General features: G+C 47.5%; 2 protein-coding genes across 7 annotated transcripts in view; one reads left to right on the top strand and one right to left on the bottom strand.

The window, feature by feature from the left end:
• Positions 1-24,295: 24,295 nt before the first annotated feature.
• LOC144096627 (sodium-coupled monocarboxylate transporter 2-like) lies at positions 24,296-91,222 on the bottom strand. Of its 5 annotated transcripts, XM_077629448.1 has the most exons (18): positions 91,087-91,222; positions 88,933-89,025; positions 88,168-88,282; positions 70,362-70,816; positions 61,711-61,776; positions 60,804-60,855; positions 59,113-59,180; positions 55,693-55,850; positions 51,315-51,455; positions 49,197-49,326; positions 39,355-39,443; positions 37,669-37,778; positions 35,226-35,293; positions 33,320-33,406; positions 31,617-31,789; positions 29,795-29,895; positions 24,529-24,629; positions 24,296-24,464 (listed from the first exon to the last, which is right to left on the bottom strand). In XM_077629448.1, the coding sequence occupies exons 4-18, from the start codon at positions 70,695-70,697 to the stop codon at positions 24,375-24,377; spliced, it is 1,770 nt and encodes a 589-aa protein (XP_077485574.1). In that variant the 5' UTR covers positions 70,698-70,816; positions 88,168-88,282; positions 88,933-89,025; positions 91,087-91,222; the 3' UTR covers positions 24,296-24,374. The 5 variants fall into 5 exon arrangements, 4 of the variants coding, with proteins under 4 accessions (XP_077485574.1, XP_077485573.1, XP_077485576.1 ...); XM_077629447.1 differs by lacking the exon at positions 88,168-88,282; XR_013306790.1 differs by lacking the exons at positions 29,795-29,895; positions 88,168-88,282 and adding an exon at positions 29,937-30,009 and having other exon boundaries at positions 24,441-24,464.
• Positions 91,223-128,428: 37,206 nt separating this feature from the next.
• Positions 128,429-144,179, top strand: part of LOC144096626 (uncharacterized) — a 20,069-nt gene continuing 4,318 nt past the window's right edge. The window contains exons 1-5 of one of the 2 annotated variants that reach the window (XM_077629446.1): positions 128,429-129,792; positions 131,004-131,145; positions 133,636-133,836; positions 134,662-134,772; positions 134,993-135,136. In XM_077629446.1, coding sequence (XP_077485572.1) covers positions 134,671-134,772; positions 134,993-135,136 — 246 coding nt within the window. In that variant the 5' untranslated portion in view covers positions 128,429-129,792; positions 131,004-131,145; positions 133,636-133,836; positions 134,662-134,670. Of the gene's footprint in view, positions 129,793-131,003; positions 131,146-133,635; positions 133,837-134,576; positions 134,773-134,992; positions 135,137-144,179 lie in introns of those variants that run through there. The other variant, XM_077629445.1, reaches the window with a different exon arrangement.

Genomic DNA, 144,179 nt, shown 5'->3' with positions numbered 1-144,179 from the left:
TAAAACTGCAATTAAAGGAATAAACTTGCACTAAAGGATTGAAGAAGAGACGTGAGCACAGGACAGAGCGCAATGTCCTGTCCTCACGTCTCAATCTTCTTCTTTCCCTTTGCGCAAGTTTATTCTTTTAATTGCAATTATGAACCATCTCGCCCAATCAAAGGCGCTTATCGGTAAAATGGGAGGAGGCTTCCAATGCTGTTATGCCAGCCGATGCCGCAACCAACCTTTTGTAAAACGGCTTTCTGAAGTTTCGCAAATTAAGATATTACAAAGCATATAGGGAGGTAGCTCGGATAGTCTCCAAGTGCTAAAAATAGCTGGTTTTTCCCTTTCACCAAGACAAGCGCAAAAAATCCTTCGCCTAATGTTGCTTCGCCCCAAGGACATCACCACCATCCCGTGAAGAGCCCGAAGTTGTACTAAATATGCGAAGTCTTGTTGAAATTTCCAATCGATTCTTGTTCTCGCCTCTGTAACATATGCTTAGGCACTCTCGGCTGCGGAAAACCGGCGCGTAAGGGAGGTCATTGTGTGGCTGTTGTATGTGTGTATGTGTAGAAGCTTTTGAATACCCGAATTAAGCGTCCACAGCATCGCAATAACGCGGCGTGACACTGAGCCACACGCATAGTGACGCGTGCGTGCGGAACAGCAACTGATACTTTGATGTAAGTAAAGGGTTATCCATCCGAGGAGTCTCCCGAAATACATGAAGCAAATAGGACTCGGGCCACCATCTGTGCTCACTTTTCTCGCAGAGTTGCCAACTCTGAGTAGCGGTTTACCAACACCGAGCTCTTTAAAATTTCTGGCAGTATCAGGGACCGGCATACCTTGTGCACGTAATGCCGCTTCTCTAGTTGAGAAAAATATGAGAAGATAATGTTTGCGTTCAGGCTTCCATATGACGAATTACACGAAAGAGCAAAAATGGCATCCAATCACTGCATTGAAGGCCTACACGAATGAGCCAGTGTTTTAATTACACTACGGGACATGAGCTTGATCGCATAGCATTAGTTGAACACGAATAGCGAGTTAAATGAAGTGCGCGTATTATAGGCATTTGGATTTCACTTTTTTTATTGCACCGTTGGGATTTCAGAGAGGAAGATTCGATCAACGTATAGTGCAGTTTACAATAAATATGTTTTATTACAGTCTAACAGAGAACATTTCCTTCACCAACATGGTCATTCTCGTGAGGAGAAAAAGAGTTTGCAGAGAAAGCCAAAAGTCACAGTCAGGTCATTTGGGGTAAATATTGGAATAAAACTACTTGTCCACATTCGAGCACAATTCGAGTTCTGTATGAAACAAACAAGGTTTAAAAAAGCTATTTTCCACTGTAAAGAAAAATAATTTTTATAAACAGTTCAAAGGGGCAATACGCCTTCGTCATTTAAAGCCCTCATTACCATGGTAACTGGCAATAAATTTCAAATATCAAAATTTACAACTGCACCACTCTGCAAATTTTTCAAGCGCATGTATGCAAAAAGCAAACGACCACTAGGAGTGGCATTCTAAAAGGGATATGGAACACGGATATGGACCAGTCTCCTGTTGTCAGTCAGCAAATACCATTCTCCAAAACGTCGCTCTTTCGGTGTTTTTTTCGCTCAACAACGTGATAAATAATTTCTTTTGGTCCAAAATCATTTCTACCAGAGTCGGCCCTTGAAAGAAATTTTCGCGTTAGAAACAAGCCTCTCACTTCAAAAAGCGTTTGGCGTATCCAGCTTTAATTATTTCAACTTTTCGGTAATACTCCGCAAAATGATGAAGAGGGCACTTGACCTTCCTGTGTCCACCTCCAATGCGAGACTTCTTCCATTGGGAGTGGTGAACACTTTTCAGGAACTCAAGGAAGCCCATCTCACAAATCAATACACGAGGCTAGCCCAAACGAAGTCGGGTCGGCACTTGCTAGCCCGCCTTCACATCCAACATGATTTTCATATTCAGGAGCGGGTCCGAGTGCCCGAACTCTGGAGACGCGCCGTCAGAGTTCGACCCCTCCCCACTAAGATGGACAAGGAGGATCATAGTGGTCGTCGTCAGGCTAGGGCGGAAACCTTAGCGCACCACTATGGCAACAAACATGGTGTCTTTTACGTAGATGCAGCTGGGCCTACCCACGGGGGGTGGTACACGGCCGCGGTCATACATCAAGAAATACAGGTGGATGGGCTTTCCTTTCGAGCCCCAGGCACAACAAGAGCTGAAGAGGTTGCCATCGAACTAGCTGCTTCTGATTCAAAATCCAAACACATAATAACAGACTCGCGTTCGGCGTGTCGCAATTATGAGGCTGGCTGGATAACTCCACTAGCTGAACGAATACTAAGGAACTACAGCCGCGATACCGATCCTACACCCCGCTGCCTGGTTTGGACACCGGGCCATCAGGGCCTAGCAGGAAATGAAGCTGCAGACGCGGCGGCCCGAGCACTCATTCACCGGGCGTTCCCATTGGCTCTTGAGCACCTGGAACCTGAAGGTAGCTACTTACTCTCCTTCAAAGCTATCACATCCTATTATAAGGATAGGCATCGCCTTTACCCGGCCCCTGCAAAGGGACTGGGGAAAGCAAACGAACGCGTTCTATTCCGATTATTCACGAACACAAAGCTGTGCCCGGCAGTACTAAAACACTTCGATCCCGCGTTCACTTGCAGGTGCAAACACTGTGGGGAGGTGGCTGACACCTACCACATGGTTTGGGCTTGCCAGCGCAACTCAGCTCTCTCCCCCCACCCCAACCCTACCAGAGAGGAATGGGAGGCGGCCCTGCTTGGCTGTTCGGACCTTCAGTCCCAAAAGGCTTTGGTCAAGAGGGCTAAGCTGGCGGCTTCACCAATGGGGTCCCGGAATAAGGACTCCGCCCATTGCGGGGCTCTTTAAAGAGCCTCACCTCTTTCATCAAATAAAGGCTTTTCACCACCACCATCCAGCGGTGGGTTTGCTGTTGCTGTCCCAGGTTGCTCTTCACGAGCGACCAATCCTTAATGCTTCCTGCCATAGAGGGCGCTTTGCTCACTATGCGGTGGGCAGGTTGTGATGACGCCGCAAGTTCACGTTACCAAGGTGGCCCTCCTGCTTTCTAGATTGCTCGATGGGCGCCACCTGCAAGAGCCATGTTCGTGATTGTTCGCTCACAACGCCGACACCGACACTGGATTTTCTGGGCAACGGGGCCTTTAACGCTATTGCGTTAATATTTCAGTTACCATTTTCTGCTCACGTAAAGACCGGAGGGGCAGTTGAAAAATAAAATTGGAATACGCAATTTGGCAAGGATTTGCAGTCACAAATGGCGGCAAGTGTAGCCGGTGTAAATAACAGCCAGCTAGCTGGTTCGCACAACGAGGCTTTTTACATTTAGCTGGAGGGGAAAGGGGGCGGGATGATGATGATTAAACAATTTATTGGAAACCAAAAGAGCTTGGGCTACGGGAAGACTGACCGTGTCCCTAGTCCGGGACACGTATACCGTTAGTAAAAGCCACTGCGCGTGCTCTTTAGACTAGGGCTCGTTTTTCACTTCCCGACAGCCTTATTGCGCCAAAAAAAAACGATTCGTTCGATACCCAACATCATAGGGTTGCCAAAGAGACCTGTCGTGATGCATGATACTGCAAGTCACTTGACCCCAGATGATGACTCGAAGAAAATGAATTATCTTCACTACAGCCTTATTACACTTGGAAAACCGATTTGTTTGACAACGAACTTCAAAGGGTTGACAAAGTGACGTGTCGTGATGCATGATACTGCAAGTCACATGACCCCGGGTGATGACTCGGCGAAAATGTATCATCTTCACGACGGCCTTATTAAACTGGGATACCGAACCCTTTGATGCCCATCAATGCAAGGTAGCGATAATGTCTCTTCATAATTAAAGTCGATCCATGTGACATCACAGCTCATAGTGCAGCATTAAAAGTGTTTCCGACCTAACGACAGCCTTATTCCGCACGAAAAACCGATTCGTTTCATACCCAACATTATAGGGTTGCGAAAGTGACGTGCAGTCATTCATGATACTGCAAGTCACATGATGCGGAATGATGACTTGGCTAACACGTGTCATCATTATGACAGCCTTATTACACAAGTAAAACAGATTGGTTTGATATCCAACACTGCAGGGTTGCCATAACGCCCCGTCATGATGAAAGTCGCTCCTTGTGTCGTCACAACTTGTAATGACGCAGCGAGAGCGTTTAGAGTTTGCGATAGCGATAACTTTGCTATAGCGACTTGATGTGATGCGCGATACTGCAAGTCGCGTGAGACCGGAGAGTGGTCTCAACGAAATAGCTGTGTGCAAAGGATAGCGGTATTGTCCTGGGAAATCTGATACGAATGTTGTTGGGTGGCGAAAGTGCCTCCCCTTTGCTGAAAGTAACGTGACTTTATAAGGCGGAAAGAATTGCACATCATTGTGCAGTTTATTAATGTCGACATAACCTTTCGTTCCATACCTCTCATGGCTTTGGTTGAGAATGTGGGACGTCAGCTTGCAAGTGACGCGAAGTCATGTGAGTGGACTATCGGCTGATCACAGGGAGTTTATCTTGGTCATCACCTTAATGTGAGTCTCTCATCTTATAAGGATAGTAAAGGTGTGACATGATGATGCGAGATGCAGGACACCGCCGATGCCTATCAGCAATATGCTTCGCGCTCACCCTGTACTTCGGTTGATGTGGTGGGTGGTATAAATACCCGGCACTTATTTTTATGATTAAAAAATGTTGTTAATATTACTTGCTCATTGGTTGTCTAATGCTTTGTCAGTAACAACTCATCGATAGCGCGTCTGGGATTTTTAGGCCGTGTTTTAAGTTTGAGCGGTCTAGTGCTTAGAAGGCATGAGGATTAAATTCGCTGGCGTTTGGATTAAATGCTTTAGCACTTCGATTAATTTCTGTGGCACCTGGATTAAATTGAACGGCACTAAGATTAAATATTCTGGCGTTTTGATTAAATTGCTCCGAAAATATTGTAGAAAATGTTTCGTTTAACCACCTCATTTATTTGCCTCCTTGACTGAAGATTGCCCGCATCGATCGGCTCGATTGTGTTAACAAACCGCTGTCAACTAACTGTGCGTTCATATTTATTCAGTAAATTGACCATCTAACGCTATATCTCGACGGCATAACGTGTTGTCGGACTGCAGATTAAAAGCGAGACAGTGCCTGAAAGCGTGCTTTTTAGGGCTGGATATTTTTGTCGAATGGAGGAATATGTGTTCACAGCTACCTATTAAGAACGTTCACCGCTCTGCACTTTGCACGAGAATTAGAACCAGATGTGCACATGCGTGTGATCACCGGCCGATTGCACAGATATTTACTTAATCATCCGTTAACATTCCGGCTTCCAAAAGAAGCCTATGGATGCTATTCAAAGGCCCCTTCAGAAGATCGGCGACGCTCGACTGCGCTCTCTTGCTAAGTAAAACTGGAAACAGCTCCGTATTTTAGCACCCCCGATGTAACCAGCCGCAATAAGCTGAAATATACGAAGCCATGATAAATTTCACCTCTGCCCCTACGTGCGTTACATACTTCTGTAGTCCTTTACATCGGGAGAGGATTGTCAAAACGCCTCCTCTGAGGACTGTTGCAAACGCTCCGTTGCCGCTTCCACCGTGCTAGCGCCAAGTGCGCACGGCAGTTTAGTGAGCCCTATGCCGACGCCCAGGAAGCATTTATTGCGAAGTTCTAAAAAAGGTCTAAATAAGTGCCTAATATTCGATGCACTGGATCAGAATTTGCCGAAGGGGAGGAAGGCCCCGGGCATGTACATGTATGTCTTCTTTCTTCACACGATGAAACATAAACGTGTCCGCGCTAATATCCACAAGAACAAGTTTTAATACACTTCGAAAATAACACGGCAACATTACAATTGCGCAATATATTACTGCTGCGAAAATATCACCAGCTTGTTCTGACATTCCCGCAGCTACTGCTGGCACTGTAATAATCTGGTGTGTGGGGTTTGGGATAAGTTTATTTTTTTTCGTAGAACAACACGTTAACGTCCTGCTTTCCCTGAAAGCAGCATTAACTCTCAACACCGCTCCTCAAAAAACGCGCCCTTGTGTCGCGAAGTGTCCGAAATGCAATAAGCGCGTCTACACTCCTACACTCTACCACAGGAATGTCAGCTCCACATTTTAAATCAACAATACGCTTCACATCCATATCATAGCCGGGTTGTTTACGAATCACTTGACATTCGTACACAAGCTGCGAACAGCGTTTAGCCCTGCGCGCCGATGCTGCTAACGACGGCTCCCAAAGCCAGAGGTGGCGGCCTGGAGCATATACAGGAACACTATGGCGGCCTAGTGTTCCTGTATATGCTCCCGCAGGGAGCAGAGTTGCGCGTCTGTTTTCCTTTGCCGCTCCGAACGCCATTCGCCGAGAGGCGATCACACGATTTTCGTGACGTCAAGTGTTGAACTTTCCGCGGGGAAGCAGACTTCACAGGCATAGTGTTGCTGTATATGCTCCCACAGGAACACTACACAGGGGGACAGCCCCTCCTATCTTGAGCACAGTCTGCTTTGTTATCCGACGGGAGGGTATTGTGAATGCCCCACCTGGACGAGGATGGTGCCAGGGGTTCCCCATCTGGAGTGCTGTCTGCTTTGTTATCCGACTGAGGGGGTATTGCGAAGCCCCCACAGGGACGAGGAGAGGTGCCTCTAAACAACCTTTCGTGAGGCTCCTGCCATACGAGAAGCCGCTTTCCCGCAGAGCTTAGAACAAAATGGCGGACCTTCGCGCAACTCTGCGCCCTGCGGGAGCATATACAGGAACACTATGGCGGCTGTCCTAGTAGCGCCACCTGTCGTGGACAGAGCGAACTGCTGTCTCTAAACTGTCTATATCCTGCCAGAGCTGATAGACGGAAGCACCAAAGAACTAACCCCTCTCAAGGCGTTGTGCTCAGCGAATGGGCGTTCTTACAGTAATTCATCACTCAGCTACCACAAGCAAAACTACGTTTTCCTGTTTGGGTCCCCCTAAGCTTCCTCGCATCTTTTCTGCGAAAATTCATTTACAATTGTCGAGTGGGGTCTACAGCCTGTAGATAGAAGCAGTGTTGGCTTCGCTTGAACAAAACAAATAAGTGCGAGTCTCCTTTGACACACTTTGGGAACACCTCCCCTACGGCACTTTGGCCGGCTATTCTGTATTCCGCGTATTCCTCCGTCGCTACACGCAATACAAGCCTGGTGACCGTGTACGAGTGTGGGCGCCGATTCGACGACGCAGGCTCAGTGAAAAGATTTTTGCGCTCTCGTTGTTTGCACTGCGAGTGTTTATTTTGCATTGTATTTGCAGTTGTTGACCTTACTTTTCGTGCAAGAATCCGGCCGGAGCAGCGAAACTGTTGTACCACTTGTTTGTTCGAGTCCAAAACCGTTGGCGCGCGAGAATATCGCTTTCTTATGCGAGATGCAATCAACGTTATCTGGAAGGATTGCAACCAGGCGCAAATATTTCGACATTATTCTGGGTTATATTTTTTTAGCTCTTTATCTTGAAGTTTCCTTTTCGATAACCATCAAGTACGTTTGTTGTTATCGGCATCGCCGAATCCTTCAGTTTATTTATGGACGATAGTCACTTCAGTAACTATATTACTGCTGAAACACTTCGTTTCATGCCTCCTTTACTGCTTATAATTTCACAACGGAACAAATCAAACTTCGGTAAAAGGGTGAGATGTGTGGTTTGCAAAAGCGCTGAGATTGTACTGTTGCTATTCGTGGTGACTTCGAACGCAAGTTTCGTCATTGCACAAGCGACTTCCAACTGTTCTAGACAAAGTTGCTATTGGTAGTTTGTTTGTGAAAATAATAAAAATTGCAGCTTAATAGAAAAAAAAGATGGGCGCTGACCACGCCAACCGCGAGTGCTCTTTCTGCCCATAAAAACGGCAGTGCACCCGAATTGTAATGACGTCACGGGTTTGAAAGCGAAAATTCCGTACCTACTATGGTTTCCAGGAATGTCTTATTATTCGCCCTGCATTTTTATGTTTTTATATATTTTATATATTATCTACTTTTATGTGTCATATATTTTCTATATGTATTTATAGCGCCCCTTCCGAGCGTTTTTATGATTAAAATATGCGACTTTTGGAAGCGTGGTGCAGGAAGGGCGACTAGGTGTGGCGCTTACCAAGGCGTATCTAACTGGGAGAAGAAAGATGGTTAGTGGACGCTTGACGGCTCAGAAGCAAAACTGGATGATTTTGCCAGCCAGGCCATGAACGTTTGACATCACGTTATTTACACAACGGAGATGTCTACTCTGGAGTAAAGGGCTCGGAAATCCGCGAGCTCCTTTCTGCAGACAAGGTGCACCCACGCTTCCCCGCGTACAGTGGATACCTGCACTGATAAAACGAACTTTCTGGCAGAGACATGCCTGGTCGGGAGGAGAATTGAACAACTTGAGGGATTGGCTAAGTACTGGGCGGCTGGTCCTGTTTTCCTTTTCCCCCTGTGCCTTTGCACCTTCTTTCTTGTTCATTCATTCATTCATTCATTCAGAATTTATTTCAGACAACGAAGAGGTTGTCCAGGGTGACGTGGCAAAAGGCATACATTGCCTGACGAGGCCACGCCACCCGGATGACAGGCGGCACCACTGGCTACACAAAATCAAGAAGAGCATTACATAATAGAACACACTTTCAGTATTTTTACACAATATATTAAGACATTTTTACAAAACACTGGCTTTACAAAACACACACAGCATACATTAACCAGAATTCGACCATAGCAATATTTACAAAACATACACTAGTGATAGGTATACGTTAAGTTTTTTATCTTTAAGGTTCATTTATGAGCATTGCTTTAATTAACATTTTGTATTTACGTATAGACGGGGTAGTGCGTGCAGTATCCAGAATAATAGCGTATTGGTTAATTAAGTCAGGAATTTGCCATCCTAACCTCTGAAAACCATAATTTGTGCGTACACGAGGTGTTTCCATACATTGTTTTCGAAGTTCGTATGTGCTAAGTTTAGTGTGATAGGTGGTTTCGAAGGTTATTTTGTCTAGTTTGTACTGGCGTAATATTTCGAGACATAGTTTGTATGTGTGCAGTTTACTTATTTCTAATATTCCATAAGACCTAAACAAAGGCCGGCAGCTGCGCAATAACTGTATTTTCCGTACAGCTCGTAATGCCCGCTTTTGAACTGCAAGGAGGGAATCTCGATTTGTCTGCGTCGTCGTTAACCACACAAGGGAGAGGTAGCTTAAACGGGAATGTATTAATGAATAGTATATTTGCCGCTTTACGGACGCCGGGAGATAATATCTCAGTTTGTTTAAAATGCCAACCGCCCGACAAAGATCACTGCGAATCTGATCAACATGCGAGTTCCAAGAGAGATTTTCTTGACACAGAACACCTAGAAAACGAATTTGTGAGCACTGTTGCAGCTGAGTGTTTTCAAAGTTTAAGTTTAGGTTGTCAGGAGCTTTTACACCTTTTGCCCTGAAGAGAATTTATTTGGTCTTACTAGCATTTAATTGCATCCTGTTTAGTTTTAACCATGTACTCAAACCAGTCAACCAATAGTTAGCCTTTCTTTCGAGCGCGTAGGGGTCAATACCTGAGAAAAAGACATTTGTGTCATCAGCGTACAACACTAGGTTTTCGCTGCCTGGTATATTCACAACATCATTCAGGTATAAAATAAAGAGTACAGGTCCGAGAATAGATCCCTGAGGCACACCATATTTTATTGTTTTTACATGTGAGGCTGCAGCATTTATGACAGTAAATTGCTCTCTTGACGTTAAATAGTTCTCAATTAAGGTCAACGACACGCTGCGGAATCCGTAAAATGGAAGCTTTCTTATTAGAACATCATGCTGAACGCAGTCGAATGCCTTTCTGAAGTCGAGGAAAATTCCCAGGGTGTGTGCCTTTTCTTCAATGTTGTTTAGAATTTTTTCCTTTATCCCAAGGAGTGCGGTTTCGGCTGATCTATCTTTCCTAAATCCAAATTGCTCATCGCCTATAATATTTTGCGTGGTGAGAAATCGGACGAATCTTTTGTTTATAACCTGTTCGGCTACCTTTGCAAATACTGGTAGTACTGATATGGGCCTATAATTTGTTAGTTCGTTCGCGGGGCCACCCTTGTGCACAACAGTCACTTTGGTCAGTTTCATTTTCTGCGGAAAAACGCCCGTAGATAAAATAATGTTGCAAATGTGTGAGAGTGGGCAACTGATTATTTCACCTACAGCCTTTAGAGGTTTCGGTTTAATTTCGTCTGCTCCTGGAGCACAGCTATTTTTTAGTGCCAGAATAATATCCAGCACATCACGTTCGTCGGTGGGTGCTAAAAACAATGTGTTTGCGGCGTTTGATACAATGAACTGCTCACACGGTAAATTAGCTGATTTCTCATCGCATGATCCGACTGCAATGAAATGGTCATTAAATAAATTTGCGACTTCACTGTCAGTCATAGCATCGTTTTGATACGGAACCTTTTTGTGCTGGATGTTTTTCGAGAGTACCTCCCTCACGGTTTGCCACATTAGCCGTGAGTTACCCGTAATGTCTGCAAACTTAGCTATGTAGTATTCAAATCATGATTTTCTAATATCTGTATTTAATTTGTTTCAAACTTTTTTAAACAGTGTAAAGTCATTTTCATGCTTGGTACTCAGGAATTTTTCAAAGAGCCTGTTTTTTTGTTTGATTCTCATATGCAGTTCATGAGTGATCCAAGGCTTCCTTATCTTTTTTCGTTTTACCCATGGCTCGAGGGGAAAACAGTTCTCGCATGCACCCATAAAGCAGGAAAGAAAAACCTCGTACGCTTTGTTTGCATCTGTTTCCATTAAAATAGTGTCCCACCTTTGATTTGAGAGAAGATATTTGAAATTGCTGATATTTTTTTCAGAGTAATGGTGGATAAAAACTGGTTGCTTATTTGAATTAGGCCTTTTATGAGGTAAAATGCAGTAGTTTGGCAAATGGTCACTTAAATCGCACATCAATACACCCGATTTGACGACGTCAGGGGAAAGCTTGTAATACAAAGGTCTAAAGTACTTTGAGAGGTAGGAGTAATCCTAGTTGGCATTTCTATTAAATTACAGCACGCGTATGACACAAACAGCTCTTGCAGGCGCGAATAGCCGGAGGTATCTGATGAAACATTTAGATTAAAATCGCCAACAAAAGCACACTGTAGTTTTAACTCAAGACTTAGTTCAAACAGTTCTTCCATAGAGTTCAAGAAATGGTTCAAGGATCCAGATGGCGGGCGATAAAACACTCCTAGCAGGATGTCATGAAGTTGTACAACGACACATTCAATGTTTTCATTTACAATATTATACTCTGTGAGTGCATTGTACTTGAAATCTGATCGAATATACATCGCAGTACCACCACCAGGTTTGAAAGCGCGACATACGGATATGCAGCCGTAACCATTAAGAAAAGCACACTCATCATCAGAGGAAAACCACGTTTCAGTGAAGCAAAGAATGTCAAAAGAATGGTTAAGGTCATTTAGGAATAAATCTACCTCATCAAGCTTACTTTTTAAGCTTGTAGCGTTTGAGATGAAACAAAGAAAGTATGTCATTATTTGAGAAAGCAGGTTCACAAGGAAGGACAAAACTTGAGTGCATCATTTTGCACTAAAGAACACAAAGAAACGCCCACATCGTGGGTTGTTACAAGAGCACGTTACTGCAAGTTGATAAGATCTTGCTCACTGCGGATGACGAGACCGGGGTCGCCAGTCTGCTTCCGCAGCAGAACTTTTCCGTTAGCATGCCAAACGTATGTGTAGCCATTCTTTTTTGCCCATTCTTTTGTCGAGGTTAGCAGTGTGCGGGTGAGTCGCGTGATATTTTCGCAGATAAACAAGCTTTTCTCTTTTTGCAGCAAATGACTGTTTGCCAGCCATGAGTCACGGTCCTCTTGCCTCAAAAAGCGTGTGATAATAGCTGGCGTTTTGTCGGCCTTCGCAGGTAGCCTATGCACGGCAGCTATATCCTTCCTCGTTACATGCGGTACATTTAGTTTGGATAACGCACGCGGTGAATTTCTAAATCACAGGTAATGTCTACGCAGTCTCCCGGCCAGGGGAGGTCCCCTTGGTCGGCTTCCCTACCACCTCATGAGATGCCTCTGGAAGCTTTTCAACGCTCCGGCGTCCGCCGCATTCCTGTGGCGCTGGTGCCAATGGATGGTGGTTTTATCAAACTTAACAATCCAGGGCCTGTTCGAGCTGCTCTTCAGGCGGCCACTTCCCTTTATGAGGCAATCACTTAGGTAAGGCAGTTTGGACGTCGCGGGATTCTGTGCCGTTCACCAGACCGGTCGTGCGTAAAGGATCGTCTAAACTGCTCTTCTTTTGGGTCTCTTTCTGTAAAAAGTTTCATTCCGTCTCATCTGGCCTGTACAAAAAGTTTGGTTCGCGGTGTGAACTCTTGCTTGTCTGCAGTTGAGACCCTCGACCTTCTCTCTGCAGCTGGTGTTGTTGCTATCTATCGCTGTCGACGGGACGTGAGCAATGAGCGGGTGCCAACGGAAATGGTTATTGCAACTTTTGCGGGTACTTCCTGCCCCTCAGAAAAAAAAGCATGGCCTCTAATCTTCCGTGTAGATCCCCTTCCGTCTAAGCCACTGCAGTGCAGCAATTCCTGGCGATATGGCCATAGTGCTCGTGGCTCCAAATTTACCTTGCGCTGTTTCAAATCCAGCAATGACCATCCAGCAAATTTATGCTCTGATCAAAACGAGAACTGTTGCCTTTGTGGTGGATCTCACGCTGCAAATTCCATGGATTGTCCTTCTCGGGATCATGAATTGCAAATTCTTGACATAACCGACCGCAAACGCTGTTTGCGGCACGAGGCAATATCAGAAATTAAAGAGAGAGCTCAGGGCTATGCAGGTATGTCAGCCCGTTCAGGAGTGACACTAGATTCGTCTCTCAGGCAATGGCGACTGCTGTGGAAGCCTCTATGGCTAAGATGGTTGACAGGATAGTGTCCACTGTCACAGAGTGCATATCTAATGCTCTGGAAACACAGATTACCGAGGCCATGCAACTTGGAATGGCTTCTGCCATGTCAGCCATGCCTTCGTTAATGACCCCACTCCTTGCCTGAGCAGTCTCAGCCCCAAGAACAAGTAACTGCTCTTTCTCCACTTCCTTGGTCCACTAATTCAGATAATGGTAAAATTATTCATAATGAAGAGATGGTGGATTCGGGTACGCAAATCCTCTAATGCAGTGGATCCCCCATGTCTAACCCTTCTTCTTCACATCCTCAGCCGAAATCAAAGAAGGAACAGATTGGCTCTAAGCCGAAAGAAACTATTTTAGGGCAGGCAGTTGCTGCTGCCCGGATTTCTCAACCATAGGGGTGTTAAGAGTTCTCCAGTGGAACTGTCGGTCACTTATTTCAGCTTCAACAGGCTTGCTGTACTTTATATCTCAACATAATCCAGACCAAATTATTTTACAAGAAACTTGGCTCACACCTGAAAAACACTTCCATTTGCAAAATGATTCTTCATTTCGACAAGATCGTCAGTCAAGAGGAGGAGGCTTACTCATACTAGTTTCTTTTAAATATTTTCACAGGGCTGAGATTACTTTTCAGCCCCTACTATAGACTGTGAGTTATTGGCTTTAGACTTTGAAATTCCAGGGTGCTATCCGTTTTCATTGGTAAATGTTTATTTTTCTTGCGGTGCGCAGGGTACCAGGCTGCTAGATATCCTGCTCTTTAATTGCCAGAAGTCAATTCTCTTGGCCGGTGACTTTAATTTTCATCATGTGTCGTGGGGCTTTAGGACAGATTTCTGTGGCAAGCGCCTTTGGGATTGGGTTACTGATAACCACTTTTCGTATATGAATTCAAGTTCGGCCACATTTCTCCGCGCACAAATTCGATCTGTGTTAGATTTAACTTTCACCAGCCCTTGTGCTCCTGTACTCAATTGGTCGACTGTGGATTGTGGAACATCTAGTGATCACATACCTATCGCTTATGATGTTAATTGCCGCTTAACTGCGGCGTGCTCTCAGCTGAGGTCATATCTAAACTATGACCACTTTCAGTCCACTTTGCGCTCCACTCTTGCTTCAGCGGTTAATTTTGCTGAAGAACATACAGCAAAAGGCGTATGCTTGACCATTCAGGAATGCCGAAAGAAGTTCGCATTTTTGGTACGTACATGAAGAGGGAACACTTCAGCTAGATGGTGGAATGCATATTGCTCGCGGGATTACAGACGCAGAAAGGCTGCATGGAAGAAGCTCCTACACAATCAGTGCCAAAAAAATTGGCAAGATTATAAGTTCATTGCGGCTACTTTTAAACGCACAGTCTCACAAGCGAAAGAAAATTATGAGTCCGAGCATTTTGATTTCCTATCGAAATCAGGAAATCATCGCGCACTATTTCGGATTCTTAAGATCGCGGAAAAAGAGTCCGGTTTCAGAAAATTCACCCTCATGTGTTTTTACCCCGCAAGAAGCAATAGAAACAGTTGATACACTTGCCAAAGGATTAAAGCAGCGCTTCGCCTCTATACTTCCTTTGCGCTCCGCGTTTGTAGCGTCAGTGGACAAGTTTCAGCATTTCCCCCCTATTACCCTTCCCGAGCTTTCCCCGATAGTGTTGAGGCTACCAACTGCTGCTCCTGGCCCTGATAGGGTAACATATAAATGTTAAGGATCCTCTTTGAGGAGTCCCCTACATCGTTATTGCAGCTGGTCTATTTTTCAATCAAACATGCATGGATTCCTCCTCAGTGGAAAATCGCAAAAGTGATCCCTTTACCTAAAAACTATGGTCGTGGCTATTCTCTAGATAATATTAGGCCCATTTCATTGACATCAAACGTGGTTAAGTTAATTGAAAGGGGGATACACCTACGTGTTTCGGAGTGTGTGAACCGTAATAATATCCTTAGTCCCTGTCAAATTGGTTTCCGTCAAAAATGTTCCATATGGATTGCTCACAGCAATCTTGAGAGTCGAATTCGTCTTTCGCGGCACCAATAAATGCATGCTGCATTGATGACATTAGATGTATCCAAAGCTTATGTCAGCGTAGAAAACTATATATTATTGCAAAGATTATATACTCTACAGTTTCCGAATTACTTACTTGCGTAGACATCTGCGTTCTTTGAAAAAGACAGTTTTTTTGTATACTAAATGGTGCGAATTCTGGGAGATATAAACAATCCAGAGCTGTTCCACAAGGGGCAGTCTTGTCGCCTGTGCTCTTTAATATTCTAATGAGCTCCATTCCCAGCCACCAAAACATTCGCACGTTCGTCTATGCGGACGACATTGTATTTTTCACTGCTGCAGCTGACATTCAATCTCTCTTTGTGCGCCTGCAATCGTACCTGAATTTGCTTGAAAGTTGGTTGGGTAGCTTACGTCTCACCTTAAATGTAAACAAGTGCGCTGTACTTGTTTTTCAAATGAAAGATGCTGTTTATCTGTCTCTCAGTTACCAGCGACAAAATATTCCTCAAGTTAAGTCATTAAAATATCTTGGTGTCATTTATGATGACAGCCTCACATGGCGCTCTTACAGTGACCATGTCGCAGCGGAAGGGGCTCGTGCTGTGGGCACATTGTGTAGAATAAGTAATCCCCGGTCTGTAATGCGGAGAGATGCACTTTTGCTGGTGTATGTTTTGTATGTCCGACCAATTTTAGAATTTGGATCTTTTAGCTGTCTTCCGATACGGCTGCTTACAAAATTCCCCCGCTTGTTCTTTTGGAGGGGGAAGGACTCAGGTTGTGCCTTGGCCGCCCCAGATTTGTGGCCAATAACGTGCGTTATCTTGAAGCGCGTATTCCTCCTTTATCATCTAGATTTCAATTGCTAACTGTTCAGACGTGCCTAAGGATATATGAATCAGATTTACACCACTCCTTGTCTGTTTTTTGTTGCCAGCCGACTTCCTTTCTTGGAGTCGTCCACTGGCCTAGATTTCACGCCCCGCAGGTAGTTATGGTACAAAATTTGCTTGAACCTTTAAATGTTCTTTTGTCTAACATCCTTGCGACAAAATACAGTGGGTACTCTGTAGAAATTGTCTGTGATGGCATTTTACCGAAAAGCGCTAAACATTTACCACCCCGCATTTTAAATGCATTATTAGAAGACCATTTACAAAGCCTACCTATTAGCTTAAGGATAGCTACTGGCGCCTCCCAATGTGATGAAAAGGCAGGGGCGGGAATATATTGCCCGCTTCTAGATTGGTCTTTTTCTGTGCGGCTTCCCGACTACACCCCAATTTTCCAAGCGGAGTTTCTGGCGGTGGTGCTTGCTCTTCGCAAACTAAAGGCAGCTTTCTCTTCAGTGGCTGTCATTGCAGACTCTCTTTGTGTTCGTCCCTTGCTTCGCCTGTAGATTCGCCAATTCTAAACACCTTCCATTCATTAGTCGCTCCGCATTTGAGCCTTGTTCACATGATATGGGTGCAAGGTTAAGAATTTGTTAAGAATGACAACTGGATCTCTTTTAAGATCTGATGATTTCCTGCACCTGCGGTATTCGTTGAGCAGGAAATCATGCCATTCACGGCAGGTTAAGGTATCTCTATCAAGGCTCGATCCGCTGCCGGATCTCACCCTTAAATTTTTATTTGCTCAGGTCGGGGTTGGCGCTTAATCCCGTCTGCGTATTTTGTGGTGAGAACAAAACCATAGACCATTTTTTGTTGTTTTGTCGCCGGTACACCATGACGGTTTTTAGAGAAACCTCTACAACAGATTGGCCTTTGTTTAAACAGCCCAGTCTTATTGTCGTTTGGAGCCACCATAATTGGCTACAGCCACAAGTTTGTTTTTTTCTGCCGTGCAAAACTTGCAATGGAATCAAGACAGCTACTTTCTTAAAGAAATTTTTTTTAATTTTTTCAATATTATTTTTATTCTTACCATTATCATTATCATTTAACTACTTGGTCATAAACATCAGTCTCGATCTCCTGCGTGCGTTATGCATTTCCCGTTTAATTTCGCTGTTTCTTTTTGTTTACTTCTTCCGTCCTTACCATTCATTTTAATTTCGTCCAGGCATTATTTACCTCAAAAGCTCTCTGTGACCCCCAACTCTTGGCCAATCCCGCTATGTGGGCATGTGCCATATTATGTGGATAACAACAACAACAACGTCTCTGCAGTTTTTTGGTAATTTGTGCCATAATCAGGGAGGCGCCGCTCCCTTTTTGCCACGGCGATGGAAGTGGAGGCTGCTGGGCCTCTATTGGAACCCGGTGGGTCGGCAGCAGCCGCCCAGAGGAAACGCCTGCACCGCCAGAGTGACTCTAGCAGCCAGGGCACTGTTGTGTACTCGGTGCCAAGTGAAGACTCCTCGTCCTCTGCCGACGAGGGTTTCATACCGGTTGTTGGCAAGAAGGCCAAGCGCAGACTGCGTAGACAAGCCGAATCGTCCTCATCGAGCACGTCAACGGTGTCCTCACCAAGAACGCCAACGATCATCACGGCGCGAAATTCCTCGGCGCATACAGCCTCGTTTGTGCCGTTGAACTCAGCGGACAACTTGAACCTCCTGAACAGGCAAGCCATCTCTATTTATCTGGAAAGCCGTGTATCGGGAGGCAATAAAGATGTCAGAATAAACCCGTTCAAAAACGTCATTGCCATTGATGTGGTGGAGCGAAGTGCACTAGAGAGTTTAACCGCAGTCACCAAAATCGGCAACATCAGCATTCGCCCCCTTATTCTCCAGGACAGCGGCACTACGGCTGGCGTAATCTACAACGTCGATATCGCCATCTGTGACTCAGATTTACTCATGTTTATCAAGCCGGCAACCAACGGCATTTCCATCATTCAAGTTCAGCGGTTAGGAAGATCTACATGCATCAAGCTGACCTTCAAGGGTGACTGCATACCATCGTGAAGGTTGGACACCTTCGTCATCCAGTTCGACCTTTTGTGCCTAATCTACTTCAATGCAGGAAGTGCATGAGGATCGGCCACGTGGCGTCGTCTGCATCAACTCCATCGTGTGCCCGCGATGCTCCGAGTAACACAGCGGTGACGTTTGCCGCGCGACTACCTTGAAGTGTGCCAACTGACACGACCCTCATGACTCTTCCTCGAAAAACTGCTCCCGTCTAAAGACCGAGCGGGCGGTACTGAAGCAAATGGTGCTAGACCATTCTACGCACCAAGAAGCCGCCGGAAAGGTGCGACGACGTCGTTCGCGCCGCCGAAGGTCGTCAATGAAAGCAGTCACATTTGAGAAGAATGCCCCAAACGCAACTGCAGCTTGTCCGCCTCCACCAAAAACCGTACCAAATCAAGGGAGCCCGGCGCTTGGGGAGGCTGAACTTGCTGCCTCAGATGCAACTTGGCCACCGCTGCCAAAGCCTTCTACGCCTACTGTGTCAGGGATGTTGGCGCCCTCAGGGCAGTGTGCAGCGCCTACGACTGATCCAGCCAACATGCACGATCAAGACCATGACCCAGGTACGCAAGTGATTGCAATGCTAACGTCACTAATGAATGCCGTGCGTGCTCTGCTTTCCAGCCTACGCACGCCAGCAGCAAGTAGCGCGCTTCAAGTGCTGGACGCGCTACATCCAGTTCTTGCGGCTGTACAGTAGAAGGCATCATGGCTCCTTCGGACCTGTCTTTTCAAAAGAAAGTCAAGCAAGCTTTAATTTTCCAATGGAATGCTCGTGGACTCCAGTCCCGAATTTCTGATTTGCGGCACTACGTCTACGAGAATTACTTCCCCATTGTTGTGATTTGTGAACCGAAGATCCCGGCAATTTTGCGAATATCCGGTTACGAGGAATGTGCATCACCCACGCGCAACAGATCCAGCAAAGCCATCATCCACATTCGACGTTGACTTACATATTCGCAACATTCAGTTCCTCCGATTGAAGACAATCAGTACGTTTGCCTGACAGTGAAGAGCAGAGACCTGACGTTTACTCTACTGGCGGTGTACTTGGCGCCATCAAGTCGTTTTGACGCCAGAGGGTTGAGTGGTTTGATGGCAGCTACACCTGCTCTGTGGATCATTATGGGTGACTTCAATGCTCATCACATCAGGTAGAAAGGCGTTAGGATGGACGTTAGGGGAAGATAGCTTGTGTCCTTCGCCTCTGACCATGACCTCCAGTGCCTTACTGACGGAAGCCCGACCTATATTCGAGGGGTGACTTATAGCAGCTGCTTGGTCTTGACTTTCGTTTCACAGTGCCTTATTAAAAGCGTCCGGTGGTTTTCCGATATAGAAACCAATGGCAGCGACCATATCCCAACCTATCTGATAATTACCGGCCATTCCGCATTTTCCCTAGCCACGTGTAGGAGGCGCATTGACTGGACAGTTTTTAAATTACCTATGGAGGCTGCTTGCACACAGGGGTTCTCTCCCGGTCTTGAACAAAAAATTAAGGAGGCCATAGAACACGCCACCTCCCCCTTTAACCCTGTCGCTAACTACACCGATTTTGACTTCGAATTGCTGCGACTGCGATTACAACGGCGCAGGGCAGAGCGCAGATACCGACGCACAAAGTCGCGCCTAGACCTGAGAGATGCTAGGCGCATTCAGAAGAAGATTCAGCGCAGAATTCAGGCACTGCAAACACAACGCTGGAGGACATTTTGCCAAACACTTGATCCACGGAAGCCTTTTTCACGCGTTTCGAGTGTAATTCGGGGTCTTCGCACGTCCCCTCAACAGCGCTACCCGTTCAAATCCGTCGCGCTCCACCAAAGTGTGTTGAGGTAGCCGAAGATTTCTGCGCAAGAATAACAGGCCCTCCAAATCCAGGCGCAACGCTGCACTGCAACAATGTTCCACCCTCACGGGATTCTCGGATGGATGCACTATTCTCCATGGAAGAACTTGATGCTGCTCTGGCTTGTTGTAGAAGGTCATCATCACCAGGGCCCGATGGTGTGACGTACTCCGTAGTTGTCAACCTTGACCAAGAGGCTCGACAGGCTCTTTTGGACACTCATAACAAGTCATGGACTGCTGGCAAAGTTCCTCATGACTGGAAGCCCAGTCGTCTGGTTCCACTTCTTAAACCGGGGAAATCACCGCTCGACCTTTCATCATACCGTCCAACTGCACTCGCCAGCTGCGTCGGCAAAGGCATGGAAAAAATGCTGCTCACACGCGTGGAATGGTACTTGGAGTGATATCAGATTTATCCAACCTTCATGTCTGGGTTCCGGCGGGGCCTCTCTTCTATCGACAACGTGGTTGACCTTGTAACGTCGGTGCAACACAGCAAAAGTTTGTAAAGATTGACCGTCGAATTGTTTTTGGATATCAAGGGCGCGTACGACAACATAACGCATCCGGCAATTTTGGACGCAATGGAAGCTGCTGAGATCGGAGGCCGCACGTTCAGCTGGATACGCAGCTATTTATCAGAGAGGTCGTTTTTTGTCCTGACTGCGGACTGACCAACGTCCTTACACTGAAATTCGCGCGGAGTCCCTCAGGGTGGAGTGCTGAGCCCAGTTCTCTTCAACTTTGCTCCCATCGGCCTGGTCGACGTACTGCCACAATCTGCTCAGATCTCTACATATGCAGATGATATCTGTATTTGGGCATCAGGGGTGACCCGTCCTAAAGGTCGTGCAAGACTTCAAAAGGCGGCATCGATATTGACATCTTATTTTCGCTTGCAGGGCCTGAAAATTACGACCGAAAAGTGTTCACTTGTGGCGTTCACACGCAAAACAATGTCACGTTACACCATTCGCATCAATGGCGAAGCCGTCCCTTCGAGAGAAGCCATAGCTTCCTGGGTGTTGTCATCGACAGGAACCTCTCGTGGAGTCCACATATCTACGACATGAGAAAGAGACTAATTGCGATTGTCGACGTCCTCTCCAGGAGTTCTTCGGGGGAAAGTCCTGGGGCGCATCAGTGCGCTCGATGCTACAACGGTACCGTTCCCTATTTCTGGGCTACATGCGGCACAGTCTTCCGATATTCAGTTCCATTAGAAAGACAAATATCAAGACTTCAAAGTGTGCAAGTGCAAGCTCTCCGTATCTGCCTTGGACAGCCTAAATGTGCATCAACAGCAGCAACTTTTCTTGTTGCCAGGGAACATCCTGTTACTACATACATTGCTGTTCACACCATGAGAACACATATTCGGCACCTCACACGGGTTCCCTGTCATCACCTCGCAACACTCAATAATTAGGCCGCGTACTGCATTCGCCACAGTCATGAAGCTCATCGTGCATATCTTCCATTGGAGTTCACCCCTGCGTCAAGACCGTGTTCACCCTTATGGAGTCCTCATGAACCTCGGGTTCACCTCTATATTATTGGCATTACGAAGAAAGCTGGTGTATCAGTGCCCGCTCTGAAACAACTGACATTTAATCACCTGCATTCTTACCACCGTCACCGCATACATGTTTACACAGATGGATCAGTTCACTCGACCAGTTCTGCGGGGTCGGTGGTGATACCGGCCAGATCCATCTTCATGAAAGTGAATATCACCTATCCAACGTCTTCAACTGGTCCGGAATTCGCAGCCTTACGGGCTGCTGTGGAGTTCATCAGTCAAGAACCTCCACATGACTGGACGGTTTTCACCGACTCTAAAGCAGCCCTTCAGCCCTGCAAGCTGCGCTACGCCGCGGGTCGCAGGAACAACTTGTTGCTGAGATCCATATACTGTACCACGGCACCGTATCCAAAGGTCATGACATCATTTTTCAATGGCTGCCAGGACACTGTGGTAATCACCAGGCCCATGCGGCTGTGCGTTCTGCTCACAACGACGGACTTCCAGTGAGGGTCCCAATATCAAGACCTGACGCTGCGTGTGGGCTTCGCCCTTTGGCGCTGGAGCTCACACTTTCAGCGTGGAACACGGGAGAGTTTTGCAACCTCCGCCTCAAGGCACTGGACCCTGGACTGCGCTTTCGTCTTCCACGTAACTTAGCACGTCGCGAAGCAACATTGTTATGCCGTTTATGGATCGGGGTTGCTTTTACCAACCACTATGCTTTCCGGATGGGGATGGCCGACAGTCCTGCCAGTGAAAGCTGTGGTTGTGAGGAGACCATCGGTCATCTTCTCTGTGAGTGTCCAGCATTTGCGAGTGCAAGACATACACTGTGTTGTGCCCTGGACCGCCTCGACCCTCGCACATTAACAGAGAAAAAGATCCGCGGTCCGTGGTCACAGCAGTCGACTGCCCTCAAGGCATACAAGGCACTCTTTGCCTACTTGAAAGCGACTGGATTGAGTGACAAATTGTGACAGCGTTGTGCGTGTGTGTGTGTTATGCCTTTTTGCCCTTCTGTCTTCCTCCTTTTAGTCCCCTAATTCCCCTTCCCCAGTGCAGGGTAGCCAACCGGAACCCCTTTCTGGTTAACATCCCTGCCTTTCCGTCCTCCTCTTTATCTATCTATCTATCTATCTATCTATCTATCTATCTATCTATCTATCTATCTATCTATCTATCTATCTATCTATCTATCTATCTATCTATCTATCTATCTATCTATCTATCTATCTATCTATCTATCTATCTATCTATCTATCTATCTATCTATCTATCTATCTATCTATCTATCTATCTATCTATCTATCTATCTATCTATCTATCTATCTATCTATCTATCTATCTATCTATCTATCTATCTATCTATCTATCTATCTATCTATCTATCTATCTATCTATCTATCTATCTATCTATCTATCTATCTATCTATCTATCTATCTATCTATCTATCTATCTATCTATCTATCTATCTATCTATCTATCTATCTATCTATCTATCTATCTATCTATCTATCTATCTATCTATCTATCTATCTATCTATCTATCTATCTATCTATCTATCTATCTATCTATCTATCTATCTATCTATCTATCTATCTATCTGTTTTGAATAGGGAGCCACTTCCTGTCTTTTGACACTAACATTGCATTATTGTGTGGCTGCCTAGAGGAGAAAGGGGGGATATTGGGTGTGGTCTTGCGTCCCCTTTCTTTTCCGCACCACAAGCTCGAGCAAAACAGAAAAGCAGAAATCCTTTCCGAACAGAGCCCAAGCAAGAAAAAGGAAAGAAAGAGCTCAAGTCCATCCAGGTTGAGTAAAAACCTGCGCGCACGAGCACAGACAACCGAGAGGTTGGTGGTGTAGTGTAGTAGTGCCAAAATATCCTGACGCCAGATGGAGCCACGTCACGCTAGTTAAATTTGGCGCGAATTTCAAATTCAAGCTGAAAATACAGACAGAACTTTCAGAGCCTGTAAAACGCCAACACTAAGCTCGACATTGATGAAAACTGCAGCATGACAATCAAGAAAAACAAAGGGGAGGAAATGCTGCGGACGGAATTCTGATATTTCGCTTAGTTTTTTCAAGAGATGACATGAAAGACCGACACATCTAAAAGTGCAATTTTTCTGAATATTTTCCTCTGATTTCCAAATATTCTCAAGCTGCAAATGCACGGCTTTTCCCTCCGCCTCCTTCCACTTCTTTATGGAAGATAAAATATGCATGCATGCATGCATGCATGCATGCATGCATGCATGCATGCATGTATGTATGTATGTATGTATGTATGTATGTATGTATGTATGTATGTATGTATGTATGTATGTATGTATGTATGTATGTATGTATGTATGTATGTATGTATGTATGTATGTATGTATGTATGTATGTATGTATGTATTATGGCTGCCACTTCGGATGGAAGGCCATTCCAGTCGTTGGCTGTTATAAGCAAGAAAGACTGCTGATATGTTACAGTGCGAGATTGCTTGGGGTAGACGGCATTAGGGTGGGAGTTACAGGGCATCAGATGAGCGCGTGTGATACGGGGAGGATCGTGGTTAAAGGTATGATAAAATCTATGATACACAAGGTTCAAAGCAAAGGTAACGGTTGAAGTCGAAGAACCCCTTGTTCTGCAGTGAGCCCCTTTCGATCTTGGTTAGGGTAATGAAGGCGGCCGTATATTCACATAATAACGAAGTTCATGAGACAAGAGCGCAAACACTCGTTGGTTCGTATCTAACGGACCAGAAGTCGTGCTTACACTAAACTCCCAGAAATTTATGTGTACTGAAATGCGTGAGAAGAGGTGTGCGAGGCATCGCCACTCGTAATGCCCCCGCGCCCTCAGCCCTACTCCATGGGTTCCGTGTGGTGACCGTATGTTTTATTTCCAGTTATCCTTCTCGTCTACGTGGTTCGTGCACATGAGGGTCTTCTTAAGGACATGTTAACAATCAGTCTTTTTGAGGTTCGTAAGCAGCTTGTCATCTTCAGCGTTGTGATTATGCGTGCTTTCGATGGTTATGAACTTCACGTCCTGCAGCAAATTGAGAGAACACTTATTGGTTTGTCCGCCGAAAAAGTTCTCGCTGAATGCGTACCCTGTGTTCCGCATCGGACGGTAGATGCCCTGGCCTTCGCCACAACCTCACTAGCGCATCGCTGGTCAATTTAGGCTGCTCTTTTTTGCTGGTCATTTCACCTGCGAACAACAAAACATTCATGACACATCGCGTCGAACAGAAATCGTTCAAAAATATATTTCATAAATAGATATCTAATCTTTCTGGCATCCGCGAATTTCGCTCTATAATAATCCTGGTTCGTATAGCCTTTGGTGAACACGACTTCGGCAGATTAACCAACTTGATTCAATGAAAAGAACAGTGACGTTAAAATTGCGTTTTGTGGACTCTTTCCTTCGCCACTTATGACGCCTCCGAGGTGAATATTGCATTTTCGTTATCGACTTTCATATATAACAACACGCATGATGAGTGAAACAACCTTTTTTGCAGAGAGCAAAATGACCGGAATGCGAGTTTTCGTAACCCACCAGTCCAGTCTCTTCGGTGCCACATTTGAACTGAGACAATCGTAGGCACAGTATTCGCATTTAACGTCATCTGAGGGTGGAAGGAGGGTGTAGTTCAATTCACCTCTTTTACTGGCGCCAACTCGACGCCAGCCCATCTCACCTCCTTGTTATTTTACGATATGTGCACCCATCGGTTCTAAAACTCTATTCAAGAATATGATTCAACAAATTCTGACCACAGCTAGATGTCCACGCAGTTGAGACACTCGCATGCAGCAATCAAGCAGCAATAACCACATAAATTTCATCCTGACATCAGAAGGACAAAAGAAACAAGTTCTTAATTCTTTCTCAAATTCAGAAATAACGATGAACATGGCGTCACGAAGACATAAACGTAAGGGTTCTCGTGTCCACCGGCGGTTTATGTTTATATGTCACCTTGCGAACTTGCGATGAGAGGGTGGAAGAAGATCGCTGAAAAAGCTTCGGAAACTATATTGTATTTACGGGACACAGAACACTTACAAGTATCGTATGTCTCATTTGGCTGCGGTCTGCGATCCAATATTTCCAAGAACTGTTTATAAATTCTCCTCATCCCTGTTCATGACCCTGAACTGCTTTAAGGGACGCATTAGGATCGTCCATAGGAAATAATAAATTTCAACCCTGCTTTGTTGGGTTTTGTGGGGCATAAGCGAAACTGGAAGCGTCCCTTAAAGAAGGCACTGGGCAACATTACCGAAGTTTAGCGACAGCGCAAAATACTGACATATATAATGCCTAAGCATTACTAAAAGGTTGTTTTGAACTGTTATTGAAGGAATTTTGCGCCCAATGTTAGCAACTTTCGAAATGAAAGTGACCGATAAGATATACTTGAAGATACCGTGAAGATATTCTTATCAAAACTCCTAAAGCTGGCTTGAACTTAGCTGTCTGGGAAGAACCAAACAATATATTATTTCCTTTTCTCATCCGCGTAATGGCTTCTGTATCTTGGTTTTATTGCTTAAACTCGAATGAGCGGCCTTTTTTCATCGGGCCTTTGGAGGTCATTCCACACCATATCTATTTGTACAATCCTTCATGCCCGATAGCAGCATGGGCGCGATCGCAATATTCTGGCTCAGCTCCTTTCATTTTGGACCCATGCATGTGCAGCCTCTAAAGTGGAAACAAATGCGCCGGTAGGTTGAGCTTAAGCTAGTTCTATAAAGCCAGCTTCCTCGAACCTCGCCTCTCCTCTCCCATTCCGGGGAATTAGATCCCCTTGGTAAACGGCCGCCTCACCCAATACACCTGCGCAGCCATAAAGACCATAAATGGTGCACTGGGCTGCAATTGGGTCAGTTTATTTCCCGGCAGACAGAGCGTTATTACAACGCTAGCTCCTGATCCTAAGGTCCCCCTATGAATGGTGTTTGTCACCGTTGTTAAAAAATTGCGCCGGACACTTAAGCTCCGACTTCAGGGCTTGACGCGATAGTGTAATGGGTTAATTCCCAGATATGCACGAGTTCGTTCTCTGCTTTATATCTATAAACCTCAGGGAGTCATCATACCCCTCCTGACGCAGTGGTGCAGCGGTTAAGCGATGCGCCACTTCCCCGGGGATGGCAGGTGCTGCCACTGGTGGGCTTTGTGCGACCCAGGTTGCTCTTCCCGACTGACCAATCAATAATTTAACTGTCATCTGCCACGGTGGCCAGTTTGCTCAGTATCCGTTGGGCAGGTTTTGATGACATCGCAAGGTCACGTGACCAATGCGGCTCACCTGGCTTCTAGGTTGCTCTCTGGGGACCACCTGCCAGAGCAATGCCCGTGATTTCTCGCTCACAACGCCTACGCCGACAACGGCGACACCGGATTTTCTGGTGAACGGGGACTTGAACGTTATCGCATCAAAGGCGTCCGTGCAACCAAGCCTTCCTAGGAGGAGGGGCACGGTGCAAGGGGCGTCATGGTACCCCCCCCCCTCCCCTACGGGGAACGACTGCAAGGGGTGCATCACGTGCCCACCCTTGCATACCCAGTCAAAAAAAGACAGAACCGTGTCAAAAACACTAAAATATTTTGTAGTTTGGTCATAACGACAGAAATTTGTTTTTGCAGTATTTTTCTGCAGTACTCTGGTTTTTCTGTAGCCTATAGTTCTGTAATAATTTTCTGTTGTCGTTAGTTCTGTAGTAGTTTAGGTTATAACTACACAAAAAATTGCTACTTCAATACTTTTTGTGTTATTAAACCCTTTGGTCAAAGCATTACAAAAATCGGTCGTGACGACAGAAATTTTTCTGTTGTCTTTTTCGACTGGGTATAACCCACGCCTCGGGCTAAATTCTCTAAGAAAAACTGTGCGAGGCCGCCGCGACTGCTCAGTGGTTATAGCGCTCAGCTACTGACCCGAAAGACACTGGTTAGATCCCGACCGCGGAGGTCGAACTTCGATGCAGGCGAAATTCTAGAGGCCCCTGTACTGTGACATGTCAGTGCATGTTAAAGCACCCCAAGTGGTCAAAATTTCCGGAGACCTTCACTACGGCGTCTGTCATGGCCTGAGTCACTTTGGGATGTTAAACCCCCATATACGAAACCATACAGTATTCTGCGCATTTCCTCGTGTTTGCTTGATCAATTCACGATCAAAGATCGTGACACCATCCTGAGCGTCCGTCGAGTGCAGGGATGTTGGAACGCTATCGTTCCTGCCTCAGTGATTAAAATAAATATAAACACATAGACAGTGCGAAGGATTCCGGAAAGGGATGTATTTGATCGTAGTCATTTCGCATTCCTTCAGTGGAGCTTGGCTGCATGGATAGGAGGCAAGGAGGCAAGGAAGAGCCAGGGACGCCTACAGGCTGTATCTTGCTCTGCGAGATCATTATCGAAAGACAGCTACCCTGATTGTCCTCATTACTAGTTTTGAATTTCATTCAGTTGTCCAGCTTCTTATTGTACTGTTCTTTCCGCGCGCTTCCTTGCAGCGACAGTTACTACGCCTGCTGTCATTTATTTTCATCTACACTGCCCTCGAGCGAAACGTGGTCCCCAACAGTTCTCTGCATTTATTTGTGCACGTTCTGATGCTTGCGTCATGAACAGTTCTTCGTGGTCCCGGTAAAGCGCACGAAGCCCACAATAGCTGGGAGGGACGAATAGTCTAAGATGGCATGGCCTCGTCATGATGAGGGCAGGAACTAGGCAGCGCTGGGTAAAACTTTTCCGTGCGTGATCAGTAAGCGCCACTGAATCTTGCTTACGTCACAGATCAGTATTGGCCTTTAACCTCATCGACGATGTGAACGTATCACATTTTGTTGTACGCGAGCAGTTTTAGAAGAAATGGTACTGGATGCTAAAGAATAATTTCGTGTCTCAGTCTGTACGGTAGAACGAATTCACTCGATGCTCAAAATCCGGCGACAATGGGCGCCGGCAAGTCCTATCTCGCTCCTTTAGCTAAGACCAGAAGCCTGCCATTCACAAGAATTTCTTGAAGCTTTTGGATTATGAACTATCAATGCCTCATAACTACTCGCAACACTGGACAAAAAAAAACAAGACTATTCGTCCCTCATAGCATGAACCGTCTCGGTACGTTAAACCACCATTAGCCATAAGCCAAAACGAAAACCATGGAAAACCATAACAAGGAACCGGTGTTTTGACGACTAAGCAAAGCTAGTTTATTGCTGATAAAGGATTGCCTATATGATTGCGACCACTCAGGCCGCAACCTGAAACCATCATGAGATGACGGCCGACCTCACAGAAACTTTTGCGCATAAGAAACTCCAATCTGTTTATTTCATTAAGGTTAACGGAGAGCTAGCGGCCATGGACGAAAGAATAAACGAACACGACGAGACAGGAGCTCTTACTTTATCATTTATTTGTATTATTAATGCGTGAGCATTAGACGGGACATGTCGCGGGGAAAATGAAGCCGTATGTGAAGCCCTAGGAGTGAAGCCCTGCTATCGAATTGTGAGAAAAGTGACCTCCGTGGCAGGTGGCTCTTAAATTTAAGATTGGTTGCGAGAGGTTGCCCGGTCATCCTGCATAGGTCTCGCTAACACCAGCGGTGACAGCACCTGCCATCGCAGGGCAATGACGCATCACTAAAGCTCAACACCACCACTGCATCAGATTGGCATGCGAAGTCCGAGGGATCTCTGAATGTAAATTACAAAAAAGACCGATGTCGCGGTGTTAGAAGAACAGGACGAAAATGAGGACGTTAAGAACGAAAATTAATAGAAATTTTAAAAAATTGGCGCGTGCTCAGAGAGTGTAGTTCATGACGACTACCATTCACTAAATTCCGTCGCATCGCCCAAACAAGAGCCAGTGAGTTTTTATTTTTATGCATGCTATTATTGCAGTTTTGAAGTCTTCTGGCCTAGAGTTTGCTTGTGCGTTGGTGTTATTCTCCTCCTTTGACCTATCAGCAGTAATTTATAAATAAACAAGTATATCAACCATCCCGCAAGAGAGCCTCTTGCTTGCGATGATTAAACTCGAACGTTGTACTGATCCTATCTGCTCCGAGTTTTTCATCGTAGTAAACGGCGTTTGGGACACGGGCAAGTAGTTACATACTCAATGTCCGGTTCAGCTATCCTATCTCCTGCTTCGTTTGCACAGTCAAAAGCTATTTCGCAATCAGCTACACGCCAAGCTATGGGGAAAATTTAGCACCGTAAGCTCAGTCCCGCATTATATCCCTCACTCTCTCTCTGTTTTGGATCTAACAACTTGATTGGTTGCAGCTGGAAAAATAGTAAGTCAAACGCGGTATACGTAAGCAGTATGTATACCTGTGACAGCACTGAGAACCACTCCAACTATTAATGTCACGAAAACAGCGAAAAAGCTGCTCCATAAGTGCGACAGACGAAAGAAAGACGTCTCTTGTGACCTGCAAAAAGGAGGAAGGCATAGTGAATGCACTCTTCTTACCTGATTCACGATTACCTCAGTTCTTGAACCGTACTTATTCTTCTAGGGATGATCACCCAATTCTAAGTTTGTCCTACGTGGAAACGCAAAGAAAAAACTTAAGAGAATGCAAGTAATCATTGCGGAAGGAAACAATAAGGTTGTTAGTGCTTGTGGTTGCGTAGATAGTAGTTTCATAAAACCGCGGTCGCTTTAGAAGGAAAAAATTTGAGATCACTGCGGCTACCCGCATTAAAGGAATGAAAAACCGTTGACGCTTCTTCGACGCTGGTCGCCTTTCGAATTTGCCGCTATGGTTGCTTTCCTGTTTACATAATTCTTCGTTTTTTTCCATTTCCGAAGTTACTCACCTTTAAAACCAGCTTTCTCTAGTTGTACCCCCAATTATCGATTCATTGATCGATCATTTGGTAACCCTATTGGTCATCGATCGACTGCCTAATTACCTATTGTTAATTTTTCATTCACCAATTATTAACGTATTGAATAATTCTCGAGTAAGTATCGATTTATTTTCATTATACCCTCGTTTCATCTCAATCACCCATTTTGAGTTTTAAAATTTGGCGCCGTGGTTTGTTCCCGCCTACTAACTATTCACCCGTCCAGCCTATTGAACCGTCGATTGATTTTGTATAATTAATTTCCTAATCACTCTACATCAAACTTTTTGAATTGATTACCTTTTTTCATCAAACAATTTTAAATTCTTTTCAAACTTTTATTTCGCTCTCTTGCACAGTTTTCTACTACTTTACCAACCACTGCCGTTTTCCCGTCCACTCACTATATCAACTTCCGCGCTATTTGAACTTTTTTTACATTTTTGGCTCTAATTACTTAACTACTTCTCCTACGGACATAATTATTTCTCTGACATCACCCTCACGTCACCCTCTTTCGACTAGAACCACTCGTTTGACGCTACCTCTTTTGAGGACCTCACAACTGCTGCGGGCATCTTTTGGTGACGCGACCCTGTGGACATAGCCTAGAAATGCTTTCGCATTAAAAAAACAACAATCGACGTAGAAGCAGTGATGCTTCCAAAAACTGCGGCTCTCAAGGCAACAGCGCCACTTTTTATCTACGACTGCCTACAATCAAAAAGCAAGTTGCGCCAATGGTGGCCACGCGAGATTAATAAGGGGACCACTACGAGTACGTGACCAGATAAGCGGAAAGCCTACAAAGATAGCATGCTCCAGAGTACTGCTCCCGTTATCTACTCACAAAAATAAGATGGACACTGCGACTTGAGCTCTTTACATGATGCGAATTCATGCTCAAGCATATTGCCTCTGTCACCTGCTATTGTATATACATGTTTCAAACTAAATAAGCTAAACTGAAATGGCTTTTTTAGTTTTGAGAGGCCGTGCATGCTTTTAAAGACTCAGAAAATGCTTGATCCATGTCAAAGTATCAAGCAATGCCGCGAGGTTTATTCTTGACAGAGGTCAAGTTGGAGTTACTTGCATTCTGCCTTTAGTTTCTCGTTAAATTTCAGTGAAATATCCACCTAAAGTGTATAGGTGGGTTAATGACCTTGCCATAACGGCGGCACTCCTCCCTAAAGAAAACAATTAATGAGTGACTGATGTCCCGAATACTTTCCTGCGTGGAAAGTAGATCTTTCTTTTATTTGAACATGTGAAAGAGTAGCAAACGCACACTTACCCAAAAGTTGGTGCAGCGTACGATGTGTTAGAAACTGAATGGATGGCGGTGAGATTTTCTGGGCAGTAGTCTAGGGACACTGGCATTCTCTCGGGCTTCTGCCCGTGTAGAATGGTTTCGGTCAGGCTCCAAAGCTGGTACACTATTGTAATAAGTGTCGCTATGCCTGCTCCCTGCATTGGAAAGCTCGCTTTAAATTATATTGTAACGCATGTTCGTTCACAATCTGCTATATTTACATTCATTTACAACGCTCACACGGATGCCAAGAAACTTCATCAAGGCGCTTGTCAAAAGATGACTACGAGTGCCACATGATTTCAATTACTTTTGCACAAGACTTAAAGACTCTTCGTAAAACTATTATTTTGAACAACTGACAAGAGCACAAGGCAGAAATATTCGTTGTATTGCCTTCCTAAATTTTAAAACATCCTAGCATCTTACTTGTACAATCTGTTAAAAAAAGATTTTTACATTTTTAAACAATGAAAATTTTCTAGAAACTTGAATCAGAAATGGTAAGTAATATGCTTGTTTCCTATTTTAATCTGCTAATTACCCGAACTCGGCATATGATCTTGATTTTCTTACCAGTAAAGGCAATTGGTTGAGTTTTAAACCAATGAATATTATTGGAAATCTTGATTTGAAGGTTTGAGGGAGTAGCAACGCCTTCCTACAGCCTCTCTTCCATTTGAGAAAAAAAGAAAAAAAGTTCATAACACTCGCTGCAACCACTGGCCCCAACTGTCGTAATGTTCCCGTGCTGGAACGTTCTAGAAAGCAAATGCACCCCCAATAAACACGTTCGTGTCACGCCGCCAGGCAAATTCCATTCCCGTTAAGCTCTTAGCGGGCGGGGGCCGCTGAACCGAACAGCAAGCTAGGGACAGTTCGCTGGTTGTCGCTACCTCTTGCACATGTGTTTCACAAGTCTCTGTACTTCCGTCTTAGCCTTCGCGTAATATGTGAGGTGCCTTTACTGCACGATAACTCTATACCAGCACCTGATTCCTTTGTTCTCAAGAGGTTCCCGGTAAGGCGCATATCTTAATATTGTTTTGTGTGTCACATGAGCGTAATTTAACCAAAAAAGCAAAGCGGGAGGAAGAAAAAAGAACGATGGCTGTACTTGAGATGATTATAACGCTGCCTTCTTGCTGTGATTATAGTGTACTGTATAACCAACTTGATACTCTGTGCTTATACAGTACAAGAAACTCTGTACCGAAGTAGCTGAGATTTGTCAGTGCTTTGCCGAAACTGACTTTCTATACCTGCAATACAAAAGGCTAGCTTCACTGATCTATGCAAAGAGCACATCATGAATAATATTCTCTTAATACATTTCCTATGCAAATTTTTCAGTGGTTAAAGTAAATTCGTTTGCCTCACAGTTTAAAGCTGAAACCATGTAAAAAATCTCATCTATTTCTTCTTTACTTCCATTACGCTCCTCTTTTTTATAATCTGTAAAACTATTCTCACTGCTGCAAACGTTGATGTCGCAGGGACGCCATATACAGTTCTTCAGTTCACTGCGTCGGCTAAGCGCCTACAAAGAAGTTTTTACAATCGCCTCAATTCCTCCAGAACTCAGCCGGTAATTAGCATGCCTTCAAATGTAATGTAAGGGCATACTTTTCACCTAAGCACTGCTGAAGCACAAGGAGAAAACGATATCTGTGATGCACACTTACCTTCGAATGTACGAAAGGAAATAGCACAGCCAAAATGCAGAGTCCTACAAACGGCGCCGTAACGGCACTGTATATCATCAGTATGACCTGCGGGATAAGCAGAACAACGAGCACTCAGACCACAGGTGCAGAATGGCTGTGAGGCATTACACGGAAAATGTTTAGCTGAAAATAACGCGCAACTACCTACACTACAAGGCGAGCCAAGAGACGAACTCTGCTGTCTTTGGTAACCGTCGTAGCTAGGCCTACTCCCTACCAATAAGAAGATCCCATCGAGTGCCCCTGCGAAGCTGGCCGCTATGTGCGCGAAGGTACATATAATGGAAAAAGCAAGCTTATGGAAAGTGTAAAAGCGTACGTATTTCAAGAAAACTTCCCCACTGACATGGCATCACCTGTTGTAACAAAGGTTGAGTGCCATGAAAAACTAGGACGGCAAGTAGACAGGCAGGACGGACACTGTTCGCCTGCGGGTCACTTCATCTCTTCGTCTTATGTTGCGTTCAACTTTCGTGCCAACAAGCAATAATAAAACTATAGCCCAACAAAACACCTTGCCGCAGTAGCATCGATTTGTAGTGTCGGCGAACACTATTCGCCTTAAACTTTCAAAATAATAGCGGTCTAAACCTTCTCTTAAATCCGACACTACAGCAGTGCGGCCGGTTCTAGGCTTAGTCCTTATCCGGCACCATCGTCTTCTGTCGCGGAAGAAATCTTAAAATGCAGGCTTGCCTGAATACCATTGCGCTTTTATTGCCGAAGCAGTTTTTGATTGGAATGTGTGGGTATGACTTCGTGGCAGTTCATTCGCTTGCGTTCACTAAATACTGCGATCACATAGGCATCCCGACTGCCATGAAATCTAGCTTCTTTGTGCCTCAGGCGCATGGCGCCCAGCAGAGATTATGGGTCTTCGTCGAAAACAGTGCCGAGTACCTCTGAGAGAAGTGAAACCAGAAGCTGCAGCCATAACCAAAAAATTCACAGGGATGCTAAACTCCATTGTGTGTTTGCAAGGCGATACCATTAACAACTGCTGATGTCTTTGCTGCAAGTTACGTCACTTGCGGTCTGGTGACGTCGCTCAAGAACATCCTGGAGAATGGTGCCAGCGAGCTCTAAAGATAAAGTTCTCTACGAAATATATAACAACGTTACACATTTAAGGCCCGCTATGAATATAAAATTTCTGATATCTGATACCTTATTCTTCTAAACTTCTTTTGATAGCGACCATTTAAATAAAACATGACAAAGTGCAACCAGAAACGTGGGCTCGGGCTGGTATTCACAGACACAACATCTGTCTATAAAATGTCAAACCATTTTAGCAATGCATTCAAAAGCCTGCACACATTTTTTATAGTGAAATTAGCACAAACATAATTCCTGGTGCGGCTTATGAAACTGCTCCCTTTATTTCTGTAGATACTGGCGGAAACATTTTACGCACAACGAATGTGACCAGATTTGAGCATTACCGTGAAGACTGATCGTAGCTCCTTTCAGCTGAAACTCGGGCTACCAAATTATGCTCTTTCGGTAGAAAGGTTCTTCGCGAATTCAAAGTGAACAGGGCAAGTAGAACAATTCAACCGAATAGGAGTTATGGACTAAGCAGCTGCATAATTGTGCAAGGAAATCGTAGCTCAGCTGGTTCTTAGGGATACACTCTTAGGTATCTAAGAAGATAATAAATACTTTTTATGTGTCTTCTCTCGCACATGCCGCGCATCTGCTGTCTTGAAGGTCCATCCAGACGTGTAAACTCTGAACTGCTGCAGTAACGCGTCAAGATGTAACCTTTCGCAGAAAGACATCTCTGCTTACCAACAGCGCGCACCACGTGATGTTAAAGTATTTATTTCCTGCAAAAAGTGTATTCGATCGTCGTACTCACCCTGGTTAAGGATCCCAAATATACGCATACTGTACTGTAAATTGTCATTATTATACCCAGGCCAATGGCTGTAAAGATGGTGGAAGGTAAACAGAAAATTAGGGTCAGTTACGCATTGACAATAAAATTAATCTCCGCGCGGATATCTCTCGCCCGTGAGATTTTACGCCTAACTGCTGCTGCGAGGTATCTTCTGTCTCTGCAAATTACAACCGACGTCCGAACACAACAACCGCCGTTTTTGGAGGCTCGCAGCTGGTAACCTCACTAGAACATATTCTTCTTCTAAATAATTTCCTTCCGCGAAACAGTGCAGCAAATGATGTGTGAAACCGCTCTTATACGGGAAGTGAAAGGACAGAACAACTTGATTTCCAAGTTAAGATGGACGCGACGCCAAAATTCCGCCATTTTTTTTCACCACTCGCGTAGTGTTGCAAATGGGTCGCAAGCCCCAAGGGTAGCGTTGGCCTGGTGGCCTGGGGCACAGCTGGAAACATCCGAAGGTCCTGGCAAAGGATGAGTCGACTGCCAACAGAACAACTTGTTTATTCTAGCATCGCAAAAGAGCAGCCGGTCAGGGCGATCACGTTACTCGACGGAAGAAATCGAAGCCTCTCTCTTGGCGTCCGGGGCAGCTGCCTTTATACTCTCGGAGTCGAGGGCAAGAAGGAACGGCTCGAGATGAGGCGCACGAGACGGCGACGCACGGACACGTTGAGAAGTGACGCGTCCGCCGGGCCGGCGCCGGTCAGACCTCCTCGCCTCCCAGTTGGGGAGCTCCTCTCCCTGGCTGCCGCGCTTTGACAAGCGTGGGCACCAACATGCACACACACACACGCACACACGAAGACACGTGGCATTGAAACCTGCCTGGACGCGCTTGGCGGGAGGCGTTGCGGCAGCGCTGAACGGGCCAAAATGACCGCCACTTTGAACGAAGTCCCGGCGTCCGTTGCATCCGCGCCGGCTATACCGCGCGTCGTAGGCGAAACGTAACAGTAGATAGATACCTCCTGCGTTTTGTTCGCATACTCGGCTAGGGGTGCATTTCACCTCGACCCTAATGAGCACGTCCCTGTGTCTGTCCTCTCTCGCGTGAAGGTACACCGAGAAGCTCAGTGTATCCTCAAGTCTGGCGAAAGGCTTTAAACAGGTCGCTGTGCTAACACTGATCACTCTGCAAGCTTTACTGATCATGCGCTCCTACGCACAACCTTTGTCAGAGACGAGCATCTATGTAAGTCCTAAGCTCCAGAGGAATGAAGACGACAGTTTCTTTCGCGTTCTCGAGATCAGGAACCCTGATCATTGAAAATGAACCATGCCCCACAGGTCAGAAGGAAACCTCGTGGGCTGTGTATTTTTGGCAAGGTCTATGCTATTTCGGGTGACAAGGTTCCCGTCATTAACTTTCGAACTTCGCACAGCGTTACACTGAAATTGCTTTTACAGCAGTTTGGGTGTTAAGAGCCGCTTTAGACCACAAGTAAACACAATAAGTAACAGCGACATCATGGGGTTCACCGATGTTCGAAGTGGTAGAGGGTAGACGTATACCTTTGGTCACCAGTTCATCTTCAGACATCCATGCGCTGTTTTAGAGCAACAGAACGGAGCACTCTAAAACACACTGGTGTCAATAACGAGTGGTGATAACGAGTGATAACACCTTATCGTGCATGAACAATCTTGTGGAGTGCCGTCTATTTCTAGTTCCTCAAAAATCTGTATAGAGCGTAACAGCCATGGATGAATGTCACACAAACAAAAAAAACACGCCGTTCGAGTGTTTAGACAGGTGTGTGGACCTCTGCACCATTGTTCCGTCTACCCGGTGTGAAAGGCAGTTGATTTTTTTCCGCGCTCAGTGCGATGCCGGCCCTGATTTCCTCGGAAACACACCTTCCATTTCGTTCTCCTCAAATCAGTTGATTTTTTGAATATTCGACAAATATCTTATTCTGTTCAGATTTCACACTTTTAGTGGATGTCACACTGTTGCGGTCGGAAAGAATCTACTCCGAATAAGGAAGTGTTAGCTAAACAAACATTTCTTGTGGCCTTCTAATTCCTTCAGCGTCTCACTTAAAAACAACTTTTTGCAGACCTGGAGAGACACATTAATGTTGCAAGATCATTGCACTGCAATTCAACCTTTTTGCTTCTTTATTTGGCCCCATCAGTGCGGTGCATATCTGATCATTGCACCTTTGTCGGAAGCTTCATGAGCAATATAGGTTCCGAGGCCTCGCCAGGCATATGCCTTTTGCCTCGGCTATCTAGACGGGATTAACAAAATGAATGTATATACGCATGTAGCCTTGCCTGATTGTATCAAAAATGAATGACTTAATTAATGAATAATTAAGAACGAAAAAGTGCAACCCGCTACAGAGTCCTAAATAATAACTCATTCATGTGCGGATAATATTACACTTACCTGTGACACGCGTGATCAATACCATATGTTGCTCCGCTTTCTTGTGCCGATGCGATATCACGTCAACATACAATATGGCAGCCTGAGAGTTGATAGCTGACGATATTGTGCTAAAAAAATTAAAGGTTGTGAATTGCAGTTATCATATACATGCAATATTCTAGACTAGTAAATATTTGATTAGCAATTGAAAAGGTAGCGTACGTAGAACAGTGTGCTGGCGACAGCAATGTCTGCAGTAATTATCTGTGCTAGAAATGAAAAGCACAAGGTGTGGGACGCAAATGTCACGAAAATTGCCCCGTACTGAGGTTAACAGGTGAGAGACACGGGCACCAATACACGAACCTCAATTAGCCGACACGGGCGCAAGCCTTTCGCGAAGCCCGGGACATTGTTTTTCAACTCCCAGTAACGCCTAGCTGAGCAGATTTTACCCAAGGTGTGGTGAGAAAATGTAAGCACAAGGGCAGCCTCTTTCTTGTTTGGTAACACCTTTTGTTATTTTTGTCTATAAATGCCAATTAGCACACACAGAGAATCAATAGGCTAAGTATAGCGCACTTGCAGCGCCTCCTTACTGGAATTTGGTATTAAAATTTGTGTTTCAAATCAATAATTCTTTTATTCGGGTAAAATTTGTTTGGGCTTATCCAATGGTTTCGCGGAGATCTCTGGGGTCGTCAATGCAACAGAGAGTACAGAGGCGACCAATCGCGGAAAACACGACCGAATACGGCCCCAATAGCTTTAGCTCAATTAATGTTCGTATGAAATGCAGAGCGGGCATTAGTTTCTTCAAGAGACTGCTTTCCCGCAAATAATTGTCAGTAAACTATTCGCGGCAGTTCGAATAAGAGTATTTCCCGCCCTTCGTCTAGATGAAATATGTGGTTAGAAATAATCATTCGTAGCAGTGTCTAGTAGAACGTCGCGGAGGCAGACAACTTCCCACTGATTTTCTATGTGCAAGTTTCTATGGCGTCTTGAAAAAAAAAAACATCTCTATAAGAAAGGATTCAAATGTCATGTTCCGAAAAAAAAATATCGTGCTGGTCTGGCGACTTCACGGCCCTAATAGCTATAACTGCTGCTTTTCAGCCGCGTCCCTGCACTATGTTATAACATTCAAATGCACAAGCTGTTATAAAACACGTGTTTCAATCACTCAATCAGACCAGCAGATATCAATATGCGGCTGCACGCAGAAGCCAAGCACTTATTCTTAAACCCTCCTCCCTGCTAAAATATATGCGAGAAACTCAGCTTGTCGTGAAAGTTATACATTTCGCCACCATCAAGGAGTCAAAGTTATAAATATAGAAAATTCATACAACTACTTCAGGGCAGCACGCCAGCGGCTGTGCACTCGCCTTTCTCACTGTGAACTTCTTTTTTTTTATTTTAACAAAGTTGATTTCTCTTCAAACATTTCGATATTAGCGAGTACTGAGGACAGATTATTTCTAGGCAACAGCGATAAACAATGTAACTGGAGCGAAAAAGCCGCCTTTAGTAGTACGACGACATCAGGCTTAACTGGAACACTTGCGTAGTATATTGCTTTGGTTACACGATCACTCCTGACTGCAAAGGAATAAGGAAAGGCATCGTAGCCAACGGCTCTCTGCTCCAGTGCGAGCAAATGGTCACAATTTCAATAGGTGTGGTGTTCAGCGCAGTTACCTCGTCGCAGCGCTGACTACACCAGCCATGAAGAGGCCGACGAATCCTGGTATGTGTACGAGGTTGTTGTTGATATAATACGGAAGGATCTGGAAAGAAAAGGGGAAAACGAAAGCCTGGAACGGAGACCTTAGGAAACTCTAATACCGGGCCAGACAGAACCACATCAGCACAACAAAGAATGAACGGAGAAAAATGGGTGTTCTAAAAGCGTTATTCTTTTCTATAAAAGCGTGCAACGATCCGGAGAGCTGCACCTGCGAAATAAAATATGGGATGTGATGTATGTCACGAGAATCATTTTGCACTTTCTTCCATGTGCTGATAAACAGAGAGCGGTGTAACAGAACAACCTCGTATTGCAGCGGCAGCCGAGCGTTGCACAGCTTGGATTCCGACTACACTTCATCGTCTTGATTCACCACTGCAACGTAATTTCTTTTATGGGGTTATTTCTGTGCATCTCTGTCGAAAATGAGCATGGACATCCATAAAGAACACTCTATAGCTTTCCTGATCGATTGACAAGGATTGTCTTGTATGCGTTCGGCACTTATGAAATTCGTTGTGTTTCGAATACCCTCATGGGCCGCAGAGAATTTTAGACGGGATGGGTACGCTTAAGAGAGCGAAATATGTGATTCAAGGCAGAGGAAACATGAAAGTGAAAGTAACTACTACATGTGATTATCACATAAATGCTTGGTTTTGATTTTATAAGGTTTAACGCCCCAGAGCGACTGAGGCTATGAGGGACGCCATAATGAAGAGCTCCGGAAATTTCGACCCCCTGCGGTTCCTTAACGTGCACTGACGTGGTCCAGTACACGGACCTCTACAATTTCGCATCCATCGAACTGCGACCGCCGCGGCCGGGATCGAGCCCACGTCTTTCGGGTCAGCAGCCGAGCGCCATAACCATTCAGCCACAGCGGCCGCCCTAGCACATAAAAGGGTGAACACGAAAAGTTTAAAAAAGTATATTGGAACAGATGTGTTGGTTAGATGCTGGAAAAAGGCGATCAAGGAAAACATGCGATGAGTACAAATATTCCACAGCAACTGCCACATCAGGAAAAAACAAGAGCAATTACACATGATCAGCAGTGTAAAAACGTCAAAGAAAGAAAAATACAATAACATCCACAAAATCCAGAAAATACTAACAAGGGGAATGCAGTAAGTCATAAATAAGACAAAACCCATTACAGGTAGAAAATGAAACTGCAGACACCCAAACCCAAAACAGGTAGGACCGAGCCTATGGTGAACATTATTATGCTGATAATCTCTCTTTATATTAAACAATTTCGTCAATTTATTTAGCAACCACGAGACAGCTGGCGCGCAGGAGCCGCCGCCACCGCTCGCTCCGCCGCCGCCGCGCGCACCGCGCCGGTCTGCGCATTCCAGAGGAGTCACGTCATAGCCGCAGCAGACGCACTGGCGCCGGCGCGTGCCCAGCTGTGCTCCTCCGTTGCGCAGTAGCCAAGTCTGACGGTGCGCCGGAACCGCTTAAAAATGCCTCTCATTTTGTGCGCATGCGCAGAGGTATCAGTGGTGGTATAGACCTCCTTCACCCCGCGACGTCACGAAGATGCGGTGGCGCTGATGTCAGCAGCGACTTTCACGTGGTAGGCAAAACAGCTACGGCCAGTCGGTGCCTACAGCAGCTGCTGCAGCTACCGGCGGTTTCATATCATGCCTGCCCACTGCAGAAGCAGCATGTATTGATCAGCTGAATCACTGTTCGATCCACGTAGTAGCACAAAAGGAAATTTAAATTAGCCCCGATGGACTTCTCGCGATAAATACCGCATTAGTAAACTGGCTAACGGGGAATGGGCCGCGGTACTAAAGCGCGAAGTCTGGGAGTCGATCGGCACTGCCACTGAATGTACTTATTAGCATGTAAGTTACTGCGTTCCTTCACCTGAACATCAGCATAGTACGCTTATAACTGCGCAATGAAAAAAAGCACGTATGTAGCTGCGCACGCATCACCTTGAGCCGGTGTGCACGGGGCCCCCGCCGGCAGGTTCACTCGCTCCCAAAGAATGCGTTCTTTTGTTAATAGCACAGCATGTTTTAATGGCACGTTTTATGGCATTTGATATTGTAACGAAGACAGGACCGGCACAGATCACAGTCTCAGCGAAGTCCAGCGCACAGCAGGGAACTCACAAGATGGCTGTCCGAACCACACACACACTTCGTCTTTGTCCACCGGCATACGCACACTTCGTCTTCATCGTCGGCGCACTCCCATGAGCACGCGCCGTTACCCCCTCCATCAAGGCGGCGGCCCGACGCCGGAAACGAACACGGACAGCAAAGGCAATGTTCGGTATAGACGGCGGACGGCAGAGAATACAGAGAGCTGTTAAGCTGGTAAAGCGGCGGGTTGCAGCCTGTCATGGTAGGGCTTCATGCGCACCACGTGGACAGTCTCGGTCGGATGGCGCCGACGTGGTGAGGAGGTCGTGTCCCGGGGAAAAACTTCGTATGTGACATCACTTATACGACGAACCACCTCGTACGGACCGAAGTAGCGTCGGAGGAGCTTTTCGGAGAGTCCGCGGCGGCGCACAGGTGTCCATACCCATACAGAGTCGCCGGGCTCGTACCGAACGCATCGGTGTCGGAGGTTGTAGCGACCAGCGTCGAGTTGTTGGTGATGTCGAATCCGGCACCTTGCGAGTTGGCGGGCTTCTTCAGCCCGCTGGACGAATGTGTCAACGTCAGCGTAGGGGCAGATGTCTCCGTCGTTGTGAGCAGCGGGTAGCATAGCATCCAGCATGGTAGTGACACACCGTCCGTAGACCAGCTGGAAAGGTGTAAGACGGGTAGTCTCCTGTTCTGCCGTATTGTAGGCGAAGGTTGCATAAGGAAGAACTTCGTCCCACGTACGATGCTCAACGTCGACATACATAGCAAGCATATCTGCAAGCGTCCGGTTGAGGCGTTCAGTCAAGCCGTTTGTTTGGGGATGATAGGCTGTTGTCTTCCGGTGACTGCTGTGGGTGAGTTCGAAGAGAGATTGCATTAATGCCGCCGTAAAGGCGGTTCCACGGTCCGTGATGACGACTGATGGCGCACCGTGACGCAAGACGATTGATGTCATAAAAAACTGAGCCACTTCTGCAGCACTAGCGTGGGGGAGCGCCTGTGTCTGGGCGTACCGCGTTAAGTAGTCCGTCACCACAACAATCCATTTGTTCCCAGAGGAAGACAATGGGAATGGGCCCAGCAAGTCCATGCCCACTTGTTGGAAAGGTGTTGTAGGCGGTGGGATGGGCTGGAGAAGCCCTGCGGGTTTAACTGGTGGTGTCTTTCGTCGCTGGCAGTCACGGCAGGTCCTCACATATTGCTGGACTGATGAGAGCAACTTTGGCCAGTAATACTTCGCACGAATGCGGGCATACGTCCGCGTAACACCCAAATGGCCAGCCGATGGCTCGTCGTGGCAGGCGTGCAAGATTTCTGGACGGAGTTCGGATGGCACAACCAGAAGAAAGGTTTCCGTGTTATGGACGAAGTTCCTCTTGTAAAGGACGCCATCTCGGAGACTGTAGGAACCCAAACCTCGAACGAAAAGCCGCGGAACAGCGGCGTTAAGGCCCTCCAGATGCTCGATGAGCGGACGCAACTCTGAGTCAGCCCGTTGACGCCGGGCCATATCGGACGACGTGACGAGAGCAAAAAACGGGAAGTCGTCCTCCGTTTCGGCCGGAGCAACGTCGGCAGGTGCACGTGACAAGCAATCGGCGTCATTGTGCTTACAGCCGGACTTGTACACTACCGTGATGTCGTATTCCTGGAGGCGAAGGCTCCATCTCGCAAGCCGTCCCGAAGGGTCTTTGAGATTGGCTAGCCAGCATAACGAATAATGGTCACTGACAGCTCAAAACGGGCGATCATAGAGATATGGTCGGAACTTGCTAATCGCCCACACTACCGCAAGGCATTCCTTCTCTGTGGTAGAGTAGTTTGCCTCTGCTTTCGAGAGGGAGCGGCTGGCGTACGCTATGACTTTCTCGTTGCCATCCTGCCACTGAACGAGAATACCGCCGAGACCAACATTGCTGGCGTCAGTATGAATTTCAGTGGCAGCTCGTTCATCAAAATGGGCGAGTATTGGGAAAGTTTGTAGGCGGCTGCGTAGCTCGTTGAAGGCAGATTCCTGATCATCATGCCACACAAAAGATACATTGTCTCTAGTAAGCATTGTAAGGGGCTCGGAAATTGTGGAAAAGTTTTCAACGAAACGTCTGTAATAGGCACAGAGGCCCAGAAACCTACGAACGGACTTTTTGTCGGTTGGGCGCGGGAACTGTGCCACAGCGGCAGTCTTCTCCGGGTCACGACGCACTCCGTCAGCGCTTATCACGTGACCAAGAAAACTGAGCTCTTCGAAACCAAAGTGACACTTTTGTGGCTTTATCGTCAACTGTGCCGCACGGAGCGCCTGTAACACCATTCGCAGCCGGTTGAGGTGTTCCTCGAAGCTAGGAGCAAAAATGACAACATCATCAAGGTACACTACGCATGTCTGCCATTTCAGCCCAGAAAGAACGGTGTCCATCATGCGTTGGAAGGTTGCTGGCGCAGAACAGAGTCCAAAGGGTAGCACTTTGAATTCATAAAGGCCGTCAGGTGTCACGAACGCTGTCTTCTCTCTGTCCCTTTCGTCCACTTCGATCTGCCAGTAGCCATTCTTAAGGTCGAGTGAAGAAAAATATTTAGCGTCCCGCAGTCGATCCAAGGCGTCGTAGATACGTGGAAGGGGGTAAACGTCACGTTTCGTGACACCATTCAACTTCCGATAATCGACGCAGAATCGCAAGGTGTTATCTTTTTTCTTCACCAATACCACAGGCGAAGCCCAGGGGCTCGTGGACGGCTGTACTACGTCGTCTGCAAGCATTTCTTGCCCTTGGGATCGTATAGCCTCCCGTTCCACCGGCGACACTCTGTACGGGTGTTGGGATATGGGGCTAGTCTCCTCGTTGACGATGATGCGGTGTTTGGCTACCGGGTGCGCCCTACCTTTGATGTCGTGGCGAAGCACTCTGCGAAATCGTGAAGGAGCTCTAACAAGCGCTGCTTCTGACCCACCGACAAGCCGGGATTAATGTCCACGGTAGACAGAACGGTTGCTGCATCGCGTCCGTCCGGCGACGGTATCTCCAGAGCACATATTTCTACGGGCTCAACGAAGTCGGTAACGTATGCGACGGCCGTTCCTTTCGCAATTAGCTGGAACTCTGTTCCGAAGTTGGTGATCAAGAGTGTCGCAGAGCGATCCCGTAAGCGAACAAGCCCTCTTGCAGCGCAGATTCCTTTCTCGAGTAGAAGGCTGACGTTTCTCTCTGCCATAACGTCTCGATCACCGGGCGAGTCACTTTGCACGGGGACCATCATGCTGCACCGCGGAGGCACCGTCACGTCATCAGCAGCAATACGCAGGGCGGGTATCCTGGAGTCGTCTGGGTCGGCTATTTCAATTGCTTGCGTCGGCGAAAACGTCACGCGCGGCTCTTGTAAATTGATAACGGCGCCGTTAGCTTGTAAAAAGTCCAGGCCGAGAATGACATCGCGCGAACAGTGAGGTAGGACAACAAAATCACAAACGTAAATAAATCCGTCGATTGTAACTCTCCCCGTACACCGGCCAACAGGGGTAATTAGGTGTCCACCAGCTGTGCGAATCTGAGGCCCAGTCCACGCGGTTAAAACTTTCCTCAGTTCCTTTGCTAGCTCGTTGCTCATAACCGAATAGTCCGCTCCCGTATCAACCAATGCCGTAACCGCTAAATCGTCGATATCGACCGGTAAGTTCGAAGCTGCGCATCCTTTGTGATCGTCACGTGTCCTCGTTTGAGAGCCGTCGTCTGGTCGGGAACGCGATGGAGGATGTTCGGCTGTTCGCTCGTCAGCGGCCTTACCTCTGCAGGCCGCTGGGTCTAGTTTCCCCGGCGAGGACTCGGTGAGCGGCTGAAACGGCTTGTCGAAGGACGGGGACTCGGCGAACGATAGCGGGTAGAGGTTGGTGGGCGGTAGTCAGGGCGAGGGAAATCAGTGTGAGTGTGATCCCGGCGCGTTGACAGGTGCTCCTCAATTTCGCGGGACCGTTCGCCATTGGGCGGACAGGGGACTCGCGGATGAAATCCGCGAATTCCAGCTCGACGATAAGGGCACCACCGCAAGATATGGCCAGCCTCACCGCAGTGGTAGCAAAGGGGCCGCTGGTCAGGTGCCCGCCACACGTCCGTCTTCCGCAGCCTGGCTTCGGGCAACACAGGGACAGGCGGGGGCCGCGGCTGGAAAGCAGATGCAGATGGGCTGGTGCTCCAAGGGGTGAGGTCGCAGTTCTGTCGGAGTACCGACGCGTACGTCTGGCGCGGGGGCGTCGGTGTAAGGGCAGCAGGGGCAACAGGTTCAGGAACCACCTGCTGCACTTCCTCTCGGATAATTTGTGCTAACGATGGAAACTGCGGCTGCGACTGGGCAGAGAGGCGCATTTTGTGCAGCTCTTCTTTGACGATAGATCGAACCAGCTCCCGAAGGGTGTCAGCGGAGTCGCTGGAGGCTGGCGCAAAGTCGGCAGTTGATACGGTGTTCACGGCGCGATTGTAATAGCGGGCGCGTTGTTGCAGGGTCTTTTCGACGGTAGTGGCCTCCGATAGAAACTCCGAAGTGGTGTTAGGTGGGTTTCGCACAAGCCCAGCAAACAGTTCCTTCTTTTATCCCGCGCATCAGGTGGCGCACTTTCTTGTCCTCGGCCATGTTTGGATCCGCCCTTCTGAACAGTCGTGTCATGTCCTCATAATACATTGCGACGCTCTCATTGGGTCGCTGGTGCTTTGACTGCAGCGCCGACTCAGCTCGTTCCCGACGGTCGGTGTTGACGTAGGTCGCCAGCAACTGGCTACGGAACCGTTCCCAAGAAGGAAACGTTGTCTCGTGGTTCTCGTACCACGTCCGCGCCGAGTCGTCAAGAGCGAAGTAAACATTGTGCAGCTTCCGCTCCGCATCCCAGCCGTTGTACCTGGCAACGCGCTCGAACTGGTCAAGCCAGTCCTCCGCGTCCTCAAACACTTCGCCATGGTAGGTCGGCAGCGTTCGCGGCTGGAGGACCAGGAAATGAGCAGCTGAGTTCCCGTTGTCAGCCATAGCTGCCGCGTCTCCGTTGCTAGCCATAGGTGCCGCGTCAGTCCTGCGCGTCGCAGCTGGAGCCCTGGTCCTAGGGGATAACGGACCGTACTCTGGTGACTGAGCTTGGATTCGGCGGCTCGTACTGCGATGAATCGGAGTCAAATCCATGTTCATAGAGAGCCTTCGGGGCACGTAGATGTTGGAAAGTACCCAGCACCTCCACAAAAAATGTAACGAAGACAGGGCCGGCACAGATCACAGTCTCAGCGAAGTCCAGCGCACAGCAGGGAACTCACATGATGGCTGTCCGAACCACACACACACTTCGTCTTTGTCCATCGGCACACGCACACTTCGTCTTCATCGTCGGCGCGCTCCCATGAGCACGCGCCAATATTTACTAGAAAGTGTTTCTTAATGTGACACGTAATTATTTGATTCGAGTAGAAAGAAGTCTGGGAAGTTCATGCGCGGTCACTTCGGCGTGCTTAGAATAGCGTGCCTTAAGTGTGCTAAAAGCCGCATGTTTTTTCATTGCATCATGCATGTGTCATGTTTCATGATGCAGTCCATGACCGCGAAGCTTGTTTGGAAAGAAGCAGCCGCAGGTGTGCTACTAACAGACGTGTTGAGATTGAGAGGGGGCGCTGCAATGAAAAGTATTTTCGTTATTTATGCACGCGATATGAAAATAAATTTGGTGCAGATATGAAATTGCTACGCTAGTTTCGGTAATGCCTTTTATTTTTAGCTATACCTGGTGCAGTTGTTGGGTAATTGTAATTAACACCCTCGTCAAGTCACCTCAAGGTCGTAACTAATTGAGTAGAAAGTGCGCAAATTTTTTATGCCAGCATGTTCACAAAGCCCTGTTCTGTATATTACGCTATTACTTCTTTTTTTAGATGATCATGTACTTATGCATGCATAGTTACGTGAAAACGTTTCTTACAAAAAAGGCGAACATAATACTGCACGTGTAGGAAAAAAAATCGAGAGATAAATTACACTCCTCAACGTCTCAGGAATTGTTTGCGACAAATAGAATCATTCTATTTTCATGCGGTACGAAATTACGAAGGTGTGAGTGATGCCAATCGCAGAAAATGTGAAAGGTCAGAAAACGAACCTTATAATTAATGTTTATTTCCTCGTTTTTGGCCTCATCGCTCGCGCTTTGGTCAAAGAAATGCGGCCCTGAACTCAAAGAAAGCCTCAAAGGAATTACCTCACAATTTTCGACGACACCGCATCTCGAATGCGTACATTATAAATTTCTACTGAATATTTTGCTATAATTTTTCGTCACGAAACAGAACACCCCAGGGCTAAGAAAGAAAATATTTCCAGAAATCAAAAATTTTCACCAAATCGACCTGTTTAACAAAGGGAGAAGTCGCCCTGGCTGGTGCGTGATCCTGCGGAAAAAAACAGCGCTTAAGCGGGGCAGCTAGAGGAGAATAAGGACACGACGCTGTCCCCACTTATCGCACAGCACGACACCTACGTATGTCAGCAGACGGTGAGCGCATTTCTGCTCCGCCGAAAGATCGCCAGCACATCCTCTCACTACTGTCCCGAAGCAAAATCATTCTGCCTAGAGCATAGTGTCAAAAACTTCCTATTTTATTCAATGTCATGCGTAGAAATCAACGGCAGAAACGCTTTCTGTTTGCTACTAACCATATGTACAATACACAGTGGCGAACTATTTCTCTGAATACGCCGCACGTGGCCAACGCGAGCTCGTGTACTTCAAGAAATTACTAAGCTGTAAACATCAACCATTGCTGTGATTTGCAGAAACTGAAAACGCGCCTACATGCCTTGAAAATCCGCGCTCAACACCTCTACGCGACGACACTCCCTGGCCTTTTGCCTACCACGAGCCCGCTAGCGACTGCAGCGCCACCTCGTTTGTTTACGAACATGCAGGAGGTCTATACATACAGCGAGGCATTTGCCAGTGTAATATAGCCATGGAGAAGAAGAGCGAAATTGCTGCTCAGCGGCTCAGCGTAGCTCACGCTACGTATATCCTGGCATAGCCGTGCTAAGCCACTGCTAATTTTTTGTTGTAGTTTCCGCGGGCGATGCCATAAAAAATAGCACGCAGAACTGCCACAAGTCACGTGTGCTCACAAAACAATGACGCGTACATCAGGACGTTCAACACTATACGATTACCACTCTCAATGCGGCTGACGATTTCATCTACGATGTTATAAAAACCTTGAAAGGCGACTTCTTGCTCTATTATTGCGGGATCAACCATTTATCTTGCAAGGATTTGTCATGTCGACTTGGCTAGCAGCACGGGTCCCAGGTCGAGCTTAGCCATTCAAGTCGGTTCCACTAAAATGTCCAGGGTGTTGTTAACGCGCCTCGCATAAAGTAGCCTACGCGACCTCCAACGCAGTCACTCCTGATTTTTGTATTTAATGGAAACAGAATCTTTCTTGGCATGGCCTAAAGATCTGAAGGTTTCTGATAAAAATTAGTCATCAATCTGCGACGAAAATTCAAGTTCATTGCGGTGTTCTTTTAGAACCAAGCGTACATTAATTTTTGACCGGCAGAGCTCCGCGCCCGGAAAAGTACCTGCATTGTGATACTTTATTATATTGTAATCATTGGCAAGGCCGGCGCTGTTTGTTCCAAAATTCGAGAATAAGCAGTCTCACTTGGTCAAGACTGGTGATCGCTCCCGACAGGCCAGGATCGCATCCGCGGTACCAGATGGTCAGCGACACACCCACCAACAGGCCCACAGAGTAGACGAGGAAAAGAAGGAATGTGCCTGTCACAACGGTCCTGCATGGAATAGCGACAGCTTTTGAGGAAATAATATGCATACTCACATTAAACCGTTAGAACATTGTGCTACCCTGCAGTGTGTTCTTCGAAAAACCTTCAGTATGAAAAATGGGAAGTCAAATCCTGGTCGTGCCGCAGCTCCATAACGAAGTAAGGCTGTAGATATAGTCGTGGACAAGCTAACCTGTGGCTACAGAGCAACGATCAAAAACCTCTGGAACAAGAACTAACAACATCGCCTTCAGTGCCGACGTTGTCGGCAACCGACGCCTGCAGTGGGTCTCTCGCCAAAAAATTCTTCATAATATGCTGCTTGGACACAGGGACCGCATAACCGCTCCGTCGTCGACTTCGTCGGATCGGCCAACCTTTCCTAATTTCGTTAACCATCATTTTCTTTCAGCATCATTACATGCCTCCTTTTATACCTTTGGCAATAAATGTAAAAAAAAACAGTTAACTACGAGATAAACATGGCCAGAATGACGCTGCCTGCGTCTCACTTTGAGCTGAAAGAGTCCATGATTATAGCAATATTTATAGGCACGTAGCAAAAATTTATAATTATTTTTCTCGAGAACGATACAGCAGCACGAAATACAAGTGCGCCCTTCGGCTCATATAACATACATTATGCAGATCTAGACACGCCTGTCGGCACTTCTGTGGCTATTTGTACATTGTTATTGGTTCACGCATTCTCGTAGCTGCACGGCGCCTCCCTATATTTTTTGATGGCTCCCTCGTCAATTCGCATTTTCTTGCGCGTTACTGAATCATCGTGGTCAGGATGACATACAACGTGCGACCAGTAACAGAGCGCACTGCACGGTCAGAAGGTGGCGTCGACATGCTTTTCGAACCAAAAGATGGCTATGCCACACCACCAAAAACAGCGCCCGCCATGAGCTTACCTTCCAGCTTCTGCATTGCCTTGAAGGTGTATGGCTTCTTGTCGAAGCGATTAGACGTAAGCGCACCGATGAGACTGCTTGGCGTGGTCGAGAAAATACTGAAGATGTTGGGTCGATGTGATTTCACTTGTCACGATGATTTGCTGGTTTCGTTCGGTGTTCGTCAATTATTTGTGAAACTTAGATTATCAGCGGGGAGGCGTGGACCGAAAATAGCCGCTCACAGCTAAGCACACGAACGACAAGTGCATCGAAGCAATGCCGCAAGCACAAAACAATGAATGCTTGAGAGTTGCTGAACAGGCTGCTCCGATTTTCTGCAGCCAAAGAAACACCCAACAAAGATTGCTATTCCTGCCCGTTCAAGGCAAGGAGAAAGCGAGAGGGAAACCTCAGGGACTAGCGCGTATCTTTGGTATGGAAGTACCCTCTCATCTTCCGCATCATGCGTGTTGCATGTGAAACAAGTTGCAGCTGCCTGCACGCCCGTGTGTACCACGGCGTTCATAATGTGCACTTGTCATTGTAATGGCGCGCATTGACACTAAAGAGAAATCTCATAATACATTAGTAAATGCAAAAAATGTGTTTAGGCACAAAGCAAAATTATGAGTGCAGCCATACATTATGCCACTATAGTTTTGTTTTTGCGCTGCACACAACACAGGAAAATGGCGAATGGCCAGCCCTGCCTGTAGGTGGTGCACTTTTCTTATTTTTTGTTATTGCCCTGCTTGTTCACAAAAATATTACGTCAGTTTTAGCAAGGGCCAACCAAGTAGCGTTTTGGGGCTCACTTTTTTATCCATCTGAAAGAGACATGAGTTGCTGGAGCATGGACATCCGCCAAACATTGCAAAAGACATTCCAGACGTAGCAACTACCCCCCCCCCCCCCCAAAAAAAAAGAAAATAAACAAAGAGAAGAGATGCGACAGGACAGGTGTCCATGTCTTTTTGCGCTAGCTGCTATGTCAGGATTCTATTGCCCACTAACCGAATTAAGGGCCTTAACAAAAAACATCCCGGCCATAGAGAGACGGCAAAATATGACACATGGACTTCGTAATACCGTTTAGCATCTTTTAGTGTCCGAGACGCGAGGAACCTTTGGACGACCATTTGGTCCATGCACATCCGGTAGAGGGCCAAGGCCGCCGTGCCCAACACGTAGGACCAGATGTTTTCATCGCGTGTCAAGTCGAAACTGTAACTGCAAAGAGGAAATATCGTCACCATCTGTTTGCATAGCATCATTTGGCAGCGATAGATGTATGGGTGTCAATTTTGATGTGTTTATATCATTGTTTGTTGTTCTCCGTCCCTTTACAGTGGGTCCTGGCCATTAAAACAAAATCTATGCAATCGCCCATCAACGTCCGAAGGAGATCCTAACGTTAAACCTGGTACACCACTTTCTTGTTTCTTTACTATACTGGCTCCGTGACAAGGAAACTAACATTAGAATACACAATCCATTGAAAGTATTATAATACTCACCGCAAAGGAACGCGCCCGTGTTTCATTTCAGTTATTGTGTCCAGGAACGCTCCACGGAGAACAGTTGCTTGAAGATGGCTATATTGAATCCCTGTATTGAACCACACTCTTTTTACATTACTTAGCCTGGTGTGGATACTACATGTCGACATTATTGAGTATCAGCTCCTACGCGGTCAGTTTTCTTCTGCATGAAAGCGCACAAGAGTCTGAGGAGCCTCCCGTCACGGTTGTCCATAAACTCGTCGCAGCTATCCGATCAAACGCAAATCTGATCCGACCAGTAGAGCAGTGTAACACCTCAAGAGTGCCACAGAAAGACAGCTCACTGGTCAGCCTTGCTGATCCGCGCCATGTAAACGTGGCCAGACTTCGCAGGTGGAGAAACGCGCTTCGTACTAACGCAGCCGCAAAGTTTCTTCAGCGGCAGACCCGGCTGCCCCGCGTGCTACTTCAACCAAACCACCAGGTCAGGCCCTCCAAGGAGGTGCAAACTATATACGGCTCCTCTATCGTGGCCGGTGTTTTCGGCTCCTAATGTTATACTCTCTAGCGTCATGCAAGAAGTTCAGCGTCCAGCAAAGTCGCGTTCCAGCACGCGGAGCAGTGGCAACTTCAAGTCATTTTAGGCGATTGCGCAACATATTGTTACGTGGCGACCAGCCGAAGAATGCGGCGATGAGATGATGTTAATGGCGGCTGGCCAAGCGCGAGGGCTCCGTCCTGCGCCACTGCCAGCTGCGTCGTCTTCGTGACACTACCCGGGGCTGCGGAGCGGTCTTCCACATCGTGGATAAAAGATACCGACGAAGAGACGCGCTCGATGGTTATGGGTTCAGAGGACAGTAAAACAGAAAGGCATGGTGGTGAAGTGCTGGCCACCACGATGAAAAAGATGGGCGAATGAATCCAGTCTGAAACACGAAGCTCCCGATCCGCAGGTCTCCAGGAGCCGACGGCTGAAGCCCTTGGACGCACCGAACGGAAGGGGCAGGGGGGCTGTGTCCTCACGTGTGGGCAGCGTCTCGGGTCGGTCGGGTCATGGGTCGGGTCGCTGCAGCGTCTTCATGCCGTCATGTCTTGTGATCAAGGCGGGGGACGGGGCTGGCGTGAGTGGCGAGGTCGGTTCTTGCTTGGCAAGCTGGGGCATGGCCGGGCAGCGCGGATCAGGAACTCACGGCCGACGACCACGGCTGGCGGAGGATGCCGAAGCTCCAGGACCAGAATAGGGATGATCCCAGCACCTCCACCAAATGTTCCGTGCGACCAGCCGAAGAATGAGGCTATGAGATGATGTTAATGGCGGCTGGCCTAACGCGAGCGCTCCGTCTCGCGCCACTGCCAGCTTCGTCGTCTTCGTGACAATATCAGTGCCATGCCACGCGACATCCAATATCTCGCTTCGCATGGGCCAAAGGAGAGTCTCATCTCCCGACCTTTTCTTGACCCCGGAAAGCCGACATCCGCGTCTCGCCAAACGCATGTCATGGAACTCAAGTTCGCCCTCCTTTGGCCGTGGTGCCGCGAAACATATCCCCACGATCCTACGCAGCCACCTCAATCTCAGCGCCGACACCGGCTCTCTGTCACTCGCCACGTCTACGCCCGATGGCGAAGTGTACAGTTATGAAATTTATGAGCGCGAACACGGCAGAGCACGCTCGATAGCCTCGAACCCTACTCGTGGCGATACGTGGCGGACCCATTCATAAGCAAATTGGAAAGGGAGATGTGTTCTTCGGCTTGTCACAACCAGGCAAGGCGGCATAGCCCTTTCCACCGCGTTGCGGAAAGCAGCCGTCGCCTATCGCCACATACAGGGCTCAAGGCTGTCTGCCACGCGCTCCCGTGCTCACGCTCATAAATTTCACGACTACGTAGTTCTACAAGCGATACGCAGGCACTGTAGGCAGCCCCGCTACCGACAATGGTCTCAGGTTAGAAAAATTGACCCGAAATCGCGCGCAACTAAGAGCTTCGGCGTCAAGTCCTTACATAAGACTTGCGAATAATCTTCCATCATAGCTGAATGAACTTTGGCCGAGTCCTGCATTAAGATAAACCTGGCAGTTGAAATAAAAATAAAAACTCACCAGCTTATGTCATGTAAGAGCCATAATCTCTGCAATTATGGGTCAGCGTCACCTAGATCGGTGCCAAGAATTATAATGGAACAGTTTATCTTTATGCACTTAGTAATCATCTGGAAACTAAGAATTTATTCGAAATTTGTCAACGTCGTTTCTGTAAGTCTCTTTCTTATCGCTCTCCACTACACTGCTTCGCCGCTACCGGTGCGACTTTGCGTTTGTCACTTACTGCATTCTTCTTCAGTTCGCTACCATGTCTGATGCTGTTAATCGCACCTTACTTTCATATGAGCTGAGCATGCTATATTGACCGCAACACACATCCTTTTTTACTTGACGTGTAGAGTGCGCAGCTACTAAAATTTACCTTTGACGTCACCGTAAACCGGTGTTCTACAATGGTCAGATCACAGCCCATCATTATACCTTATTTGGTATACGTGATTGATTTATCTGCTCATGTTCCCTCTCAAATCTGAACGTATGCAGATTATTCCGTAATTTTGCGGAAATTCGCCAACAGTTGATACGTTGCATTTCTTCAAGCTACCCCAGATTGCATATTTCGCGGGTGTGATACATGATGAATGCTTTTAAACCCTAAAAAATGCAAGCCAGTGAAAATTTCTCATAGTAACAAAGCTAGCCGCAACTACTTTATCAATAACATCGCTTTAGGGTCTGTCAGAGCGTAGAGTAAGTTTGGTGTCAATATGACAAGCAATCTGTCCTTGTTGGTCCTTCTCCGTCCTAGAGGCAGGAATACCAGACGGGAGAGCAGAAAGAGGACAGAGAGATGGACACAAGTCAGTTGTACGACAGTGCTGTATATGCGTTTGTGTGTGCTTGAAGCCTCCCTGTTGGAGCTGCCCGTCCCAAGGTGACGGCTAAGTACGGTATCGCTTTTTCCAGCCCCATGTCCGCGCAGACGAAGTCATGCTGCCATTTACAGCCCAGCTTCAAGGTCTAAAGAAGACCCGCATTCAGAGCCGGTGATTTATTCGCCGTGCGAGGAAATCCAGAGGAAATTGTAAGCGCCGAAGCAAGAACCCACTTGTGCGTATGAAGGTTCTAGAAAGAAAGCGGCAATGGTCCTGTGCCTTTACTGTTTTCCACATCGTCTTAAAAGAAGGTTAGCGCTTTTGCTAGGCAGAGCTCCTTTTTCCCCGAACGACGACGTCGGCACTCTTCGCGCCAGCATAAAAACGCGGGCAGAAATTAAAAGAAAGGTGTAGGTACTAGCAGTGGTTGAGGTCATCCAAAGCACGTAAAACGCTCTGTGCAAACCGCGGTGGTTCACGCCACTGCGATTTCTTGCTGCAGAAGTTACACAGGTCAAGCCCGCATATGTCTTAGCGCCAAATTAAATGCGGATGCCAGTTATTTAAACACCTTTAACGCCTTTCATATTTCCAACACTGCAGAGGAGAATTGTGCGCCGATGTTTGAGCCCACCGAATTCATCTGGCATAGAACAAACAACATTACGAGAGAGTACTCTGGTGCCCACTAGAATAAAAATAAGATTGCACGTTCACTATTCGATCCACTCTTGTAGTGCGCAAAGAGGAGGCAAGCCCCTGAAAAGATCGATTCATGAGGCGTTCTGGATGTCCGCACCCGGAACGCATGCACAGCTTCTGTGCTTGCTTACTGCTTTTCTGTTGTTTTGTTCTGTTTTTCATGCACGCTTAATTAAAGGTCGGCGCCCAGTCTGGACGTTTTCCCCTGCGTTCTTACTCTTCTGGTTGCCTGTATAACAATAAATCGGAACAAGTCTACCCTGTCCAACCTCGTTGTTAACCTTATACCGCGCACGCAAAAATCAGTTTTAAAGAACAAAGAGTGAAGTAGACTTACTCTGCTACGTATTTCTTCGCATCCAGATCACCCACTGGCTGAATTGTTGAATTCGAAGAGAAAGAGTCCATCAGTATTTTGGCGATGATGGTGGTGGGAGCGATCAAGATGAACAAGAACTGCATGCAGTCTGTAAACACTACGCCACGAAGCCCGCCCTGAAAAGAGAACGTATACGTACAAAGTGATGTCAAAAGTTTTCACAAGATTTCTCTGCTTCCAAATGCGGACGCTGCGAAGTAAGAGCGCGCTTTGTCGTATCTTTCATATTTCGTATTTTTCACGCGAAAGGAATCGCGTCCACGTGCGCCATCGTAGGATTTAGATGTTGGAGAAACAGCCCCCGATTACCCATGGGAAGAGCGAAATCCTCTGCGTGCTGAGTGATGTCCTTTCAGTTTTTCAGTTTCAGTTTATTTATTTCTTGCTACAGAGAGCACTGGGCCCCGGAAAAAAAGCGGCAGCTTGACAAGCTCCCGAGGCCCACAACATCCAGCAACAGTGGCGCCATTGGTCACATGCAAACAAGAAAGGCATACATAAACCTAAGGCATGATTCACAATCTATGAACAACGGAAGCACAAACTAAAGCGCGCAATATAACATAAAGAACAAGTAATATACAATATTCAAAGCATGCACTGAAAGCATTATTTAAACATTCTATATGCAGAGATTATAGCACTTAATTTCACAGGAGTGAGCACATTGACAACGCATAAAACTTCGCTCGCGTGCGCCGGGTCGGAAGAAGTCAGTCGAGCTTTCTGGAAACTTCTCTCCTCGCCTGAGCAATGTCGACGTGCGTCCTGGCCGGAGGATGAGAGGGTGGTTGTACTGTTGATATTAAGTGCATGAGCGCGCCTGCCTTGAAGCGAAGTCACGAAGATGCGACGCGCCCTTTAGAGGAAGGACAAGGACGTTCAGCGCCAGTTCAGCGCCAGTCCAGCGCCATCGGTTAGCCCGTGCGGTAGTTATAGCTTCGAAGAAGCGCTCCCGCACGACTTCCGGGTCAATACCACTCGTCCAGCCACGGACCTGCGAGCAAGCGCGTTGCGGTCGCGGGGGGGGGGGGGGGGGGGGGGAGGGGGTTGCTAAGTGCCTGGGAGGCTCACCGAACATATCATTTTCTGTCACAAGAGGACCTTCTCTGAATGTTTTAAATTGGAGGCTTCTGTGTATCTTAAAGTGATAACGTTAAGGCTCCCGTTCTGCAGAAAGCCCGGTGTTGTCGTAGGCGTCGTGGGGAAAAATCCTCGGATGAGCAACCTGGGGGGGGGGGGGGGCACCAAGGTCACGTCATCTTGTAGCGTCACCACAACCTGCCCACCCGATTGAGAACAAACCGACCACCGTGGCAGGTGGCAGTTGAATTAATGATGGTTGCGAGAGGTTGCTCCGGAACAACAACCTAGGTCGCACAGGCCCCACTGGGGCCGCACCTGCCATTTTAGTGTGGTCGTGCATTTCTTAACTGCTGCAACACTGCGATTGGAGTGGTATGAGGATTCCCTGGTATCTATGAAAGTAAAGTCGAGAATGAACAATTCTGCTCGTATGATCATTAACCCATTAACGCTATCGCATAATACCCTTACGGTGGAGCTTAAGCGTACCCTTCAATTTCTGCCCCTCCCCTAGCCATCTGCATTCAGGGACGACCAGCGCTCCTCCTCCATGCTATATCGAGACTACACTTGTCTAAGTGCATTACAGCGTTCTGCCCACATCGCTCCTCCATTTACCTCAACCGTTCCTCATACTGAGCATTACTTTATCTTTCTCTTGCCTGAAACTCAGATCATCGCATGCTTCCCTAAATCACTTCGTCCCTCATACAACCATATGCTTCTAAATCGACCCTGCTAAACCTCATTTATTCTATTTCAGGGAAGAAATTGGCGCCATATTTGTTCTGTAAACCAGCGTGTGTAAACATCCGACCCAATACCGCAGCGAATTATCAGGTTCCATGAGCCTTTTCACATCTGTTACGCCTCCAAAAGTCTTTGCGCTCCATAAGAGGCGCAATTCTTCTCGCCTTGTTTGTTATTGTGACAGCTCATTTAGTTCTTTGCCACATTTATTCAGATACCGTCATAGTCGCATGACTCCTCTGTAGAAAGGCCGAAATTAAATTCATTTTTCTCCTCATCATTATAAAACTTAACCGCAGAGTTTTTCGCGATAAATTACAATCCTAAATTCTCCAGCTGCCAACAAGTCACATCCGCCACGTACTAGGGGTATTTCCGGTCAAAGAGGTCAAAATACATCTTACCCGATAGATGAGTTGTTTCCCTTTGCCCGAATCGCCGGACGTGAACATTTTTTTTTTTACAGCGCCCTTCCTGGATAAACTGTCTCGTCGTCGTACGGAGCAGCCACCCACTCTATACAGGAACGCTATCCAGGGGAGCCTGTGGCGTTAAGGCTGCCTGGGCTGACGATTTAACGCTCTACAGGATGCTCAACCTGTAGCCACGCAATCAAGGCAGACATGCGCCATCTGGGTAGAGAAGCAGCGCGTTCTCGAAAGTGCGCCTTCAGAGTTTGCATTATGGAGAGAGACTGGTGAGCAGGCGCTGTTGTGCGGGTGCAGCGCAGCTATTCCTTCCTTCAGCCGGGCATACGAGAGACAACTCTGGCAGTTCTCACTCGCCATTTCACACATCTTGTCCCATTCATTCTGTCCTGTCGGTGGGAGGCCATGGGACAACGTCGCCTGCGACATACTAAGTGGATCACTACTGGCGCCGACTACGCGACTCTCCTCTTGGTCGCATGATTATCCTGGCTAAGAACCCTGTACTTGCTCTGAATGCACTTCCCATAAGAGACTATCGCTCGTGGAAGTGTTCTGTCGCGAGGAACATCTCCCTGGAGAGCTTCGACTAGAGTACATCGCAGTGCCAAGTTTCCGGTGCTTTCGATACCAAGGAGCACAGCGAATATAAATGAAAAAAAAACTGCTCTGTCTGCGGATAAAAACTGCCCCCTACTATCCTCCCTCTTCAGCTATCTCAGCACCAGGTGCGGTCGTGACTTGGCGGTGCTGCACAATTTAGTCGAAGCTCGCGTGGTCACAACAGTTCTTTCCAGAAAGTACATGACAAAAGTAACGCAATCTTTTAAAGAAGTCTGCATTCTAACAGCATGTGCAAAGCGGCGTACACAATCTCTCAGGCTGTCTGCGGCTGCTGTTTTCACTTTACTAATTCTTTTCTCATGCACTTGTACGCATACTGCATCGCTACCCTTTGCCTAAGCATGAAGGTCTGCGTTTTTTCTACCTCCTATGTGCCATGGACTTCTACCAAGTTGACAGAATGAGAAGCTGCTCGAGAAAAGCGATAATGCTAACATCAAGGAACTGTTCCAAAAAAAAAGTTCTCCTGATTGCTACACAACACACTTACCAGAGCAGTGTAAATGGTTGCTGACAAGCCGATAATGATGTTGCACCAGAATAAGGGCGCCTTCAGTACTGAAATCATTGAGAACCCGCTGTTATCAAAGCATGTTATAAGGGTTACTAGCAGTCAACAAAAAATATTTATAAACCAAAAGCAAACAGATAGAAAACCACACCAATGCTCTTTACCTATGTATGTAGAGCGCGTAGTTCACTTCTTATCTGCCTTGTAGGAGGGCATGTACCTCGCTACTTCAAGATTGCTAGCTTTCTTCTACTATCGATTCATAACATTTGTTTTCTAGCTCGAAAATGTCATGAAAGAAATGACCATTTTTCAACTGCAACAATACACAGATGTTCAATGGTGTTCCACTGTTGGAACTCTCGCAGCGTTTTTGGATCGTTATTTTGTATTCTTCTGATAGTTTTGCAGAAATGATCTGATTTTACTTCTTTTCTACCTTTCGTTAAACAATAATATGTATCCGGCTTTGATATCATTCATAGTTTTTTTCTTTTATTTTATTACTCTATTCAGCCCTTTTAAGGTGACATGCTTACCTCAAATCTATAGGAGCCAGGGTGATTTCAGTAGACCGCTTTCACTTCGCCTTGCATGCTATCAGTTATGACACGCTTAAAACCTCTTATCGATAAGTTGCGTTGGCAACTATTGATCTTTTCATCAGAAAGAATTTCCTGACGGCCATGTTTGATAGTCTTGCCGGAGCTCTGTGAGTGCGAAAAAATTTTGCGCAAATATCTTAACTCAAAGATAAATTTGTTAATTCCCGCTCAACTTGGTACGAAGAGATATTTTAGCCAAATAACTTGCAGGCTCCTCAAAAGTGTAATGTGTGAGTGAGGGTTTTAGATATTACACTTTTTATTTTAAATGAATATTTAAACTACAACTGCATAGAAACAGATCAGGAGTTAGCATGGAAGTAAACAATAACATAACTGCAAAAATTTTTATGACAGCAAAAGTCGTTTTCAGAGAAAACATAAACAACAAAAATTATTTGGAGATACGGTGATAATCACATTCCTAAACACGGCAGGATCTCTGCTGTTAATAATGCTATCTGAAAGTCTATTCCAATCATTTCGGGCATGAGTCGGGGCATACGTGCTTAACGCTTTGGCACGACCGAAAATACGCAAAAACTGCTGTGATTCTGTAGGCCGTAATACGTACGACACGGCTGTGACAACGGCAGGGTTTTTCCAGGCTGACTGTAGATGATTTTATGAAATAAACCAAGCATTTAGAGAGTTTTAAATTATTATAAAGACGGAATCCACACCGACAGCTTAAGTCACACTGAATGGGTATAATAAAAGCCAGTGATAAAATGTGCGTCATTGTTTTGTATTTATTCAAGAAAATTTGTTAGATATGCTTAAACGGACGACCATATAGGCGGTGCAATTTCTAGCTGTGAACAGACGAACGTCTCAGAAGCTAGTTTTCGATGTTTAACGTCAATATTATGCTTTACCTAACCATATGTTTTTCTATGAGCACCGACCAAGAAAGATTACTAGCAAGGTGTGTGCATGAAAACAATTACTTCTCGGTAGAGTTCGCGTAACTGCGCACTTTCGTCCCAACGCGACCTCTAACGGCAGCTAACTGATATGTCCGCAGTTATTGCATAAATTCAAAAGACCAAAGTTCAACTTTACCTGTGACAAGCGTGAGGGATGCTGCAAAAATAGACATCGCGCCTACGCTTTGCTGCAAGATAAAAAAAGTTTTGCACGTTAATACAGAAGACCTCAATAGTGGGCTTAGTTTTAAGCGCGGAAAGACAGCACAGGAAGCAACGAAGTTCACAGGACAAAGCACTCTGTAATGTAAACTTCATTGCTCCTTGCTGTCTTTCTACGCTTAAACCGAACTCCAGTAATGCACTAGATAGACTGCAGAAGCGTCCTCGCGACATTATCAGTAGCACAATCCACTGCAAGCATGAGCCAGTTGCGCTTCTACGATAATATTACGCTTTGAATGCGTGATTCATTTCATTACAGTCAGAACTTTCTTCTGCCTGTGGCGACGCGGGCCGGGCACTTTATTTTTATTTATTTTTTCACCCTAATCTAATTTCTGTCTCTAGGCACCATCGATGCTATCGACCATTTCAAGGTTCATAACCAGTACGCAGTTTATTTTTCTCCTCCTAGGCGTCGCGACAGTCTGCTAACCGCCGAGTTTTGTCTAGTCATACTTCAGCATTTTAATACATGGGTCCTGTGAGAAGTTTCACAATTGGTAGGGTCAAAATGCTCTGCCTTATACATGAAGCTGGCGTTAAAACTGGTGTCACATGACGTGAACGAGCCTTGAATTTTTTCACTGTTACACAGATCTTACGAAAGCACGGAACGTGTACTACACCTCAGCATAAAACTCCAATGGACAGAGACTATGGCACACTTACTTTCTTTGGAACAAAAGCATACTGGGAGGCTTTAATGAGCGTCAAGAACGGGGCTGACGCGTCTTCATAGCGTGCGGCTAGCAAGAACGACCTTTTAGAGCTCAACCGAAGTCGCAGAAGTAAAAAAGAACGGTTGCTCGGATACTCACCGTTAGTAAAATGTAAATCGCGCATGCGGACAAGGAAATCGGAGCGTTGAAGCGCATACGGAGGTACTGTGAAAAAAAAAGGAACAAAGAACTGATTAGCGGAGTAAAAAATAGCCACTTGAATTCGGGGTCCCAAAAATGCTTTCTTATACCATGACATACTTCTGTGATATGAAACGATGCCACGTAGAGGGACAGAGTTTTAATTAATATACTGCGAATTCACGAGTTATACTACACTTGACGACTTTTTTTTCCTGCTATTTCGCAGCTTTTTTTCACCGCTAGGTCCGGCTCCTGTAGGAGAAATCTCTGCTTTTGTTGCCTCCGGCTGAGACTGATTACCTGCGACTTGCGTTTTCCTGTTAGTTCGACCGTATCACATTTTCCACAACGAGCAGAAGTCTATTGAAAGGTATTAGTAAGTATTGAATGCTTTAAATTCACAATGTCTATTATGGAATTTGTGAAGTGAAGCGTGAAACTGGTTATTAACGCGATAGTGTTAATGCTCCCGTTGTGTACAAAACCAGGCTGCGTCGACGTCGTCGGCATTGTGAGCGATAAATAGGGTGGCATAGGGTTCCCAGGCGGCCACCCCCTGAGAAGCAACCCAGACGTGACCTTGTGGCGTTATCACAACCTGCCCACCGGGTTATGTGCAAATAGCCGCACTATCTTGCAGGTGAAAGTTAAATTAATGACTGATCGCCATAGGTTGCTCGGGAAGAGCTACATGGGTCCCACAAGTCCCACCGGTGGCAGCACCTACCATTGTGCAAGTGCAGTGCAGTGGCTCATCTCTTAAAAGCTGCACCATTGTGGAAGGAGCAGTATGGGGACTTCTAGGAACATATGAACTTAAAGTTGAGAATGGCCAATTCTGCATATATGGGCATTAATCATTAACGCTATCGCGTCATGCCCTTAAGGCGAAGCTTAAGTGCCCCCCCCCCCCACACACACACACACCAATTTTGTTCTGTGCTTTCAAGCAGCTTCCGTACGATTTCCTTCAGTTTATTTGTATGCGTATTATCACCCGTAGCATTTTCCTTGCGGGAGCAATCATTTAGCGCTCTCTAGCGGAAAAGTGCTTCAGCTGCACTTATTCACGTCTACGATACTGAAGCTCTATAGTTGAGCTATATTCGGCTTTAAAGAGAAACGAAGACTTTTGAAATGCGATAAAGACCTCAATGTAGTAAAAAAAAAAAAAGCAGCTGATGGCGTGATATTTGGCATATCGTATATGAGGTGTACTGTCCCAAAGCGGCCTTGGGATGCCTTGGAAGAGGGCTTTCTACTGATTTTGACCACTTGTGGTTCTTTAACGGGCACTGACATCGCACACTACACGGGTGCATTGCGTTTCGACTCCACTCAAACGCGACCGCCGCACCCAGAATCGTTCCCGGTCGCCGGCTCAACAGCTCAGCGCCTTGACCGCTAAGCCACGGCAGCGGGGTGAAAAAGCAGCAGAAGGCTTGTTACAGCACAGTGTTTTTATCCTGCATTTTAACTTGCCGGTGACGGTAAAGTCTACCGACTACTCCCGAATCATGCATTGCCATGTAATAGGTACAGTCTTTGTCAAAAGTATGCAGCACAAGGGGTCTGCTTCTAAGCCCTGCAGCGCGGCTCCTCTTGCATACCCAGGGACCCTAACCTCATGAAGGCGGGAAGAACTTATGTCCTTAACCCTCCCAAGCTTACGACGGCCGAATGTGCTTAAGAGCCTCCCTACACGGCTTGGAAGCAAACCGCTTGGGTTGTATTTTTATGACAATGAGTTGGCATGCATGCACACAAAAAAAGCGGACGGTAGTGCATGTTGTTCGCTAAGCCAATACTTTCAGAGGCGGGTTCGTCATAGAGTATATTTTAAACAAGCCTTCAGAAGCAAAGCGGGTGTACTTCCCGCTATTCCAACTTAGTTGAGTGCCAACTGAATTTGGCTGCTGGTATGAGCAAAACAACGACGGTCCCGTTTTAGGCACTCAAAATACATGCAGTGGTCAGCCAACAAGAACATGTCTATAGAGCAAAAGCTTACGCGCAACTGAGTAAGCATGCTACTACTTTTCTCAAGAAAAATAATTGTTTAGTACATGGGAAAAACATTGTTTAGGGAAATAAGAGGTCTTCTGCTGCCTCCAATAAACTTTTGTAACCGTGTTTCAGCGAACACGCTGGGTATTCATTTGGTTTTAAATGGGACGTTTTGTTTTCTTGGCAGTAAGCTTCATGTTCACGTTCATGTTCATGTGCCTCTCAATTCTCGTACATCTGCTGTGCGTGTGTGTAGGCAAGGGGCAAGACAGAAGTGCTTTCCATTTCAGTGGCTCAGGCTTAATTAAAATCATTGCGTTCGCTGACATCACATTTCACAACGAAAGGCTAATAACTAATAGGCAGGCACTAGAGTCGACTATGATCTGAAATAATATTTCGAAAGAATGAAAATTTAAAGTTGAAGCACAGCAACCAAAAAAAACTTTTTGGAACAACAATAAACGGCATCAAAAAATTAAGACAGAAGTAACGTTTTTTCACATATGCAGCCGCAAGCTCGCCGTTTCCGAGAACGCTCGATTTTTGCCGTGAGTAATGTTATTGAAGGCTTAGTGACACAACCAATGCGCTGCATGATCCCTTCTCAGCTGCCTCCATAAGGACGCATGTGCATAAACTGCATACAGCTTAGTCTCTATGTTCGAGCTAAACGAGCCCACCCGACTGCTACGTTCGTGTGGTTAGTACCACTGAACAGTCGTTCATGAATCCTAATATTTTAGCCATAGCATTCCGTCCTAACATTGCTCACAAACATTTATCAAGATACGTTGAAGAGAATTCACTCAGAACTGGGCAACACCAGGTCCGATGCAAGTTTTTTTCCTCGAAAACAGACATCAATATACCTTCAAAGGGTTAAGGAACTCATAACTAGTGCGTCCTGATACGCGACAACGGCAACCTCATGAGCACACTCCTAGTATTCAACACGCGAGTGAGTATGGTAGTATAATATAAATCTGGAATGTCAGCGGAACCTGCACAAAATTCTCACTAGACAGCTCACTTGAAAACTGATTTACTCGATCAGATTTTTTTCGTATTAGAAGAATCAGGGACATTACACTACTCCATCTCCTGCAAAAACTATTCTACGCATTAAATCATTCACCTCGTTCAGAACAATGACACTAAAAGGTGAGTGAACTTGAACCGGTAAGTACTAAAACGTGTTTGCCTTTTCTTTTTTTCTGCTGCTATCTGACATGTACTGTATGCGTCATTCTTAGAGGGAACACTAGAACGCGATAAACTAGCTCTTAACGCGGATAAAGATAGGCTTCGCCGCGAAGCAGGAGCCCGGCTTCAGGCTCCTCCAGTCAAGCTCAGTGCTTTCTTTCTTTTTGGCTTCATGGTGAAACCTACTTTTCTCGAGTTAACAGCCGGTGTAACCATTTTTCGTCTTTCCTCTGAGAATTGCATGTGCGGTGCCTAGCTAAGACAAAGTGGAACGGAAAGATGTGTCGAGTTTAGGTGTTGAGGTTATGAGTTTTTCCAGTGAATTTCTCAAAGCTGAGAGTCAGGGTTCGTAACAGCCTTGTCAGGGGTCGTAACAATCATGTCAGGGTTCGTAACAGCCGCACGGAAGAACTCAGAAGCATGATTTGAAGAGCGTTAGCGCTAACTGATCACGTTTCGAGATTAAGTGGGGTCTGCCATCACCCTTGATCACAGTGCCATCTGTGGCAGCAACAACTCAAGTTTCTTTCGAGGTTTCGTGAGGTCTCCTACCAACCTGAGATCAAAGCGCAATCTGTGGCTGCAACTAGAAAACAGCACATCTCGCATTGAAACTAGCGCCATCTACAGCAGCGTTGTAGAAACAACCACCTTCCACATGCCAATAATGACGGCACGGTCCAATATGGTGTATGGATGAGGAACTATGTGAGTATGACGTCAGTGTACGAAATGGCGACATAGTTTCGGTTTCCCGAATCCAAGACGGCGCTTATTAAAATTGGTTGTGGCCTCTTATCCCTTTCCTGCCCCTCAACAAAATATACCCTACAATGGGTAGTAAAACGGTCCCATTACGGGACCACTATACATACATACATTCGTTTCGCTATATATATATATATATATATATATATATATATATATATATATATATATATATATATATATATATATATATATATATATATATATATATATATATATATATATATATATATATATATATATATATTTAAAATACCTTACAGGCCCCATCGGGGCATTGTGTAAGGGGGGTTACAGAGTAAGCAGCCTTCTAAAGTGGTATACAAAAGATACACCTCAATACAGGGCTCATCAACATTACTACCAAGATAAAAACATGAAAACGAAACAACTGTAATAATGAAAGGCCACAAAGGTACACTTAAGGAAATAACATGAGTAAAACTTAACGTAAGGCATTAATGCTAGAAAGTAAAATACACAAAGAATGAACATATCAGGGAGTACAATTCTTGAAGTGATGTTCAGGGAAAAAGACGCAAAAAAGCAATAATATATACAGGCCATACAAGTGAACACACGACGCAGCATAAAATAGCAATTCACAGGAACGAGATGGCAATGCATCACAAATATCACAAGAAGTTCGAAGCAGATTTCCAAGTGTAAGAAACAATATAAAGTTATTTGTAAGTGCTATTATGAACAATGCTCGTGTAGGAGATGACGAAATTTTTCTTGATCTGACTCGGAAGCAATGTGATCAGGCAGATTATTCCACAAGCGAATGGCGGTAGGGAGTGCGTAAAAGTTAAACGCATGTATCGTACCGTACATTCGCGCAAAACATAAGTGGTTATTTAAACGACGAGACGTGTTCGAGGCGGTCTGGATATGTAGTGTGGATTGTGGGGCATTATAAACATAATTGTGAAACAAGGATAACAGAGCGATATTACGGCGAAGAACTAAAGGCTGTATGGAATGATCGAGTTTCATTTGCGTTACGCTGGAGTGATGGCTGTAATTACGTGAAATGAAACGGTCAGCTCGGTTCTGGACTGATTCAAGCATGTCGATTAAGTATGTAGGATGTGGGGACCAAATGGAAGATGCATACTCGAGCTGAGGACGAACAAATGTCTGATAGGCCAATTTGCGGATGTGGGAAGGTGAATTACTCAGATTACGACGTAAGTAACCTAATGTCCTTGAAGCTTTTGCGCAAACGGCTGTAATATGGTCTGTCCAGGAGAGGTTATCGGTTAGGTGAACACCCAAATATTTATACGATACTGTATGTAACAATTAGTTATTATTGACGCTGTATAAAAAATGTGAGTTGTCACGCTTACGACTAAAAGAAATTACCTGACATTTTGATACATTTAAAGCCATTAACCAGGTGTTACACCAACTATGAATACATATATATATATATATATATATATATATATATATATATATATATATATATATATATATATATATATATATATATATATATATATATATATATATCCCATCAACAACGGACACCCATACGGAGACAGTTGTATACCGAATTTGGTAGGCAAATAAAACCTATTGGTTGTGTTATAGAAATAAACCACAATTAAATAATAGGTAAGCATTGTATACATGCAATTACAAATTGAAGCGCTACCATATCGCACCGCAAGCCCACTCCTAGGCCCACCTTGACCCTCCAAACGAAGCAAATCCCGTTTGGGACGTGTCTTGAGGGGGTGCAACTCGACAATGGGCAGAGTAATTTCTCTGATAGTTGGCGCTAGGCGGCGATCGTTCCGCTAGGCAGCGTCCGTGCACGCGTAGCCGAGTATGGTGGCAATCCACCCTGTTTCAAAGGTTTGTTGTTGTTGTTGTTGTTGTTGTTGTTGTTGTTGTTGTTGTTGTTGTTGTTGTTGTTGTTGTTGTTGTTGTTGTTGTTGTTGTTGTTGTTGTTGTTGTTGTTGTTGTTGTTCTCATACAATGGCACATGCCCACATAGGAGGATATTACATTCAGTTTCTCGAGACGAGCGGCGCGTTCTTCTTCGCTTTCTTCATCTAGTAAACCAAACAGCTAACGCTCGTTACTTCAACGTGTTGCAGACGGTGGCGGCCTTTTTTTACAGAAGCTAAAACTGCTCTTAATTTGTCGATGATTGCGTGCTAGAGACAGTGCAGTCTTTGGAAGTACACCATTCGGCACACAGCAGTTCGGTTTGTTCTTTCGCGTTTGTCGTTCTTGTTGATCGAAAGAAAGCGTTTTCATGGCTGTGTTTTATGTTTTAGAAGCAAAAGTTCACCTCAGTTCTGTCTGTTACTTCGTCGTCGTGCAGTGATTATTGCCTTATAGCAATGGCACATGCCCACATAGGGGGATATTACATTCCGTTGCTCTGTGGCCGTCGTTCCCATGGTACCTACGGCCCGCATTGTCATTCGCACAGACGCTCTTCAAGTCACGCGCCTACTACGACGCGTCAGTCGCACCCCAGAAATCTGCCAAGACATTCATCGTCTAGCGGCACGTATCCCGCAGCAAATCCGTATTGAGTGGATCCCGCGTGACCTCCTGAGCGGAGAAAGCCGCGCAGATTCTGCGGCCCGCGTTTCGACCCCAACCTCGCCTTTGCCTCGAGTCCTCACTCTGGATGACACCTCCCTCCTTTTAACAAAAAAAGGAACACTTCCAGCGTCGCACACGTGCTCTAATCCCTCCGTGTGCGGTAACCCTCCCCCGTTGTCTTACCCGTGCAGAGGAGGTTGCGCTTCGGAGGATACTGGTCGGGGTTCCCCCAACTCCAGCTGTGAGACGCAAGTGGCCGCGTTTCAAAGATTTATATCCCCGCCCCGGGTATCCAGTCTGCAAGATCAGACACTGTGAGGCGGATATCCACCACCTGTTGTGGGTTTCCCCGGCGTTGAAGCCGACGAGAATTCGGCACCTGGCTGCGGTGGGTCCCTCACCGGACAATATGAATTCCTATATTACCTGGACACAGGGTCCATATCATCGTTCACTACTTGATTTCATTAGATCAGCCCACCTTTTTTCATTAATTTAAGCATCTTACTCATCTCTCATTTCATAACCTTTATACCCTGAGGCAATAATCATCGCTTGAAAAAAAAACAGCTTAAACATGCGCTTTGGATGCACTTGCTCACCTACGCATATCTTCTCCTGATGCCCTCCTTGGGTACCAGGACCGCGTATTCAGTGCAGACGAAATGCGAAAGGCTCCAGTGAGCTGCGCGATATCAGTGCACGTTAAAGATCCCCGAGTGGTGTAAACTAATTCGGAGCACTCCACCGTGGCACCTTTTTTTCTTCCTCTTTTTCACTCGCATCTTCTTCCCTTCCTTCACAGCGCGAACGAGGCCTCCGCCTAAAGCGAGACATTTACTACGCCTTTTCATTTCTTCAAAAACACCTTTTTTATCGTTCAGCGAGGTTTGAAGAAGAGAACGCCGTGTCAGGATGGCTTAAAAGGCACCCTTGCGATAATCATACTAAAATTAGAAACACTTCTCCTCAATTGTATACTGCATAACTGAGATGGAACTGGTGTATTAAAGCTTAACATTTAGAGATAAATACTTCAAATGTTTCCAAGATTTTGTTTTGGAAGCAGAATGCTACCGGCATGAGTGGAAACTGCCGCACACGAAACTGGTGCGGGGGGGGGGGACAGCTCCGAAGTGGCATGAAAGGTTGCTGCGCATTGTTTTTCTTTCATTTCTTGGATTTGTGGTTTTTATGCCCTTTTCTGTAATTAGGTCATGTCATTGCGTACAGTATACCCTCATTTTAGGTCATTACGTAATATCATTACGCAGAGTTTAATTTTAATTTTATGTTAGCATTCCTGGCGTGTTAATTCTATTATGTATGGTGCATTGTGTGTGTTGTAGCTGTACTATGCTGAGCGTTATAACGCCAATTCAAGTGTATTTCAATCATAATGTAAATAGGAGTTACCGGTGATACAATCAGGCACGAAGATCCCATTTTACGTCCATGTGAATTAAAAAAAGACGCCACGTCCTCGTGAGGAAGCGCTCTACAAGGAATGCAACAGGTCTACAGCTACGCGCTTAATTGATAGAACACATGGTTCACATTATTCACAATCCTATATCGAAGCATGAATTGCGCGGCTGAGCCTGTTCTCTTGCACGTGGAGTGCTAAAGGTGATAGACTTAATTTTTATTGTTGTTTACTGCTTCGGGCGCATCACTTTTAATAAGTTTTATTCCACAGCCGGTAATAGAGGTGCAACGATAAGAACGTGCCACATTTCCTCCCTTATGATTGTCCTATGCGGGGACGTCTCTCATAGAGTGGGCACGAGAGACGTACCCGCAGTCACATGCACGCCGTAACCACTCAGCCAACGCGGCGAGTCGCAATCTCCTTTTCTGAGAATATGTTTCCTAAGATCAAACAGTGATGTAATTATAATCATCGCCAAATAAGTTTTCTCGCAATTCTGTCTAAGATTTCAGGTTGTACATCCGTAAAGTGTTTTTTTTTAGATGCCGCATGAGTGTAAAGCGTGCACACTTGCCGGCGCGAATGAAAAGCTGTGTTAACGGTTCCAGCCTAGGCTCACCTCGAAAATCGACGTCACTCCGAGCCCGTAGAGCAGCGGCACAAACACGCGAGTCGCCAACCCGACGAGAAGAAGGGGCGTCACCGTGCTCCACATCATGTGCCAGCCGTAGGCGTAGAAGTGCGCCGGGAAGCCCACGAGGCCCGGCGAGGAAGCGAGCGAGGCCACCGACGAGGCCGCCAGCGGAAGCATCTTCAGGGCCCGACTTCCGAGGAAGACTTCCGCCCGGGTGGCTGTTGCACCGGCGGCGGGCTTACGGAGGGAGTAGTACAGTCCAAGTGCCAGATTGGCTGCCACCAGGACGCCGAACAGGGCATAATCCAGGACCAGCACCATCGCCGCGCTCTTGCCACGAAACTGGTCGGGCCGTTCTGGGTCTCGCACTTCTTGTGCCGACAAATTCTCGCCGAAGGCACAGAGAGGAACACGCTTGTGCAGAGCGCTCGAACAGTGTGCTGGGGAGACAAGGTAGTGATATTTTAGCCAGATGGTTTGATACGCGCTTGTGCCTGCGCCACATCTGCGCTTAACCGACAGCGCTCGAGTGCGAGTACTATCACTGGAACACAGCGTATACGTTGTACGTTTCCTTTTCCTTTCCCCGGCCTGTCTAAACGGGAGAAACTCTCCGCAGGGGTATGCACTCCGGCTTGAGTGGGAACATCGGGGTTCACTGGATTGCCCCAGAGATGGCTAACCCGGCCCCACAAGGAGATGAAGTGGGAAGGTTCATACCACTGGTCTCATTTCTGGACAACACGATAAAACACTACTGGCTATCGGGTTGGACATGTCCCCTTAGACGCAAATCACCTAGAAAAGCACTAGAGAAAACATTACTACAGTATAAAACGGGCTTCACCCTCCCCCCCTCCCACGAGAAAGACTACATGGCATTTTTCCCACGCAGTTCGAGCCACACTGCCCCTAGTGTAGTGAAACATTCTCTTAATTACGCGTTGTATAGACATGTCAAAGAAATAAAGCAACAGATGGAGTCCCCAATCCAAAACTAGAGCAGTGGCAGAGTGAGTTGACCACCTCAGACACATTCCGGCAGGTCAAAACGGTCGCAATGGCCCGACGGTCAATAAGGACTAATAGGGTTCTGAACTTAAGACACCTTATATTCTGTTTTGCCCAGTAAACAAGCCAATTATTTACTAAATTATTCATAAATTTGAAAGAACTGCTTATCTCTAGAGTTAGGGAGCAAAAATTTCGTTTATAGTTTGATGAGCACCTCTCTTGAAATACCCATGTTAGTTTTCTTCCAGCGGGAAGGGGGGGGGGGAGGCGGAAACACTAGGATGTATATATAGGATAGCACATTTATTCCCACAGTGGCTAACGAAAAACATATACCGGTCTTCATCTTACTCTCGGCTCTGGTATGAAAATTTAGAATTGGAAACAACCCAGGCAAATTACCACGAACTACTAGGTATGAAAACTATATGAAAATTGGCAACAACTTTGTACAGTTCCTCTATTCATAGAACATAAGATGTTGCAAGCACACCAAGTATATTATTATAAACTGATATTAGTAATATATATGAATAAAACCTCCATAAACGCAAGGAGGCGAAAAACATTAAATTGTCGCACTAAAACCGGTCTAGCCCCTACCACGCGAACAAACTGTGGAAAAAATGAACAGTGCCTTTTAAAACAAACTTCGTTTTTAACAAAGCTGAGAAAGCTTTGAAGTTAACACCAACAGCAGCTGCAAAAAATGACCAAAAATCTTTTAACTAATTTGGTGAGAGACAGCAAAAATAGCCTAGAGTGAAACGTGAATTTTTTCACGATGCGAACATGTCCAATGTTCTTTTTTTCTGAAGCGTGCGTAGTTGATATATGCATTACTGTTTCTTTGTGAGAAAGGGAAAAATTGTTTGTTGCCGTACTTTTGTCTGAAGCATGGATATTAGTTTTTGTTGCCGCATTTTGTGACATTCTGGAACGACCTTGTCACCTTGAGCGCAGATACTTCTTCTTCTTCTTCACCCCAGGTATATGGCACATAACATAGATTGCCATCGATTGCGCAGATTGCTCCTTGTGTTTTCTTTTTTTTGCGCGTGTAAGTGAACACGAACGTTACAAGGGGAAACTATGGAGCTGTGGCGCTTTTGTTTCAGTTGGGCAGATGACAAGTAGTTTTGTAGCGATAGGTACACTACGCCACTTCTTCGACCCTTCAGCGTGGCACCACTTGTGCTCCGTGGCGGCGCCGTTGGTCACGTGTTTGGTCACGTGGGTCGATCACGTGGTGCGGCCATTGGTCACGTGGCTCGTCACGTGGGTTGGTGCATGCAACAACTGTGCGCATGCGCATGGGGGAGAGAGTGAATCCACGTCCAGGAACGAAGATGAAGAAGGAACGCCCAGCGAAACGGAGCGGCGAAAGACTGACTTTGCAATTCGACCGAGCGAGTTCGACTCGCCCAGATGTAGCTATCGCGTCACTCCAGGTTTAACCAGAGCTAAACCGCAGCCATTTTTGTTGATACATTTTGTAACATTCTAAGACGATCTTGTTGCCTGTTGCACAGATTGCTACTTGTGTTTGTTTGGTTTGGGGGTATGCACGCATACCCGAATGTAGGGTTGATCTGATAGTTCTGTGACTTATCAGAATTTAATGTAGCGGGTATAAAGGCACCTGTAATAAAGATCAATAAAATGAAATATTATCCATGTGCGAGTTTGTTTTTTCCTTAGAGACTGCTGCCTAAACGAATAAAGCTTGAAACTGGAGTCTTAAATGTTTCTTGTAATACCTAGCCTTACAGGTTTACGGCGGCCAACTTTTACCACGATACCCCCTCCAGCAAATAAATATGTGATAGAGCGAGCAATAGCGATCGCAAATGCACTTAACAACTGTACTTGGCAAATTTTAGCATTTTGACCTTCGCTGATCTCGATGAACAGCGCGGATTAAATACAAAGTACTATAAAATTACGCAGGGAGCAGCGGGCAATATTTCTAACGGCTGCGGGTTAAACCTGCAAAATAAAGGGATTCTTGTATATAGGTAAGGAAATTTTCTTTCACGGCATATAACATCACGCCTAGCTATTTATCTTGCTGCCACAAAGTTATTTGCCGCTATTTTCAGTCTCGATTACCCAGTTGTGGCAGACATTATCTTTGATGCTAATGGCATTATGAAGCACGTTTAGTCATCGAAATTATTAGGCTCATGTGGTGCTGACAGCTTGAAGTTAACTATACTAATCACTGATTGGGTATGTGAGATGACTCCAGTCCCTCAAAAAAAGATTGCTCACTTTAATCTGAATCTACCGCCCATTGTTCTCACCAACCTCTGCGAAACTAATGAAACATGTGGTTTATTGCTGCATCGTCAAATTCTCGCTTCCGACTAAACTCTTACATCCTGCCACACATCGCTTTTTTAATTGACTGCCCTGCAAAGCCCAACTGGCATTGTTTAAAAACGATTTAGGATTCAACCTTGACCAAAACCTAATGAAACTATTTTTCTATCATGCTTTCTATCCTGCTATAGTGCAGCGTACGCCATTAACTGGCGGCTTTGTTAATTGCCTGTGTACATGTAACTGATATTGTTCCCGCTTTAATATGTTTCACAATGTGGGAAAAAAATACTCGGCTTAGCGGCAGTCAGGATGCGAAACTTCACGCTCCCGACTCTGAGTTCCACTTCCATTCCTGCAGACAGGGTGTTTCTCCCCCGACTCATCTGGTGTAAGTACAAGAGCGGCAACTCTTGAAATAGATATGAAACAAAGAGTGAGAGTGACTCTACCCCTTCAAGAGGTCTAACGGGAAGTTATTTTCTTTCTCGAGTACGGAGCTCGGACATTCCGAGAAAATGTACTGCTCAGATTTTTTCACAGCACAGTTGTGACAGTGTGGACTGGCGGCTCAACCCACGTGAAACTGGTAGCTCGTTGTAGAAGCAGCTTTCTGACGGAGTCGGTGCTAACGTTTCCGGATGGACGAAGCAGACTGTGCGGAAGTATTGATTTATGCGCGTGTAAATCGAATGTCAGAATTCGTAATTATCCGTTGAGAGTGAGCTCCACAAGCAGTGGTTTAGTTGATAAGCGGCGTGCGTCCTTGTAATTAGTGACGAGTCGGATTTAGTAAAGTATAATTTTCTGTAACACCGGTACCGAAGGCTTCTTGGGGCCACTCCGTCCAACGTTACTAGAACCAGCTCCGCCTGCTTTACTCATCCAGGAAATGCGAAATGTGCTGAGACATAATGCGGTACTACAGAGTGGCCAGCAAGTCTAAATTAGTTATGCAGATATTCAACGCAGGAAGGGTTGCTGGTTAGATGTGTTTGTCTTCCTGCGTGCACCAGGATATAAAGGGCTTCTTCTTTGAAAGCGGGCAGCTCTGCCGAAGTCGCGAGCAGGTAGCCCGCTCTAATCGATGAGACTTTCCTGCAGAAGGCACTTGAAGACCAGAACAGGAACTGGGATGAGTAGAGTAGAGATCGGTAAATAATCGAATCTAACCTGTATACATTCTAGCCGTTTGCCCCGTAAAAAATTTGCAGAGAATGGCAGCCGGCGGCGTTTCGTTCTCTGCAGAAACGTTAACTACGCAATTTTTTAAAATGAAGTCCGGGTTGAAATAGCTGTTCTAGAAAACTAAAAAATTCGGCTGTGGTTCAACTCGGTTGAACCTGGTTAGTTGGAGCGAAATGTCGGTTGTGCTTGGTGAGACACGGTTTCTGTTGATTAAACTTTATTGAATATTGCTACGTGCCCCGAAGTCTAGGCAGGCGCAAGGACAACTGGAGCACGGGGCACCGGTCACAGCGAGCACCGAGCGGATCGCGCGCACACACCGGACCCTTCGTCCACGTCGTCTTTTCGGAGATTATCCGTTGCATGGCCCCCCGGTCGAAAAGACACCGCGTCTATGTACATCCGGTCAGTGAAGGGGACTGCGAGACGTAAGGTTTGAGCGAGAAACGTGCACAACATCAGTCTGATGCTCAGAGGACGTGGCACCGGGGAAGGCCGGAGCAATCTCGTATAGTTACCGCGGTGACTTGACGCAGGACCTGGTACAGGCCGATATAGAGGGACAAAAGTTTTCCTTAGAGCCCCACGCGGCGAGATGGCGACCAAAGCAGGACGAGGGAGCCAGGGGAGAAGGAGACCATAAGGTGACGGTGGTTGTAGAATTCCTGCTGAGAGGTCTGGGAAGCGAGTAGCCGGGAGCGTGCAAGTTGGCAGGCGTGGTCAGCGCGAATAATGGCGTTGTGGGCGTATGCAGATGGCGGAGCAGTATAAGTGGGAAGCAGCTTATCCAGAGGCAGCAGGAGCTCGCGGCCATACTAAAGAAAAAAGGGGGAGTAACCGGCCTCGGTTTGTAAGAAGTTGACGGGGCGCACCATGATGTAGGATGAGGTCGGCCAAAAGAAAATCGGCAACATCAGTAGCAGTACTGGTGGGGAATGCCCGCGTGATCGCGTAACGAGTAGCGTAGTCTGTGGCAACAGCTAGCCGTTTGTTTCCCGAGGTGGATTGCGCAAACGGTCCACACAGGTCTGAGCCGATGCGGTGGAATGGTTCGGGTGGGACGTCAATGGGCTGAAGCAGACCGGCTGACAGAGTGGTGGGGTGTTTCCGGCGCTGGCACTCGTCGCAGGCAGCAACACAGCGGCGTACACAGCGGTACAGGCGGGGCGGAAAGAATCGACGACGCACGCGGTCGTAACTACGGGAGACGCCCAAGCGACCAGCAGTGGGGAGATCATGCAGCTCTTGGAGGACAGCAGTGTGAATGTGCATGCTTGGGCACAACGAGGAGCAGGTCTGGGCCAGCTTGGTTAAGGCTCCCGCGGTATAAAACTCCATCACGGAGCACAAAGCGGCGCATCGGAGGGCCGCATGGGGCGGTGTGGAGGCGGTCGATAATTGAGCGCAGCTCGGCATTGTGGCGCTGTTCTTCGACCATCTTAACGAAGGCAGAGAGAGAGCACAGAATGTCCTGACTTTCAGTGCCAGTATTGTCACACGTCCCAAAGGGGTAACGGGAAAGGCAGTCGTCATCGGCATGCAAGTGACCAGACTTGTAGAGTACAGAGTAATCGTACTGCTGCAGGCTCAATGCCCAACGGCCATGCAGTCATGAAGAGCCTTTCAAGGAAGAAATTCAGCACAACGCATGGTGGTCAGTGACAACTGTAAAAAGGCGGCCGTATAAATATGGGTGGAATATCGCAACAGCCCAGACAAGGGATAAGGACTCATGTTCGGTAATTGAGCCATTCCGCTCCAAGGCAGAGAGGAGGCGGCTGGCGTAGGCGACGGCACGGCGCTGTCCGGATTGCCTCTGAGAGAAGATAGCGCCGATGCCGTAGCCACTGGCGTCAGCGCGGACTTAGTGGGAGCGGTCACATTGAAGTGTGCCAGAATTGGCGTGGTAGTAAGTTTTAATATCAGGTTGGAAAACGCTTGTGCTTGGTCGGGTCCCCAAATGAAGGTGGCGTCTTTTTTCAGGAGATCGGTGAGGGGGCGGGCGATGTCGGCGAAGCCTTCAACGAACCGACGAAACTAGGAGCACAGCCCTAAGAAGCTTTGGTTGTTGTTACAAGAACGTGGCTGGGGAAAGTCTTTGACGGCTCGGGTCTTATCAGAATCAGGGTGCACCACCGTGTTGTCGACGACCTGACCCAAGATGGTGAGCTGACGACGTGCGATACGGCACTTAGACAAGTTGAGCTGCAGGCCAGAATGACGAAAGGGGGAAAGGATCGGGGAAAGGTCAGCGAGGTGAGAGGAAAATGTTGGTAAAAGGACAATGACGTCATCGAGATAGCACATGCAGGTGGACCACATAAAACCTTGCAAAAGGGCATCCATCATGCGTTCGAATGTCGCTGGCGCGTTGCATAATCCGAAAGGCATAACTTTAAATTGATAAGGGTCATCAGGGGTCACCAAGGCGGTCTTCGCATTGTCCTGGTCATCTACAGCAATTTTCCAGTAGCCGGAGCGAAGATCTATGAACGAGAAGAACTTCGCACCATGGAGGCGGTCAAGTGCGTCATCGATACGTGGCCGGGGGTACACGTTCTTTTTCAGTGATTTTATTCCCGTAGCGATAATCAATGCAAAAGCGCCAGGAGCTATTCTTTTTGTTGAGAAGTACAACGGGTGAGGCCCAGGGACTGTGTGAGGGTTAGACAATGTTTTTCGCGAGCATTTTGCTAACTTCCGCATTGATAACCTGACGCTCGGCGTGAGAGACCCGGTAGGGGCTGCGGCGAGATAGGAGGGGCATTGCCGGTTTCAATGCAGTGCCTGACGGCGAGAGTTTGACCCAGCGCGGTGTTGTTCACACAAAATATCCGAAAAAGATTCGAGAAGGGCACGTAACTGGGCAGTTTGGTCGGGACGGAGGCCGCTGGCCGTCAGTGTCATGAAGGCGTCTGTCGACAGTGGAGACTGCTGGCGCGGAGCGGCGGAGTCTTGAACAGGGGTGGCGGACAACTTAGCGACGTGGCAAGGATCGAGAGGGGACCGCGTAGCCACGCAGATGCCGGACGGGAGCACTTGGGAAGAGACGCCGAAGATGAGGAAAGGCAGATAGAGGGCGTTGGCTTGGACGGCGCTGATGGTATGAGGTAGAGCAACGTTACGGGCCAGCAGGAGGACAAGATTGGACGCAACGAGATAGTCGCCATCGCGAACTGGGCGAGATAGGGTCAGTGGAACGAAAGAGACGACTCGGGATGACAGGCGAGCATATTCGGTACAGAACAGTCGCGGTGATATTTCGACTGGTTCTGAATCCAGCAGTGGAAGTTCGAGGTGTAGGACACCCTCCGAGCATGCAATGAAGGCGGAATGTGAACTTAACCGGTATACTTTGACCGGCAATAGTAACGCGCGCGGTACACATACCGTTGACAGCAGTCGTGCCACCATCCGCGACACGCACACGGGACAATACAGGCGTGAGGACTTTGCGGAGGCGACGGCGGAGGGCAGCACTCAGAACTGATACATGAGCACCGGTGTCAATCAGGGCGCGCACAGGAACACAGACGATAGTGACGTCCAGGAGGTTCGGTCGAGTGGTCGAAAGAGGATTTGTGGTCCGGGTCGTTGATGCAGCGTCACCTCCGGGGGCTGCATCATTTAGTTTCCCAAGTGGGAGCGGCTGTTGGAAGGCGACTGGGGGGAACGAGAGCGGCGGCCCTGCGGCGACGGAGAGCGGGAGAATCGGCGTGGAGGGGGAACGGCTGCTACAGACGGTTCGGACGGAGCTCGGGGCGAGAAGTTGCGGGACGAGGCGGGACTATAGAAGGAGGGGAAGACGTTGCGGGGTGGAGAAGGCCAAGGACTGCGGCAATCTTGGTTTCCAGACTAACAATGTTTTATCTGTTATATAATGACAAATTCACCATGAACACAAGCGACTACTTGAAACAGCGTTCCTCTAGAGCTGTGAGATCTCACAAAGATCAGGTTACACCCATGACGGCCCGAATCAGTTCCTTTAAATACTCCTCGCTCTCCAGAACCATAGCTGAATGGAATTCCTTGCCTCAGGACATTTTACAAGCAGACAATCTACACCAGTTTGAAACTTATCTGTCCCGTTATTTAAGCCTATAGAAACCATTTGCATTGCTGTCAATCATTACGTTCTTTACCTGCAGTTCCGATCCTCGGTGGTCTGAAACCGAGCGTATTAATATGAACACCTACCTATCTGACGCACTAATGGTTTTATCTTCTAGCAAGATGATTTCATATAAGTTGTGTAAATTTTGTGCTTGTGGCTGTGTGTAGTTTTTGAGTTGTATGCATCCGCCCTGTAACGGCCTTACGGCTGACAGTATGAATAAAAAAATAAAAATAAAATAAAAATGTCGGTCGTTGTGGAAAATGCGAGAGCACCGGAAGCAGATGGGGCGGTCGTCTGCCGTGCGCCACTCATTGGGATTGCGGTAACGCGGCGGAGAATAGGAGCGGCGAAAAACAGAGGGAGGTGGCTGGGGGGTGTCCGCGGTTCTGACGGCGCACACTGCCGGCGGAACGTTCAGGTTAGCGAGTTCCTGCCGCACGACGGCCTGAATCAGCGACATGGCGGGTAGAGAGTCATCAGATGCAGGCGGACGGGGCATCACAGGGGCAAGGGCTTTCAGTTCACGGCGAAAAAGCTGGGTGACAGCGTCGGCGACGGGGACATCATCGGAGGACACGCGGGACGGTAATCGCTGTTCCTCGCAGGAAGAGGTGGCAGCCGTATTAGGGAGCTGAGAGAACTGCTGTGGAATTCGGCGGCTTTTAACCTGCTCGAAGAGACGGCAATTTTTTATGATTGTGTCCACTGTAGTACTGTCTTTGCAAACAATTAAATTAAAAGCATCATCCGCAATCCCTTTTAGAGCATGGCCCGCATTGTCGGACTCGGTCATGACGGCGTCAACTTTGTGGCAAAGCGCCAAGACATCTTGAATATATGCGACATAACTTTCTGTTGACGACTGGGCGCGCGACGCGAGCTGCTTTCTCGCGGAGAGCTTCTGGTCATCGGGACTGTCAAACGAAGTACGGGGCTTTTCTTTAAATGTGTCCCAGATTGTCAGTTCGTCTTCGTGAGTTTCGTACCAGACCCGGGCCGTGCCACTATAAGATAGAAGATATCATTCGCTAGCATCACGGTGGGAACGCACCGGTTATAGGTGCTCACTAGTTAATATAGGCTGAGCCAGTCGTCGACATGTGTGGCGTCGTTCCCAGAAAAGGTACCGGGGTCACGGGGAGGAGCCATGACCACGAATGGAGCAGCAGGAGTGGTTCGTGGCTCGCCGGGTGGAGCCATGATGGTAGTAGGCCCGGCCTGACGACCACTTCGGAGCTGCGTGGCGTGTAGATCGTCTACCCGGCACCTCCACCAAAGATGTTACGTGGGCCGAAGTCTAGGCAGGCACAAGGACGACTGGAACACGGGGCACAGATCGCAGCAAACACCAAGCGGATCGCACGCACACACAGGGGAATTCCTCCACGTCGTCTTTTCGGAGAGTATCCGTTCCAATATCACGATTTTCATCATGAGCGCATTCACTAGACGCGCGCCAACTGCTGGACCATGGCTGTGCATTGCGTGTTGCCATCATGCGGCACCCGGAAATGTATCACCGGAAATCACCGGAAATGTATACTTCGCTAGTCGCTTAATTGGGATATCTGCAATTTACATGCTCATAATTAAATTATTCATGCACGCCTCAGTACATGTTTAAAAGATACGTTTATTAAACATCTGTACATTCACTACACGCGCCTTTATTCACTTTCAACAGCTGAACAGTCGTGGCGGTCCTCCCACGCCGAATCACCACGGCCGTCGAAATCTTTGTTTCGTGAACAATGCCCTTTGGTGCGGGGAGTACATGCTGGCCTGCAAGAACCGCCTAGCTGGCTGCCCTACCTGGATGCATGCGTGTGCCTCCCAGACTTTTGATGTTTTGGAAGTAGGGTTCATGCAGGGGTATGGTGGCCTGGTGGTTTGTGGCGTAAGCGTGCTTAGACCTTTCTTTTCGGCACTATTTTCATGCAATAAAGAAAAAAAGAACAGACGTGGCGGAGTGGAAGCGTCCCCATCTCGCATGCTGGAGGCCAGGGTTCGATTTCTACCTACGCCACAATTTTTCGTTCAGGCCGGTTTAAGGTTACGTCTGCGCCGTAACGTGACCTTCAAGGCTTGTACGCGAGAAGTGGAGCTTTCGCTCCAAATGTGATCGTCGATCACAACGTGATTGCTTCCTGCATGTGCATGACCACCGCTTCGCGGGTTCTGCAAGTATACAGCCCTAATTTTTTCAACAAAAAAATGTGTGCCCGTTTAGCATTGCGAAGCAAGAAGTATTGTGGGAAGGCACCGTTTTTTGCGGGTGGACACCAGCACCACCTCGTGCGCAAAAACTCGATTGTGTTTGAAATTTGACCTAGGGTACCAGTTATGAGCGTCTTCCAGTTTTTTCATCGTCAGTGCCAATTTATCCATTGTGCGCATAGAACTTGAGCGCGAGCGTAGTCGTATTTTTTTATTCGTAACAACTGCAACTCTTTTCTCAAATCTTTTATCTATTTTATCGCAACTGCGCGCTTTTTCCAAGGTAAGAAAGCGCGCTGTATGGAGCGGCCGGGTGAAATCGAGCAGACATAGCAGCTTGAAGTTCCCCTGCGCGGTAGCGATGCGTGGCAGGGGTTTTCCGCACCAAGCATAACAGCCCAGCAGTCGACGCTTGTACCTGCTGCAATGTTTCGCTCATATCATAACCTTTGCGCTCTTTCCCGTCTGGTTCACTACAGTGGCGCTGCGCCGGGCGGTTGACGCTCTCGGGATATGATTAAACATTTGTAGGGCTGTACCTGAGCTACCTTGCCGTGCACCCATCCCCTTTGCCGCGAAAGCTTAAGATGAGAGGAGAAACGCGGCAGCTTCCGTCCATAGCTCTGTTCTTGGTTCTTGTTTTTAGTTCGGAGCGCAGGAGTCGTCCACGCTGTCCGGAATACCTTTTACGTTGAGTCGAGCGACAGGAAGTACAACAGGCGCTACGGTACAATCTCAGGCCACCAGCTGCAAGCTCAGGCCGCCTTCCAAAGAAGTCATAAAAGCTTTCCGGCGCAGTTCGAAGGACAGATGTGCGCACGTATAAACCTGTGCTTAAAAATTGTTCTATTAAACTTTGACATTGTGATTCATTCGAACACAGGGCCACTTAGCACCAACGACCCTCTTTTTTGTGCCGACGAAAAGCAAAACATATGCGACAAATGAGAACTGAGCACGTTGGGAAAGGACGAAGCTGCAGAGGTGCACTGTTCAGAAGCCTGTAGAATTAGGCGTTGCCGTGCGATGTAGCAAATGCGTTGAGGCGTCGAGTTTTATTGCCACAAAAGAACGCTTTAAAACCGAAATTGCGATCGCCAAGCCGGTGGATGCCGTTTACTACGAAGGGAAATTGTCCGCTGGCGCTCAGGCGCTCAAAAACTTATGTGCACTCACCCATTAAGAAACAAATGGTCCTAGGTGTGTCAATCTCGTCAACCTCAGGCGAACATTGTGCCAAAACCAGGCCAAAACCTACGCCGAAACAGAAGCCGCACATTCCGATTTTTTTTCCATCCGAATGGTATCTGGCAGAAAATCAACGCTAGCACAGTAGAGCAGATTCTTTTCTCCGGCTCCTAAGACCTCTCGGACATCGTTACAGCGTCCCCATTGTGCTTCGTAGTCAATATATAGCGCATGATAGCGACTAAATTGTCGCCGTCGACGTCTCTCTTTCGTGCGTTCTTCGCACCCAAACGCTCGGCGTCAGTAGCGCCGTACAAGTCAAGGAATAGAAAGGTTCACCTATGTCACCAAACTGCAGCTCTATGCAGCTGCACACGAATTTGAGAAGACTGCAAAGGCGGCCAACTGGCCGTTAAGTCCGATAGTAGTACGGCGCATCAAGCAGCAAAAGCGACGAGGGCTCAGCGTGACTTATCCAGCTGGGAAAGAAGCACCATTTCAGGCCAGGCACCCTGCCCAGCTAGAATGACAGAAGCCGACGAAGACCGAAGAGCGCCCAGGAATCAAGGGGCCTGGCCGATACCGGCCCATCCTAAAATGAACAGCACTTGTTTCTGGGCTCATTCGTTCACACTTAGGGAGAATGTAAGCGCAGCACACGTGTTTTGGTATGAACACTTATATTTTCATCTAGTCCAAGGACTCCAAAGTCGAAGACTGGGCGCATTGGTAAGTACTCATTCTAAAAACTGCGCACACAAGACAAGGACGGCGGAAGGAAACGACAACACTCGTGGAAACGTCAACAGCGCTCGTGTTGTTGTTTCCTTCCGTCGTCCTTGTCTTGTGCACGCAGTTTTTAGAATGAGTCCTAGGAGTCGATATGCCTTTCCTGCAATGTGTTTTAACCATACGTCTAATTTCCAGGACGAGATAGACTGTAAATTCATACTGAAGAAAAGCAAAATTCATACTGAAGCCTACGCAAGCAAAATTACAGGATCGATCCACCTAGTTTCAGGGAAATTTTTTTACCAGTGGTCAAAAATGACAACGATGCAACAACTCTCAGTACGCACTGAATTCCTTGTCATCATCATGATCATTAGCACGGTTGCTTCCGCCGCAAAGAAACGGCTTCTCCCACCCACCTTCAAAAAGCCCTATCAAGCGCTAAGCATGTCTCGCTTCCCCGGTAGAAGTTTTTAATCTCTTCTCTCTATTTGACATCATCTCCTTAATCTCCTTCTTAGTCTTTTTACACTACGCTCGCGTTCGTGGAAGAGTACCTCCCACCGCGCAAAGCGCAGGGGTTGATTGCGCCTGTCACCGCCTCCACATAATAGCACCCGTTTATGAATGAGCTCAGAGGGGTCGACTCAGTGTCCGTACTACCGGCTCCTGTTTAAGAGTCCCAAGTCTTGCCTCTCACCAGCGATAAGTGGCACCGCTGCTTCTACTTGTGCGCCGCCTTCTCATATTTTTCACCCATTTCCAAGCTTACATGCATCGACTTAAGGTTTTTGTGCTACTGGCTTCTGCTGAGTGCCAAGTCTTTCCTCTCACCAGCGAGAAGTAACACAATTCTACCTGTGCGCCGCCTCCTCATATTTTCAAACATTTCCAAGCTATTATCGACTCATAATTTCGCGCTACCAGCTCGTGTTGCAGATTCCCAAGTTTTGCCTCCCACCAGCGAGAAGTGGCACCGCTGATCTTGCTTGTACGCCACTTTTCATACTTGCATCTATTTCCAGGCTCGTATCGATCGACTCAGGGTTTTCTTCCACAAGAGCCTGTGGAACGGTTCAAAGTCTTGCGTTCCACGAGCGAGAAGAAGCGACAGCGTTGACTGTATCTGTGCATCGCTTCTATAATTTTGCACCAATATTGAATTGAATATGATTCGACGCAGGGTTTTTTACCGCCGGCTCCTGTTGAAGAGTTCTAAGATTTGCCTTCCAACAGCGAATGGTGACAGCGCTGATTGTACCTTTACGCCACATCGTTGTACCTGCACATATTTCCGAGCTCACAAGCATCACGTTATTGTGGACGACGCATTCTTGAGAGCACCTAGATTTGTGCCCGTAGTACCATTATCGTTCAGGCTTAAGATATTTGTGGACGTGCGCCTGTCGTCAGAAGAATTTGGAAGGAGATTTCGTCGAATAAATTTAATTTATCTGCAAGTTCCACGCTAGAGAAAAAATGGTGCACTGCTGCCTAATTCTCAAAGCGACAGTTATGGTTCTACGTGTTTTTTACAAAATCCACGGAAATACGGCGATGAAATAACTGTTTTCATCAACGTTTCCTTCCATACATTTCTAGCTGTAGGTGTACACACTGCCGACCACAGTTACGTTTAGGTGAAAGGGCAGTACACAAAAAAAGAGCAATAAAGAGTGCACCAAAGTGACACGAAACATAGCAAAGGAATCTATACCGAGACTACATTCTGCGGGACTGATATGACTTGGTTAAAACATTGAGTTATTTATGGTGCATTGCAAACCTAAAGCTTTTACAATCGGTTGACGCGAAATATGGTGTACAGAAAGCTCGATGAGCGTGTCTTGTAATATCTCCTGAAATTGGTGACCGATAGGAAGAAGGGTGAAGTCTGAGTTCAGGAAACTTGTTGCAACTTGGGTGGCGATAACATATGGTTAAGTTATGGCCTGCAAAACTTTTTTATTCGCATCTCCAGATTATTCCAGCGGCAGGCATGAGAAAGCGATGATTCAGGTCCAGCACAGTAGCGTACGGCTTGCAGAGTGATTCACTGTAAGCCGCTCGAGCGCGTTAAAATGTTAGCCCTATGGCTTACTCGTCAATAAAGCTGAGCTAATACCGAAAGCTGGAGGGTAAGTTTACAGAGGGACATTATAAGTCATCAAAACCTAACCATAGAGGCCATTCTGTCCAATGTTTAGTTTGTAGGTTTCGGTTACTCGAGCGTCGTTAAACAGCATCTCTGTCGCAGCGGTGGCTCAGTGGCTATGTTGCTGGGCTGCTGACCCGAAGGATGCAGGTTCGATCCCACCCGCGGCTGTCGCATTTCGATGGAAGCGAAATTCTACAGGCCTGTGTAATGTACGATGTCAGTGCCCGTTAAAGAACCCCAGATGGAAGGAAGTTCCGGAGCCCTGCAATACGGCGTACCTCAGAGCCTGTCGCATAGGTCGTTAAGCCTCCTAAACCATAAACAGCAGAGAGTTATAGCATATCGTTACCGTGTTTACGTTACCGTTTACCGTGTTACCGGACGCCAGATTTTCCGGTTAGCGCGGCGCACTCCAGAATACGTTTTAGCGTACTGTCTCTCCCGTAACAAGTCACCGTAAGGCTAAAACGAGTGATGATGATGGCAGATGCCCAGCTTTTAATGATAAAAAAAATACGGATGCTTAGAAGTCATTTCTATGAAGGGAAATGCTACACTTTAATAATCTTTTTCTCTGCATATAAAGACGTACAGAATACACTTCAGCTAACAGCCGACTCAGCGGCTTTTCAAATGTGCCCGTAAAGCTAGACACGTTTGCCTACCCTGGCCAGTAGACAGTTTCACTACGTAGACCTCAGTAAGCTTCAATTAGACGTTTTTAGCAAGCTTTCGTTGCGAGCGCTGTAAAAAAGCACAACTACGACACCTGTTTGCCGTGCCGCATCGTAGCTTCTTAAAGTTTGGATGTGAACACTGTGGCGCCATCTACTGGCAGTAAGTTAAAGCGCGCCAACTCCAGGCCGGAGAAACTTTTTATTTTCCGCAATTACTGATCAATATACCAAGAGAATTACCAGTCTTTTTTTTTATCGAGGAAAAAATGTTGAAAATATAAAAATTGTTAAATCGGGCACAAAACTGAAGAACTGCAGTGTAGTCGTTGCTGTTTGGCTATGTGCACGACATATAGTCAGGCTTAACTGCTCAAAAATCGGCAAATAATCTCAAAAACATGGCCTAGTTGTTACTCAAACCTCAACGTATGAGTGAGAGTTTGCAAATTAAAAGCGAATGCCTTCATGTATAGCGAGAAATGGCGCCGAAGAACGCGGCGGCGGTGCTGTATTTGGTCCGAAGCGGCCGTGCAGGGCTCCGCCATGTTTGTTTACGAACGAACGCTAACTCTCCGCAACGCTAAAAGAGATTCGTAAAGTGCTTGCGGACCGGTAAGTGGCGGCGCATGCGCAGACGTCGCTTGCCGGGCCCGGTAAACGGTAACGTAAAGACGGTAACGATATGCTATAACTCTCTAGCAACTCCGCTCTGGGCTCGTCCTAATGACACTACGTGAACGGAAAAACGAACGTGGAAAGAATTTTGCTCCCTTCAGTTTTTATGTATTATCGCTGGAGAGTTCATTTTATCATTTTATCGCTTCCCGAGAGAATCGGACGAAGCGCTCAGGAGGGCGCAATGGTTAAAAAACCTAAGGACAGGAAAAAAAAAGTGACCGCGACCGTTACCGTTTCTTCAAAGCACTTCCACTGATGATGACTTCTTTCCTCCTGGTAAGCATAGAGTTACATTCTGATCTTTGATTTAAAGCCCCATGATTATGTTTGGAACGTGCTTTCGTTTTTCACGCATGGCGTCCTTGTCAACTGAACTTATCCTCGAGCTTTCAGCATTAGCTCGGCTTTGTTGGCATTGCTATAACTAAAGCTTAAGTAGCATTACGATTTTAGAGCGCTCGAGCGGCTTACAGTGATTCGCTCTGCAAGACGTTTACGTCAAAGTTGGCAGTGTGTGCAGGACTAAGCCGAAGTAACTGAGGGTAAGTAGGTGATGAGTCATTTAGAGGAGCAGACGCAAGTATCGCATTAGTAGGTGTTATCTTCTGGCCTTATGTTTGTCTTGCTTTCTCAACCTCCCTAGTCGAAAAATACGGTGAAGCTGGTCCCTAAATACAACAGAAATTTTTGTCGTCTTGTCCTGACGAAAGATTTTTTCGTACTATTGCCAAGTTGTTTGTTTTTGCGACATTACTGAATCTTTCTTTACGACAGGAGATTGAACAATACAACAGGAAATGCTATCTTTACTAAAAATTCTGTTCTGAGGTCCCAAAAATACCAAAGAAGATTTGTTGGGACAACAGGAAATTTCCTGCTGCGTTTTTCTAGTGCGTCTTCTATTACACCCCACTTCCCTTTAAATACGTTCTTGCTTGCACCTGCGTGCATGCAAATGGAGGTTTCAAACTGCCCACGCATCTTTTTCCTATGCTGCCTGCCTTTATCAAGCTCACTGGGCTCACACAACATGCAACTGTGGGTCATAACGCACAATTTGTCCTTGTAAAGCAGCACGAGCGCAAAAGGACTCCAGTATACGCTACCCTCGATAAACAGTAATTTTTCTTTATCGTGCATACCACTGAATTTTAAACAAACCTATATGAGAACCACTTTTTCCACAGAGTGCCGCGAGATTCAATGCCGCCAGGGTTTGACAACAACAGAAAACGTCAAAAGCGTGTTTTCGTAATTGGTTTACAGAAACTGCAGCTTTTACGGTGAGCACAGCGAGTTCACCATTCCTCATGCTATCATGTCATGCTCCTCTAATAAGGCTAGCGTAGCATACTGTCGATAAAATCAGGGTTTCACTAATCAAGTGTTTGAGAAAAGCCGAATTGAACATTTATCCGCGTAGAGACAGTTGGGGAAAACCGCAAGGCGACTTGCTCATACCAGAGTATAAGTGCTCCAAGTAGGTGCACAAACCTTTCAGAATAGCCGGTGGTACATGTTCAATGGCCTTCCACCACGTCGAGCTCTCTACAGAGGCTTTTCATCATATCAGCGATCTGGTGTGGCTCACGCTGCAATCCTGATGTTCCTACAAACAAGGCGATGATTTTGGCGCGCAAAGTCATCGATGTGGTTCCTCAGTACGATTAGGATGAGGCGACTGGCCGCTATAATCCACTCGCCTTCCACGCCACTAACGAGAGATCGAAGCACTCCCTTAAACCCACCGATGCCATGCTTGTTCGCAGTTTGTTCGGGTCGTGCTCGTTGCCTTCGAGCTAGCGCACCCGTTTTCAGACAGCGCCCTTTTTCATGTTTACTTACGCTTCGCTTAAGCACTTTGGTGAGGTAAATAATATTTTTGGCGAACTAGCCACGCAACACATTCCATGTTAAATTGAACAAAACAAAAACAAATGTAGTCATGAAAGAAAGCCATGATGCGCTGTGGGGAAAAAAATGGCAGTGGCTTAGCTCGGCTATGCCAGGACTTACGTAGCGAAAGCTAAGGCATAGCTTGGTTACCCTTGGTTAACCTTGATTGCAAGTCCAGGTTAGTCTGGTTGTCTGGCTAGATGTTGTTACGTGGTTGGTGACGTGGTGCGGTGCGACCACGGTGGGAATGCGAGCACGGCGAAACTGCGAGTTCATGGCCAATGTAGCTTTCGCTACCGAAGATATGACCGGTGCCGAATATATGATCAAAGAACAAGAACAATGAAATTGAGAACCTCTCACCTGCAGCGAGCTAGTGTGACTGTTGTGGTAAAAATGGTTGCGGATGTCGTCGATGAGGAAGTGACTGCCGCGCTCCCCGAAGCCTCTCGCTGTCTGTCGAGAAAAGCAGCAGTAGCTAAAGCGTAACGTGATTTCGGACTCCAGATCAACGCGGTGCCTTCATCACAAAGATACGAACGATCGAGACAGCCAACAAATATGCGGCTCGATGGTTTTGGCAGATACCAAGCTCTCGTAAGTGAGGAGAGTGTCGTCTTTCCCTTGCGGAAGAAATAAGAGAGAGCTTATCCAGGGTCATAGCGAGAAGTGTGAAGCACCTTCGTACGAAAGATGCCCAGATATTAACAAGCGTGACGGAGTGGGCCCCTTGCGATGCTCAGAGAGCGCTCGATGGGTAGTGATAAGACAAGGGAAGCAGTGCGCACGTCGTTGGAAGCTGAGGGCGTATTCTTGCAGGGGCATACTTCCTACGCTATAACTTATGTTTGCGGCATACGGCAAATAACAATCAAGAAATGAACGCGCGTAATTCGTTCACTCGCTCGCTGTGTGCGCCCCCTGAGTGTGTCATTTCTTTTTCTTTCACGTCGCACTGTTGTCGAGTCAAGGCGCCCGCGGTGCTTATAACAGGCTATAATAGGCCGCTGGAAGTTTGGTTTGGTTTACTATGAGGGACGCCGTAGTGAAGGGCTCCGGAAATTTCGGCCACCTGGGGTTCTTTAACGTGCACTGACATCGCACAGTACACGGGCCTCTAGAACTTCGCCTCCATAGAAATTCGACCGCCGCGGCCGGGATCGAACCCGCGGAAGTGTTTCCCTGGTAGTGTGCCGGGCAGGCTACTTGTGATGAAAACAATAATACATATGCGCAAAACTCACACTCACAGGATTGATTACTCACAGGGACCAGACCACTCCTATGGCTGCGAGGAGTTTCAGAGAGGCCTTGGTCGAGCGCAGCGGAAAGGTCATGCTGCCCCATAGTCGCAGAACATTCATCAGGGTAAGCCAAGAATAGTTGATGATTTTGATGACGCAATGACGCAAGATGTTTTTCGCCTAATCAAGGTTGGGTCAAAGACCCATTTTCCAAGCATTCCACTCTAAAGAAGCCGAGCACCAGGCCATGGGAAGCTTGCGCCCATTGTATCACTCACCGGTGGGTACCCGGCGGCACTGGGGGATCGAACTAAGGCAAGAATCGTGACACAAGCCTTCCTCGTCTTCAATGTCTTACATGAGGACGAAAACTGAATACCGCTACAAGTTATATCTTCCAAGTCTTCATAAACAGTTCATGCTAGGCGTACTGGAATTCAGGATTTTCCGAGTGCTGTTGTATGCCATGTGTAGGCGAATTCGCTTGATGAAAGCGTGCTCATGCCCATCCAAGCCCCGCGGAATGCTGAAAAGGGCTCGCAAATGCGAGGAGGCGCCGTATTATTCGTCAGCAGCATACTCCAGGACGCGTTGTGAGCAGCTGGAAACAGGAGCGTCAAGACTGCAATAAGCTCGAGCAGTATTTTTGTTTGGTCGGGCTTGTTGGTTCATAGCTGAAGTTTATTCTGAGGATGACGCGAAAGAGACAGGAACAAAAAAGGCGCTTCGCAACAGCGAACGGCTGTTTCTGGATTCCTCCCCAAGAGTAATTAATTCGGGCTTCGATACTGCGACCTTGTCCTCAGCGCCCGACGGCATTGTGAGTTCGAAGTCATGAGCGAGTATTGTACCTTGCTCTGACTCGCCATACTGTGTGCGTGCATGGTCCTCTCTAGAAAAGGCCGATCAGCCTTTAGATGTTAGCCGCCGCGGTGGCTCAGTGGTTATGGCGCTCGGCTGCTGACTCAAAAGACGTGCGTTCGATGTCAGCCATGATGGTCGCATTGAGATGGAGCTGAAATGCTAGAGGACCGTGATTGGTGCGATGTCAATGCACGTTAATGAACCCCACGTGGTTGAATATTCTGGAGCCCTTCACTACAGCGTCCCTAATGGCCTGAGTCGCTTTGGGGCGTTAAACCCTTATAAACCATAAACCTTTAGACGCCATCCTGTCACTGGAGACAGCAAAATAGTACTGAGCTTTTTTTTCGCATTCCACACCGACGCGAAGTTGATGCAATAAAAGCAACGCTGACAGCGTTAAGCTCACCTTCTCTCGATGCCTCACAGCGCCGACCCCGCAAGCACCGTATGCTTAAACACGACTAAGTGCGCCTGGGCATGTGTGACCCGGAAGCAGAGCAGGCATTGTGAGCGACGGCTTTCCTGTACGGTAAGCCATCCACGTGTGGCGAAACGATGTGACTGTGACCTTTTTGCTGACAAAAAAAAAGAAAGTTTCCTTCAAAGACTATCACCACCTGCTGTAGCGGCCTTATTTACCTCCCAACCGGTAAATGTAGCTTTTCGGCGCGTAAATCACCCACCGGAAAGAGACCGGATGCTGAGCATAGCCTCCTTCCGCCCCTGATAGCATCAATTCCTGTCATGCTCTTCCTACCCCGACCAGTACAGATGCCAGTTTCCGCTAAGAGAGCGTCACTTCAACTTATAGTCAACTAGAATATATTTCGACTTTTCTTTTCCGCACTGTATGTCACTTGTCTTCGACGAAATTAAAGGCAAAGTAAAGGAAGGTAAAGGCGTTGTTAGTGGCTTTTACTGGAATAGGAACGACGTTGCCTGCTGGAGCATAAATACGTAAATTGCCTTTTTTTTACGACCTGTCCACAAAACGAATACGTAATGCTCGTGAAATCTCGCAGAAGCATTCTGGTCGCCCACACTAGTGCACCAATTCAGGGAATATTTGAGGTACGCTTAACGCATGTACAGTCTTGGTCAAAAGTCTTCAGGCCACAGCGTTCAGCTGCAGCGAAATGAATGCTCCTAGAATGTTGCGTCAAGAAGGAAGATTCTCTACAGCCAAAAGAAACATTCTGCCAGGATTTCACCGTCATTCTATCTTTAATGGTGGCCTCGTGGCTCTGTTATGCGGCTGAAGCGAAAAGCCTTTGGCCTTAAGACTTTTGACCAAGACTGTACCCTAAGACACTTTAAGGCAAATCTATTTTTGGCAGTCAGCCGGATGAAGTGTATGTGATCCTCGTTTTGTTGCGATTCGAACTATTTTCTTTAAAGGGAAACGGCCTAGGTTTTAGAAACTCACGAGCTTGAATGGGGTCCAATGTGTGAAACTTGCATGAAAAGCACGCGAAGTCCTTTTGGGCTAGCATTTCAAATGGTTAGGTAATAGATTAAAAATGCTACAGCCTTCAAGCTTCTACGCAGTGCACAGCACCAAGCGGGGGTGCATGATGATGCAATGGACGGTACCTGTTGAATTTGTAGCAGCAGCACAGGTCGCTGCTCACAGCACAGGCGGCACCGAGGAGCTTCCTGGTTGGACTCCGGCCTCCCGCGAGTCTGCTCTGGCTGGCTCAAGGCAGAGCATCGGAGCCTGGCACAACTGCCAATAAATCAGCCGATGCTTCCCTTATACCGGCTTCAATGATACCGGTTGGCGGAACACATTTACAAGGCATATACGCTTGCTTTGAAAGAAAGGAAGAGGAGAAGGAGCAGAAAACTTTATTGTACTTTGCGGTTTAGGGCATCTTCACAGGTGTTCTCTCTTTGGTTGTATTCCCACCTAGGAGTCTCCTCTGTCGAGCTCGTCCTCTTTTAACCAGTGGTCGGTTGCCGTCCAGGGCTCCGCTGGCCACTGCCGCCCGTTGAGCTCGCTGTACCAGACCTTGTCGGTCTTCCCAGCAGTAAAAAATTAGCAGTGGTTGAATGCGCCTAAACCAAGTTTGTCTAGCGATAGCACGGTTTTGCTTGGTTTGTCAAAGGACGAGACCATTGGTTTCCAGAGGCTTCGCTTTTTTTTCCACGTGGGTTTTTTAGGTTGGTTTTTGGATTTTGAGGAAAGTAAATGACGCAGTAACTGTCTCATATATCTCGGCGGACACCCGAACCACGCCGTAAGGGAAGGGATAAAGGAGGGAGTGAAAGAAAAAAAGAGAGAAAGAGGTGCCGTAGTGGAGAGCTCCGGAATAATTTGGACCACCTGGGGATCTTCAACGTGCATTGACATCGCCCTTCCGTTCGCGCCGCTTGGCGTGTGTGCGCCGGTTTCCGTGAACCCGTTGCGAGCCCGCCAGCGCCATCTACTGAGTGGCGCTGGTCGCTCCTGCAGACGTGAAAGGCGCGCCATTGGCCGCACAATCTTCTTGCTCCTTCGAGCTTGCGCCAGTCGCTCCGAGCGGGGACCTGACCTTACCGAGGCTGAGCTTGAAGTGAAAGTAAGGAAACCAGCCGTTTTCTGGGTTTGTACTTCAGCAATAGAGCTTTCGCTCTTAAAAATCCAAAGCCACCGAAGGCAGAGCCAACCGAGCGCTGTTTGGCAGCAACAAACGAGGCACGGCACGGTGTGGTTGAGAGCCGTGAAGATATGAAATTTTACCTCCGCGACGTCACACCAAGCTTCCCCTCACTCTTCCGGTGCTGTCAAAAAATAAGCCTGAATTTTAATTATTGATTAGGCCACTATTTTACACGCTACAGCAGAAACACTTGGCGCCTTTCACCTGCAGCCTACACAGATTTGAATTTAATCCCTTAATATCGCCGAATTCTCAAGAAGTGGTGCTGTTGCCATTTAGGAGGGGATATGGGACAAAAGTATGGATTTTTGGAACGCTGTTCAATCAATTCCCGAACCACTCAATAACCTCTCCAGAAAGGTTCATTCTGGTATGTCGTGTATAAAACGAGAAAATCGAGTCGGTTGAAGCCCTTTTGGCGAGCGTCTGAAAAACGCTGTCCGCGGGACTCTTTCCGAAGTGCTCATACGGCTGTACCCTCGTTGGAAGCGCCGCCTTTGGAACTTTCTGATTCACATGAAAACCTGCTGCAGAGAATACAGGGTGTTTATTCTTATCCCATAGTCAGTGCAGACTGAATAGAACAAGCTAATTATAATGGCTTGCACAACACGCTCGATAGCTCATCAGTTACTCCTTACATGGATCCGGACGAAGAGCTAAGGCCCTTCAACCCTGCACTATTGCAACTTTTTAAAGACGACTTCACACATGAGCAGGTTGTTTGTGAACTCTCACTTCTGCCACTCTACCCCGAGCCGTCTTCATGCCTGCAGGCGCCCGACTTTCGCCACACCGGACGAGAAGCTGAGGCCCCTCACCCCGGTCCATCGGCACGCACGAGCACATCATCGTGGACCTATCGCTGCAAGAGGTGTACCACTGACCTACGCCGACGCCATCGTCCAGTCGAGGTGACCTAGCTACGCCTCAAGCGCATGGGCCTCAAAGCCGTCAAGAGACAACGCCTTTTCTCGAACCACTTCCGCAATTGGTAATACTTCGTGCTCAAGTAAAGATCGTTCCTTGTGCTAGTCCTGCGGACGCCGGGTCATGTGAGCCGCCATTGCCGTAGTCGTATGTCAGTACCGTCTCTCTGTGTTTCTGGCTACTGGCTTCCTAAAATTCAGCACTCAGTGCCAGCGGAGCCGCCAGAGAGTCGTCCTCTTTCCTGTAATCACTCCGCCTTCTATTCCCTCTCCCCACCTCCGCGTCACCGCTCCCTCTCTCCAATGTGCTGGCGCCGCCCTTTTCCACAAGAGGAAAACGGGCTGTCCCAGTTCCGAAGGCGAGAACTGCGCCACCAGCGGAATGTTAAAGGCCTCATTTCTCTCCCGAAAATCTGTTCGAAGTTTCTCTACAAGGGGTTTCTGTACTGGCGCTCGTCGACGCCGATGCTGCATTTCCGCCATAGCTGCAGCCCTTTCCCACTTCTGCGAAAATGGACGACACCACTTTCTGGACTCTCGCTGACCACGGCAAGTGCGAAGCCCATTAAGCCATTTGCGACGTGCACTGCAAGAGTCACTATACAGGATACGCTGTACGCAGTTGAATACTCATTCTGCGCACCTTTCGTCATGCCATTATCTTGGGTTATGACTTCCTTCCACGTCATAACGCGGTAATCTATTGGGCTTGTGCTGAACATCAGTTCTTTGCGCTTAGCGATTCCTCATCGGCCGATGCCCCTTGAGTTGCTTTTCCAAAAGCCGTCGTTGCCGAAAGCACTAGCCTTCATTCATGCTCTCCGGTTCTTGTACCCATTCCTTGTGACTTTGCTCACGACGGCAATGTATTTTAAACCATCACCCGTATTTCTCCACAAAAAGTGTCTCTCTCCACTTCACGCCATATTCAACCTTTCAACTGGCCTTACCGCTTTTTTTGTTGTTGTTGTTGTTAGCCTATCAAAACATGGCACATACCCACACTGGGGGATCGGCCAAGAATCAGGTGGCTATTCACCTGTATTAATCTGTTTTCATGTGTGTATCGGCACCATGCAGCTCATTGTTTTTTTCATTCTCCATCCTGATGAGCTTGTCGACTCACGGTCTCTCGACGTGGACTCCCCGGCTCCACCTGTTCCTGCGCAGGAGACTTCGCCTATATATACCGACGTTCTCCTACGTTCTGTCGCAGCCACTCTTCCTGCACCTGAACGCACAAAGCATCTTGCGGTGCTTCATCACTTTCGATCCTCCTTCGATTCTTACCAACCCGCTTTCAGCCACATTTCAATTGTCGCCCAACGCTGCTGGCAACCGCTAGGTGATTGCCGCCTTTGATCACCTGTGAAGGTATGCTCAAACAGCTGCGCTCCCGATTTCTGCCGTTCGCTATGGCGCGTTTTTAATTTTGCAGCTCTTCTTTCTTCGACATGTGCTATGTGCTATGTAATTAATCGGACTTGATCGCCTACCATCAGCAAGCAAACGGCCAAGCCGAACGATTTAATCGCACCATGGGTGACATGGTGCTAAGCGTAGACAGCTGGGCTAGTTGGTTCACAGTCGCATTATGATACATCGTTCTGGCGCACGAAAAACACGGACGAAGGAAGAACAGACACACAATCGCCTTTGTGTGTCTGTTCTTCCTTCGTCCGTGTTTTTCGTGCGCCAGAACGATGTATCATAATGTGACATGGTGGCCATGCGCGTTGCTGCCAACCACACGAACTGGAACTTCGTTGTACACCCTTTACTGAGTACGCTTAAAACACTGATAACCAATCCACCATATGTTCCTCTCCGTTTCTTCTGCTTCAGGGCAAATATCCATCCGCTCCTATCGACACATTTCTTCCCTACTACCTTGCGGCATCAGAATGCACAACTGTGTCTGAAGCTGTCCAGCATGCAGAAGACTGCCGGCACATCGCACAGTCACTCACGACAGACACTCAGTGACGCCAAAAGCACCGCCATACCGACGATCAGCTTGCAAAGGTTATCCAAGCCACTCGCTTGGATAACCCCTAGTACTCCCGACCCCTCCCAGAAACTTATTTCTAAACATCATGGCTCCTACTGCGTCCTGGAGCGCACCTCCCTAGTCAGGTACATTATTGAGCCACTAACGCCGTCTGCCGATCTCCGCCTGCGCGGTCGTGAGACTCCATGTCCAACTCCTCAGCCCCAACAATACGACTCAGTTGCCTCGTCTGACCCGCGAGTCGCCGGTATGGCTCCTTTTCTCCCATGTGGGCCCATTTTGAAGAAGAAGATGGGCATGTCCCTAGCCGCACTGCCATCCCTACGAGCTAGATTCTACTTAGCCTGAATGCCCGACGACGGACTGCGTTTCACCGCTGCTACCGTTGACCTGAGCGTTACCAAATAACCTTTGTTACACCAATAAGAACCCACTCTGTTGCTCCATCTGGGTGCTTTAAAAATTGTGCGGCCGCAAAAGACGCATTAATTACTGAGAAAATTGCAATGAATTTTTCTCGCCACTCGATTCGAACTCGTGACACCCTCACCGAAACGGACACAGTGATTACCGTTTCCAGGCGAATGACGATGAAGCCTAGCCTTTTTTATAAAAGGAAATTCACTAGAGGCCTACACCTTGTCCCTCTTTACTCGTTTTGTGTTTAGAGCGTACCTCTGTTCTGCTATGCCAGCGGTGGCGTCAAGCATCACGAACAGTTATCTCGTAGCATAAGCGTGTACTACGTCGGATTTGAGCGGCCCTGCTTTTGACGAACGCTCCTGACCGTAAGAAAAATATTGAACCAACTGATAGTGCTTGGTCAGGCCTGCAAATTTCAAAATCGACGGATTTTTTAATTATTACTGTGACATCGATTCCCCAACTATCAAAGAACGTGTTCACAAGGTTTCACTCGGCCCCGTGCAGCAAAAAGTGAGAAAATCTAGTTATTGCAGCGCTACCAACAAACACGTAGCGAATAGCTGTGCGCTCATGCTATTTTCAAAGTGTGCAAGCGCCCTTTTTGCCTTTTTCATTTCTACTCTTGTAAAAATGTATGGTTAAGCGCGAACATCATTCTAATGTCAAGAAATTAAAGCTGTGAATCTGAAGGTTACTCCGACGTGAATTGCAGTCCATGATGCGCAAGCGGAAAGAAACTACAAAATAGCCTAAGTTCTGTCTTCCGAGAAAAACTCGTAAGGCAAACAGATCAGGAAATCTTCGACGTGCCTGAAGGACTTTACGACCCCGAGCTCGTTAAGTTAATGTTGCAGCGTGCGGTTACCCCTGGGCAAATACAAGTCACTCAATACATTATGAAGACTGCAGCGCTCGGTAACACAGACAACACGAAGCAGACACCACATAATGAACAACCAACTTTCCCAATCAGCTAACCTCACTCAGAATTCAGGGGGTCACTTTGTTGATCTAAAGTGCGGTGAGGGGAAAGCCTTTAGCGCGGTGTTGCTGCTTGTCACTGGTGTGTGGTTAAGACGTTAACGAAGTACACAACTGTTTGTGAATCCTAAATGCTGGAGACACTAGAGGGCGTTTGGTAAGCATTCGTCTGACTCGACGCCTTTCCGCAAACACTCTCCAGCGCCCTTGTAAATGAGAACTACACATGCGTTGGCAAGAAGTAGCGTAGTCGTTGGCACGCTTGGCTGCGGAACGAAAGGATGGGGGTTCAAATCCAATCGTGCACAAAGATTTTCTTTTTATCGAGTTTAAGAACGTAACGGACAGACGGACGGTATGACGTCACTTCCGTTGTCGTGACTTTCAGTTGACGAAGTAACGGATGGACAGGATCACGACCAGGACTGTGAGCCATTAAAGGCTTTCGCCTCATTACAGGCGCAATGCATGAGCCAATGCATATTTCATTCCTTTGAACATGAAATGAACCCTCCAATTCGAGGAAAAGGGACTGAAGGTAGGCTTGCAAAATGTTTAACAACCAACCGGCCCACTGACGCACCACATTTGTTCTGGAAGCCCACCGCACCGAACGAGTCAATGCAGTCTTCCACAGCTGAAAATACCTCTCTTTGTAGGATGTTGTACAAGAGGCCTTTCATATCCACCGAAAAGCATCACACCGGGTCAGACGATCGTAGGACCAATACGAGGTCCCGCGAGTCCCTTGTCAGCATGGGGCCATCGACCGGAAGAAGGTCCAGAGAACTGTGCAAAAGCCTTGCTACTCACCTCTGCCAGGTTCCCCGGTCTTCAACAATCACACGAAACGGCGTTCCTTCTTTATGGGTCTTCCCTGCAAAGAAAGGCCGCCGCGACAGTTTCTTACTGTCCTTTATTTCTACAGCGAGGCCATGCAGCCCGCCTTCTTCGGAGATGTTAGCAGCATGTATGCGAGCTGCGTGCAGCCATTTCAAGCCAAGCTTTTCCCTGTACTCATAATTCTTCCAGATGTCCTCTTCTGCCTTCTTTTTGCAGTCGTCTCTGTGCATAACCGCAAACTATACGGCTTTGTCAGTGAGAATGACCCAGAGGTCAGCTTCTGTCAGCCACTTCAAAGCCCGGTCTGGTCTCAACCGCAACTTCTTGCCGCTCTTCCGCGTGCTCCAACAACTGTGCTCAAGGCCTCCACTGCGCACACACCATGCGCCCTGCATGCTGCCTTGTTAATCATGCTGATGAGGTCAGCAGCGTCAGTTTTCGGTTACACTGCAAACTTAGGGCTCTTGCTCAGCATGTCATGCACCTGCTAGGTCTTGGAAAGTTCCGTCAATTTGGTTGGTCCTCCTTTTCTTCTGGAGGCCTTCACGTCTCTTCTCGGGATCGTGCAGAACGCTGAACATCACAGCCGCGCGCCCTTCACCTCAGCAGAGTTTAGAAAGAACTGCGACGTCACTTTTCCTTCTTTAGGCCTGAGAAAGGCAGAGAAAATATTTTTTTATCCCTATCTGAAACAGACGTGCCTGGCGCCATGTTTCAGACCGCATAATCTTACTTGCTTCGAAGCAGCTTCTGTGGGCGTGAGCCTTCCAAACACAGCCGTAAGCACAGGTGAAGATACGCCATGGCTGAGGACGCACCAGGGCCTCCGCCATGGATTTAAATATAGGTGATTTAGTTAGTTCCCCGTTCGTCGCGCCCACTCGGAGGGAAGTATAAATTTTGGGCGCTAATACACGGCTAGCATGAGTGTCGCCTAAGCGTGTGCATCTGTTGGAGGCGAAGGGGAACTAAATATTTGGTCGGTTAGTTTGTTCGGTTCTTGCTATCATCGCTGCGTGTTTCTGCGGTTTATTGGGGGTTTTTTTTCGTTTATCGTCGGAAGTTAGCCACTTAAACTTGATTTCTTCGTTCCAATCTTCTTGAATAAAACCTCAAATGGCAGATTGCGCTTACCGTCTCTGTTTGTCTCTCTAACACGTCCTTGTCTGCCCAAACAGCGCAGCCTTTGAAATGACTCTAAAGCAGGTTAATTATTGCATCGGCTGTTCCCAGAATCGGCCTCGGAAGCCTGATTTCGGTAATGTTCTCGCCATGCGCGTTTGCACCGGTTTCCCCCTCGCGCCTCATGGCGACGACTGCACGCAGACACCACAGTGCCCTTAGACCACATAAACTTGGGAGTGCCTACACGCTTCGAACTGTGTTAACTGCGACGTGCAGCACCTGCGTCTTCGGCGCTGTAAGCACAGCCTTGCATATGGCTGCTTTGGGGATGCTCGCGAAACGCGCTCTCTGTGGTGCTTTTTACCAATAAAATCTTTTACTACTTCTACTTGTCCCTGGACCTTGCAAGACTGCGTGGCGCCACTGTTTACGGACAAGGATGCTGCTTTCCCATTTTATTCCCTCCACAGCAACGTTGCGATAGTGCAGCGATCCTTCCCAACGCACCGTACGCCGTGCAGATCGCCCCAGTCACCATAAATTAGCGGAGGCGGCAAACGTACGAGGCCTCGGCGAAGCCAAGTGTCGGCGTCGCCGTTTCAAGAACATCACCCCTCCTCCTCCCCCTTCCCCTCACTATCCTCGGTGCTTGGGATCTGCGAGTACGGGCAGAGTTGCGGCGAGCGGGAGGCAAGGACCCCTATCCTGCTAACGCTCCTGGTCGGGTTGCCCCGGGACAGAGGGACGCCGCTGGCGGCCGGCTTCAAAGTGGGCGTTCCGAGAACCTGCTGCCCGGAGGACTCGAGCTGGAGCTCCGTGGCCTGCTGCGCACCAGCGCTGACAGACTGAGAGTGCAGGAACCGGGCTGCGCAGCGGACGTCGCATACGCCGGATAGCAACGCTGTTAGCAGTGTGTGTCATGGGACTCGAGGAGGCAGGCTGTCTCCTCGGTCTCCGAGCGCCACGTCTAAATTCGAACAAGAAATAAATACTCTGTATGACGTCCTTTAGTGCTTTCCTCTGGAAAATATATGGGAGAGTCATATATGTCCTTCAGAGGGCGTAGTCAGGCTGATGATGATGATGATGAACTCCTTCTCCTTCCTCCTCCTTCTTGCTCGGACTCCGACCACGCTAATTTTGCTAATCTAAACAGCTCCTCCCTACCGATCCAATAGCCGCGGGAAGCGAGCCGACAACAAATTATACAACAGGTCACGGAGGCACAGTCGTACGCACTTCATGCCGCGCGCCGTTGCTGCTTTAGAGGCGCCGAGCCGGGTGCAGGAGAGACCAAAGCTTGGCCAGTACAAATATTAGTAGTGCATATTATTGGAAGTAACCTTGCATCTTACTTTTGCTGCGAAATTACTGCCCCGAAGTAATTACTTACATTACCGAAGTACTCGACCAAAAAAGGAATTCAGTACATTAAAAATTATCGAAAAATTAATTAAATTGCCATAATTTCATTTCATTCAATGGCTGCTCTGTCTGCCACGTATACAAAAATTGCTCGTTCATCCACCAAATTGATAGGCGCTGAGGTCATTGCGGCAAGAAAGGTTAGGATTAAGTTTCTGGTTCCCCGTGGTAACCTATATTGGGACCGAACTGGTTGCGGTTTCAGCGGCTGCTCACTAAATCAGTCAGCAAACGCTCTCAAGATGGGAGTCTAAAGTTGCTCTACTATGCTTGAAAACAGACTTACAGTCTGGAGGTCACGAGCAGCTGGCTGCAGCGAACAGAAATATGTAACATCGAGCAATTGATAAGGGTCTCGTCACCGTTTTTCAGTGGCTGCCAGAAGCAGCGCCGTTGTCAATAACGATCTAGTTCAGAATGCCGCTCGACCGACCACACGAGAGAGCGTAGAGATAAGACAATTTCACACCTCCTCTCTCACCGCCCCACTTTGACTGTCATTGAGTGTCCGTGGCGGCCGCTGGATCCACGACCCCTAGCGGAGGCCAAAATTCTGGAACCTTTTCCCCGTCCTTCGTTTACTAGGACAGCCATCAAGTCAGTCCTAAACTATTCAAGAGACGCAGGTTTTAGCGCCAAACCGGCAACTCACCGTTGTCATCCTTCGTTGTTACGGGCTGTAAAGTTTCTGGCGACAGCCGGTGGTCTGATTCAGCTGCGTATTCGGCCAGGACACCTGCAGCCGGGGTCCCTGCACGGCGATAGGCATCTGGGTTCCCACGGCCGGTCCTCGCGAGGTTTATTAGATTCGAGACGGAGGATTTCACTGCCGTTTGTAAACCTTGTTCCCGGAAGATCTACAGTGCGGCACGGAGGCAGTTAGCGACCGCCAGCACCGAGGCTTCCCGTCTGGACCTTCGAGAAGTGTGGATGTCTCCTGCCTCTCCTCTCGAGACGTGTTCGTTCCCTTCGACGACGACGTCTCGCCTCCGCCGCGCCCGGCGCACCCTCCTGCCCGCCCTTTGGACGATCGCAAGGAGCACCGAGCGCGGCCAGCGCCGTACGGCGCACATCCCAAGGAGCTACTAGGCCGCCCCGCCGACCCGTCGCCCGCGTAGGGTCCCGTCGCCCTACTCCTCGTAGGCCTACTTGCCCGGCGGCCGCTTCGGCGGCCGGGTAACCCTCGCCCGCCGGGAGAGCCTCTTCGGGCCGTCGTCATCAGCTGCACCGGCGGCGGCCCATATTTCCTGTAAACCCCCAAGCAGCCGGCGCACCTGATGACGATGGCGGTGGCTTGTTCGCCACATTGACGCCTGCTGTGTTGCCCTGGACGTGAGCGCGGTTTCCCTGCTGCCCTCCGCCCTCCCCGCGCGCACTGGTGCGTGTGGGGCCCCGACGCGCCGTCTTCATGGCGGTATCCAGCGTTTTTTCTCCCTGCTGCTGTCCTGACGCAGCCCCCGGCGGTACGGCCAGGCCCGCATCCCGAGCTCCTGGACACGGCCGCCGGTCCTTGTGCACCAGCCCGCTGACGCCCCAGCTGTAACCACAGCTCCTGCGCGCCGCCGGACACGGCGGTTTTTCCTCAGCGCACCCCGCCGCGCTGCTACCCTGTAGCAGTTTACCCCGCGGTCCTCATCGGCCGCCACGTGGTGGCCTCCTGCAGCCAACCCCGGCTGAGCTGCAGTCCTCGCCCACCTCCGCCCAGCCTTTCGGCCGGACCGGGGTAATGGGCCGCTTGCCTCCTGCAAGCCCCCGACGCGCACGCGCCACTCCCAGTGCGTGCCGCTCACCCTCCCCTCCCCAGTTGTGGCTGCTGCTGCTGCTGCTGCTGCTGCGGGGACCTGCCTTCCTGGGCACCACGGACAGCGCGCGTTGCAAGCGGACATCCCCCTCCCCACATCCCCTTTCCCCATCCCCCGCTCCAAGCTGTGCCCCTGCGATATGGGTGGCAGAAATCGAGCACATTCCCCCCCACGTAGCCACGATCGAGAGAGCACCGAGCAGGGGTGACTCACCCCTTCAACTATGCCTGCTCGCCGGCGCCTCGCCCATTTGGACTTCCCGGAAGACGTGTCCGGCTGGAGCGTGATAACTGTCGTTCGGACGCGAAGACAACGCTCTCTCTGGTGGGGGCGATTGTCCAGCGGCACCCTCTTTCTCCGGCGAGGCATGTGACGGGGGCGTGTCCCTATGTGAAGTGGTGTGTGTGTGTGTGTGTGTGCACGACAACGCAAGTTAGGCCACGCTCAACCTGGCGAAGACCGCCTCGAACCTGGGGAATCCTAGGGACCGGATCATTTTTAAACCGGACGACGAGTGCTGTGAAAAAGAGAATCCTCGATCATCCTCAGATCTTCTCAGATCCTCCGACCTTCCCCCATCACCCTCCTATGGGTTCCAAAATCTTGTAAATAATGTAAAATAAAACCCCCTGTACAGTTTCCTTCATAACCAAGTCCGACAACGTCATTCGAAGAAGGGACCTGCGGCGCTGAAAGAGTCAGCTCACTCAAGGTCCCCTCGTCCCCAACAACTGGTTGGCAGCCGCTGGGATGGACCGTGCGACATCGTGCTTTCTCAACCGGTAAGCGTTTCGGCATTTTGCTATAGGATTCGCCAGGCTTCAGATTTTGAGAGAATAATCTAGAATCACTGGGAAGTGTATGTCAATTGAGAAAGGGTAATCTCACGACATTTTGAAGATAGCATTGCCAAAGCGGAGAAAGCATTGTCATGGACCTTATGAAATTGTCAATGTCGGACTTGCTGTTGTTATGCGAGGAACTGTCAATAGAAGTACAGGGCAAAATTACAAAACTTGAAATATGCAAGACAATTCAAAAGCACGTAGATGACGATCAGCTGGTAGATACGTGGAATTTGGTACAGGAAGAAAAATAAAAAGGGAAGCGGAATGGGAAAAAGAGAAAGAACGGCAAAAGTGGGAAGCTGAAAAAGAAGAAAGAAATCTAAAGCGATTGCAGGTTGAAAGCGAAAATCGAAAAAAAGGCGACAGTTCGAGAGCCGGATCTCGTGAAAGAGCAAACGATGTACAATCATATAGAATGAACAGATTCATGCAGCCCTCTGAAAGTGGAAGTGACATAGGATTGTACCTGGGAAACTTTGAGAGAACTTGCGAAAGGGAGAACATTGCTCGCAGTACATGGCCGCAACGGCTTCTGACACTCTTGCCATGTGAAGTAGGTGAAGTCATAGCGAGACTTAGCACACAAGACGCAGCTGACTACGAAAAAGTCAAAGCCAGCCTGCTAAAAAGGTACCGGCTGTCAGCCGAAGCTTTCCGACAGCGCTTCAGGAACGCAATGAAAAACGATAGCGAGGGCTATCCGGATTTCGCGTATGGACTAAAGACGAATCTGCTAGAGTGGCTAAAATGAGCCGAGGTTTATGAATGCCGTGACAAAATCACTAAGTGTTTTTGCCTTGAGCAATTTTACCGAAGCATTCCCCAAGTGGTGAAACTGTGGGTTCAAGACAGGGAAAAAGTCGACACAGTTGAAAGGGCCGCTGAGCTAGCAGAGGAGTACGTTTCGCGCAGAAGGTTGAGCACTGAAGAGGGTGCGTCACACGCTCGAAACGCGATGCGAGATAAATGGCCTAGCAGAAAGACGCGAAGTGCTAGAAGTTCGGAGCAATCAGAGGCAACGAAGGTAGCGCCAGAAAAGCGTGAAGAACAGGCGAAGAGACAGGGAGCAGACTAAGCCGCGAAAAAAGAGTTTGAGGCTAGTAGGCCATTTCGTTGCTACAACTTCAATGGTGTCGGGCACTTTGCAGCCAAGTGTACAAAGCAACGTTTGGTGTTCTCGTGCGTCGAGGATAACGACGAGAATCTAGAGCTCCTTAAGCCATACCTGCACGAGCTGCACGTTAACGGGAAACCGTGCAGGGTGCTTCGTGATAGCGCCGCGACGATGGACGTTGTCCACCCGTCTTACGTGTCAGTGGACGATTTTACGGGAGAAGTCTCGTGGATAAAACAGGCAGTAGAAGAACACAGTGTATGCCTTCCCATAGCTAGAGTGATAATTTGTGGACCGTTTGGAGAGCTAATCACTGAGGCCACAGTTTCGAAGGCCGTGCCACTTCAATACCCTAACCTCTTCTCGAATCGATCAGACCAATTGCTACGCGAGAGAGGCCAGAAACTCGGAAGCGGGGTGATACAAGCTTTGACAAGATCGAAAACTCGTCAGCTCGCATCTCAACTAAGTCAGATTCGCGAACCTCAGGTAGCCAGAGACGCACCAGCCAGCATATCGTTGCAATCAAATGAGGAGGGAAGTGAACCAACGAGGAATGAAAGCCAGACAGCTGACCGAGCAAATGAGCGACGAGAGACTTCAACCACTAAGTCGGTAGAGGAATCAGAAAACGCTGAAGGATCGGTTTTATCTCCAACATCGCGTAGTTTTGATCGCCTTCTGCAGGTGAACAGGGAGTCCCTAACAAAAGAACAGAAGCAGGATCCCACTTTGGAAAGACTGCACCTTACAGCTAAAGAGGGCATCGCGAGACGCAACATAACGATGCATGAGAAGGGAGGCTTACTATACCGACACTACCAGGACAGAAAAGGCAAAACATTTGATCAGCTGGTCGTGCCTGAAAAATACAGAGCGGACATTCTGAGTCTCTGCCACGGAAATGGCTGGGCAGGACATCTGGGAATCAATAAAACAAAGGAGCGCCTATTAATGGAATAATATTGGCCGGGTTGTTTCAAAGATGCAGAACGCTACGTAAAATCATGCGATGCGTGCCAGCGCGTGGGCAAGCCGGGAGAGACATGGAAGGCTCCACTGAAAATTGTTCCATTGATCTCGGAACCTTTCCGCCGGCTTGTAATAGACACAGTAGGCCCTTTGCCTAACACGAGATCAGGCTATAAGTACTTGCTTACTATGCTATGTCCCGCCACAAAATTTCCCGAAGCAATTCCGTTGAAGGACTTGAGCTCCACAGAAATAGTTGATGCCCTTTTGTTAGTGTTCGCGAGAACAGGATTTCCGGCCGAAATCCAAGCCGATCAGGCGACGGTCTTTACAAGCGCCTTGACGACCACATTCCTAGAAAGATGCGGAATAAAACTGTTGCACAGCTCGGTGTATCATCCGCAGTCCAACAGTGTAGAGAAATGGCATTCGGTGCTGAAGCGGGTGCTACGCGCTCTTTGTTATGAGCATAAAGCAGACTGGGAGGATTGTCTGCCGGCCACACTTTTCGCTTTACGAACAGTCCCCCACGAAGCTACGGGGTTTACGCCAGCAGAACTCGTGTACGGAAGAGCGCTCCGCTCTCCCCTCCGAATGCTGAGAGAAATGTGGGAAGGGACAGGAGAGAACCAGACAGTGGTTGAGTACGTGCTTAAGCTACTGGACCGCCTTAACAACACGAGGGAATTAGTAAATCGAAATATGAAAGCTGCCCAGGAGGCCGCCAAGGTCTATTATGACAGAAACGCTCGCCTTCGAGGTTTCACCGCGGGCGATCGCGTGATGATCCTCCGGCCATCGAGAAAAAACAAGCTGGAAGTTCACTGGGATGGTCCAGTAGAAGTGTTGCAAAAACTTTCGGAGACGAATTACGCGCTAAGGGTTCCAGGCAGGGGAAAGCAGGTGAGAATCTATCATTGCAATCTGATGAAGCCGTTCGTGGAACGCAGCGGGATCGTCAATCTGACTCTAAATGAACCAGAAGAGCTGGACAGCGAGAGTCCGGGTTGGAAGGGAGGTGCGGACGCTAGTGACAACGTGGAAAACATTCTGGCTCACTCCGTGAATGCAGATTTCCTAAGCGGGACACAGGTCGACACGCTAAAGCAGTTGTTGAGCGAATTCGCTGACCTATTTAGCAGTCGCCCGGAAAGACACACCTCCTGACACACGAAATCGAGCTCACCTCTGATGAGCCGGTACGGTCAAAACCCTACAGGGTATCACCGCGGGAAAAAGAAATAATGGACGCGGAAATTCAGCGCATGTTGGAGTTAGAGATTGTAGAGCCAGCGGAAAGTGACTATACCTCACCGCTAATTCTTGTTGAGGCCCCAGGGAAAGATCCACGTCCCTGCGTGGATTATAGAAAGCTTAATGCAATTACCAGGGATCAGCTATACCCGATTCCCAACATAGAGGAAAGGATAGAAAGGGTGAGCGGCGCGAAATTCATTTCCACCCTCGATCTCGTACGGGGATATTGGCAAGTTCCCCTCTCAGAAAGCGCGAGCAGGTATGCCGCTTTCATCTCCCCAGCGGGCACCTTTCGACCCTTAATGCTTAGTTTTGGGTTGAAGAATGCCCCCTACAGCTTCTCGAAACTCATGGACATCGTACTGAAGGACATGCAGTGCTTTGCACTCCCTTATTTAGACGATGTGGCAATTTTTTCGGAAACCTGGCAAGAGCATCTAGAACACCTAAAGACCGTGTTTTCCAGTTTACGACAGGTTGGACTTGCACTGAAGGCAGAAAAGTGTAGATTTGGTTGCGCACAGGTGACGTACTTGGGCCACGTTGTAGGCCAGGGAACTAGGAGCCCATCCGAGTTAAAGATTGCCCCCTATCGCAGCATTTCCGCAACCACGGACGAAAGCGGCCATTCGCTCATTTTGGGATTAGTTGGGTACTACCAGCGATATATTCCTAACTACTCACAGCGGGCTAGTCCCTTAACTGACGCCTTGCGAAAGGGGGCACCTACTGACGTAAGTTGGGATAACCAAAAAGAAAACGCCTTCAAAAGCCTGAAGGAAGCACTCGTGTCCCGACCCTTGCTCAGGACCCCTGACTATGGGAAAGAGTTCATAGTCCAGTGTGATGCCAGTGATAGAGGGCTGGGTGCTGTCTTAAGCCAAGTTGGCTACGACCATGAAGAACACCCAGTTCTGTACATCAGCCGCAAACTGACCAGTAAAGAGGGAGCGTGCAGCGCTTCCGAAAAAGAGTGCGCGTGTTTAGTTTGGGCAGCGCAGAAGATGTCGTGTTACCTGTACGGAGCAAAGTTTGTATTTGAGACGGACCATTTTCCTTTAACGTGGCTGCGACAGATGTCCCCCAAAAATGGTCGCTTGCTCAGATGGAGTCTGGCTCTCCAACAGTACAATTTCTCGGTGCGTTATAAGAAGGGGAAACTGCACGGCAATGCTGATGGCTTGAGCAGACTGATGTAAGCGGGAGAACTAAGAGGAATCTCCTCCGGTGTGAGTGTTTTTTTTTACTTTGTTCCGAGTAATCCGGCTGTGGCAGTTTCAAAAGGAGATGTTTCGCGCTCAGTCGGCACAACATTAACCCAAATTTGAACACAATTGTTTAAAAGTGTATTGTTGTCAATGGAAGAAGCCTGGTGATTCTTTGGCGAAGTCCGGACGCTTGCGGGTGGGGCAGTGCTTTGCTGTTTGGAACGTCCCACCTGCGCTTTCCTTTGTTGGTGGTGCTTTGGGTTCTGCCTTGGGGCGATGATATTGCAATCCAGGGGACCAACACGGACGCCATCTCATCTCTTCCTGCCCAGCGGTCGTCAACGCTGGACATTCGAGATTTTTCGGGCCGCGGAGGAGCTGTAAGGTTTCTGGCGACAGCCGGTGGTCTGATTCAGCTGCGTATTCGGCCAGGACACCTGCAGCCGGGGTCCCTGGGTTCCCACGGCCGGTCCTCGCGAGGTTTATTGGATTCGAGACGGAGGATTCCACTGCCGTTTGTAAACCTTGTTCCCGGAAGATCTACCGTGCGGCACGGAGGCAGTTAGCGACCGCCAGCACCGAGCAGGGGTGACTCACCCCTTCAACTATGCCTGCTCGCCGGCGCCTCGCCCATTCGAACTTCCCGGAAGACGTGTCCGGCTGGAGCGTGAGAACTGTCGTTCGGAAGCGAAGACAACGCTCTCTCTGGTGGGGGGCGATTGTCCAGCGGCGCCCTCTTTCTCCGGCGAGGCATGTGTCGGGGGCGTGTCCCTATGTGAAGTGTGTGTGTGTGTGTGTGTGTGTGTGTGTGTGTGTGTGTGTGTGTGTGTGTGTGTGTGTGTGTGTGTGTGTGTGTGTGTGTGTGTGTGTGTGTGTGTGTGTGTGTGTGTGTGTGTGTGTGTGTGTGTGTGTGTGTGTGTGTGTGTGTGTGTGTGTGTGTGTGTGTGTGTGTGTGTGTGTGTGTGTGTGTGTGTGTACGACAACGCAAGTTAGGCCACGCTCAACCTGGCGAAGACCGCCTCGAACCTGGGGAATCCTAGGGACCGGACCCTTTTTAAACCTGACGACGAGTGCTGTGAAAAAGAGAATCCTCGATCATCCTCAGATCTTCTCAGATCCTCCAACCTTCCCCCATCACCCTCCAATGGGTTCCAAAATCTTGTAAATAATGTAAAATAAAACCCCCTGTACAGTTTCCTTCATAACCAAGTCCGACAACGTCATTCGAAGAAGGGACCTGCGGCGCTGAAAGAGTCAGCTCACTCAAGGACCCCTCGTCCCCAACAGGGCCAAATGACAACATGGGCATTTCCACACTGTGAACTCCACCTCTCATTTCCTCTTCTCTATCTCTTCCTTTGTCTCTCTCCCAACGTGTAGTTAAGCGACCGGCCATTGTGTGCTGATTCTCTCTTCTTTCCATTCTTCTGAGTACCAGAGGTCAACGCCACCCCGTACGACGGTGTTCACCTCATAGGAGGTAACTGCCTCGATAAATGCCCCCTCCCTCCCCAATTGTCTTCAAAGTGTTCTCAGTGGACGTAAACCGCCCAGCACCAGCGTTTCAGAAATTTACTTTGTGCCCTTAAACAAAAAAATCTGGCTATGAGCCGTCAGGTGAGCGTACGAGTGAGTGCTCTTATTGGTGATTCTGTGTGAAGTCAGGGAGGGTTTTTAAACCGAAAGCTGTTTATGAGAGGGTACCTGTGTGGGAGATTGTAGTCCTCTAACAATCTCCACATTCCCTAAGCTATCATACCTCCTATAAATATCGCTCCGAAAACTTATCTAAAATAATCGCATGATAGCCGAGCTGTTATGAGCAGATCGACGCAGGTGGGGAGGGAGTGGGGCGGAGCCACTGCCTGTCGTCGTGGTTTCCAGGTTGTCATATAATCGGTGGCTCTTAGACTTCACAGTGGGGCTTAGGCATTAGCAAATTACAGGCAGCAGCAACGCGACACCTTTTGCTGAGTTTCGCGCGTTACGCAGAAGACCGTAAACGCTTAGCAACTAGTTTAACGCGGTAGCGTCAAAGGTCCCGTTGCGCAGAAAATCCGGCTTCGGTGTTATCGGCGTTGTGTGCGATAAATAGGGTGGCATAGGGTGGTCCAGGCACCCACCCCAGGAGAAGCAGCCTAGGTGGGCAACCTAGGCCACGTGACCTTGCTGGATTATCACAGCGCACCCACCGGATTGTGAGAAAACTGACCACACTAGCAGGTGGCAGTTAAATTAATGGTTAATCGCGATAAGTTGCTCTTTTAAGAGCAACTTGGGTCGCGCAACAGCCACCGGTGGCAGCACCTGCCATGGAATGGCAGTAGCGCATCCCTTAACCGCTGCACCATTGCTCACGGAGTGGTATGAGGACTCCCAGGGACATATGAATGTAAAGATGAGAATGACCAATTTCGCATATGTGGGCATTAACTCATTAATGCTGTCGCGTCATGTGCTTGAGACGAATCTTAAGTGTACCCGCCCCTCAGTTTTTTTTTCGCTTGTTAGTTTAATGCAGCGTAAGCCTCGACTTGGGGCTGTGTGACCCCTCATTGAAACTAGCGTAAATAACAGTATACGACTAGTTTTTTTTTTTCTAGCTCTATGAGAGGTTAGAATAGGTTGCATGGAGAAGTTTTAAATAATGAAGTGAATTATACACACCACAGCTCGGCAGATTAATTACTTGTTTCCGGCTTTAAAGATGGTGGGTGATGGCTTCACTGTTTGTGTTTTCTTTTGTTACCTGTTTTCACGTGCATATTGCGTTAACCATACACATGTGCATCTCGCGACGCGTCCGAGTAGCGGTATAGTTTAACGGAGCATATTCACTGAAGGCATGTTTTCCGATTTCTTTTCGTCGTATTTCCGTTTGCGCTCAAAGCAATAGTGATAAAAACAAAATGGACCTGCCGCACGCACGTGGCAAGGACTGTGGAAATGCACCTGTTCCGGAATTCACCTTCCCAAGTGTTTTTCTATCCTCGGGAGAGCCAGTTCCACGGAACAAAGTGCCATGCGCTTTGCAGTTGCTGCAAAAAATGAATAGGAAATGCCAGTTACAAACTAAACCGAAATTGGTATCCTGTATCGTCACGTATAAACTTGATGGATGTTCACGTGTCAGGTAAACACAGCTGCAGGCTCTGGGGACCATCGCAGAGGAGAATTCCGGATTAGTTAAAAGTCCCAGAGGTTCTTTAACATGCACTCAAATTTGAGCATTTTCGAGCCCCTAGTTTTCTTTAATATGCACTGAGAACTGAGCACACTATATAGCGTTCTTGCATTTAGCCTCGAGTGAAATGCAGCCGCAATAAATGTACAACCTTTGTCCGTAAATTTCCGAAACTGAGTCGATTAAAAAAATGCGTTTAGCATTAACATCATTTTTGCAGCCCCTCTTCGAAATAGTCTTCCTTGCAGCTTCCGACTCTTCTTGAGGTTCTGGAAACAGTTGGAAAACTCTTCTTTTGCCAGGGCTATGTCAGGCCTAGCCGGGCGCTCGAGCATTCGTGTTAAGTTTGCGGGGTGCTGTACGTGCATGTGTGTGGTTTATCGTTTGCAAGGATTTAGCGCCCTTAAGCAACTCAGGCTATGAGTGACGCCGTAGTGAGGGGCTCCGGAAATTTCTACCCTCTGAGATTCTTTAACCTGCACTGACATCGCACAGTACACGGGCCTCTAGAATTTCACCTCCATTGAAACTCGACCGCCACGGCGGCGTTTTAGCCCGCATCTTTCGGGTCAGCAGCCGAGCGCCATAACCACTGAGCCACCGCGGCGTTTTGTATGCATATGTATAATATGCATAAAGCATGCGGTGTTTCACGTAGTTTCAGCTAAAGATTTAAAAAGAGGTGTTAAAGCGGGGTAAGACCAACGAGATATTGTGTACTGTCACGTAGCACTCCTCAAAATATTTTCAATAATATGTTTAATTACTCAATTAGCTAAGATGGCTTATATGAAATTTTGATATTCACTTGGGGGCCAAGTGAGCTTCCCCAAGCCATGTGAGCTCCACTAAGTTCTAAAAGGGCTTCAAAAACAGCCAATTCATTTGTTTTTTCGCAACGTATACTTCCTGCTTGGTCCTTTATTTGTTTGGGGGGGGGGGGGCGTTTAAATAAAGTGTGCCAAGTAAGAAAAAAAAACATGGGAGTGAGCCAATACCCCACCAGAGTGCAGCGTTCTCGTGTTTTGAGCAAATGAAACGCGCGCTCAGACCATGGCCAAGCGAGCGGTCGCCGCTCAGTTCGACGGGCTGCACAGTGACGTAATCGAAAGCGGCGGAGGCTGCCCTAAACTGCGCAACTTCTCTACTTCCCGCTGTTTTTTTTTCTTTTGCCTCGTTAATGCCTTCAGAACGCTCTACCTGAATCACCTGTCGGTGGCCTGCCGATCACGTATCGCAGATTACGGCTGACGCTTTCCGAATTTGACGCACTTTCAAGTCCATGCTAACAGCAGCGTCGTCCGCGCGCTTGAACGCGCTCGCTTCGGTCGTTCAAAACGCGTCCGCAAGCCCATGAGCGCAGTCAGTACTTTTCTTTTTTAATGCGAAAGTGTTTCTTGTCTCATGAGTGGCGTGTACAGGAAAAGCACTTTGCCTTAAGATTTTCATAATGAAACTTAGATAATTAACAAAGTAAACGAAATTTAAAAATTACTGTCAGGAGCGCAGCACGATGGGAACCAATATGTCGTGGGTTTCACCCAGCTGCGGGTAGGCGCTTTTTTTTCAGTCATTGCCTCAAGTTACGTGAAACACCCTGCATAACTATTCGGGCTCAAAACATTTACAGCAAAGTGTATTCAATTGCACGCGCCATAGCTACAACCTAGTATTTTCTTTCAATGTTAATAAGTCTGTCAGTCTAATTTAAACAGCTATGTCGAGAGCTTTCGTATCTGGAACAGGAAGTGATTGAACCTTATTTGTTGCTCTTTGTTCACTTTGTTCCACTTGAACTGCGTATAGGAATGTCAGCGCAGCACGTGTGAAGGTGAGTCTGGGACAATCTGCATTTGCACATGCATTGCAAACTGCGCGTCAAGCTAACATTTTGTGTTTGCAGCTGCTCCTCACTTGTGGCCAAACACGCACGTGCTTCCAACTGAGGCCAGAGGTGCAGCTTCCTGCCCGTGCCAAAAATGCTGTTCTTTAATTAATTTTCCTGCACAATCGACCCCGGATACGTCGGACTAGGGGTAGGTATACGAGTACACCGTGCACAGTCTATACAAAGAGCCGCACATTCAAGCGCGAAAGCACTATTGGCTTCCTAACCTGGAAAATGTCAGTGTGTTTTAGACCCTCTGAAGTAAGCCACGTGATGCTGAAATGGCGAGAAATAAACGAGACCTTGATTCATTCCTGGGGTCTACAAACTAAACTTATTATATATGGGGTGGTACACATAGGTTCTTCAAATCCGAGGAAGCATCCGGAAGTTCGCTAGAACCGAGGTAGTATACACTAAATTCCCCTTCTAACAACCAGATGGCGTAACTAATCCACACTTATCGTTGAGTCTCATGGTGACTTCCAGAAGCCCAGCTTTCAGGGACATGGCCGTTTAGTTCGGCAAACTGCCACCACGGGCCGCTTCACCCTGAACTCATTTAGTGTTCCTGTATATGCTCCCGCAGGGAGCAGAGTTGCGCGACTGTTTTCCTCGCGCCGCTCTTGACGCCATTCGCCAAAACGTGATTCCGCAGACGACGTTTGTTCCATTTTGAAGTGGAGAAGCCGACTTCCCAGGCACAACGCCAGTTCCTCGCCAGCCCCAGTACACTCTCGGCTGCCATCGTGATCGGACGCGTGTGGTGCGGTGTGTTCCCGCCTTTTCCGTGCGCTCCAGCTGTATATATTTTGATAGTGTGCAGTGACGGCAGCCTCCAACTATGACGAGGTGCAGTGCGCCAAACTGCAAGAGCCGTACCGAAAGCAGCAAAGCTTTTTACGCAGTGCCATCCGGACGGTCAGTCGTACGTCAGCGATTGCGCTGGCTTTTGCGTATGGGACGCGTGAAAGCAGCTCCGAAACGAAGTCGAATATGCGAGATAAAAGAATAAACAGCACAAATTTACCGTATTTGCATGACTCACTTAGCCACATAACCCCCATTGTCTCATACCTCCCTCTGGCGTTGCAACCATCATTTGGCTATGTGCCTAGTCTGATAAAAATTACTGTTCAATATAAATTATAAATTGTTCAGCAGGCACGCTCAAACTCTATGCGGCGACTCATATTTGCCATCAACAAATTATCTTCATTTTTCCTGCAACGCTACAAGTTCCAAATGAAAATGTGAACAAAGGTTCTGTTCCTAACCTGGCTGCACGTGACAGAGAATTTCTCATGTGCAGCCGCTGCCAGCCCGTCTGCTTATTCTGCTGCCACCTCCAACATTTTGCAGAAATGGTTTGTTTTGTGAAATAATGTTTGACAAGCAAACTGTATGTGAAATTTTGTTCTAGTCCCAGTTTACTACACAGAAGTGGGAGGCCAGTCTTTCAGCATGAGATCAAGCTTTGCCTAGACTTTTTAACTATTTTGATTGTTAAGAATACCCCTAAGGTTCCACTGACAAGGATGTTAACACTGGAGGAGAGGGGAACAAAAATAGCATGAAATACTTGAAAAAGCAAAATTGGATATTCAGATAATTATTTTTCCTTGAGTAAAAGCACAGAGCAGTCCAAAACAAAGATATTTCAGAATGCAGTGAAGGTACATATAATTCAAGTAGGTCAAGAAAAAACGCAATAGTGCTTAGAGAAAAACGAGCAATTAAATAACAGCACCAGAAAGAGATATCACTTTTCGAGATCTTTGGAAGCTCGTATACCATATTTCTTCAGCAGTGACTTAAGGCAGGCTTCTCTAACTTTTGGATATTAAAGAAGTACGGCACGTGATGTGTTTGGCTTGAAAAGATGACCATGGCATAGGAAAAATGCAATGGAGGGCTCGAAGTCAGAGCGACAAATGATACATATATTTTGTGAAAGATAAGCGCGCGAGTTTGCGATATCTGTGCCTTTGGTGGGTTAGATTTACTTGCGTGCAAAATGCATAGCTTTAGACTACCCACATTCACATCGTATGCAGCGTGGTTTCACAAGCTTCGTACCACATCGGCGGTCGCAACCCTATAGAATAATGTATTTCAATGTGGTTCTGCAGGGCGATGCATTACCACACTTCTCTTCATCGCACAACTCACGCAGGTTTTTCATTTCCAAGCATTTCTGCGCCATTATTGTCCGTACTGCGAGCTATCGCTGTCATTCCGCGATCTTTCTGTCATGCTGTATGATATTTTCGGAAAATCAGATTATTTTCCGACGTTTTTTTCAACGAAGTATGATGGGCTTAGCATCGATCCCTGAGCACTGAGACTAAAAGGAAAAAAGGATGCCCGCAATCGAGCGCCGTTTGTAAGCATTTCAAAAAAAAAAGCGAACTGCTCTACAACGCCAGCCCCGTCATAATCCCAGCGCCTCTGCGCTCGAGGAGCTGCTTTCCAAAATGCGGTCCTTCGCGACCCTCTCCTCCCTGCGGGAGCATATGGACCTCCTTCACCCCGCGGCGTCACGAAGATGCGGTGGCGCTGATGTTAGCAGCGACTTTCGCATGGTAGGCAAAACAGGTTCCGCTTGCCCGTGCCTACCGCAGCTGCCGCAGTTAGCGGCGGCTGCTTCAAGCCTGTGCACTGCAGAAGCAGCATATATTGACCAGCTGCGTCACTGCTGGATCCGCGTAGTAGCATAAAAAATATTAAATTAGCCTCGATAGGTTTCTCGCGCATAAATGCCGCATTCGGAAACTGGCTAACAGGCATTGGGCCACGGTAGTAAAGCGCGAAGTCTGGGAGTCGATAGGCACTGCCACTCAATGCACTTAATAGCATGCAAGTTACTGCGTTCATTCACCTGAACTTCAGGATAGTAGGCTGATAATTGCTCAAGGAAAAAAAGACATATGTAGCTGCACACGTACTTATCACCTTGAGCCGGAGTGCACGGGGCGCCGACAGGTTCACTCGCCTCCAAGAAATGCGTTTTTTTTTTGTTAATAGCACACCATGTTCTAATGGCGCGTTTTATCACATTTATTATTTACTTGAAACTGTTTCTTGATATGACGACGTAATTATTTCATTCGAGTAGAGAGAAGCCTGGTAAGTTGTGTCAACCTTGCGCGGTCGCGTTGGTGTGCTTAGAATAGCGTACCTTAAGTGTGCTAAACGCCATTATTTTCATTGTATCATGCATGTGTCATGTTTCATGAGGTAATACATGATCGCGAAGCTTGTTTGCAAAGAAGCAGCCGCAGGCGTGCTACTAACAGACACGTGGCGAGATTGAGAGGGGACGCGGCATGAAAAGTGTTTTCGTTATTCATGCATGCGATATGTAACTAAACTTGGTGCAAATATGAAATTCCTACGCTAGTTTCAGTCATTCCTTTTATTCATAGCTATACCTGGTGCAGTTCTGGGCAATTAACACCGTCGTCAAGTACCCCCAAGGTCTCAAATAATTGAGTAGATTGTGCGCAGTTTTTTTATGCCAGCATGTACATAAAGCCCTATTCTGTATGATGACGCGATTAGTTCTTTTTCTATATGATCAGTACTTATACATGCATAGTTACATGAAAACGTTTCTTACAAAAAATAACACAATACTGCACGTGTAGGGAAAAAAATCGAGAGATTTATTACGCTCCTCAACGTCTCAGGAATAGTTTGCGACAAATGGAATCATTTGATTTTCATGTGAATTACGAAGGTGAGTGATGCAGTCGCAGAAAATGTGAGAGGTCACAAAACAAACCTTAAAGTTTATTCCCTCGTTTATGGCATCTTCGCTTTCGCTTTGGTCAAAGAAATGCGGCACTGAAATCAAAGAAATTACCTCACAATTTTTGACGACCACACTTCTAAAAAGCGTAATTTATAAATTTGTACTCAATATTTTGCTATAATTTTTCGTCACGAAACTAGACTTCAGGGCTAGGAAAGGAAATAAATCCAGAAATCAAAAATTTTCAGCAAATCGATCAGCTTAACAAGAGGACAAGTCGGCCTGGCTGGTGCGTGGTCATGCGGCTAAAAACAGCGCTAAGCGAGACAGGAGATCGGGGACACGACGCTGTCCCCACTTTTCGCGCAGCGCGACACGTACGTATGTCAGCAGACGATGAGCGCATGTCTGCTCCGACGAAACAACGCCAGCACTTCCCCTCACTACTGTCCCGAAGTAAAATCATTCCGGCTAGTGCAGAGTGTCAAAACTTGTTTTATTCAATGCCTAGCGCATAAATAAACGGCAGGAACGCTTTCTACATGTTTACTACTAACCATATATACAATACACAGTGGCAAACTATTTCTCTTTATAGGCCGCACGTGGACAACGCGAGCTCGTGTACTTCGACAAATTACTAAGTTGGAAGCATCAACCATTGCTATGATTCGCAGAAACTGGAAACGCGCCTACAAGCCTTGAAAACCCGCGCTCAACACCTATGGACCTCCTTCACCCCGCGACGTCACGAAAATGCGGTGGCGCTGATGTTAGCAGCGACTTTCGCATGGTAGGCAAAACAGGTTCCGCTTGCCCGTGCCTACCGCAGCTGCCGCAGTTACCGGCGGCTGCTTCAAGCCTGTGCACTGCAGAAGCAGCATATATCGACCAGCTGCGTCACTGCTGGATCCGCGTAGTAGCATAAAAAATATTAAATTAGCCTCGATAGGTTTCTCGCGCATAAATGCCGCATTCGGAAACTGGCTAACAGGCATTGGGCCACGGTAGTAAAGCGCGAAGTCTGGGAGTCGATAGGCACTGCCACTCAATGCACTTAATAGCATGCAAGTTACTGCGTTCATTCACCTGAACTTCAGGATAGTAGGCTGATAATTGCTCAAGGAAAAAAAAAGACATATGTAGCTGCACACGTACTTATCACCTTGAGCCGGAGTGTACGGGGCGCCGACAGGTTCACTCGCCCCCAAGGAATGCGTTTGTTTGTTAATAGCACACCATATTTAAATGGCGCGTTTTGTGACATTTAATAGTTACTTGAAACTGTTTCTTGATATGACGACGTAATTATTTCATTCGAGTAGAAAGAAGTCTGGTAAGTTGTGTCAATCTTGCGCGGTCGCGTTGGTGTGCTTAGAATAGCGTACCTTAAGTGTGCTAAACGCCATATGCTTTTTCATTGCATCATGCATGTGTCATGTTTCATGAGGTAGTACATGATCGCGAAGCTTGTTTGGAAAGAAGCAGCCGCAGGCGTGCTACTAACAGACACGTGGCGAGATTGAGAGGGGACGCGGCATGAAAAGTGTTCTCGTTATTCATGCATGCGATATGTAACTAAACTTGGTGCAAATATGAAATTCCTACGCTAGTTTCAGTCATTCCTTTTATTTATAGCTATACCTGGCGCAGTTTTGGGTAATTATAATTAACACCGTCGTCAAGTCCCCCCAAGCTAGGTCTCAAATAATTGAGTAGATAGTGCGCAGTTTTTTTTTTTTTATGCCAGCATGTGCATAAAGCCCTGTTCTGTATGATGACGCGATTAGTTGTTTTTCTATATGATCAGTACTTATGCATGGATAGTTACATGAAAACGTTTCTTACAAAAAATAACTAACACAATACTGCACGTGTAGGGAAAAAATCGAGAGATTTATTACGCTCCTCAACGTCTCAGGAATAGTTTGCGACAAATGGAATCATTTGATTTTCATGCGAATTACGAAGGTGAGTGATCCAGTCGCAGAAAATGTGAGAGATCAGAAAACGAACCTTAAAGTTTATTCCCTCGTTTATGGAATCTTCGCTTTCGCTTTGGTCAAAGAAATGCGGCACTGAAATCAAAAAAATTACCTCACAATTTTTGACGACCACACTTCTAAAAAGCGTAATTTATAAATTTGTACTCAATATTTTGCTATAATTTTTCGTCACGAAACTAGACTTCAGGGCTAGGAAAGGAAATAATTCTAGAAATCAAAAATTTTCACCAAATCGACCAGCTTAACAAGAGGACAAGTCGGCCTGGCTGGTGCGTGGTCATGCGGCTAAAAACAGCGCTAAGCGAGACAGGAGATCGGGGACACGACTCTGTCCCCACTTTTCGCGCAGCGCGACACGTACGTGTGTCAGCAGACGATGAGCGCATGTCTGCTCCGGCGAAACAACGCCAGCACTTCCCCTCACTACTGTCCCGAAGTAAAATCATTCCGGCTAGTGCAGAGTGTCAAAACTTGTTCTATTCAATGCCTAGCGCGTAAATAAACGGCAGGAACGCTTTCTACATGTTTACTACTAACCATATATACAATACACAGTGGCAAACTATTTCTCTTTATAGGCCGCACGTGGACAACGCGAGCTCGAGTACTTCGACAAATTACTAAGTTGGAAGCATCGACCATTGCTGTGATTCGCAGAAACTGGAAACGCGCCTACAAGCCTTGAAAACCCGCGCACAACACCTATCCGCGACGCCACTCCCCGACCTTTTGCCTACCACGAGCTCGCTAGCGACTGCAGCGCCACCTCGTTTGTTTACAAACATGCAGGAGGTCCATACGCGACGCCACTCCCCGACCTTTTGCCTACCACGAGCTCGCTGGCGACTGCAGCGCCACCTCGTTTGTTTACAAACATGCAGGAGGTCCATACAGGAACACTGAACTCCGTCTTTCTCTTTTCTTTTCCCCTTTCCTGCCTCCATAGCCGCACGCAGGCAGACGGGAGGGCGCACAGCTGCGGGGTTGGGTTGGGCGGTTAACCATTGTTCGGATTCCACAATGTAGGAGGAGGAAGGAGCAAGTAGAGCTTTGTGGGCGAAAAAAAACTATCAATGCGGCGTGAAGCCTTCGCTGCGCCTGAGGAACGCGTGTTCAGTAGCAGGATATTGAGAAAGGCGCCCAGTTAGAAGAGAAAGAGGGGACGGAAAAGGCAAGATGGCTGAAGGGCTTGTTGAGGCCTTTCGATAGGGACGCTGTGTGGAGTGAAAACGCGTGGTTCTTTTTGACGAGTTGTTAGGTAGAGAAGAGATACATCCCAGCAGAAGCAGGACGCAGTGATACAGTGTGTCCTGTCTCACCGGCGCCGTATCTTTTCGCTGCATTACAACTAGCCCAAAGCGCCACCTTAGTGAACTCCTGGATTTAGGCTCGTGATTAGAAGCCAAATTAATATGTATAAAAATAAAAAAAATCAAGGACGCCGAATGCAGGGATGTCAGATGCTTGTAGAAGAATTTTTTGGGCGAACGCAATGGAAGCGTCCAAAAGGCCAATCTCAACAATCATTTGGGGAGTTAGTTGCAACATGCCGTCTTGGTTGTGTAATTGCTGTCGCCTTTGTGGCGGATCAGTGAACCAGCTCTTTAATCGGTGTAATGCCATGCACAGTTTTCAGAAACACGTCGAACTCCTCATCAGCACGACTATAGTTCAGCGCTATATTTCGCGAACAGTAACGGTTATAAATTTGCTTTTTTTTTTCCGAGGACGGTTCCTGACTGCATTGCTCTCCCTGAGAGAGTGATATCCGCTGCTGACTTTCTGAAGGTTTTTGATGATGTATTTTAGTTACTGTATAGAGATATTGTTCAGTTTTATTTGTCGTGCATGCTTTTATTACTGACTTATTGCCCTTGTGTGTTATATCTTTGTGCCCTTCCTGCTTGCACCCAAGCAAGAGGTCTGCAATATTGGGTATATAAGTAAATAGATAAATAAATAAATAAATACAGGACTTCATGTCCAGAACATAGCGTATCTAACATCAACTGGTGAAACCACGAATAGCGGCGCACTCCACGTTTTTTTTTTTTTTTTTGTGACCGTAGTGAGACACTCCTGTGCAATCTGAGGAGACTGAACGTTCTCTTGGACACCGTCTCTCTCATCGTGTACCCTCAGCGTTCATGAACTGAGCGGCCAACAATGGCTTTGCGGGACAGTGGTAGAAACACATTGTTTAAATTAAGGGGCTCAGATGGAGCAATTGCCGACAGACCACAGTGAGGGTAATCCCGCATGTACATTGAAACCACCACAACTGCTCTCCCAACAAGCTGCACAGAGCATGAGTAGGATTGTTTCTTGGTTCTGTTACGTAGTTATCAAACAAATCCATGTACCATTATGCAAAAAAGACGAACTGCGCAACAAGAACACGGACGAAAGGGAGTGTGTTCTGCCTCCCTTTCGTCCGTGTTCTTGTTGCGCAGTTCGTCTTTTTTGCATTATGATCAACCAACTAGCCCGACAAGTCCTGTTGAACCATGTACCATAGTTTGCGCTTGTTTGTTAAATTATCCTAGCCCGAAGAGTCGCCGCGGTGGCTAAGTGGTTATGGCGATCGGCTGCTGGCCCGAAAGACGCGGGTTCGATCCCGGCCGCGGCGGTCGAATTTCGATGGAGGCGAAATTCTAGAGGCCCGTGTACTGTGCGATGTCAGTGCACGTTCAAGAACCCCAGGTGGTCGAAATTTCCGGAGTCCTTCACTACGGCGTCCCTCATAGCCTGAGTCGCTTTGGGACGCTAACACCCAATAAACCAAACCAGACTAGCCCGAAGCAAAAGAAAAAAAGTAACAGTCCTCACCATGTTTTGTGTACTACAGCTCTTGTACATCGTAATCGGGCCGGACAGTTATTCAGAACACTGACTTCAGTGTTGCGACAATATTAGAAGCGCTGCAACGCCATGCGTCGGGTTCCGACTTTATCTCTATGGTTGCCTGTCTCGGTCTCCCACTGCATGCAGTTTGTGCATTTGCAGCATAGTTTCAGAAGGGAATCTGTGGATAAAATTAAGACATCCAGCAACGTAACCTCCCAATAATGGACACAACGTTGCTATACAGAATACGCGGAGTGTAATACGCTTCTTACCTGCGCAAATATAACATTTGCATCGCAGTCTCAGGCTGCAAACAATTATTACGTTAGAACCAGAAAAAAAATTCAGGGGGCAGTTTTTTGAACTAAAGTGCTGTGAGGCGAAAGCCTTTAGCGCGGTGTTGCTGCTTGTGTCACTGATGTGGGGTTAAGATGTTAATTAAGTACCCAATTGCTTGTGAATCTTAAAGGCTGGAGACACTGCAGGGCATTTGGGAGGCATCCATCTGATTCGACGCCCTTCTGCAAACACTCTCCAGCGTCCTAGACAAGCAGAACTACATATGCGTTGGCAGGAAGTAGCGTAGTCGTTAGCACGCTTGGTTGCGGAACGGAAGGATGGTAGAACTACTCTGAGTATTTGCATGCTTGCATTCATACTATTATGCTCCTGGAAAAGTGACGAAACCGTTTGCTGTATTAGTTGCCGGCGGCGACACCATAACATTAAAGTAAAGACTTCGAACGGTGATTCCTTGTCAATGCACTGCTATCTGCGAGTGTTTGCGACCCGATTTTAGGATAGTGTCTCGCTTGTGAGAAGAATTCGTTCTTAACTCACTCTTGAAATCTTTTAACAAAAAAATAACTAAACAGATAGCCTCACTAGAGAGAATACATGGGTAAGCATTTACCCTTCATCTCGTTATGAGAAGCTGAATTCGCGTTCTTCCTTGTATCATACTCTTTTCAAAATTTTTTGCGTGTATATTGAATTTTTTCATTGTTTTGTGCCTTGTTATGAACGCTGCCAAGCTGCAGACATGACGGACGTTCATTAATATCGTGTTGGCTGCAGCAAATAGCGCGTGCTTTTTTTTCTAATGTATAAAGGTTTTTCTTTTAAAAGCCGTAAAAGATGCGTCGTCGTGGTCCGTGCAGGTGGATTGTGCGCCAAGGCGGACATTATGTCCGTGATAAAGTTCATTTAAAAGACTATTAATGAACTATAAATTGAAGGCTGTAAGCATCGAAAGTTAACCAAGTCTTCAAAATTCTTTAATAGATACAAAGTCTTTAAAAGGATCCAATTCCCAATGTCGCTCGCGAAATGCGCCGGTAGTAGCACATCTCCACTTTATGCCATGGGGATGAGTTTATCGCCGCAATAACTAAACAGCGATACTTAATCGTCGGGCCGACCAGCTGCCTTCTTCTGTGCGCCGCGAGAGATTTGGGGAGGCAAAGCCGCTTGGATAGTGAGAATTACTCGCCCACATTCGACAGTTCTAGTATAGGACTGACGCGCCTGACACAGTTCCTGACAGAGACGCACCAAAATAAAAAAAGTGGAAAACAGGGAGCACGGCAATAAAGTAGAAAAAAATGGCGAATAATAAATGGCGTCGGCAACCAGCTGAAGGAACATGGGCTGGGAATGAGGGGGACACATACGTATTTGGCTTTTCCTGTAGCCGCCTTTGTCGATTCGACTCAGGCGGCTGGAATGCGCGTTTTGACATGGATGGGTAGCAGGTGCTCGTCACGTGCAAAGCCAGTTTAGAAGAAAAACTTGACGATTCTGCTCATCGGGCCTTTCCCCTTTGACGTCACGCTGTTTACCCCAGGGATAGGTCTCTCCCCGCTGTAAAGAAAGTGACAATGCTTTGGTTTACACAACCGGTTTCGTCGGCAGGTAAAGCAAAATTAAAAAAAAAGGAATTCTTTCGCGATGTTTAGTTTCCGGGAGGCGTCTTGGGACAAAAGGGAAAGAACGTGAGCCTTGCACGTGATCCCGAATCCTTGACGCTGTTTTTATGCTAGGTTGTTCGCTGGCGTATTATAAATACAGTACCATCAAGATAAATACAGTACCATCGACAGCAGTACTACGCACATTCAATGCCATCATTTATATTCATTTGTATGTCCTTCTTTGCTGACTCATTTTGTGTGGCAACCGATTAAAAGTTTGCCTTGTTCTTTATTCTTTTCGCAAAGTATTGCTTCTTTTGTATGCCATGTTGCTGTGAAGTGTGTTTAGTTATATTCATATTCGTTTCGTTTGGAGTGCATCGTTCTGGTTGTACATGTAACATGAACACAAGGTAATGACGCTATGTGATTCTGACTGTACACATTTTGTTTCCAAATGTTGTATAAAAAGTGTATAATAAAATATTTTATGTCGGCACTATAGCCCTTGTCCTTGCGTTTTTGCGGGGAAGTTATAACCGCTTCCGCACCAGCTATCAGATAGTGTGACAAGTGCAAGTTTATTGACAGCGACGCCATGAAGATAGACCTATCCCATTTGCTCGATTTCCTCCCCAAAGGTGCAAAGGAGAAAAGAAATATAACCTCCAGTGCTTCGAATATTACTGTAAACGTAACAGATCACTTCCCATGAGTGTTATCGTTACGAAGGCTTCCCCTTAATTCATGGTAATTTGCTGACATTGTGCTTTCTGCTCCGTGCTATAATGACATCCACGCCTGCTATAATGACATCCCCGCCTATTTGATATTCTCATTAACTTTGTAACATAGAATGCAATTCATGAGTTATTTTATTGGTATACATTCCTTTTTAGCGTCTGGTTATTTTTTTTTGCGCTGTACCTCTCTATTACAATTGTATTTGGTTTGATTTACCAAACGCTGCTGCTTCCAAAGTAAGCGATAGTGTTGTTCAGTGCAGTATAATTAGTTTTTCACGTGACCACAGAAATCAATGCTGCTGCAGGCAGAGTAATCTGGAAACTGGGAAAAGCTACAATGAGATAATACAAATTCGTTCCATTACGGGCTATGAGGGACAGTGCACTGGAGCGCTTCGAACTAATTCGGCCCCCCGGGGGTAAACAGCCGGAGCGTTGTTGCATTTCGCGTACGCTGAAATGTGGGCATAGCGGCTGGGTCCTGAGCCGGCCTTACATCACCCGGCATCCTGTGCAAGACTTTGCCACCCCCCCCCCCCACCCGCCTCTTTCTCTCTCTTTGAATGTATTTGTGGGGGTGTTTCTCTTGATTTTTATTGGCCGTCCTAACGGGGGGCACTTCTAGTTTTCATTCTTTTAACAGTCTCAATATAGTATTTGTACTGGCGTGGGCAGGACACTTAGCTGTTTTTTATTTTTCTTCCCCCTCTAATTTATACCCCTTGACATCCTTTGATCTTGCTATTGGCGGTAAATTTTTTACACGTTTTCATAGCATTTTGAAGAAGGTGAATCTTAAAAGCAAGCTGCTTGCGATAACGCAGCTCATCTATTATACTGGTGAAATCGAAAAATTTATTGCTTAAAATGATTACAGCCGAGCCTCAAAGGACAGATGCAAACGTTCTTCAAAGGAGGCTCTCAAGACAGTCGCTTCAGATGATTGATATGACATCGCGACTAACCCTGTTAATCCGTGGTTAACCCTCTTGCACCTGGCGGACCCTTGCGATGTCACTCTGGGAGGAGCGGGAGAATTAACTGCGATATCATGACAATCGGCCGACGAAGCAGCGTAGCAGCGACTGGCAGCGTAGCGGCTGGCAGCGTCGCAAATTGCGACAGCCACCATATTTACCATTTATATATACCGTTATGAACTGCTTCCTTGATGACGTCCATGCAAAAGCGCTTTTTCGTAGCACAGAAGTGCACACAATTAAATTCACCAATTTGTTTGCAAACATGGAAAAAAGTTGGCGGTATCTTGCGGTATCTTTAAAAGCGAAGTTTCGTACCTCAAAAGCGAAGCTTCATTTTTTCAGTTGTGTTAGACAGGATGGATCCCGGCAATACATCATGCATGCATATTACAGAAGTCACAATGAAAGAACAGCAAAAAAAAAAAGTCGCCAATAGCTGCAGCAATAAAAGTATGAATAGTGATCATGCCTGAAATTTTTCATTCATACATTCATACTAATATATTTTCTATAGAAACGAGCACATTTAATAAAATCACTTGACCAAAACAAAAGGTTCTGAACCCAGGTTAGAACTCTAACTGCCAACTCGAGTCACCATATTCGGACAACGCTAGAGTCACTAAATTGAGCATTACAGGTGAACGTGACAGTAACAACCTGAACGTCTATCTAGACGCTATTCGCTTCTAGACTCCAAATTCTGTGTTCTGCCCGACAACTGCTGAACAGCTTCAGAATGTTTCTGAGTAAAGCTATATCAAATTTTCTTCAATAAGTATTAAAAGAATAAACTGAAACATTTATATCTGCGAATACTTTTTGATGTCGGCCGTTTGAATGCCGCTACGCTCTTTAAAAGTAACAAGAATAGCTAAAATTCAGGCGAGCTAGCTCTCATACCCTAATATATCATGATCACACGCCCCAATAAACTTTTTAGATAATAGCAAAGGGCTGACAATTTGCAAAGTTGCTCCACGACAAGCATATATGAACAGCCGCGAATATTTTATGTAGCTGCGTTAATGCATGGTCATCGTAACAACCTTCTTTATTTAAAGCTCCGGTCGAGACACTGGGTTCGAGCTCTGACATGTGTTCTTGTCTGCAAGGCAAAAGTCACCCGATAAAAAGGTAAGCGTCGAAATGGACGCAACTTCAGCAGTCCGAACCATTTCTGCAGCGTAGCTCGCTACCGGGCGCCATCTTTCATATTTTAGGCAATATCAGGTTTCAATTAAAAGGCCTCAGGAAGCTTCTTGATCAAAGCTATGCCAGATCGTTGCGCACCATTTTAAGCACCATATATATGGGTACCTATAACCGGGAAGCATTTTCGGTATCAATCCGTGTTACGGTGCTATACAGTTTCAAAGTCTGGAAAAATGCCAAAACTTTGGCCCCCTCCCGTAGGCAGCATCGGATAATATTCAAACGCGCTGGGAAGCTCGTGTATTAATAGCACAGGACTGAAACTTCGGCACATTCCTCAGCTAAGTGTATATTACACAAATCCCCGAAGCGTTTTTTGTAGGTGCTTTTGTTCACGTTATACGATTTTTTTTGTACCCCTTCCCATTCAGTTACGCTCCCTGTCGCCGCCACTGCCGGTAGATAGAGCTAGTAGTAGATGTCCCAGAAAGCTGGGCATGATCGCAGAGTTGGAGCACTTCTGGAGCAACGTTTCCTGCTCTTTTCGGAGCAACTGTATTCCAAACGCAGGTCTGAGGCACGGATCACGCCATCCAATCGTAGACAGGGAGCGGTTGCCGAGCCGAGATTGCTCCGTGGAACAGTCGGGACTGCTCCGCCGAAATCGGCGGATCCGACCGGAAGTTAGCGTGACGTTCTTTTTCAGCGGCGATAGCGGCGCCCTACATGCTCTCGCCTGCATGCTCTGGCCAGAGCAAGTGTATTCCAATCGCAATTTCAGGCCGCGCGCTCTGCGCCGGATTCATGCGCTCTGTCACAGAGCGTGCAGACCGCTCCGGGCCTGCGATTGGAATTCACCATCAGTTTGCATACGCTTAACCATAGTGCTTAACTAAAAATGCGGATGTGACAAATGGCTCAACGCCCCGCAATATGCTTGCGTTTAGCATGCGTAAGGCGGGGGCTACATGGGGCGTTTTTCTCCTGCGATTATCACACGCGAAAAAAAAAAACGCGCTGGCGGGACGCCGGCCAGGCTACATGAGGCGTACGAGCGGCTATAGTGCCTAGAATATACTGGCTAGTGTGCCGAGCGCCAGCGCTGCGCAATGGGAGCAGGTGGCACCGTTTGCAATGAAAGCCAACCGATTGCGGCAGAGGGCGCTGCTTGTCGGGAGGGTGCTGCCGCAAAAGACGACGCGGTTTTCTCGCTTCGGAAGGCAGCGACCTGGTCTTGTGCGTGCGCGATTAACCTGCTTGTGCACGAAATTTTGTTGACTGAGGTGCCGTGTATGTTGTCCTGTGTGGCTCCTTGCACATGAAAGTCGACGCATCCGCTCCTCCGAGCAGTTCTGTGGTGATTTCCTCGGTTTTGTGCGCGCGTTCTGTGCGTGCGTGTATCCGTTCTGCGCGCTTTCACCGTGTAGTCAAATCATGCACTGAGCTCTCGATTGTTTTTTTCCCGTGTCCACCACTAAACGAGCTACATGTGACTGCACAAAAAGATGTCAAAGCCAAAGCGACAGTGCAAAGAGAAGACTTGCTTTGTGGCAATGTGTAAAAGCGGTTACCGCTCGAACAAGGAACGTGTTTCCATGTTTACTGCACCATCTGATGCTACGCGGCTTGCAGAATGGGAAAAAAACATCAAAAGAGAGGACAGAAGCCTGACGCCAGCTGCTGTGGTTTGCGAGAAACATTTTGAGAGCAGTTGTATCGAGCGCACATTCAGTGTCAGCGTAAATGGTGTTACCAGCGAGCTTCCCCGCGATAAACCGCGCCTGAAACCCGACGCCGTGCCTTCAATATTCACGCATTACCCAGAGCACATTCTTCCTAAAGTGTCAGCTAAAAGAAAAACTAGAAATCTGTGCCAGCAAGAGCCTCCAGCAAAGCGTCACAGGCGTGCTGCGTCGGAAGCCTCCGAGTTGAGCTCAGGCATTGATAATGCTGAATCGGTGAGCATGGAAGCATCTGACACCAACAGCGGAGCTGCAGTAACTGAAAAGTGCACCACCCCACGCTTTGTTTCTGCAGAAGGAAGCGCTGGCGAAGCGCAAAATGCTGGTGACGAACGACCACGAACAACCAACGATCGTCTCCATCCATTCTCCAACGTCGCTATTCCAGTGACATGGATGAAAGTGCCATCCGTGACAATCGATTCATTAGCGTACGCCTATTGTGAGGCTGAAAAAAAATAACTTCGCTAACCTCTTCATTGAAAAGATGGTAGCATTTGCAAAGCCATTACTTGATGGACAATCAGTGGTAGCCACGGTTTACCTCAGGGGAAGGGAAAAGTCAAAACACATCGTCACAACTTGCGAAGAGGCCGAAATTTTGATCAAGGAAGTTTCCTTGACAAATCTTTGTGATGGATGCGGCATAAAGCCGGCCTCAGGAAAGCACACCTCCTACAAAGGTATGATTTTTTCTGAGAAGTGTTCATTATCTGTGAGGTCTGAAGGTGAATCCTGCGCTTTCTGCAAGTACCAAAGGATTCTGGCTCAAAACCAAGCGTGCAGAAAAAAGCAAAGCACAAGTGAAATTGCCAGAAAATCTGATGAAAAGAAACAGTGCAGGAACATTTCTCGAAGCCTGTCAAGAACCAAGAAAAGATTGGCAAATGCAAGGATACAGGTGGCTCACATGAAAGAGCGAAATGAGGCTCTTAGTGAAGCGACATTTAACAGCAAAATTAAATCTCTTCCCTCAAAGCAGCAGCTGGTTGTAAAGAGTTGTTTCCTTGCTGCAAGGCGAATATCACACAAGAGAATGCGATACGATGATGAGTGGATTTTAGAATGTACGCTGATGAGGATGCGAAGCCCGAAGTTGTATGAACATCTCCGCAGACAGTCTATTATGGTTCTGCCAGGGCGAACTTGCCTGAAAAAGTACCTACAGCGCTTCAAGGGTGGCTTGCAGTACAAAGGTCTTCGATGCCCTAAATGAAAAAACAAAGACCATGGATGCTTACAGTCGTCACGGTGGCCTCGTCATTGACGAAATAAAGCTTTCGGAGCACCTAAATTTGAAATCAGCTGGTGAGTATAGCTGCAATGAATTCTTGGACCGTTCTGTGCATACGGTAAAAGCTCTTTGATTCAAACCCCGCAATGCGAAAATCCGCATAATTCGATCTGCCGGCGCGGTCCCGGCCAACGCTATGCAAGTCTATGGCGTTGCACGCTCGCTGTTTCGGAAGCTACGGGTCTCGCACCGGTTAATTCGAACGGGCTCCCAAAGGAGGTTGTGTACATACAGGTATCGGTTCGGCAAGCGGTCGTCCAAATAGCCCCCCTCAAAGCTGAATTCTGTGCTGCAGAATCACTCGCGCACCTCTGACTTGCGCTGAACGGCAGGCGTGATGGCGGACGGACGGCCTCATCTACAAGAGCGGACACACTGATAGTTTCGATTTTGCTTTTCTGAAACGTACGCCCAACCGCACTAGCCAGCCAGCCAAACCCAGCTACGCGCCGTTTATAGCGTTGGTTGGCTGTTTCGCTAATATTCCCTATCTACATTTTTTTCTTGCCGCTTCGGAGCTGCTGAGCAATGCCGTATTCATCGCCCGTGAATCTTCCGCGCTTGCGGCGTGCGATGCACTAGCGGCAGAGCTCCACCGCTAAAAATAGCGATTGTTGCGCCGTTGTCATCTAAAATACACAAGCAACTACTGCCAAGTCTTTCACCAAATAAATTTACCGCGATGCAAGCGGTTTTTGTCGGTTTTTTTTTCGGGGTCATTCGATAGTTCGAACTTAATTTCAGACTATGCGAACATTTTTTCCAGTCCACTGAAGCACAAATCAGCGAGCTTTTACAGTATGAGAAAAATACGATGTTCTGCTAAGCACTACAATATTGCTCGAGCCGTGCAGTGCTCTGGTAATATTCGATCGTCAAGTCTTTTAGCACGTGTTTCTTTTTATGCTGGTTTAGCACCTTTGCCATATTCTGATCTGTGTTGAGAGATGTCTGCGCATAAAACAAGGTGTTTTTCCTGTGCTTTTTTTTTTACAATTCAGGTGATATTGAAGGCTTTGTTGACCTTGGAGGTCATGCACCTGCTGACCAGAAGAATGTGCTGGCAGACCATGGGATGATTGTGCTGTTTCAGCCATTTACTGATAAACTTTTTTTTTCTCTTGGTTACAGTTCGCAACTTTATACGTAAAACGCACGTACATTTGTGAGAGATTACCTTTCCGTAAGAAAATTGACGCAAATCCTCGGTGTTTTTGCCTCAAAGGGCAATGTGAAGGTCCCAACACTGGCGAAAATCATTTTGGAAACCACAGTCCTTGCGGAAAAGGCTGGTCTGTTCGTGGATTGCATAACATGCGACGGCGCCAGCTGGAATAGGAGCATGTGGCGGCTGTTTGGAATACAGGGTAAGGCTGTAATTTCACGCAAAATGCAAGATTGTTTAGAGTGTGCATGGTGCTAGTGCAGATTTCATGTTTCTAATGTTTAAATATTGTGATGAAGAAACTGATCGCAAGTTGTTGTTTTTTTTTCCAAAGGTTCTCCAAGCCACGTTCGGAGCAGTACAAAACACCCAGTAGATCCTAGTAGGCAGCTCTATTTTTTGTCAGATTTTCCACACCTTTTGAAGAATGTGAGAAATTGATTTGTTGGAAAAGGATACCTGACACCAGCTGGGCATGTTCACATTGGTATTGTACTAGCAGCCTTCGAAGCGGATCGAGAAAATGTTACACTGAAAGTTATGCCAAGCCTGACAAATGCACACCTTAAGCCAAACTTCTTTGAAAAAAATTAAAGTGGACATCGCATTTCAGCTCTTCAGCGACCAGGTCATCAAAGGACTTTTCATTTATAGATAACACATTGAAGCCTCACACAGGACCGTGCAGCCGACAGTAGATTTCGTAAAAGAAATGAATCGCCTGATTCGTGTTATGACATCGCGAACAAGCGAGAAGGCACTCAAGCCTGACAGTCCAAATGTGCAATTTCTGAAAGGCTTCCTAGAGTATCTGCAGGATTGGGAGCAAACTGCAAAACCAGCTGGTGGTGGTTTTCTTACAGAAAGCACGTCTGCTGGGCTAAGGGTTACCATCAAGAGTACACTTGGCTTGTTGTCCTACCTGACGTCGACTGTGGGTTTCAAGTATCTTTTATCATCCAGATTAAGCCAGGATAAGCTTGATAACCTTTTTGGTATAATTAGACAGTCGTCTGGCTGTAACGACCATCCGACAGTGTCAGTTTCTGATGACTGTGAATTTACTCGCATTCTACAACCTGGCAAAGCCACCTAGAGGAGTGAACTGCACCCCAGACGTAATCAAAGCACTGCTGAGCCCAAAGGAGGTGTGTGAAACTACGAGTAAGTTCCTTTCAGACAAAATAGATTACCTTCTTGACCACGGAAACGTCAGTGAAGCTGAAGATGTAGTTCAAGCTGTCGTGTCTAGCAGTGACCATGCATCGTGCATAGAGAAGAAGAGCCACAGTGCTTTGATCTACTACACTACAGGCTACGTGGCAAGAAAGATCATTGCTAAGAACTGTTGTCCACAGTGTGCAGGCTGCATATGTGCAAGCAAAGCTGAAGCAAGTGCCGACGCCGCTTCGTACTTTACTAGCCATTTTGACAATGGGGGCCTAGTGTACCTCAGCCAGAGCTTGTCAACTGCTGTAAAGGCCATGGAAGATGCCTTTACTGTGTTTTTTAGTAAAAACAAGCTCCATGAAATGAGTTTGGTTGAATTTTCGAGTCAGCTATAGACACTGTCTTTTCCTCAACTTGGCTGCTCAGAGCATGAAAAGGCAGTTTTATCTACCGTTGTAAAGTTTTGTGTTCTCTTAAGGTTTCGTTTTTTTGTCAAGGGCCTCAACAAAGAGAGGGAAGCGCAAAGGCAGCGGCATAAGTTTCTAAAACTGCGTCGCTGCCAATAAATGCTTCTCATGTGCACATATGGGCCCTGCTTGCTGTACTTCTGTAACATGTCCGCGATTGATATTGCACGCGATTAAAAACGAGTGTTGCACGACTGTGTTTCCTGCGTTATTCACATTGCATGTGTTCACTCGTTCGCAAATGTAGTACGTACACAGCGAGAACACCTAAATATATTCCAATAAAATTAACCGAAGCGTTTCGCCTACTTTATTAGAGAAAATGTTACCGAAAAAGTACTTCATATATATATATAAAATATATCTATGTACAGCACAAGTTTCGTGCTTCGAAACACGAAGTTGTGCTGAATTTCACAGCAGCTTTCGCGCAAGCGACAAGTGCTAAATGTGCAGCTCCTCGACAGAGACTCAAAACAAACCCTGAAACCTATAGTCAGCTGCCTCCATGACAGCTTTGGTCGATTACAGCTGAACGAAAGCAAAAATGCACTAGTCCTCTTGCCGATGTTGCGAGAGCGTCGCGGCTCGGCGGCACCCTCCCGGCTTGCAGGGCTTCATGCGGCGGCCGTCGGCATTCATCGCTCGCGGTGCCACCAGGAAGGCCACGGTCGGCACACTAGTCAGTATATTCTAGCCGCCGCAGTGTCGCCAGACAAGGCAAACATGTTTTGTCTACCACTAAATGAACGGACAATGCTTATATGTTGTTTGCTTGTGTTATAATTAATAAATTATGCAATAAATGCCCTACTAATATGTCTATACACACTACCAGGCATGTTTAGTATTGTATCGATATTTTTGTGGATGTTCAGCGGAGAGAGTTGGCCGGAAATGTTTCGTCTGGCAACCTTGTGCGACTGAAACTGTGGACCGTTGCGGATTGCGCAGAGTTTCTATCTGAGCTTCGTTCTGTACATTGCTTGTGGCTCTCGTTGCTGAAAACTAATTTTAAAAAGAGTTTTCATTTACTTCGCGCGGACGGCAAGCAGGAAGCGTTACTGCGAGGGAGAACGCGCCGCTTCTATTCTTGTGACCAAACCCAGTGTCCATGGGGGTACATCGGCGTCTTTTGTTGTTAAAGACAAGATTATTGCTGATGAAGATGAGGGACCTAGAAGAAAAGAAAGAGGAAATTCTGGGTGCACCCCATCTGGCAAGTCAGAAAGGAGGAGGGTGAATACCACACCGCGGTAAGTAACTTGTCGGTCTGTAGCGATCGATCTCCTGCTCTGCGTTCCGGAACTTTAACTACCCCCAACTCTTCGTTTTGTCTTACCTGCTTCCTTCCTTTTTCTTGTGTTCGTCATTTTTTTGCTATGTTTTACATGATGTATCTGTACCAACTCGCCCAGCTGAATGTTTTGCGGCTTGTGCTTGCCATAATCAAAGTTTGTGCCAGTCGGAGGTCGTAATTCATAACTAGCATATTTTCCTTTTTTTTCCATGCTTAAGATGCCAGCTGAATGCCACCCACGTTATGTATTTATCACTTTTAAAAGCGCACGAATGGCTTCATACGAGCTGTATTAATTGCGATGAATCCAGGAACTCCGTGGTGTGTCATTGTAAGCGGCTGCATTCTCTAGCGTTGCTTTTCCGCATATGCCTGAGAAACTGGTTGCCGCGTCGGCAGCATAGGCCAACGTACCCTTGACCAGTTTTGCTTCAGCACCTGCGGCGTTTTCGCATTGATTAAGATTCGCATCCGAGAGCTCAGAATGCACTCGGAAGACACTTTGTTACGCTTGGTGTGTACCACTCCCGATTTTGCGTTAATGTCAACACACGCTGTTAAAACAGAAACAGTACTTGGAAGTGAGGCTGGCGGTGTGAGTTTATAAAACGGGACGATGTAAACTGTGGTCCGCGTTGCTAGAAAAATTCCCACTCCAATATTAATAATCACTAAATAAGCTCCACATCTCTGTACGTCACCTACCATTTGTGTAATGATGAAGGGTGGGGTAAATATTTGGTGTCAGTTGGTAATTTTTGTTTCACTGTTGTCATTGCAGTTTCAAGTTATGAAGGCAGATGAAGACATGTTCTTCCGATACTATCGGATGAGTCCGAAGCAATTTGACGAACTGCACAGCATTGTCCGCAGGGACCTGAGGAGGAATTTTGTATGTATTTCTTGCCTAATTCTTTTCCTGACTCTGGTTGTGGAACTTTAATAGGCTATGTAGCAATCTTAAATTTGCATGAAAGAGCCAAAAGGGCAAAAGTGAAGAGCATTGTAGTGGCTTAAATGAACTAATTCAGAAAGCAAGACCATTTTTAGCATCTCTCACTTCCAAACCATCCGCCCAAATATTCAGGTTTGCTCTTTTTTTTTTCATTTAGGAGCCAGGGCCTGCACAATGGGAGGAATCTGCACAAGAATTCAGCAGGCGTTGGAACTTTTCTCATTGTGTAGGAGCAGTAGACGGAAAGCACGTCCAGATTACTGCACCACCAAATTCTGGAAGCAGCTTTTTCAACTATAAGGTACTGTTCCTCCATAAGCTGAACCAGATGTCATACATATACAAGGGGGGCTCATGCATGTCTAATGTTCTCCTTTTATTAGGAGACATTCTCTATTGTTTTGATGGCCATCGTGGATGCAAAGTACAAGCTCATGATGGTAGATGTCGGTGCACCAGGCCCACACAGTGACGGCGGACCATATTTGCGTCCGCCGCGAGTAGGCGACACGCATACGACTAGGCGCGGATGAACCCGTTTAACGCGCTCTCCCGATTGGTTAACGAGGTCTCTGCTTTTGGTAGTGCTGCAAGTTAGTTACGGGATGGAGTATAAGTATGCACTGGAGGCAGCGGCCCACAAGCACGAGTGTTTGGCGTCTGTTCTCAAGGTAGCAGCAAAGGCGAGTAATGAAGACAAAACTTGGCGCCATACTGAAAGCGCTGGGGTGCCTCGAAAGAGCCTCGGTCGATAGAAGGACAGCCAGCCGGTGATCCGTGACATCGCAAATTGTTTCCGTGAGCGCGACCTTCCCATTTCGCTTGCGGAAAAAGAGAGCAGGTTTGTCGTTTTGCCCCCAAGGCCTTTTTTAGCTCAATGCCTTTTTTAGCTTGCCGTATATTAACAACCTTGCAACCAAGAGCAGTCAGACCAAGGCTGCTGCGCTCCTGAATTATCTTAATTTGGAAACGCTAAGCAAGAGTGCCCAGAAGAGCGAACGTCCCATTTTGAATGCCTTCCTCAGTGTGAGGACACTTAATCCGCTGTACCCATTTAGACTGATTGTTACAGAGCGGGGATCTTGGCAAGTAGAAGTTATAGAGTTCTTACAACTCCATCTTAGCAAGCTACAAATTGAAGATCCCTTCAATGTGAGCAGTGAGGAAGAAGTGGTTGAAGTGCTCCGTCAAGACTTGCGTGCTGCAAACAGTCACTTCTCGATTGTAGCACTCGTTCTGTGTCCATCTTACGTCCTTGCTTCTCTTGCGATAAACCCCCAACCAAATCATGATTGACCAAATATCCCTAAACTTCCACTTTACAAGCGTCTGCTCATCAATTTTTAATGTGAAAGAACTACTTAACACGGTTTCAAACAAAAATCTTTGTGAAGCTTGACCTTGAGAGTGACCTTCCTTAACGCAGTTCCAGCCAATATTGATGAGTCACGCTTGACCTTGAGGGTGACCTTGGCCAACCTGGAGAAATAGAATAAGTATTGCAGCGACTCCTTTTCGAACCAGCGACGGCGCTAACCGATGAACTTCGCTGGCCACTACGCGAGAGCACTATATGCTATCGCCATTGCACGACGCCGCCATTCCAACAAACACAAAACCTCTTCAAAATCTCCCAGAAATATCCCATCAGGACATTTGGAATGTCCCCCGGAGGTGCTCATTTTGCTAGCCGTGTCCAAAAAGTTGTGCGTCCCGGGGACAGCCCCAAGAGTTTAATGCCAGATTTCTCGGCTCTGGATCAATAAAATTATTTCTTCTTCTTCATGCAGATTTCAAGCATCTAAGTGCACATATGTGCCAAATTTCAGACACATGCTTACGTTACAGGTAGTGTAATACATCTGTACACTCACGTGAATGCATGCTGCCTAAGCCATTCGGGCTTACCTGTTTACATGAAATGTGCTTTAACAAGGTGAAAATTTGGGCTGGTTGGTGCATGATCTTGTGACGGGAGCAGCGCAGCACGAGACAAAGAGAGAGGCGGGACACGACGCTGAATAACAACCAGATTTTTAATGCACGTTCGTCGAATATATACATCTCGCTCGTATAAGAAGGAAAATAAAGAAGCATGAAAAACGCATAAAATGTATACGTGGTGAAATATTAAGACATCGCACACAGATAATCAATTTCCCTGACACGAAGCGCTATTGAAGGTATGCAGACGCATGCGTCGCTCTTTGGTCGGATGTTGAAGGCTTTTTCAATCTCCCTGGTCCATTGATCAAAATATGACGGGATGACCATTGTATTGATAAGCTGCGGAGCGCATTCATGCTCTCTGCATTGTTTTTCTAATTCACTGTTGATGGCGCCCTTTAGGGATCTTTCGTGCTCTCGAAGCCGTTTATTCAAACAACGCCCTGTTTGACCAATGTAGGTGCGTCCGCATGACAGAAGTATTTCATAAACCCCGCTTTTCACACATTTCACGTGTTTTTTCCGGTGTTTTTTCTTACACTGATTTTTTCCTTTGCTCGCTGTTGACTTTGGCGCACAGGCTTCTTAACTTGTTGGGTGCTGACATGAGCACTTTTACACCAGCTCTTGCTCCTACCCTCTTGAGACTGTGGGAAATGCCATTAATGCAAGGAATGACCGCGTACGCCTTCCTTTCTTCTGTTGTGGTTGTGTCATATTTTCTTCCTCTAAGTGCTTGCAGAATCCCTTCTGCGACACTGGATATGGTCCCAGGCGCACACCAGCAAGTTATCTAAGTCCAGTGCCGTGGGGCCGTGCCTGTCAATATCATGGTCGCGGCTCTAGCCCCCTCCGGCAAGATGCACTGCGGTCAACATGTGGCCTTCCGGGACAACCCGTGCAAGTTTATTGGCACACAGGGTGCGGCTGGAGATGAGGAACCAGGTGCCGAACTTTATGATCATCCAAGGTATGCAAGGTGAAGTTGGAGAAAAGAGGGATGCAGCGAGTCTGCGCCCGGTGCAACCAGGCGGACCACATGGCGGCGGGGTTTAAGGACGCTGAGATGCGAGCGGTGCGCGGTTGTCGGACATGCGACCGAGGGCTGCACAGTGGGCTGCCAACAGTGCGGCGGGAAACACGCCACACCGGACTGCACCAGCGGCAGTCCTACGCGGATGGCATCTTAAGTTAAGAACGAGGTCCACGGCGAGTCGGCAGTGAACGCGAGCCCCATTCACGGCACAGAGGAGGCGGGGCCTACAACGCCTGTGGTCAGTGGTCCTGCCATGGCTCCCCCCTTTGCTGCCGAGATCCCTGAGGGCCCCAAGGCACAGATCACGCCATAGGACGAAAGGCTTGGGCGCATGCCATCAAGCCATGCGGCTGGAACTCCCTCAAGGAGGAGTGGCGGGGCACGTGCGTTCGTGCTGGGCGGCTGATGCCAGAGTGGGAGGCAGTCGACACTAGAGAATATTTACGGCGACTTCGCATTGTGAGGCTGGGAAGATCGCGACTCCGGAAGCGCGCGCGTACCTCCAATTTCAGCGCGAACGGTACTCGCGACTGTTTCGTCAGCAGTCGTGCATCGCGGAGGCCCACCACCGCCCCATTTCCAGCCCGGATGTCTTGCGCCTTGCACGTGATGCAGGGGCGACGGAGAGAGAGACGTCACAGCTCTCGTAAGTGTTCCCCGAGGACGTATTTGAGAGCTCTGAACAGCGCGATATAGAGCGCATATTTGGAATTTCTCCTCGGAACTGATTTCCCGCGAGGATTCTGATGCAGGCCGCTAATTCTCAGAGCGCTTGGCGAGTTCAACTTCCTATCTCCAGCGGCTTGATGACGAGGAAGCGCAATCAATCATGCCCCCCAATCACAGGTGCCTGAAGTTGTGCGCGGGATGAACTCTGGCGTATCCTCCGGAACTGACGGCATCCCGGTAGAATTCTACAGAGCGCTGTCACCCCACATCCAACACGCCCTTGCAGTGACTTAGAAGGCTGTTTTAAAAGCAGAGTTTTTCCCTCACTCTTTTCGCCGCGAACGTATAACGCACCCCCAAAAATCCGGCGCGGACAGGCGCAATCCGTCAGGCTGGCATCCTATTACGCTGCTTAACGTAGATTATAAGATCCTCGCATCCCTGTTTGTCGCCAGAGTCAACCGCTTTCTACCGAAGCTAATTAGCTCCTACCAAGTTGAGCCTTATCCGTGACCTGGTCGCTTACACCAATAATAGTGAGGGTATGGGGATCAGTCAGCGTAGACCAAGAGAAGGCGTTCGACCGGCAAGGACATTCCGATCTGCTCGAAGTACTCACGGGCTATAACTTCCTCGCTGGCTCGATCACGCTGTTAAAACAGCTATACGCGACAACAACGGCGGACATCTGGTTTGGTTTACGGGTTTATGGAGGTTTAACGTCCCAAAGCGACTCAGGCTATGAGGGACTCCGTAGTGAAGGGCTCCGGAAATTTCGACCACCTGGGGTTCTTTAACGTGCACTGGCATCGCCCAGTACACGGGCCTCTAGTATTTCGCCGCCATCGAAATTCGACCGCCGCGGCCAAGATCGAACCCACGTCTTTCGGGCCAGCAGCCGAGCGCCGTAACCACTCAGCCACCGCGGCGGCTGCAGCGGACATCTAGGTTAACGGCGTTGCCACATCGAGCTTTTGCGTCACGCGGGGCGTCAGGCAGGGCTGCCCGCTCTCGGCCGTTCTGTTCGTCCTTGTGATGGACCCACTGTTGAGACGCGTGCAGGGCTCTGGTGGGATACGTGGATTGACGCTACCGGGTGCTGCGCATGTCAAAATTGTTGCCCGCGGCCATGACGTAATCCTGCTGCTACGCGATGCAGCTAGCTTCACGGGTTTCTCGCTCGCTTCGCTCGCCTCCACCTGCTTCCTCCAGGTCTATCATGGACGTCCCGTTCACGCTTCGTGAGCTTCAGACTGCGCTCAGTGGCCTGCAGCGCCGGTGTTCACCAGGTCCCGACGGCATCACCAATCAAATGCTGAATAATCTGCCCTTGCAACTCAGGAAGGAGCTCCTCAACTTCATCAATCGAGTTTGGGAGACTGGCGATGTTCCTCCGTCATGGAAGGTGGCACATGTAGTTCCAGTACTGAAGCCTGGCAAAGACATGACAGACCTTGCCTCGTATCATCCTGTGTCATTGACCTCCTGTGTAGCTAAGTTGATGGAGAAGCTGGTAAATGAACGCTTATCATGGTGGCTTGAGGACAGCAAGGCACTGCCATCATGTATGACAGGATTCCGCCGAGGTCTTAGTGCCCAAGATAGCGTCTTAGACTTGATCAGTCACATTGAACACCAGAGAGCTTTCGGCCTTTCCACCTTAGCCATTTTTCTTGATGTTGCGAAAGCTTCCGACAGCGTGCTTCAGAGCTCAATTCTAAACAGTTTGCAAGGCATGGGCATACAGGGCCATATGTTAAGATTCATTTACAAGTTTATAAGTGATCGCGCGGTTCGTGTACGGTTAGGGAGTACGTTAAGCACCGAAAGGGTTCTATCACGAGGTGTGCCTCAAGGAAGTGTTCTTTCCCCCACGCTCTTTAACGCCGTAATGGCTGGCCTACCCGATTCGTTGAAAAAAAGTTGCAGGCAAGTGCGTATGTCACTTTATGCTGACGACATCTGTATTTGGATTACTGGCTATCAACACAAGCGATTAGCCCTGATAGCTCGACAGGCTATACTTTCGGCACAAGCTTACCTTCAAGGTGTGGGGTTGTCTCTGTCAGTGGACAAATCCGGCTTTATTCTGTTTCCAGGTGTAGGAAGACGTCAAGCGCGGTTGAAGATAGACCTCGGTCACTCTTGCATCCGTCAATTCAACCACGCACGTTTCCTGGGCATCATTATTGACTCCTGTCTACAGTGGCGAAAAGCTGTAGACGCGATTGTTTCATCTATATCTTCTCGTCTCAATGTGATCCGTAGAATTGCACGTGAGCAATGGGGAAACCATCCTTCTTCAATGGTCAAACTTCATGAAGCGCTGGTGGTCAGTCGCATAATGTATCAATTACCTTTAATTTCCCCCTCGGCATCACAACTTGAACGTCTCGAAGTTGTCCACAGAAAGGGCCTAAGAAGAACCATTGGCGTTCCCCAGGCGGCTGCGAATAAGGCAGTACTTCATGAGTCCCTATCGAAACCTCTTAGCCTTATCGCTTCTCAAAGACTATTAATGCATCTTGACTGCTTAGGAGAGACGGTAGCTGGGCGATCCCTTCTCCAGCGGCTCTGCAAGAGATATGAGTCGAAGGCTTACTTGGCACTCAATACTCTTAGTTCTTTAGGCATTAATGTCCGAAGGCAAAGGAAACGGTTGAAACCCCCGTGGTCTTCTCCGACCCTCGACTGTTAGGTCACAATTCCCCACGTGAGCCCAAAGCGCAGCTCTCCTTTGGCAGCAACGCGTTCGCTTGTACTGGAATACTTGGAAACAGAGTATGCCTGCCATCTTCAAATTTTTACGGATGGTTCTGTAGACAAGGTCAAACAAGCTAGCGCAGCGGCTTTTTACGTTCCTTCTTTGGACTGTAAGTGGTCCGTACGCTGTACTGCTGTCGTATCCTCCACAACGGCTGAAAGTGTTGCTATTGAGGCGGCTTTACGGAAGTTAGGGTCTTGTCCGGCTCAACCTGTTGTCATCCTAACTGATTCAAAATCTGCCCTTCAGAGGTTAGAGCCCGGATTCCCTACTGACGCCTTGTCTCTAACCTCTCTGCGCTTGGTGCAGAATCTGGGCAGCAGAGGCTTTACTCTACATTTCCAGTGGGTGCCCTCTCACATAGGAGTCAACGGTAATGAGGTGGCAGACAGTCTCGCCCATAAAGCTCTCTCAAGGGTTCCACCAAAAAGTTCCCTCAAGATGGAAAAAGTCTCTGCAGGAAAATGGTGCTCTATCACTTCAGTACCCTGTGGAGTGCGTCCCACAAGCCATGTGTGACCAAGGGACTGAGAAGATCTCAGGCGACCCTTCTACATCGAATTCGCACGGCCTCTGCTTGCACTCCTGCATGGATGCATAAGACCGGCATACCATCGTCTCCGCTCTGCTCTTTATGTGGTGTGTGCGGGGATATCGAACATTATATTATGTACTGCCCACAGTACAACGCGGAAAGGCAGGTGATGTTCGCTTCCTTCAAGAAGACAGGAACCCGTCACAGCACAGTACAGGACATTGTCTACCCGAGTGGAAACCAGACATGCAGAAGGGAGGCTGCACGTCTTCTTTTAACATTTCTGCAGAACACGGATCTTGTTTTTAAATGGTGACAGCAGGAACGGACTATGGCCTACTGTGATTGAATGTGTGCGTAGATGGTGTCTTCCGGAGAGGACTACTTTATACTGTGAGTGAATGTGTGTATGGAGTTTAGCACTACAATGGCATATGTTCTACTGTGACTGAATATGTGCATAGATGGTGACTTCTGGAGTGGACTGTGATGTGAACTTTGTGGATTGATTGTGTGCATAGATCGTGACTGCGGGAGAGAATGTGTGCTATTATAAGAGACTGTGCGCTTAGCGGGGTAGATGCGGTATTGTTAATATCGAAGGGACGCTGCGGTGGAGCAATTGCCGGCAGATAAAGCAAGGCTAACCCCACCTGTAGCATTCAACACCTAAACCTCAACCTCAACCTTTCTCGCTCGGATATGCTGAGTACACACTAAGCAAATTCGCACCCTTGAGGATGAAACTCAGGTGTCCCCAGACGAACACCCATTTCCAATTGTTGAATGCAAAAAGAGGGTACCAAGATCAGCACCCTTAAAGAAGGGCGTACTTAATGATACTTTAGAGAATGTAATGGTTGCACCCTCATTAAAGGGTACTATTCTTCCGTAGCACCTCTACGAATGCATGTTGGAAGGGTGCTCCACATTGATCCACCCATGAAGCAAAGCCTTGGATTGATGCGCGCCCTCTAAACTTTCATGCTTTGCACCCTTCCGGAAGGTTGCTGATCTTTGCACCCTTTTTTGCACCCAATAGGGTGTTCGTCTAGGGACAGCTGATTTGCACCCTTATGGGTGAGAAATTGTTTATTGTGTACGCACTCCTCTCTGGCGGCAAGTTCAACGCTAGTAAAAGCCAAGCGCTCTGTTTGGGGCTCCCCCGTTGACTCGTTGCCGGGGGGCCTTGCCCTCACCGAGCACGAAACCCTTCATGGCGTGACTTTCTGGGCGGGCGGCATTTCTTCGCGCACGTAACAGCGGATTGTAAGCATCGTACAACAGCAAGTGGCCGCGGTATCTGCGCCTTCCTTGTCGCGGGCGGCGACGGCGTACTTTGTGAAGAACGTCCTGTGGTCTAAACTCTTGTTTTTTCACGTGTGCCACTTCCCGACACTCTGGGTGTTTGAGAGCTTAACACCTTGCTTTACGGCATGGTTTTGGGAAATAAGGACAGAGCTCGTCGCGCGTATCCACCTTCTTCTCCTCACCCGCGAGAGTGGAGGCTGGAGAATGCCGTGCATAATTACTTTTTGCCGCGTGCTGGGCATAAAATGAACTGCAGAACCTGTGGACCAGTCCGACTATAAGGGCGGCCTTTAGTGCTATATTGGCTCGGAAGAAGGCGGCGGGCCCTTTGTTTCTCCGAGTTACCGCCGAACATCCCCCAGAGGTGCGCGCCTGACCCGAAATGGGCGGTCGCCCATTGTAGCAACCTACCGCACACGGGGAGGAATTTCCGCTGGCGTGTCGAGTGGGGCGTGCTCCCCACCAAAGACAGGCTCCGCTCCTAGGGTGTGATTCCAGAGTCGCCCTGTATAAATTTGCTCAGGTTTAGTCACAAACGCATGTCCCTGAAGAGTTGGTTGTAGCTAGGACATTGCGCCGTTTAGCTGCACGCGCTTTTGTAGCGATAGCTACATTACGCCAGCATTTCGAGCCTTCAGCTTTGCGGAGCCATGGCGGTGGCGGCGCCACCACATGGTCACGTGGTTTGTCACGTGGTGCGGAGCAGCTGCCGGCGGCGCGGCTAGCCGGCGAAACCGAGTGGAGGGTGTTGAGTGGACAGAGAGAGAGAGAGTGAATCACGTCCAGGGACGAAAATGAAGGAACGCCCAGCGAAACGAGCGGCGAAAGGCTAGAATTCGCAGTTCGACTGAGCGAGTTCCACTCAGCCAACTGTAGCTATCGCGTCATTCCAGGTTTAACCAGAGCTAAACCAAAGCCATTTTTTTCATCACTGTGAAGCGCGAAGGAAAACCACGCGGGGAGTTCGAGCGACTTTTGATGCCGTCCACCGGCTTGATCCTTTCGCAGAATAGGAGGGCAGTCGTATACTCGCGGCAACCCCGTCTGCTCATGTTCGCGGTGCTAGCACGTCACTCGGTGCT

This window comes from Amblyomma americanum, chromosome 7 (assembly GCF_052857255.1).
Source record: "Amblyomma americanum isolate KBUSLIRL-KWMA chromosome 7, ASM5285725v1, whole genome shotgun sequence".
Lineage (NCBI taxonomy): Eukaryota > Metazoa > Arthropoda > Arachnida > Ixodida > Ixodidae > Amblyomma > Amblyomma americanum.
The sequence above is the reverse complement of the archived record's forward strand: the minus strand, read 5'-3'. Positions and strand labels throughout refer to the sequence as shown.

Coding starts and splice junctions, on each gene's coding strand:
- LOC144096627 (XM_077629448.1), bottom strand. CDS start 70,697: ATGGTGCTGGTCCTGGATTATGCCCTGTTCGGCGTCCTGGTGGCAGCC. Junction 60,856..61,710: donor CGATTTACATTTTACTAACG/GTGAGTATCCGA, acceptor TTTATCTTGCAG/CAAAGCGTAGGCGCGATGTC. Junction 51,456..55,692: donor GCGAAGAAATACGTAGCAGA/GTAAGTCTACTT, acceptor TCCTCTTTGCAG/TTACAGTTTCGACTTGACAC.